A 144,179-nucleotide genomic window follows, 5' to 3' on the forward strand; every position below is an offset into this window, starting at 1 on the left:
CCATATGCCTTTGTGTGTGAAATCATTATCTCTCCCCAGTATTGTTGTGCTTTGCTGTGCTTTTCAAGCTGAAGAGCGAGGGAAGAAGTGAATCATTTAACTAGGTTACCCAGTGTTCCCTGCTGTCATTGTCAGCTGCCAGCACCTGTTTATTTTGACACCTGTGAGATTCACATAGTTCTGCCCCCTGTGATACTCATACCTGTGACTCTCCCTCTCTCCATCTGTTTCCTGTCATTATTTTATCCTTCTCTCCCACTATCTCCCTCTTTCCATCTGTTAATGCATTCTCAAATCTCTCTAATTTTAACTGCCCTTAACCCCTTTGTAACTCTGTCCAACTCTTTTATTTTAATTTCTTATTTTTTTCTACGCTTTTCTTTTTCCTCTTAAAATGAAATTTTTCTATCCATCTAATTATAGGGTGACCGTGTGTGTAACTATAGAGGAAGCAGACCCCACAGTTGCAGGGGGTCCAGGAAAAGGGGGGGCTTTATAGCTAACAAGACCCCCCCCTTCCCCAGCCGATCTCTTACCTGCGACAGTGAAGCAGAGACACGGGGCAGAGAGTGGGCGAAGTTGGGTGCACAGGGGGCGCAGCGCACTCTAGTAATGCCATTGGATGACACAGCTTTCCTACAAAGTGGGAGGCAAATTGTTAAAGAGAACTGCCTTTATGTTATTCAGTGATCCTGCAATTGAGAATACTTACATAAGAATGAATGCATTTGGTCTAGACTCTAGAGCAGGGATCCCCATCCTTTGGAACCTGTGAGCAACATTCAGAAGTAAAAGGATTTGGGGAGCAACACTAGCATTAAAAAAAATCGGGTGCCAAATAATGACACGATTAGCCATTTGGTAGCCCATATGTGGATTTCTATCTACATTGCAGCTCTGTTTGGCAGTGCATCTGGTTTTTATACAACCAAAACTTGCCTGTAAGCCCGGAATTCAGAAATAAGCACCTGCTTTGAGGCCACTAGGAGCAACATTCAAGGGGTTGCTCACAAGCTACTGGTTGGGGATCATTGCTCTAGAGTATAGATTATAATGCAGTCTCAGAATTTTCATCTTTTTGTGGGTTGGAAGAAGTTTATTTCATCGACTCCAACCTCCTAACCAATTCGATTTTTTCTTCTGCTGCCTTGGCAGTGGGACATTTATTATGTGGTTTTGTAATTAAGTTCCTATGGGGGCTTACTATCATATAGGGTAGGGATTCCCAAAAGGTAGATTGGGATCTACCAGTAGACCTTTAGCTGGTGATCAGTAAATCTCAAGACACTGTCAACAAAACAGCTTGTCTAAATAAATCTCCTATTTTGTACTTTTCATTCAGATATTTATTATGTTAAGGTTACATAAGAAATAGTTGTTTGTTAAACATAGGAATACAGTATACATCTTCTCATAAATCAATATTTAAATAATATTTTCCATGGAACAGGATGCTAACAATGCTTTCATGGATGTAGATCATAATGGGATAACATCACTAAAAGTAGACCTCATATTAGTAAAGCATGTGCACTCCTGATATAAGGTCTCTGCAAACCATTCTTGCCCATAGCCCACTGTCCAGCTTATACACTGTTCCTGCTCGATGATCAGGCCCCTCCCTGCCAGCTGCTATTTTTGCTGAATGGCAACAATTTGAGTACTGTCCATGATCTGAGAATTTTTACCATTAGTATGGTAAGGAAGGCTTCAAAGCAGTGATTTAAACTTTTCTGTGTTGCAAAGCTTTGTGTTTTTTCTTTATTTATTTAGTGTAATCCTCAACCTTTTTGTGCAAATGTTTTGTCTGAGAGCCTTCTGCTAGCTGATGTCTTCAGTGGTGTCTTCAGGGGCGATCCTGGGCCCTCTGCCACCTGATGCAGCTTACTGCTGCCACCCGCCCTCCACATGCTTACCATTTTGCAACAGAGGGGGTTGATGGGGGGTCCACAATGTCAGCAGAGGGGTCCCGGGGGGCAAGAATGCTAGCGGAGAGAGCGCTAGTGCATTCTCTATGCTAGAAAAAGCTCTTTTAGTTACAGGAGCTGTATTTCTCAACTCGCCTCATTATCATAGCACCCCTGATTGTCTTTAATGGGTTTCTGTTGGCTTGTTTACATTTCCATGGTTGAATGGTCTCGAGTGGGCAATAAATGGTGGCCTTTTACCTTTTTACCTTTTTTGGGTTTGTTTTTGATTGGGTTAATGGTTGTCATGGGTCTGCTTTTTCATTCTTATGATGGAACCATAAAGAAACTGCAAATTCACTTACCACCCATTTTAGGTAAAAAAAATCTGCTGCAAACACGTGTCACCAATGGAGGTCAGTGTTTTCTTCATTGGGCCAGGACTGGTTTAGGTTCCTGTTGAAGTTTCCTGTATTGTCATTGTCTTCAGGATTATTCCAACCAGTGTCAGACTGGCCCACAGGGATACAGGGGAAACTCCCGGTGGGCCCAGGTGTCAGTGGGCCCTCTTGCTTCAAAACATTTGGCATATTTCATGGCCATTACCTATTTCTATGAGAACAAAGAGACTGAATATTTTAAATAACAGATTATAGCATGTAAAGAAAAGAGACTAGCAGAATAGAGGTTGCGTGAGTAGAGGAATTATAATAGTGCTGAGAGTAGGCCCTGATCTAAGGTCTTTTGGTGGGCCCCTGGTCTAAGATTTTTGGGTGGGCCCCTGGTGTCCCAATCCGACACTGATTCCAACAGTCCTTGTTCTAGATGCAGGCCTGTTGCTGTCATCAGAGTCACTAAGGCTTGCATGTTGTGTGTTTTTGGTCGTGTGCTATGTGCTGCTTGTTTTAACTTTGCCCTGTCTAACAAGAAGCTTTGTGTGAGTGCTATAGGCGAGCTATATTTCTGAGCTCATTTAGGAAGCATTACTCAAGGCTTACACAACATGGGGTAAATCTCACCCATATATATGAGTGTGCACTCAACATAGGGTTTGGCTATATACTGTATATTAGGCAACCCAATTTGGCATCCGTCATGGTCATCTCATATCGTTGTATCCCATTACAAGTTGGATCTTGTCTCTTCCATTTTCCATGCAGTTCTTTTTATATTCTATTTCTAAATATAGTATATTTTTATATTCTAGTGTGTGGTCTTTATCATGCCATTAACTGTGCTCCATCCTGTGTCTCTAACACACATGAAGTGCAGGGAGGGACAACCCTTATTTTACATATGTTATGATATGTTTTACATTAATAGATCATCATCCTGTGATACCTGGTTTAATGTAATTTCTCTACTGTAAATACAAACTTGAGCACAGTTTTGAGTTAAATAATATTTACACTTTGTTAGTACGGCTGCCTCATCCACGCAAGATCTGATAAAATCTGTGTTGGGGCATTTTTCATTCTCATGCAGTAATTCTATTACAGACAGAACATCATATAAGATATAAGGGAATTAGCAAATGATATGATCACCTGGATTATTTATCACTGCTAAAAACCTTGCTTTGTGTGATCAACTTCCATATCGAACCTTGTTAAAATCAAAAACAGCAATTGATCTCATTGTAGTGTATTGGCATAACCATAGCAACCTGAATTAGAGACTTCAGAGAATCTAAGTTTAGTATGCTATTTATTTGCTAGGGGCTAGTCTTAAAACCATGTGGGGACTGGCATACAGAATTAAGAGTAGTTTATAGGACTTATAGGCATTGTATAGTTTTTAACTTGTACATACAGTATACTATCCCAGTACAACATGCTTACATGGGTGGCACAGCAGTAGCAGCAAACACTTCCTAATAGACCTTTTTCATTGTTTTGTAACCTGAGAATTGCCTGCAAGTTGTACTTGTATCTGTGTGGGATTCTTCCATATACAGTTATGGGATCCATTATCCGGAAATCCAGAAAGCTCCAAATTACAGAAAAGCCACCTCCCATGGTTTCCATGATTCCAAATAATCCACCTTGTACTTGATCCAAACTAAGATATAATTATTCCTTATTGGAAGCAAATCCAGCCTATTGGGTTTATTTAATGTTTACATGATTTTCTAGTAGACCTCATGTATGAAGATCAAAATTTCGGAACAGGTTCCATACCTATACTTTGCTTTTACCCAGACTCTTGAAGTTAACCATGCTAAGCGTCAGGAACTAGTATAAGCTCCACTGGGTCAGGATTCAGTTCTTGGTAGGAAGTTCACAACCGGTTTAGACCTTTCCTAGACCCAGAAGTAAAAATGTGGTTGTAGTCTCTTCTTCATTACCCACATGATTTTTTTGCCTGCATAGGAAAATAATCACATTCTCTATCTGATCAGTTCTGTCATGTTTCTTGGCCGAGATTCTGGCTATCTGTATCATGAGTATTCAGATTGTGGTGTAGCTATGTCTTATTTACATTTACCATGAGCACAAGTGCTAGTGCCTAAAGGGTTGCAATTTTATGCTCCTTAGGTTTATACCACTTGCCCCCAAGGGATTTTGGATGGCATAGTGAGACATAGGGGTTCAATATTTGTTTACAGTTACCTTTGAATCCATCAACTTTTTGCATGTTTATAAATCAAAAAAGAAAAGCAAACAAACAGACTTGGCACTTAAGTGAAGGCTTGATGCATGATTAGTGGCTGTTTTAAAGTAAAAGAAAGCATGTAAAACAGTTTATTGAGATGTACACAAAATTATACATAGAATTCAGTCATCTGGTAGGAATACTTTGGGGCTGCTATCTAACCATTTCCCGAGTGTCCCCCAAGCATTGTATATCAATTCAACATTTATTAATTCAACCAATTGTTGGTGTGTAGGAGTACTGGGGTTCATCCATTTCATAATCACTAACTGTTTTTTGGGTAGAACATAATGGAATGTTATAGTAGTTCTAGATTTTTGTAAGTGCACTGACTCATCTTCTGTATTATACCTATAAGCAGGTCATGGAAGGTCTGATTCCAGGGAAGGTTAAGCATTTATTAATGTAGTGAATGACTTATGTCCAGTATGTGACTACCCTATGGCATTCCCAAATCAAATGGAGGAATCTAGCCTCTCCCCTTTTACACATTTAGCTCCTACTAGTCTTGCAATAGCTTTTAGCCTCAGGGACATAGTATAGATTTGGAGGATTAAAATTGGACCAGTCTGTCCTTCAGTGATATCAGAAATGCATATAAGTTATCTGAAGCTTCCTTCCATTGGTCACTGTCTAGGGAAGGAATAATTGACAACCTCTCATGTATGGTTTCCCATACATGACAAGTTAGAGTTTCACCATAGAGGCGTCTTGCCTGATAACTTAGGTAAGGGAGTAATGTTTTTGTTTGTAGTTTTGGCCGTATGCTTAAGAGGTTGTTCACCTTTTAATTTGTTTGCAATTTGTTTTCATATTTTATTATTTATGGTTTTTGAGTTATTGAGCTTTCCATTCAGCAGCTCTCCATTTTGCAGTTTCAACAATCTGGTTGCTAGGACCCAAATTATCCTAGCAACCAAACACTGATTTGACTAAGAGGCTGGAATATGAATAGGAGAGGAGAAAAGAATAAGATGATTAATAAAAAGTACCAATAATTTGCCTTACAGGACATTTGTTCTTTGGATGGGGTCAGTGAACCCCATTTAAAAGAAGGAAAGAGTCAGAAGAAGAAGGCAAATCATTCAAAAATTATATAAAAAAAGAAAAAATGAAGTCCAATTTAAAAGTGGCTTAGAATTAGCCATACTTAAAGTTAACTTAAAGTGAACCACCCCTTTAATGGGAATACTAATCAGTTCTTTGATTTTGTTTTCTAACTTGTAGCTGACTGTTCAAATATAATTGCTTATTGGTTGCTTTGAGCAGTTGGGAGTGGCCAAGGGAACACCACTGGAAGCAAGCCAGGAGCCTGAACTCAGACTCAGTAAAAAGTAACCGGAAGGAAGACACCAGATGGGAGAAGCTAGGATGGGAACAGTTTTTGTCATGGCTCACCCTAGGGATAAGCGGCAGAGATGGAACAGCTAGCAAGGGCAGTCTGTGCCCCACCCTAAGAAAGGGTTAGTGCCTTGGCAGGATACTCTGCTAGTTTGGGCCCAAATGAGAGTTTAGGGTATAGGAAGGACCCTAGTGTGTTTAAAGAACATGTCCAAGAAGTTGTTCGGAGGGACCCAGCAGGAAGCACCTGGCAAAGATGGTACTATTGGTTTAAGCCCCGTGTCAGACTCCCCAAGTAAAATTACAGGAGGCTGAAGGTGAAAGGGGTGAAGAACAGAAGGAACTTTAGTGTTCCATGGTCAGATGAGCAACTTTATTTATGCGGGCACGTTGCATCCTAAGTGCTTAACAAGCTAATCCCCCTGCTGCCAACTTGTGTATGTACTAACAGCAATAACTGGGATACATTTGTCCCTGTAGATTTTGGTCAAAAATGCACACAAGCTTTACCCCATATGTGCAGTGACAGGCAGATGCCTTCCATGCTTGTTACTACACACATGAGCAGCATCAGCCGTTTCTCTTAACAATGCTTGCATTTTAGCCTGACAATACTTGCATACAGTTTTGACTGAACGTGCTACAAGTGATGAAGAGGAAAATGATAATATAGGGGAAAGAGGAAAATGATAAATGTAGGGGATCAATTCCAATTTCCCTTCTGCTTATAATATAATACTGTACTTCTTTGAATATTTACAAGATCACAAGATGATGGCTCAGAAAACATACAGATAGGTCCATAAATCTTTGGACAGGGACAGCTTTTTTCTAATTTTGGTTCTGTACATTACCACAATGAATTTTTGAACAAAAAGATTGTAGAAAAATGTGAGGAACTAAAGCCTTTCTTTTAACACAACCGCTTCATTTCATTAAAAATCTGAAAATAAAATCTAATACTTGGTTAAAAACCCGTTGCTGGCAATGACAGCCTGAAGTCTTGAAAACCGTGTCTATATTTACATACGTGTACATTTTAGGTGCTAGAGATAAGTGCTTTTGATAACATCCTTGTGCAAAATGAAGTTCAGGAATGTTATTTTAGTTTGTGTCTTTATTTATTGCCAGTCCTCAGTTTGCTCCCAACTGATCTGACTTGCACAGTGGTAAATATTAATTTACCTGTTTGTGCTGAATATTTAAAATGCAGTTTTATAATATGAAATATTCCCAAAGTCACTGGTGGCTGCCAAATCCTCCACCTAGACAGTTTTGATACTAGAAACTATATCCCAAGGTACAAATATTCTGTTTCAGCTGAGCAAGCCCCTAAATGTAGCTAAACTTTTCTGTATCTGACTCATCTTTCCATCCCAGTCAGATTGGAAGGAAGTATACTGTAAATGAATTAATGCTATTCTCTGGCACTTTCACCTTATTGTGCTGTACACTTTGATCTGCATTATACCCAGCTGAGATTATTGTATCTGTATTACTTGTTTCTTTATGGCAAGCCACTTTGCAGTTCTAGCAGATGTAAGGAAGCCTAACATTAAAGCAATTTTGTTACACCTTCATTATATTACTCAGCAAGCCATTCTTTTCCCTGTATAGCATACGACCAGTCTCAATCCATTCACTCTATTTAGACAGTTATTAATATTAGTAATTTCCATTTCATAACCAGTTGATTGAAACAGATACTAATTTTGTTATAAATATATCCGGCTGTGTAGGAAATGATAATTTGCACTCCATTGGTACATCAATATGAGGTACATTAAACAGTCCATTGTAACATCAATATTGGTTCAGTGTGGAATAAGGAAACGATATACAAAAAAATGTTTTATTAAAAACCCCTACTTTATACAGTCCCTTATTTTTATTAAAAACAGAATACAATTGCATTTAATATGTTTGCTTGTTTTTTTGTTTTTCTTTTACCATGAGTAGTTTCTAAGGAGTCCATGTGATCCAGTATATCCAGTTTATAAATTCCACTGGATCACTTGGCAGGTGATTTATGGGGTTTTTTATGTTTTCAACTGCAATTTTTTCAATCTGCCTTATGATTTTCAACTACTTTCTCAGAAACCCCTGCAGCAAATTATTTGAGAAGAGTCTTTAAGAAGGGTGGTATCTCTACATGCTCAGAATATGTGACAGTCAGTATGTTCAGATAAAAAAAAAGTGGTAAAATGTCTTGGATCTTCATTGTTGCATGCAGAGGTCAGGAAGAAACAGCAAGGATGGTGGAGCTTTAACAAGCACCTCGTACTCCCCAGAGATGTCTCACTTCCAACCACCTTGTCTTAGGACAATATGACAGGTACTGTACTCCTCCTCCCACACAGTACTGCGGCTTTTAACTCAAGGGAGTGAAGATGTAAATGTCTTAAACTTGAATATCCACGTATCCGCAAGGCCTATACATAATTCAACAGCAATTATTCCCTCTGTATTATATATAGTTTTTCCTATACTTTGCTTATGGAGTTCATTTAAGTGGCACATGTTACCACCATGTCTTATCACTAATACCACTCTGACAGACACACACATACAACATTGCAATTGGTTTAACACACGCCGCACTGTGACTGACACACACATCTCTCTGAATTCTTGCATTCAGACAGTCACATATAAATGTGAGTAGCAGTCTATGAGCTGCAAAACAAATTTGTTCCAGAGATTGAATTACCATGTTGTGACAGGTGGCACTTTAGCCACGCAGGTAACGCTTTCTTGAAAAACTTCTCTGACATTGGGTGCCAAAGGAAACGTCATTCTTCCTAATACATAAGCAAACAGAGCAATCTGTGACAGATTAGATTCAACACCTTTCCCTACAGACTTTCTACGTTTAATAGAATCCAGACAACACATTCCATGGCTGATACACGCTTACACTGATGGATATAATTCTAAAAATGGGGAGCATAATCTATAACTGTCTGTGCCTAAAGCATTACTCTGTCAATTAATGACATTGGTACACAGCATATTAAATATGTCTTCCTTTAGTTTCACTGCAAAGCCACATTGGCAGATTAACCCTTTCCTGTCCGAGTGGCCTGTTTCATTTGTGGATAGTTTCTATTCGTTTATATCAAGTGTGACGTAATTAATTACTTAGTGACCATTGTTTTAGCTCACAAGTATTTTTTAGAATCACCGTGTCAAGGAGGCGCCAGTTTAAGTTCAGCCATTTTAATCAGTGTATTGTTGTTGTCACAGGAATGTTAGTGACATGTCCCATATGTGTCTTAAAGGAACAGTAACACCAAAAAATTAAAGTATTTTAAGAAGTAGCTAATAGTGATGGAAGAATATGTGGCAAATTTGCGTGTTTCGCTGCCGGTGAATAAATTAGCAAAATTGCAGCAAAAATTCGCCGGTGTCAGAGGTTTTCTGACGCAGGCGATAAGTCCGATGCCGGCATCAGTTTGGACACCACCGACAATTAAACGGACGCCCATTGACTTTAATGTGCATCAAAAATGCAAAAATTCGTGTTTCGCAAATTTTTCGCCCCTTTCGAGAATTTTGCTGGAATTTCGAACATTTTGCGGGAAAGTCGCGAATTTTGTATCAAACCAAACAGGACAAATTCACCCATCACTAGTAGCTAGAAATGCTGTGCATTATGGTCTGGGCTTCTATACCAGCCCAAGGCAACTGCAGCCCTTTAGCAGTAGCTCTCCATCTTCTTTTCTGCTGATTCACTGCACAGGCTTTGTGCTGCTTTCACTTACTGAGCTTAGGGGCCTACTCAAAATATACAGTACACATCGGTCAGTTATATCAAGGGTTGAATTCCGAATTCATGTTTTTTAAAACTCCTATAAACTCGAAATTTGACCAATCGATTTATTAACAGAGTGGAGAGCAGTAGAGGGGAGGACTGGGGAGGGAGAGAAAAGCAGCAAATGGGAGGGAGGGGATAATGACAGAGGTGAGGGAGGGGAGAGTGACAGAGGAGAGGGAGTGGAGAAAGGCAGAGGGGAACAAACGTGAACTAAGGGTAGGCAGAAGTGCCATTAACAGGTGCCTGCCCAGCACCTCCCTATTGTTGAGCCCTAAGCAGGTGCCTCTTCTGCCTAACCCTAGTTCTGGCCCCAAGGTATTGTTTTATTATTACAGGGAGAAATAAAATTATATTTTATTTTTTTAATTATTTGATTAAAATGGAGTCTATGGGAGATGGTCATCCCATAATTCAGAGCTTTCTGGATAATGGGTTTCCAGATAATGGATCCCATACCTGTAATAGTAACAGTTTTAACACTAACAAAATGATATTCAAAAATCTACAAATATAAAAGAAATATAATATACAGTATATAACTTAAAGTTTCCATTTCTGGATATTCTCTGTGTTTACAGTATTTTTATTAATAAATGAATGTACAATGATTTATTGTCATCTCTTGATTCTAGCAGCTACTGTATAAGTCAACAGAACATTGAGGGGGTTATTTATTGAAGTCCGAATGCCAAAAACTTTTTTTTTACTAGAAAATCTGAATTTTTAGATTTAGTATACCCCCAGGGATGGAAAAAGTCTGAATCCGACCTGCCTAGGTTTTATATAAATCAATAGAAAAGGTCCCTATCCTGTTTGGAAGTTTCTGTGGTCTGCACTAGAATTAGCCCGAAACTCCTACTATTTCAGGCTTTTCAGACAAAAATCCGAAAGAATTCAGGCTTTTTCTCAAAAAAAAAAGGTTTTGTGTGTAAGAGAAATGCTTTAGTAATTAGTGCATTTAGGAAAATTGCCAATTGTAATCAAACAGGTGATAAAATATAACAAAACAATACTGAACTGCTCAATGTTTGCAGTAACTGCATCCAACAGCCTTTGGCTGTTTTTATTGATAAGATATTCATTTCACTTTTATGAAAAAAAAATCCTTCCTTTCTGCCAGACACAAGAGATTTTCTGTTGCAGACAGAACACATGATTTTACCTGGGGGCAAATAATGGCTATGCACCACCGATGTGCAAAGTATATACAATATATCTCACATTTTACAGCCTGAATATCTGCAACAGGAGAGGAAAAACATGTCCTAAAGCATAGCTGAGAGTTTTCTACATTTCATTATCACTTTCCTGAGAATTATGCTCACTCCCAGCTTCTTTCACAGCTAATAGTTCCCAACTTTTTTTGGGGGGGTGGGGGTTTGTGCAGATTTAAAAAATAGAAAGCAACACATTGGTTTATTTATACCTGCATATTATTTTGTTTGTGAGGTTTTTTTTAGGATCTATTATTACTGGCTGTTGCTTTATTTTATTTTTTTTACAAGTCTTGTCTCTTTGAGTCTACATTGTTGGTGTTGTTTAATGGTTTTCTTGTAAGCAGGATGTTAACTCTTATGATGCTTGGAACTCATGATGGTTACTTATGTGGCCAACTAACATATTTGTAAAGGTTACCATATAATGTCGCTGGTACGTATTTTACAGAAAGAAAAATATATATTATATAATATGCATGTTTTCCCCAGGATAACACAAAATAGTGGACGTTCATATGATTTACGCCAAAAAAAACGAAGTAGATTCAGAACCAATTTCTGAAGTAAACATGAACCTTAACGTTAAGTCCATTAACTTCATGTGTTCACTATACTGGCCTAGAAAATGTTCCATTAGAGAAATGAACCACACAGAAATCATGACATGCTGCATCAGGTCATTCGCTACTGTTCTACAGAAGCACAGAAACACTGAATGGAAATGCCAGAAAAAATTATAAGTGGACTCATCATTCGCTGGCATGAGAGTACATGTCATTCATGTATGGATAAAAGCATGACAAACCACCTACACCAATCATTATCTTGGGGCTAAACTCCACCCACTGCCCTCTGACTTTTAGAATGTTTGGTGTTCATTTTCAGATGGTTGACCACAAACCTATATTTTTATGTAATCCACAATTGACTTATGTATAATAATAAAAACCATTGTTAAAAAATAAATATTATGTCACTCATCCCATCCCCTGCACATTTGAGTTTCTGTATACTTTCTTATACAGAGCATTTATTACATATATTTGTCAAAATCGACCCCACATAAAACTATGTTGGATCAATGTTATTCAATGTTATTCTTATTTTTATTTGCTGTTTAATAAATACTTCTTTATCAGGAGGTAAGGAAACTATAGGTCAGATGAATAAGAAATAATGACCTACATCCCATAATGTCCATTATCAGAAAGAATTGGCATTTTCCAGCTCTCCTAGCATTTTGAAAAAAATTCAAATTATGCAAATATTCTCACCTTTTTGTGCTGCTTTTCCATTGCATCTCGAAAGAGCTTCCTTAGATTAACATAAAGACTGCCATCAAAGTATGGCCTAAACAATCTGACATGGATTGGCAGTCTCCTGTATTTTATAAAAAATTAAGAAATCTCATATTTTTCACACCTGATCTAACCAATTGGATTTCCCAATATCTTTTTTTTTTTTTTTTTTTTTGCTGGAATGTTAATTTCTTGCATTAGCTTTCTCAGATGTCTTGAGTAAGTATAGTAATATTTTTGTTTGAATTCAAATCTATGCTGATGTGCCCATTGGTTTTATTTGATCTCAAGACCACCGAAAACTGCTTGAAGACAAAATGGCAATGACAAGAGAAAATGTCATAAAAAAATCTTGATCTGTGAGACAAATGCTTAATTTTAGTCTTGACTCGGGTATAGTGAAATCTCTGTAATGGATACTGTATTTTGATTGCCTTCTAGATTTCCTGTAGTAGAAAAGAGTTTACAGCTTATTGAAGAGGCAATGTGAAGAGAAAATGTAATCAAAATTCAGAACAGAGTTGAGCAGTAATCCCAGAATGTATTATCTACAGGTTGCCTGGCTACCTTCCTGAACTAATAAAGGCTTTGTGTCTTTGCCTGAGACGCTTGAGGCAACTCATGGAGCAATACTAACAAAGTTAGGGACGCATACAGGCCAATGGATTACAAGAAAAGAGAAGCTGATATACAGGAAATAACCCTTTTTGCTGGAAAGATATATTCTAACATTGGCTAATCCTGCTTCAGTGATATAGTTTCAAACTAGATTTCACTAAATAGCAGAATAATAATTAAGGATGTTTTTTTTACCCTACAGTCTCAACAGATTGCACCATAAAAACAGTCCTATGGATCCCGTAGGCAGCGATTACTTGTTGCAGTATAATCAGTTCATGTAACCCTTGCTTTGTCATTGCATTAACTTGGTTTAGGGTTTTATGAACCAATAATGTGAATGTGAAGAGGAAAACAGTGAAAGTCAATTTCATGGTGCTAACCCTGGATTTCCATGGAAACCTATAATCAGGGAAGTATTAAGAAATCCAAAGTGAAAAGATAAGTGCTCTTTTGCCGGAAAACAGTAGGGTGGTTAAAGCAAATAAATTTGTTCCATAACTGTAATAAACCAAACTAAAGGGTTTAAAAGTAAATAAATTATAACAGTAGATAAAGTGGGCCCCTAGTATTTATGCCTTGAATACACTGAAACTGAAGAGGAACCACCATAATATACTGAAATTGATTGAACCACCATAATATTTTTTAAATATATTTTGCTAAAGTTTATATGGAAGCAGTGGCCAGCTCCTTTTTGTAGTTCCCATCATTCCGAGCAACAGTCAGATTTTCTTTGTGGTGTGCAAATTAAAGTGCAACCATTTGCAACAGAGGAAGGACCTAAGGGGTCTGAAACATGTAGTGCGTCAATAAAAACTACATTATTCATAATCATAGTTTCCTTCATACTTCATGTTACTGCTGTGGAGATGGCTACTCCACCAACCTGTTGGAAGAGTCTGACTATTAAGTCATTTGGAGGATCGTTTGGGAATAAAAATTTGAGTCAACCATTTGGAAGGTTTAACCTGGTAAAGCAGGGTGCAGGTACATCGTAGTGCCCATATATATTGTCTAAAAAATATTAGAATTCTTAATGAATCAGATGAAAGTGAGTATAGGAATGGTCAGACCAGGGATGACATTGATGTTGTTGGCCAGCTTTAATATCTTGCAATATATGGACAAATAATCCCGTTTTTTTTAAGCGGAGAGGGCATTTTTAGTCGCTGTATGCATAAAATGTCTTGAATGTTGAAATGGGCGAGTGCAGAGAATCTCTGTATTTTATAGTTTTTGGTCACACACTCATTGCATCCCCCTTTAATAGTTTAAAAAATGTTTACTAGTGAGCACATTCCTTTTTCGAATATTTTAGAATAGTCAAGAGCTTCCCAATAAACATAGATCCTAGTATATCACTAATATAACAATGTATCTCTATTTCTTCATAAACTACACATGTTGAATAGTTCAACTCCCTGGACTCCCTGCCAACTCTTTGTCTTTGGGAAAGGTCACCCTCTACTAGCCAGCAGATTAGAAGCTGAATTTAATAGCACAATTGCAAAAATTTAAAAAATGCAATTAGTCAATAGCAACCAGTCAGAAGTTAGCTTTTAACTATCTTCTACAAGTTGGAAAATTAATACGAGGAACTGTTTCGTTGCAATTAGGTTTGCCACCCAGCTGGTATTTTGCCAGTCTAGCCTGTAAAACACCTGCCAGGGCTAGGGCTGATATAACAAATGTACTAGCAATGAAGTTGCTGGGAAATTTGCGATAACTCCAAAGATCAGCCTCTGGACTGCCCCCTTAAGCCACCAATCTGCTCAGAACCCATTCCAAACTTACCAGTACTCTTCTTTTTCTCCTTCCACTGATCCTCCTGTGGGGCCTGTTACATCATAGCCCTGCCCACATTGTGTCACCAGACTGCACCTTTTGTTGTCACCCCCATTGCTGGCTGGTGAGTTTATGTGAAAAAGGTGGCAACACCAGTTGCAATTAGTAACTGCACTACAAGACATCTGTACTTCAGCTGGATGCAGTGGTGGATAAAACTACCGGTTACCTAAATCTATTCGCTACTTTAAGGGCAATGTCTCACGTGGCGTTTTTAAGTTGCATTTTTAAAAATGCTTGGTCAAACATAAATATGCCAATTTAACCATACATGCAAGATAATATGCGTTTTTCAGTCTGTAGTTTTCTCATTCCCCGCAATTCCACTAGTAAAGGTTTGTGAAAAAAAGGCAAGTGGAAAATAATTTACATGCGGAATGTAGCCATACTGCTTGTCAATATGCAACATAATTACGTCAACGGCATGCAACGCCATAAATACGTATATGCAAAATCCATCTCGCGAGAGTTTGGCCGAAATGTTTGCCCACACGTGGGAATTGCTATAGTGTATATTCCATTATTTTCAATAGGGCTTCATTTTGTGCATATATACATTCGGCTGTACGTTTTTAAAAACGCTATGTAAAAACGTGTGACATTACCCTAAAAGTACCTAAAATCAACCTATTGCTTCCTATGTCATGCTATCATGCCTATGTCATCATATGTCATGCGGCCCACGACATTGTACACCTGTTCACACTTTATACAAAATGCTAATGGGGCACCAGCACTGTGTCACTGTATATAGTAAATATTAGTGTGGTCCTGATAGGTTTCCCTGTCTCTTGCTCTGTTCTGCCTTCCATATGCTCCCTGTGTGTGCCCTGCTCTGCCTGTGTGTGCCCTGCTCCAACCATTTGGTGTTTTGGTGTGCTGCCACAATTAATGTGGACATGATCTTGTGGTAACATGGGTGTGGTTTAAAGTGCGTGTGGTTTAAAAACAGGGAGTGGTCAACAGTGGCTTCCATTATCGGCCCTCCACTATGCAGGCAGGGAAAAATTCGGCCCTCTGTACCACAGAATTTGGACAGCACTGTCCTATGTCTTTCTTTGGCAACCTATAATAGTAACATTCATTTTGTAGAATGAATTATAGGGGGTTATTCACTAAACTCAGGCTTTTTGGGACAAAACTTCTGTTTTGTTTTTTTTAATAAAAACTCACATTTTTCGAGATGTATTAAAACCTGATGCAGCAAAAGCCTGAATCTGCAGAGGTTGAGTATAAGTCAATGGCAGAGGTCCATATCCTATTTTGAAGTTTCTGTGGTCTGCACTGGAATCAGCTGAAAAATCAGACTGAGGGATTCGGGTAAATCGTACGATTCAGGTTTTCACTTGATTTTATTGAGTTTTTAACCGAACCGATTAAATCAATCTTTTTAAATAATAAATAAGGTCAAATCGTGGATCCTAGTTTGGTTGGATTTTTTTATTTAAAAAAATCAGATTTGGGTTTTGACAAATAACCCCCTTAAAATGTTAACATAGTTTTGAAAAAAATGATACAAGCTTCTATCTCATACCAGTGTCACTTTGCATGAAGTGTTCTGTTCTTTTTCTTTCTGCTTGATTTACTATTGTTGCACATGGCTTTTAAGTCTCTTGCCATTTCAGTTTCATAACTGGGCCTTTGTAAGTGGGTGTCACCATGGCAACAACCCCCACAATGACAGAATGATATTTAGCATTATGAAATTACTGCCAGATGGGTTGTGTTTAGTGAAGCCCCTAGCTCATGTGTGCATACAAAACTCAGTAAATAAGGATGTATATGTTTATTATAAATGAAGTACTTTATGAGTAATGGGATCTGATTTATGTGCCTCTTGGTATCATTATTGTATGGGCAAGCAGTCAACAAGTTGTTGAACTGTGTGCATCATTTAATTATGATGCATCACTACATTATAATCTCATTTGCATTTTACAAACCATAGAAAACTAGAAAGTTCAATGAAGAACAGTTATAATCTTTAATAGCAACAGTAAATTCTAGAAATGCTGGTTTTATTTGTTAATAAGTAGGATTAGGGAAAAGTATTTGCAGGTCTACCTGCTACTGCAGGAAGTTTAATCTGTAGAGAACAGGAAGCAGAGGAACATGTGGTTCAGCAGATAAACACCAAATTAGGTAGGGACCACATGCAATAAGGCTGTTGCTAGTCAAACATCCAAAATTACATATTAGTAATATTAATTACACTAGAAAAGTATTAAAAATGTGTCTACCTCAGCAGCTGGAGTATATCATTTTTCATTGTACATCAATTCTCCTATGTAGAAAAAAAACGTTGCAGAGAAACATTTATATTTCCCATGATACATGTCTAGAATAAATAAAAAAAAATTGAATTGTATATCAGAAGTCTGCATATAGTAAACTGGCTCAATATTTGAGGCATGGCAGATACACTTAATGGGTGTTCTCCAACTTGTTGGAAACTTTATGTTATACCTTAGGGTTCTATCCTTGATCCATTTATTTTTAAATTGTTTCTTAATGGATTTGAAATGGGAATAAATAATATCACAGTGTTTGCTGATGAAACAAGTTGTATACATTAACTAAATCATTAAAGGGTGTTTTTTTCTCATGGCTGATAAACATGAGAAAGAAAACCCTGAAGCAAAAGGCCTATGAGCAGTGTCGGACTGGTGGGATACCGGTGGGCCCTGGCCCTGTGGGACCCACTGGCCCAGATCCACCCTCAGTGCAGCTGAAAGAAAAATATGGTAGACGAGGGGGGCTGTATCACGGCTCGGGGAGGGGGGTCGGTTTGCATTTCCAGGGGCGGGCCAGAGGGCCCCCTCGTGTCTGGGATGGGAGGCCCCGAGGCAGCAGCCCCGGTGAGCCCTGGGCCCCCCAGTCCAACGCTGCCTATAAGTGATCTTAACAGTTTTGCTGAGGTATACAAGGTGAGTATTTGGCTGAAAGTTAATATAATATGGGACAAAGCAGCATTGACATCATTACAAGCCACCAAAATCACATAACCAAGAAAAGATCTGAGGCTAATTAAAGACGCAGAGTAAAATTAAAGATGTTGAGTAAAATTTGTGTGACATTTCTTTTATACTTCAAGTATACATTTATATTGTACCATAACTATTAGTTAGAAGGCAAAATTATACTTTTGAAATGATTTATGCTTACTAAATCACGTCAGTTGCATTCAATCACTTTTTAAAAAACTAGGCATATTTCCAGGGACAGAGGGTCACAGACAGGGACAATTGCACAAAATGTCAAAACCATTGGTGTTTCTAGGGACAAGAGTCAAAATGAGGCACTATCCCTGAAAGTTAGGACTGCTAGCAACAATGTATATGGAGTTAAAAAAACAATACCATCCAGGACTGGATGTTATTAATTTCCGGGTACTAAATGAGCTTAGTTCTGTGATTGCCAACCCTCTTTTACTTTTTCATGATTCATTAAGGCATGGTGCCAGGGTTCTCATTTTCAGCCTCAAAAGTATAGACCTTAGTATATAGCCTTATAAAGCATTTGTTCTTTATATAGGGCCAGTGACACCAATTGAAAGCTGGAAAGAGTCAGAAGAAGACAAATAATTTAAAAACTTTACAAAATAAAAAATGAAGTCTAGTTCAAAAGTTGATTAGAATTGGCCATTCTGTAACATATTACATCCTTGTGGGTACCCAAATCTTATAAAATCTAATAATTTGCCCCATGTGGAAGTCACATAACAAGAGGCACATACCTTATAAATACGTAGATCATGGGTGTTCTTGCCTGAGATCATGCGGGCACAGTGCTTGGTTGCAAAGGTAAAATTGGCCACTTAAAGCATAGTAAAATCTAGTAAAAACATAGTAATGTCTGTGCAATGCATTTTTTTAAAGCAATTGCATCACTGGCAAAAAGTTACACCTTTCAGGCTACCAGCTAATGATTTGGACCCTCCAGAAAAAAATGTTCAGGGAGTAAATACTAAGATGAATCCCCTTTGGCACTGTGGTTACTTCACTTTAAGGCCAATTAAGGGAAAGCAACCTGCAGCAATCAACCCTAACTTGGAGCACAAGACTGCTCTTGCTAGCTAAACTGTCTAACTTGCATTCCTAGAATGTAATATGACAGTTGCCTATTGCTGACTAACCTTATTGACCCACACGTACCAGGAATAAAGGGAAATATTAATTAGGGGGTTTCCAAGTCACAGACGAAGATAACCCTATGGCACCCTACACTTAATCCAAACACCACCTGGAAATGGGGAAGACTAGTTACAGGAACAGTGTCGACTGGCCCACAGGGATACCAGGAAAACTCCCGGTGGGTCCAGGGCCCTCATGCTGCTATACATTAGGCCTATTTCATGGCCATTCCCTATTTCTATGAGAATAAAGAGGCCAAATAGATGGAATAATAGATTATAGTATATAAAGAAAAGAGACTAGGAGAATAGAGGTTGAGTGAGGAGAGGTAGAATAATAGTACTGAGAGTGGGCCCCTGGTCTAAGGTTTTTTGGTGGGCCCCTAATCTAAGGCTTTTGGGTGGGCCCCTGGTGTCCCAATCCGACACTGTACAGGAAAATGTTCAGTCCTACTGGGAAATCACTGCAGAAAAAATCCTTAGGACCGAGTCCTATCAGCGTTTGACAGAAGAAAACTGTCCCAAACATCTGCGGGATTTCCTGCTGTTTTATAAGCACAGTGTTTGTAGGAAAAGCATTAGTGTGTTGCCATGGAGCTAGATCAGAGAATATTACATTCTCTGTGTATAAAAGTAGAATAACCGTAAATTAAGCTATATATTACAAAACACTTGTTCTTTGTACCATGCCCACTATTGCTGAGGTAAGCACCAAAAATAACTGCATACTGGAAAGTTACTGTTCATACTATATTTTATAGTCTTTGGCTTTTTTACTGAAAATCAGCACAAACAATGCTGTTTATTTTTCTTTTGGCGTAGGTAGCCCTGCACTTGACAGGCAACAATTACACCTTCTGATGTCATTGTTTTGTGCAAGTGCAATTATGTTGAGTGGGTGCCATTTCTCTATTTGCCTCAGGCAGTCAGTTAATTGAGCCACTCCTGGCTCAGCTTGACAAAATATACTGTACAGTATGTAGACATGGAAAGAGTTCAAAGAAAAGTATAAATATAAATAGTAGAAATGCAAAATATAGTTCCACGAATGGCAGCTCAAATGAAAACTGCTTGCACCAAACAAAAGGCACTTGGATATATATAAGAACACTATGCAAATATTCTCAAGGCTGTACAATGGCAACAAGGTCAGCTCTTGATAAGCAAAAGATTTCTCTTTCAGCAGTGACAAGGTTATTAAAGAGGAGCAAAGGACAGTAACCTGTCTCCAGCTTCTCTCTAATTGGCTGTGTCTATATCCGGTGGCATTAGGGAAAGCAGGATATGCACAATTCTCAAAACTGTTGATCATTGAGAAATTGTTATTATATTACTGTGACACAATACATTTTTGCAGTTTGATCGAAACTAGATATAAAATTGTACTGGCACTGCCAACTGTCATATGTTGACTTAACTGGATGCAAAAGGAGCACATATTGGTACTCAAAAGATACACGTACCCTCTCAACTTGCAGCATACACCAATGCACCCCCCCATCCAGCTTGCTTTTAGGATTTGCATGAAGGCTGAAGGGGCATGATGGTTTGGAAGCCCTAACAATCTGGCATGCTAGTGAAGAACAGGATCATTCCCCTCCCATTAAAGGGATCCTGTCATCAGAAAACATGTTTTTTTCAAAAGGCATCAGTTAATAGTGCTGCTCCAGCAGAATTCTGCACTGAAATCCATTTCTCAAAAGAGCAAACAGATTTTTTTATATTCAATTTTGAAATCTGACATGGGGCTAGACATTTTGTCAATTTCCCAGCTGCCCCTGGTCATGTGACTTGCCAAACATTTAGGGGTTGCCACAATCTGTTTTTCTTTTCTTTTTCAGTTATTTTTTCAGTCATGTTTTTTTCCACAATTTACTAAAACTGCATCGTGTAGGTGCTGGGTTCATGGGAAAAAAAGGCGTGGCTGAAAATGCACTTTGTGGGAGACGGCCTTCCTGTAATTTGGAGTTTTCGGAGAAGGGAATTCATACCTGTATAAATAAATTATTTTATATGCATGAAAATACAGCTGATTGCAAAGGCATTTTTTCCACCGAGCTCATCAGTACCAATAGTCAATGCATATATAGTATGTATAACTATTGTAGAGTTTCTGAAGCAAATAAACCAGTTTTACGAATGCAGCACAACAGTACATTTTATGTTCATTTCTTTAAAACACTTTAATTTTTTGGAGTTACTGTTCCTTTAATAAAATGTATATAATGTAACTAAAATACTGCACTTACTGTAATTGGATGTTACAAGATGAATCCAAATTCAATAATAAGTAAAAGACACTTGGAGGTTCAGGTTCAAGTTGGTCTCTAATGCAGAACATTTTCAACAGATATTGCAAGCACAAAAGTCTGCCTGAGATATGTAGCTTTAAGGTCCTGGCTGATCAACACTTACACCAGTGAATAAGAAGATGATCCTTCCTGACACACTGGAGAACATAGATTTAGGAAAATGCATCAGGCCTCTGAAAAAAAAACTGCACAACCTAGTGGTAATTTTATTTTATGATCACAATGCTGTCATCAGGGTGGGTACAACTTTATAAGTAGTACACATACTACATAAAGTCATCCACATTATTTTTATTTCTAAAGAATGCAGTCAGTTGGCCCAATAATATTTAAATTGTTAAGGAGTGGAGTTATATCAACCTACCAAAAATATAGATTTTTATTTACTACTTTTATTTATACAAAGATTAGTGAGGCGACTTTTCACTAGCGTTACTTCAGCTGTGTGAGCATTTCATAGTGGAGATGCGCTAGCGATTGGATGTGCCTAGCGAAAATTCGCTAGTGATCTTGCGCTCAGCTCATTTTGCATAGGGCGGGAAATTTAAAGTTGTATGGAGGTCTTTATTATAAATGTTGGTGCAAATGGTTTAAGTTACCACTTTAATTACAAATGTCCAGGGAACCTTAATAAAGACAAGAGTTAATATAATGACCTACACATGAGCCCACCATAAAATGAATGTTCCATATGTTATGAAATGTCTGGGAAAAAAAGGAAAAGTCGCCAGTGTTTTTGGAACTTTAATGCATTTTCAGCACACAGGATATGATGAAAGTGACAGAAGATTGAGGAAGATTTAGCTTCTTTTTAGCACTTCGTCTGGTCTGAGGTGGCGAAGTGAACTCTGGCGATAAAAGTAACGTTCATTAAAATCAGCACTTTACTGAATTTGCGGAGTAATGACCTTTCGACAGCACGAAAATTTGTCTGGCGATAGAGTGCGAACGAACGCTAGCGAAGGTCTTTGGCGATGTCCCTGCAGATGGCAACATTGGCGAATTGTCGCCCTTTAGTGAATCTGCCCCTATAGCTTCCAGGGCCAGCCAGGAAAATCTTTTCAACAGAGAAACCATTCCCTTGCAGCTTTCAACTCATACCGGGGAGAAATTAAAGGCAAAACACACCTTTTACCCATCTCTGTGGTCATTCTACCACTGTATGTGCATATATATGTATTTAATGTGCCTTTGCCCTTACAGTACTCAGTGGATGTTGTGCACAGGGGCCTTTTGCTGTGTCCTCCCCTGAAGGTAATACGTGATTGGTTGTAATGGGCTTTTGCACTGAGGCAGAGTTCCATCCATTTTGGTAAGCCTTCTTACAGTTAGCCTCGACATGATTAATATGCACTTTCCAGACAATATGGAGTACTATTAGCTTCAAAATGAATGGACTCTCTGACGTGGGTATATATGCAATTGCAGTAATTTGGTTGTTGTGAATTTAAATGAACTTAAGTAAGAAATAGGCATAATATAAATTTATTAAATTTAGACACTCTATAGCTGGCACAAGTATAATCTGCTGCTAAAATTCATTCTAAAGCACCACACCCAACCACCATCTTCTGACAGACTTACACATTCCAACCATACCCTACTTTGTATTATACTCACGTAATTCACTCTGTTGACATGCACAGAAGTCTGACTTTTGAACATACACCCAGACATAGTATATACTCACTCACAGTGTATACTGTGAGTGATAAGTGGACCAAATAATAGCTTTCTTGGTTTTAGAGCCCTAGGAAACAGGAACCCTGCTGCCTTCATCTGGCAGTATAGTACACAGTTAAATGAATGTCTGGGTCTGATTTTTTTTTAGAATTGCTAAGATTAAACTGTAGACTGTAATTTTCTTCCATATGTTGATTTTTTTATTTGCTCTTTTTCATCCCTTAGTAGGCCCAGAGAATCTGACTGTTACTGCTATATCTTTTCTTTTTTAACTGTTTGTTCCTTTTGAATTTCGAACCACTGGGTTGCACAAGATCTTTGCACCTTGCAAGTAAATTAGTACTCATGTCCTATAAGATGGTTGGTGATTATATTATATCACCTAGCTGTCAATGTTGGTAGCTGTGGTTCAATAATAGCTGGGAGGCAGTAGGTTAAGTATATACCTGCCACATACTAACAATTCACATGAATAGCTTGATTAGGTTTTGTTTTTACTCACATCAATGTATATTTCCACTGGTCTGCATGGCTGACACTCAATGAGGCAAAATAAAAGGCAGAATGTGCCCTGTGTTGGAAATAAGTTTTTATTGCACAGGAAAGTTCAACATTTCATTCAATATAAACAAAACACATTTTAAATACATGATATTATTGTATATATTTATTCTCTTCCTCAAAGATGAACCATTCTATATATAACAAATCAGACAACTCTACAAAAGGCTAGAAAAAGACAGGGACACGTTAAAGAAGGGGAGGGTGGTAAAATACTGGCAAGCAATAGAAACATTCATAACAGAATTCAAGTTTTTATGCTTATTCTGTGGCCCATGTGAATGACTGAGGGTATATTAGAGGCAAAGTGTAAATCTGGGATTTTGGGCTAAATGAATTACAGTAGAAAATGATGTGGTACAGGTAGTGTGTGACAGCTGGTGCATGAAAGCTGCTTGGATGTACGCTTACGCGTACGATGTGTTTAGGGAAGACTAAACAGTGGTCCTTCCACTGGGGTGAATTCCAAGTGCCGGCCCACTAATCCTATTATTTGCAGCTCAGAACACCTGAAGGGCTGTGAGTTTGACATCCCCAAAATTTTGTTTATAGGCACTATAATGCTATCAAAAGAAATCCAAAAAGACCATCGAATGGATTTTGTTATGCAACAGTTTGCACAGCCTTTGTCAGCTGTTGAAGCTGGATGTTATTTCCGAGTGTGTGACTGCAGACAATATGACTAGCACTATCTGACCAAAACATTCTCCAGTGAAAAAAATCTGTTTTACTGCAACTATGAATAAAATGGAAATGGGGATGATAAGGGACTTAGCGCCAGGACAATTAACTTCATGAGACTAGAATAAATGAATATGTAAAGTATCTTTTCGGGCCAAAAAAGCCAAAATACAGCTGCAGTATTCTGCAGTGAACATGGCATGTAAATGAGCAGAAAGAGTGGTGTAGCACACCATTGAGTGTACTTTTGCTGTGTATTAAGGCGATGTGTGACTGCTTGTAGTGTGCCTTGGACCCGCAGTGTACCCGTGCAACTCCCTGCAACTACCGGTACCTGGTGTAGAGCAATGCAGCAGGGTAATCAGCCAGACAAGTTTCTTTGCAGTAACATAAACTTGTATATTAATGGAGAACTGTTGCAATGGAGTAGTTCACAGGTACTTAGATGTTCACAGACATAATAGGATAGCTTCAAACAGCAATATTCTCTCCAAGTGGTACAAGGTGCTCCAGGTGAGCTAATATCTCTCACTAGGCACTATCCCTCCGGATGAACACTAATGCTTGGGTTTCTCAGCCTTGGGTCTTGTATCTTGGCAACAGACTTGTTCCTCACCTCACCCACTGTATTCAGCCTGGGGTCTGGGGTCTTGGGTCTTGGCACCCTATCTGGTCCTCAACTCACCCTCTGTAGTCCCTGCTCTAGTGGTTCACATACCACGGGGTCCTAACCCCACTATTTCTCCTCGTTGGAGCCATATCTGCTCACTAGCTACCCTGTGCTGACTCTCACTCCTAGAGTGACTATTACTGTAGTCACTATTGCTAACTCACACTAGCTTCACTGGCAGACCTGGACCTGTAGTACCTCTCAATGAGTTAAAGTCCCAGGACAGACCCAGACCACATGGTTCTAAACCCCTTTATATTATCACATAGTAATCAAAATATAATGCAGTGTTGCCCTGCACTGGTAAAACTGCTGTGTTTGCTTAAGAAACACTATTATTGTTTAAATAAATAAGCTGCTGTGTAGCAATGGGGGCAGCCATTCAAAGGAGAAAAGGCTCAGGTTACACAGCAGATAGCAGATAAGCTCTGTCTGTCTAATGGTGTTTTCAGTTATCCACAATGTGGGACTGGGACACCAGGGGCCCACCCAAAAACCTTGAGACCAGGGGCCCATTCAAAGTATTATTTTCTTCCTTTCCTTGCTCAACCTCTATTTTCCTAGTCTCTTTTCTTTTCATACTATAACCTATTATTTCATCTATTTAGCCTCTTTATTCTCATAGAAATAGGGAATAGCCATGAAATAGGCCAAATGTTTAGAAGCAAGAGGCCCACTGACACCTTGGCCCACCGGGAGTTTTCCTGGTATCCCGGTGGGCCAGTCCGACACTGGTTATCCATTAGTTAACCTGTGCCATATAGCCGTTTTTCAATTTCCGCCATTGCTACACAACAGCTTGTTTATATGAACTATAATAGTGTTTCTGAAGCAAACAGATCTGTTTTACCAGTGCAGGGCAGCAGTACATGATATTTTCATTACTTTAAAACACTTTCACTTTCCTTTAAACTCCACAAGCCTTTGAACTTTGAACAAATCTGTGTTCACATATGATGCAGTTTTTGAAAATGTCAGAATCGAATATGTAAATTATGGCTAATGATAATGATATGATAAGGCAAAGTAAGTGCAGTTCTGTTGGAATTGTGTTGTATGGGTTATCACATACTTTGTATTAGCCCCCACTTGCTGCTGAACCCCTGATAATGTTCTAATTTCTATGGAAAGTTTTTTTGATGATACAGTACATATGGAACAATTTAGAGGTGTCCAGCTATTATACTAATAGTGATATATACAACCCAAAGATTCTGTGTCTGACATCAACAGTCCTGTGAAGTGTCATACAATTTGTGCAACAGTAATACATGAAAGGGGGCACAACTAGAGATTGCAGTGCTTCACAGTAAAATATTTTTAGGGCCCCTCACCTGAAAAAGGGAGATACTCTGTTTTGCATAAATACAATAAAAATGAGCATTAGTCGTGCCCTTTATATTTGAGACACTCAGGAGACGCTGTGCCGCTGCCTCTATTTTAACACCCTTTGGGGAATGTCAAGGTGTCTTATCTTCTCTGCTGATCAATTAGATAGAGTTTTGCTATTGCCATCCTCTTGGTTCAGAACAATAATGCTCTATACCCGAGTTATGTGAACCTCATAAGAACCTCAGTACCACAACTTTGTTATTTTAAGGGCACCATTTAGCAACAGGCAAAAAGTCACTGTTCACCTGTTACAAAATGGTCATGAACATTTTTGTTACTGATAACAAAAGAAATACTTTTTTTACATTGACAGTTTGGTACAGGAGCTCAAGCCTTAAGAATGTGCATGTAAGAAATGCTATCTGAAGTTTAAGGTGGCTTATTTAAAGCAAGGCACGTTTGATAAATGCACATAGCAGATTTATTTTTTAATTGGTATCTTTAAAATTAATCAAAAATATTTAGATAAAACAGTGGTATTATTTAGGGTTTCCTGGCTTAGCTCAGACTCAGGGCCAGAACTAGGAGTAAGCAGAGGAGGCCAGGATTTGGCCTTTTTCAGCAGGGTTCAGATTCTGCCGTATCCAAGTTCCTGGCCAAACCAAAACCAAATCCTTAAAATCATGTGACTTTTCATCAGACAAATAAGGTAGATGTAATTTTTATAATGCACAGTTCCTTGTGACCCTTTCTGGCCCTTATTTGCATTAAAGATTATCCCAGTCCCAAAATAGAGATTTTGGAGCATCCCTAGTAATTAATCTAGCTACCATTCTATGTCTACGAAGGCTGCTTATAAGAAATTGAAAGTACAGTATTGTTCTGGTTTTCGTTAAAAAGGTTTCCTAGATTTGTGCTCTTTCTAATTGCTGTCATGTTAACCCTACTTGCAGACATTCAGACATATAAAAATTACTTTATACTCTCCTTTAGTAAAAAAACAAAAAAAGACCATAATCAGGAACCACAGAGGTAAGAAAGTGAAAATTTAGAGAGATCCATGCAGATAAGTAAAAATACCATGCATAATACTATATTTACATATAAATTGGTAAGGGAGGAGGGTATATTGCTGGGCTACAAATAAGCTATTTAAACAAAATACACATTAAAGGCAAGTGCCATCTGTTTTGTGTCAAAGAAACCGAGACTGGATAGGGCTAAATCAGAACAAGAAATGGAAAGACAAAAGCAGAAATGAAGAAACATTGAGACTGAGAAGATCAGTTAGAACAGAAATGTTATCTCACTTAATTCATATTGCCTAGCAAAGGAGATATCTCATTTAAAACATCTGAATAAGTGAACACTTACAACTACATACTGTATCTTCAAGAATCATAATGATATCCTTTCATGCAATGCAAAGTTGAGGTTGTGCCTTTGTCCATTACAAGACATTGATATCTGCCTGGCATTTACAAGCGTAGGTACTATTGCATTTCATAGATTTCCATCATATACTATAGGTATGCTATAGATATTCAGGTATACATTAGGTATACTCCACTTTACTATGGTGGCATGGGGTATTTTGCCAGGAGAAGAGACAATGCAGGTCTCTTAGGTGTTTATTATTCTCACAATTCCCAATAAATGTCACAGTGTGTGACATGATCTCCAGCCTGTGGTTATATTACAATTACATGTTACAAAAAAGCAATTACTGATTACTGCCTGGGTACTGGTAACAAGGTGCCTGTCCATATGGAACAGATCTTGATAGATTGCCCTCAAGCTGCAAAACGGAAATGTTGTAGTTTATCAGATGGTTCCTGAGTGACAGAGCCTTGAAGCTTCTTATGTTGACCACACTGTCTGGAGATAATAAAGGAAATGGAATGTATATTTATTTTCTCTTGACTAAGTATAAATCATTCTTCCCCTTGATTATTTTTCCCAGACAGCAGGAGCAGTAAAATGGTTCCAAGTTCATAAGACTAAACAGGTTTAGGTAGGATGCAGTGATGGTCTACAGCAGGTCTGTAATGCTCATCAGATCATCTTGGTTCTATTTACTGTTTGCAGTCTGTATAAACATCATTTTCTACAACACTGGATGATTCTGTAGTACAGTGCAGTACTTTGCAGTTATCCATTGCTTTCTTAAGTGAGAAAGCAATCAGCATGTCTGTAATATTTATGATATTTTTCATTTTTTTTTTGTTTTAATAAATTACTGGAAGCTCTTTGCTAAGCAGGTTTCTCTTTATGGGTGTGTAGACTTTTGCTAAAGAAATGCCATGCTCTGCAGGAGTAAAATGTGCAGCTGTCCTTTGGTAGTAAAAGGCAGTTCTCTGCAGGAAACCACACTTTGACCATACACAGTTGTAGAGTATGCTCTGCTGTTCCGTTGCCCTATTAGTGCCACAGACGCAGAGAACAGCAAGTCACCTCCCTCTGAAGCACACACACTATATCTACTGTCTACTAGTCTCAAAGGAAGGGCAGCAAAACAGTTAGAGGCACCTCCTTCTCCCCAAGCAGAGTGTCCCGCTTCAGACTACTTCCCTTATTCAGCACCTTTAGTTTAAGTGACATCTTTTTAGCACTTCCAGCAACTAACCCATCAAAGAAGAAATCTTCATTGAAGACTGGGTTTCGACTGTTTTTGATAATGGTACTTCTCTGTCGATGAACCTTTCCTGGGTTCAGATAGAGAACTACACAGCAATTCACCCCCTTGGGGTCACAAATTTTGTCAAAAATTGCTGCAATCAACCTTACTCTAAGCCTGGCATTTGTAGGGTCATACTCTGCCACCAACCTCATACTACCACCTTTGCTAAGTCCAAGAGTGTGTTCCTTCTGCAAGAGGTCCAGAGGAAGCACTCCTTGCTGGCCACTACCAATGCCAGCTCCTTTAGCACTCCGCAGTCTTCTCCTAGGCATACTTGGACTGGTGTCTGCAGAACTACATTCATCTGTGGAAAGTGAACTGTTACGGGCAACTGAGTGTTTCAGCTTCATGAGTTTGGACTGAGTGTCTGGAGTAAATATCTTGAGCAGAGAGACTGACCTGGACAACAGTGGGGAGCTGAAGGGCGAAGATTCTGCTGAAGAGCAGGTATCACTCTCCCCTCCACTGAAATAACGATATGGATTCATCAAAGACATGCCAAAATCTGAAGGATTAAGTTGGGATCCTCCACCCCCATCTGTTCCACTCCTTCTCTGAGAACTAGGAGAACTTGACTGAGATGGGCAGGGAGAGAGTGATCCCTGCTCGCTGTGAAAGAGGGACTCCTTTCGACGAGTGTGTGGGCTTTCCATTAGAGTCACAAAACCATATGAAGTCTGTGCTTTGGGAACATATGAAAGAGACATAGCTGTCTGGGATTGAGGATCAGCATTTGTGCCTAGATCCTCTTCTGATGCCCACTCATCTGCACTCTCTATTTGAATAATATGGCGGTTGGCAGCCTTTAGTAAATTGCGGCTCTCTGATGTGGCTTTTGCAGGAAGACGGGGACTGCGCTGAGGACGTCGGCTTGATAAGTTCTGCTCAGAAGCAGATGACCCCAGGTTTGGTTTAGAAGAGACACCATCTCCTGATGAAACTCCCTCAGCCCCTCCACCTTCTGCTGGGACACTGCTAAGTTTGGGAGGAATGAAGAAGTCTGGGATCTTGTCTGGAGTCAGCACATTGCTGTATGACCCACCCTTAGACTTGTCAGCTGAATCTCCTGATTGGCGCCCACTACTGTGGTCTACAGTTCCACGGATTCTCTCCAAAAGCCACATTCTTCGTGTCCTCTAAGATTTAAGAGATTGGAAGAAGAAAGATGTATAGATAGGCTCCTATCTGAAAGAGATGCAAAAATAATTTCAGGTCACATTTACAGAATTTCAGCTCTCCACAACAACCATATTAAAGGTTACAAACAATGACGGACAGTTCTAAAAAGGGGTAAACTGTGACAGAACTTCTAATATTATAACTGAAAGTGACTGGAGGGATGGAATCACAGTATGAAACATTGGTGCTGTAGAACTACATCTATCACATACTGTATACGATCACTCCCTGTTTTTAGACCACACCCACTTTAAACCACACCGACGTTACCACAAGACCATGTCCAAATTAATAATACACCGAAGAAACAAAAGGTTGGTGCTCACTGCAGGGATATCACTCATGTGAAAAAAAAGTTGTCATATCAAGACATACCCTTAAATCCATACAGTATACCTCCTCCTCCTCCTGTGGATCACAGTACCCCCCAGGGCCCCTAACAATAATGTCCAAATGCTAACAAATCCCCAGTACAAATACCAGGCTTATGTTCCACAGGCAGAGCAGGGCACAAACAGGGAGCATAGGGAAGCATAGGGAAGAGTATGGCACACATTGGCAGAGTATGGCACACCAAAGAAGAATAGGGCATGCATAGTATGGCACTGCTAGTAAGTATAGGATGAGCAGAGTATGGGACGTATATGGAGCATGGGGCAGACAGAGTATGGAACACACAGGGAGCATAAAGCAGGCAAAGTATGGCACACACAGGGAGCATACAGAGGCAGAGTATGGCACATACAGGGAGTATAGGGAAGACAGAACAGAGCAGGAGACAGGGAAACTCATCATGACCACTTTAAGATGTACTACATACAGTGACACAATGCTGGTGCCCCATTGGCATTTTGAATAAGGTGTGAACAGGTGAACAATGTCTCAGGTGTGAACAGTACAGGGCTTTATGATGTGAACAATAGAGGTGTCACCGGTGTGAACAATGCAGGGGATTACAGTCTGAATTTGAGATTTAAACAATGCAGGGGCTCAGTACTGACCTTTTTGAAGTTTACAAATGGTAAACAGACACAGCAGGCAGACTTTTATGTGGAGGGCCACACAAGGGGGGGTGCGGGCCACCAGTTGGACATCCCTGCACTAGGCTAGGACCATTAGTGGATTAAGAGTTAACAGATGTGAGTCTTGGGAAACACAAGGTTAACAAGTAGCTGAAGTTCCTTTTTTATTGGTCACCCGCTTCCGGGGTCATCCTCCAATCTGTGTTTATTTCACCCTCCCTGCCTGTGTGAGGATCTAGGTGCACTAGATGCAGACTGCTGGGAAATAGCTGGGCAGTTTGTGGCCAGGATGTTCCACTCTAGCTTGCAACTATTTGTGTCCCCCCCAAATGATTACCATTGTTTCCATTTTGGCAATTAATGCTCCTTAAGGTTTCCGAAATTCTCTTTTTATTTATTATAGTTATTCTTTAGCTATACCTGTCTTTTCTATATACATTTTATTCTAGGTCCCTCCATACCTAAAGAAGTGCCACCTAATAGACTATGTAGCTGTACCCTAAAATTCTTTCTATTACTATTTATAAACCATTATTACTTATATGCTGTGTTGTTCAAGCACCTTAGTTAGGATCAAAACAATGCACTGTTTAATTATTACAGAGAAAAAGAAAATAATATATATGAATTAGAATGATTTGCTTATACTGGGCTTTATGGGAGATGGCTGTTCCATCACTGGGAGCTTTCTAGATAACAGGTTTCTCGATAAAGGATCCCATACCAATATATGTAGATTGTTAGAACCAGCAAAAGTAATTATTTTATTGCTGATTCCTTTAAAATACCCCTTTAGCTTATAGATATAAAATAAAGTACACATTAAAGAAACACATGATTGTGGGGGAAATGCTTATGCTCTCCAAATGACCTCCTATTGTCTCAACTGTATATTTCCTATTCCTTTTTATCACCTTGTCTCCCACAATGAAATAAGTAGAGTCATTACACATTTAGGACAAGTAATGAGTTATACTGTCAGTTTTAAGTTAATGATTTCCAATTCTACAGAGAGGCATTCAGAACAGAGCATCCATGAACAAGAAGGACGGTTTTAATTAGGTGTATCTTGTTGGCCCTTCACCACCAAAGCCCATGTCAAATTGAATATCACAGTTTCTTACTGCAGGCAAAGATTTGCACCAAGGTGTGAGACGTGTCGACCGTGACAAACAGTTTCAACCTTATCCCATAGGGCTGAGAATTTAGCTATAACAGAACTACAACTCTATCACTGACAGGCTGCTAAACTGGGTGTAACAGATTTGAGATCATTCTAGTTAATGTTTTCTAAATTGAACATCATTTCTGGGTCCTGCTGAATACGAAATCCTCCATAAAACTGTAATTGAACACCATGCTGAATCCTGGATTAAGCGTATCCATAGTTAATGCAGAATGAAATACATGTCTCTCTCCTTGTTACAGATCTAGGAGGAATCAATGCAATGCCTGGCACTGTGTCACAGTTTCACATGTTGCATGACAATGAATACCAATCAGAAGAGAAATGAACTGCTTGGTAACCACAAGTAGTCTGATAAAAACCAACATACTGTATTGACAGCTGCACATCCAAAGGCACAGTCAAGACGATCTAAGGAGCGGTTAAGTAGTTAAACACATTTTTAAAATAATTTCATTATGGGATCCATTATTCAGAAACCCATTATCCAAAAAGATCAGAATTACGGAACAGCCATCTCCCATTGAATCTCCCATTTTATCCAAATAATTTAAATTTTAAAAATATATTTTCTTTTTCTCTGTAATAATAAAACAATGCCTTGTACTTGATCTAAACTATGATAAAATTAATTATTACAAAGCAAAACCAGACTATTGCGGTTATTTAATGTTTACATGATTTTCTTGAAACTGAAGGTATGAAGATCCAAATTATAGAAAGATCCGTTATCCAGAAAACCACAAATCTCAAGTAGTCTGGATAACTGTTCCAATACCTGTATTTAAAAACCCAAGTAGGCATGTTCAAAAAATATATTTTTAGTGATATCAATGACTGTATTTGTTGGGTGCTATCTGGTAAAAACAAGTATATAACACCAGCCTTTTAAAGGAGAAGGAAAGGTTAAAACTAAGTAAGCCTTATCAGAAAGGTCCATCTAAATATACCAGTAAACCCCCAGTAATACTGCTCTGAGTCCTCTGTCAAAAGAAACACAGCATTTCTTTCCTTCTATTGTTTACACATGGGCTTCTGTATCAGACTTCCTGCCTTCATCTTAAACCTCATTGCCCTGGGCAAGAGCATGCTCAGTTTGCTCCTCTTCCCCACCCCCCTCCCTTTTCTACTGTAATCTGAGCCCAGAGCAGGGAGAGACTCAGGCAGGAAGTGATGTCACACCATGTTAATACTGCAGCTCCTATCCTAAACAAACAGAGTTTCTAGAGCTTTTTACTCAGGTATGGTTAAACATTCTACAGAATAAATATAGCATTCCAGCTTGCACTATTGCAGCTAATCTATTGGCAATAAAATCCCTCCATAGCTTTCCTTCTCCTTTAAAGAAGGAAATTATCACAGGGTAGATCACTTGATCTGTGCTAGGCATTATTGGTCTTGCCAGTTGCCATTGGTAGCTGGACTCCTATATGGTGTGTGTGTGGGGGGGGAGTTCAGAAAGCTATGAGTTTATGCTTACCTCCAAATCCTGTGCAATATGTCTTGATGTCTTAATGGGACCTTGTCCAGGTTTATAAACAAAGTTAGAAGCCCACGCACTTAGAGCTTATGGAAAGCCTATCAGTCAGTGAGGAATTATGCCTGAGTTTACACCTTACAAAACAACAGCAGCAAGCTATATTGTTTGGTTTAAACATATTTGTCAATATCTTTCGGTCCTTTCCCTACTCTCAGTCAGTAACCAATATATAAATATTTGGCCAAAATGTCACTGTGACACTCCCTTCTATTTCACTGCCTTTCTAACTCTCTCCTCCTACTTTCTCAGTGTCTCTCTTTCTGCCAGCTCTACCCAACCCCTCCCTGGACTGTAGCACAGATTACACCTTTTAAATTCATGCCAATAATATACACAGCACCTGCTTATTCAGTGTTTCAGCCAAACACTGTGGTTTTGCAAAGCTTGACTGTTCCCAGAAAAATAAGTCTCTAATGCTCCCAGAGTTAAATATGAAATATAGCGTATGTGTGCATGAGACTTGGTATATTCTTTAGGTCAAATAAGCTATAGAACATTAAGAATATGCAGTATAAGACTACTATCAGCCTGCAGATGAACAGATGAGGAAAATCCTTTATCAAATTCATTTTACTGGGTAAAGCAGTGCTGCTCAAAATCTACAGGTGTGCTAGAGGATTTTTTATGTGTAATCATTGCCAAATATATGGATGCAATTCTACCACTAGTATCATTTTCCCCTTAATTTCAGCGTAGTATGGCACCTGTAATACAATGTGTACCACAACTTCAGGTAGTTTACCACCTCCTCAAAGCGCCTCTTAAATTCCAGCCCAACCTTGTGTCTGTGTGCCACAGGCTGAATTGAGGTAGAAGTTGCAACAGTAATGTAAGCGTGCAAGTACCTTTGTTAATAGTGTGTGCAAAACAGCATCCGATTTTGTGCTTTCCTTTGGTAAATTTTCACCTGCACAACCTGCAAAATAGATCTTCTCAATGACACATGCTTGCAATTTGATTATTGTTAAATAGTTGGGGAGCAACACAAGCATGAAAAAGTCCCTGGGGGTGAAAAATTTGTGCTGTGATTGGCTATTTGGTAGCCTATATGTGGAATGGCAGCCTACAGGAAGCTCTGTTTGGCAGTACACCTGTTTTTTATACAACCAAAACTTGGCACAAATTTATAAATAAGCACCTGCTTTAAGGCCATTCCATTCCAAGGAGTTGGAAAGCAACATGTTGCTCATGAGCCACTGGTTGGGGATCACTAGTCTAAGGCATGTAAAAGCATTAACCATCCACTATTTACTAGAGCAAGTGAGTGCTGTAGCTTCACATTAAGTGGCTAAAAAATAACCTTTCAATGTAAACTGTAAGTGTACAGTCAACTGTATCCTACTTTCCTATATCCTACTTTTGTCATCAAACTGCTATAATTCTTAGGGGAATGTCACTGTTTCATAGATATGCCACTAACTATAAAATAATACAGTTCTACACTTCATATCTATGCTATCCATCAATAAACAACATATATCCAAGCAGTCTTTATTAATGTTCTATCGATATGCACATATGTAAATGCTCCGTTGATGATAATAAGAGATACATTAATTGCTCTACAGACAAATGTGTGGGATCTGCTTTCCAAAAAGATGTGCAATGATCTGCAGGGCTATGTAGAAGCAAAAAAATGAAAATGGTGTTTAGATTTATGTGAGATGGTGTTATATTGATCACAAATAATACAGATAATGGTGAATGTGAGAACAGAAAAGATCTTGTTCCTAGTCTTGCTGCAATGTTTTATTGTTGGTGCACTCCTGATCAATGCCATATTACCAGCTAGATCTCAGTTTAACCCAAACAATGAGCTGCACAACACACAAGAATGACATTTTTCCCTGCACACTGATGTGCTGATGTGACGTTGCTGAATTAGTGATTTGCATCTGGCCCTTTAATATACAGTCAAATTTACATTTATTGAGAATGTTTACCTCCTGCGATGATCAGGTCTGTCAGTTCCAGGGCACTGCAGAAAGAGAGATCACTATCAGTAGACAAAATCAAATCTTTAACAAAGAAAATAGAAGTTAATTTATTCCAGGTTTTTCTTGGGTAAAGCAGTCTAGAGAGGAAAAGGGGATTTTGGGCACAAGGTACTGTGGTTGTTCAGATGTTATGGGTAAGGGTTGAGCAGTTCAGCACTGAAACTGATGTGTTACGTGGTTTTTATAGGAGGTGGGGGACAAAAACATGAATGTCAGACCTCCAGCCCTAGCTGCGAACTGCATCACTGAGAAAACAGTTTCTAGAGCTACAGCTCCCAAAACTGGAGCTACAGGTTTACCACCCCTAGAATAAAGAGTAAGTGGTTTTAACCTATGTTTTTGATAGACAAGGAAACATTTATTTAAATAGGAGTAGTTAAAGGGGAGCAGTGGAAAAATTATAACAGGTAAGGGTTTTTGAAAGGTTTTTTAATGTCCTTTGAGAAAAAGAAACTGAACAATGCAACAGGATTTAAATGGATGTTAGAGGTGCTTAGGGTTCAGACAAAAAAAGTGTAAGGTTTGTATTTGGGGTTATGAAAAATGGTAAAGGGAAGGCAGGATTTTGTAGGGTATAAGGTGTTACGTTCTCAGAAGAAAAGGTGCATACTGAGTTAATTGGAAATAGCACTGGCCATTGAGAACCTGAAAAGCTGTTTACCTATCTCTCTTTACTGTTTGATCTCCCAATATTTAGAGTACAAAACTCCCTGTATCAGAGTCCCCCATCAGTGAAAAGAGGGACGAATGAATATTGTCATTTATTTCCCTTAAGGTAAAACTTTGATGAAATCATCTTTATGACAGACTGCTGAGCCAAAAAGCACTGCAGCGTACACCATTTCCTCTCCCCCTCAGCAGTGAAAGGGTTACCAATTGAGCTAACAATAGGCAGATGCATGAACATTAGAGGTGGTGACTGGAGAGCCTACTGCAATTATATTTATAGCAGCAACACAGCTCTTAGCTGGGTTATGTCACAGTAACTAAAGTAGCTGCATTAAAAATTATCTTGGCACTTGAAGGGTTAACTCTAAAAGCAACCAATCCAAATTAAAAAGCTGTGGACATGCAAGTAAACCTTATACACTGTATGTCACAGCAACAGCTTCCTAACCTTCTATACCACAGACCCACCACAGATAAACACCACACATATAGCAGAAACATTTCAGCAATTTTATGACAATCAATGGCAATTGCACAAAGACTGCAATAAAGTAATATTGGGTTACATTAACAGGTAATGTGTAGAGCAAATATACAGATTCATCCACCTTACAATCTCAGAAGCTTAAATGCAGAAAGCATTGCCATTTGCCTTGTGATGCAAAGTAAAGACTCTTTTGGAGAAAGGACTGCAGCAAGCCTTGCAGGGACAATGATTCAGTTTTCCACGCTGAGTGCAGTAAAGGTTCCTACCTGTTGGTCTGACTTACTGTATCAGCTGTGTGAGTCTTCTTTCAGAGTAGTTGGTTCTAAATTACTATCCAGGTGGCCCTGGAGTGTTGGGTGTCTGATTCTGCTAGGATTCGTAGATGACAGAAGGAGGTCTTGACTTATGGTTAAAATATAACTGTCACGAATAGCTACTACTGATTAAATTGTTCAGGTGGTCCTTGCTGAATTTGTGGCAAGATCTTTGGGATTCCTAGTTGGCTTGAAATGATGCTCTGCTAATAGTAGTCCAGGAGATCCTGGATAGATGTTTCTGGGTGTTGTTAATGTGTACTGTATAGGTGGTTATTCCTGGTATCTTCTGATCTACTAGTCCATGGGTTAGCTCATCTCCACTCCGGATGACTGTGAAGTGGTCAAGAATTTCTTTACAGCAATATGAATATAGATATATGAATATACAGCACTCTAGCCAACCACAAGTAATGCCTCTAATATACACCCACAGCTTTGGGCTGCTCCACATGCAGGATCACATAGTTGATATTTACATCCAGGCGAGCGTTCAGTGTGAGGGATACCAAATCACTGTTCAAGTAGACAGCACTCACCAGTTTAAATATGAAGAAAAGGTGCACCTTGCTGTCAGTCTGGCCAATCCCACTTATAGGCTAGTGCACAGTGCCATCTATTGGAGAAGTATAAAAATATGATTTTTTCCATACCCTTAAAAAATAAAGAGTGTAGTTAGCATTACTCATTATCTGTACACATACTACCTATAAATATATTTTATACATTTTTATAAAATAAAAGAAGAATTTGTCTGTCCTGTCCTATTTTCTGCTATAGTGGTTTTACCTATTAAAAACAAGGTCACAGAATCTGGCTTTTTAACAGACCTGGTATCATTCATTTATGGAGATCATTGGGGCACATCCTAAATAGCAGGAAGACCCATTTCTGGGTGCCAATCATAAGTGAAAATAGGTTTACCGTCAGCGCAGATGATGAAGACAGTAAAATGTATTAACTGGTAGAATAAAGTTGGCCATAGATGTTTAAATTATCTTTTCATATTGTAGGACCAAGTTTATACTGAAATGATCCTATAACTATATGATTTGTCCATCAACTAAAATGACCATTACAGGTGATCTTGTCTAGTTGAAGCTGTGGAAACTGCGCTGCCTGCTTGGCCCTGCAAACAATTGGACAATGGATACATTTCACTATGATGAAAATCTTCTAATCTGACTAATCAGTTTTCTGACAAATTTGTACTTACTTACTAAAATTGTAATTAATCGTTTTTTGCTGCTGGGTTCAGTGACTTCCATTTGAGAGCTAGAAATAGTCTATAAAAATGTAACCAAAAGTTGAAAAATGAAGGCTAAAAGTTAACTTAAAGGTGAACTACCCCTTTAAGAATAACATCTTATGTACTGTATTCTAGAAACCCAACAATGAAAGTAAATAAACTGAATAAAACAAGTACAGGTATGGGACCTGGGGTTTTCCAGATAACAGATCTTTCCGTAATTTCCGTAATTTCAATCTTCATACCTAAAGTCCACTAGAAAATCATGTAAACATCAAATAAACCAAATAAACTGGTTTTACTTCAAATTAGGATTAATTATATCTTAGATCGTGTACAAGGTTATGTTTTATTACAGAGAAAAAGTAATTAATTTTAGGAAAATTAAATTAGGATTATTTGATTACACTAGAGTCTATGGGAGACAAACTTTCCGTAATTCTGAGCTTTATGGATAAGGGGTTTTTGGATAATGAGGATAACGGATCCTATACCTGTATAGGCTTATAGTTTTCCAATAACCCGATGACACGGGGCACAGCCTAGGGAAGCAGGGGCATGACAGAGCCAGAGGCGCAGAAGCCTCTCCTAGTTGTTAGTGTGGGATTGGGCACCTGAAGGAGTTGGTCAGGGTCACATGGGCCAGGCTTAAAAGAAAAGGGACTGAGGTTGCCGGACTGAGGTTGCCACCCCCATTCCATTTTGTAGCAGCCCCAATAAACTACCCACCATCCCCCAAAGATATATGGTAGGTGACGGCAGGTCATGGAGTCAGGAACCAATAGGTGTGTGAGCACGGGAGTAGCTAGGTTAATGGGTAGCTGGAAGGCCTGCCACCTCAGGGGTAACGAAACACCACAGGAATAGGATTCGGTTGGGTAGCAGGTGGGTTACATGCTACTATGGCAGCTGGTAGCGCTGTTGTGCAGTTATAAGGTTTTCTACAGTATGTGGGTATTCAGGAGTTGTTTGTTATACAAATATTATTGTTATGTTATGCTATGCTGATGATATGGTATCATTTATCGTACTGTGTTTTGCACTAAAATAACACTTGTTATAATAAAAACTGTTCTGCAGCCTTTTCATCCAAAAGCATAAGTGTTGTATTTCATGAAAGGTCTTGGAGCGAGGGGGGGAGCTGTTGATTATTGGGTAAGGGCTGGGACAGGTATCGACGTTGCCTCTGTCATGTATAATACTTGATTTGAATTTCTAAGATTTGCAACACAGCGTTTTACTCATGCTCCCTGGTAATCTAAATACCTGTCCGGTAAGGACCTCTAATCTTATGTCCTACTTGTTTTTGCTTGTTCTGTTGTTTGTAATTGGTTCGCTTCTATTTACATTCTTCCTCCAGTCCCTTGTACAGCTCTGTGGAATATGTTGACATTTGATACAGAAACTATTCAAATATTGAATAAATATTGTCTAATTATTGAAACCATTTGGGACACATGACTATATCACTTCAACCCTGTGGATTATTGAGATCTTAGTATTTCCCATTTGGAGAGCTCTCACTGCATATAATGATGGCGTAGATGTGATAATGCTTTAAAGAGCATCAATGATTGCACCATAAAAACAGCTGCTCAGGAGACACTGACATTACTTATCTTATCAAGACAAATGCAGCAGCACTCCACAAAGCTTGTTTTGTCGGTAATTTATTGCACTGCTCTGATAGGGAGGAGACACAATGCCGGAACAGAGGCCATTATGTGACTAACATGGCCTGATAAATGGCTGTGCACTGCCCAAGAAATTGTGTGTCCTCAATATCAACAGATATCTGGCAAAACAGCATTCTACAGTATACGTAACTACATTTATATTCCATTAAATAGACCTGAGTGGGCACCGTGGGTGGCACAGTTAGTATTATGTGAGTGTGGTTTTTCTTTGTGCTCTGTTTTTTTTAAAAAGATAATATGCACTGAGCTGAACAAATTCTTTGTTGTTGTACTGTAGTTATAAAATAGAACCTTTCTTCGGACTATCTGTGCAGCCTTTATTGCACGCTGGAATTCACCAAAAAAAATTTTTAAATAATTTTTTAGTTTAGGGATATATATATATATAATTTGTATATATAATGTAAACAATGGTAACCCTCCTGTTCTCCTTCTGAAATAAACAGCGGGTCAGGCCCGGATTTGTGGGCAGGCCACAAAAGCACTGGAATAGGGCGGCATGAAATGAAAACGGGGGGGGGAGTTGTTTGAATCTCCTGCCCCCCTAGTCCCCTCTTGCCTCCGAGCAAAACAAAATTGTGAGTCACACACATGCACCACATACAGTATAATCCCTAATCCATACATCCCAACTGTCCCATTTTGAGTGGAACAGTCACGATTTTGACAGGTCAAACCGCAGTCCCGGCTTGTTACTGAAATGTTTCTCTTTCTCTTCTCCTGCACTGAACAGCCAGAAAAAGATACAAAGTTTCTAACTAAGGGCATGGACACACATTCAGATTTTCTGCAGTGGTTTTTAAAAAAGCTGACCGCCACGTAAATACATTAGTGTCGTGTGCCATTGCCTAAGCTTGAAACCGCTAAGTGTATTTATGCGGCGGTCTTTTTTTTAAAAAAAAACACGCTGTGCGGACCGCGCAGAAAACGCAAAGTATCACCACACGTGTGTTCGGGGCCTTAATTGGCTTTTGGCTGAGAGCCCAGAACAGCCACAAGGTGCACTTGGATACTTTTGTAACAATTAAAGATAAGCAAATATGTAATTGTAACAATTTAAGATAAGCAGGTCTCTTGGGGAAACTGACTTGCAACTTAAAGGGCAATTCACCTTCATTAGCAAAATGTTAATAACACATAAAAACCACAGAAATGTGTTCAATCTTTTATAACCTGACAGATTTTGCAAAATGAACATGGTAATGTGGGGGAGTGGCAACAAAAATGAACGTGGTCAAGAAATCACTGCTCTACTAGTGCCAAATCTTTTTTTTTCCATCTTTCTATTTCAAAAATGTTGCAAGGTATATTCTAATAACACATTTCCATGTGTGAATACATCTAGCGAAACAGGCATGGGTTTGGGGATATGCTAAACCCTCTGCTGGGACTATTACCCCTATTGTTATACCACTGGATGATAGGATGGTGACCTTGCTTCAGCCTTGATTAAAGCTTATCCAATGTTCATAAGGGGACATTTACAATCACATGTGCAGTGTGTGCAGCACATATTTGTCAAATACCATGAATGCAGCATTTACCTGTGAATCAGATATAATGATGCTGAAACCATGGAGCTTACAGGTACTTTTGTGCAATTCAGAACAGGAGGCAGGATGGACACAGCGGTGCCAAGCACAACTATATGGAAATGCAAGGAGCAAATTTGTTTTTAAATTCATCATTGAAGGAGGGAGAGATTTAACCTAAAATCATTAATTGCAATGTATTAAAATATGAGTGTATTTATTTTTATTGTTATGTACTCTAGAAGAAACACATAAAACCAGTGTTCAAAGCTCATTGCATTTTGTTAGAACAGTAGCAGCAGCTTAATGTTGTAGTAAGCAAGTAGTATTTGCAAAATACGGAGTGCTCGACCCTTCACGATAACCCTATGCAGGGTGTCAGGTGCTTGCTCTGGTTGACCCTTTCCTGCCCACAGGGTCCAGCATACAATGTAGAAAGTAATCCAGCAGCACACTGATTTTTGATGCAATAAGTGATATTATTTATTCAGCCCATATACATACAAGAAAAGGGCAACGTTTCGGACCCCACTGGGTCCTTTTGTGCATATGGAATTGGTTAATGTGTCCTACACTTACATTTTTTCTTTTGTGGTAACAGATATAGTATAATTATCTGTGCTCATTTGGGTCAGATCCCAGGGCTCTGTTTTCAGTTGGAACCCCTACTGCTGCTCCCTGGGCTATAAAAATCTCCTTAAGGGTAAGGCGAGACAAGGAGATTCGGGGAGGTTTTGTCGCCTGGCGACTAATCGCCACGTCTTTTGCACAACTATCTCCCCGAACTGCCTCAGCGTTTTTTCCCCATTGGCTACAGCTAATGCACACGCGGCGATGCATTTTCAATGTGATACGATCATTTATCACCCAAGACGCTGCCAAAATTCTTATTCACTCTCTCATCATATCGCGTCTAGACTACTGTAACTCTCTTTTAATCGGCCTCCCCCTCCAGAGACTGTCACCTCTCCAGTCCATAATGAACACTGCTGCGAGGCTCATACACCTCAGCAACCGCTCATCCTCTGCCTCGCCATTCTGTCAATCCCTGCACTGGCTTCCGTTACCTTTCAGAATCAAATTCAAATTAATGACACTGACTTTCAAAGCACTTCACAACTCTGCTCCACCCTACATCTCTGAACTCATCTCTATATACTCACCCACTCGCTTACTTCGCTCCTCTACTGACCTGCTACTCAACTCTTCTCTCATTACCTCCTCACATGCTCGCATTCAAGACTTTGGAAGGGCTGCACCCCTCCTCTGGAACGCTCTCCCACGATCTGTCCGACTTTCTCCCAACCTTTCTGCTTTCAAAAAATCTCTGAAAACGCACTTCTTTCGAGAAGCCTACCCTCACTCTGCTTAACTACCAAACGCAACACCACATACAACACCACATTTCTCACCCACTTACTTCGATCTTGCCCACTCCCACACCTTGTGTATTACTCCCTTCCCTTTAGACTGTATGCCTATGCATAGGGCCTTCCTCACCTCTTTGTACCTGTATTGATTGTGATGTTTGTTACTCCATATATTCTATGTATGTAATTCATGTGATGTAGTTGTATAATCACAGTTACTTTACAGTGCTACGCAATATGTTGGCGCTATATAAATACATGTTAATAATAATAATAATAATAATAATAGTCACCTGGGGAAAAAAAAAAACCTCCCCGAATCTCCTCGTCTGGCCTTACCCTAAAGCTGGCCATAGATGTAAAGATTTTTAAAAGATCCGATCGTCATCATGAGACCACGATTATCTCGAAACGATCGTACGAATTGTCCATCAACTAAAAAGACCATTTGCCAGGAAAACAAAAGGGGAGCTGCCTGCTTGGCCCTGCAAACATAGATAGATTGCACTGGGACCGACAAAGATTTTTTGACCTGGCTGATCAATTTTCTGACAGATGTCGGCCGAAAAATCGTAAGATGTACGATCGTTCTAATCCCACTAACTTCACGATAATTTCGAAGGATTGGTCGGACTTCGCTTAAATCGGACGTAAAATCTTTGCGTCTATAGGTTGATATTATCTTATCTAGGAAAGATATTATCTTATCTAGGCAGAGTCACAAGTTGTCTGTCTTTGTACCTGCCCCTACTAAGTGCATATTCACTGAATGAAAATGAAATGTAAAATGAATGTGTGAATTGTTAAAGAAGCTAGCAGCAAACAGTACAGCAGCTTTAGTGGATAGAAGGGGATTCAGTTGATTTTTTTGGAAAGGACCATTTTGTACCTTTGAATAAAAAACAGCAGTGCAGCCCCAACTTCTCAGAACCATGCACAGGATGGCACTCGCCAAAATCCTGGCAACATTGGGGGCAGTGTTGAACTGGGATGCCAGGGGCCCACCGGAAAACCTTAGACCATGGGCCCACTTTTAAAACTCTTATTCCTCCTCTCCACACTCTACCTCTTTATTCTCCTAGTCTTTATATGTACTTACTATATTCTTCCATTATTAAGCATTTTTCCCCATAACTAAATAGGGAATGACCATGAAAAAGGCTAAATGGTTAGAAGCAAGAAGCCCACTGACTCCTGGTCCTACCGGGAGTTTTCCTGGTATCCCAGTGGGCCAGTCCGACACTGATTTGGGGATTTGCTTAGTTGTGGGTTGTTAAACTTTTTTACACAAATGTAACATTTATAGCTATCTGTGTGCTGTTGTGATAAATACCGCTGTAACATCCACAGGTGGCGTGTGTCTTTTTACGATCAAACTTGATGGATTTGTGTCTATTTTGGCACAATTGGAACACAATGATTTACTAGAGGATTCATATTAGAGGTAATGAACTGACGAGTTTGCTATTAAACCAGGAGCTAGGAACTAGGTAAAATTTTGGGTACACATCATAAAATAATTGACTTTTTTAAGAAAAAGTAAAACCGAAAGTCTATATGCCGAAGGACTGGCTAGTGAGTGAGTGAGATGTGCTTTGCATGTTTCTCTAGATATCAATTAGTGAATTATTAGAAAGTGAGTCCTGCTGTATTCGCTCCTAAACTGATGATCTATAAGTACATTTTCTTCTTATTCAATCTAAATTGCCACCAGCATATACAATTAAAATCTGCTAATAAATATACTTTCAGATGCTGTCTTAAAGCTACATGTTGATTTTCTCCACTGGTGGAACAATGGCCGTTGAGAAAATGCAGATTTGGCTGATAAAACACAACAGGGCAGATTTATCAAAGGTCAATTTTGAAGTTATTTGATTTTTTTTTTTACTCTAATAAATTTGAATGTACTCACAACTCAAATGGGAGGTTAAGAAAAACTTGAATGTCTAACATTCAATCAAATATGAAAGATCCGAAAATTTTAATCAAATTCGAATAAAGTTTTGCTTGAATATCAGGAAGGCAATTAACATCTTCAAATGGTTCAACAGACCTCTGCCATTGACTTGTACATGAACTCAGAAGGTTTTAGGTGGTGAATATTCAAATTAGAACTGTTTCCAGGGTCAAAGTGTGATCTCACGTTCAAATGCTGTGGTTTAAAATTCTTATTTATGAGTTTTGACCAAAGTTTGAAAATTCTAATTGACCATTCGGACCTTAATAAATCTGCCCCCAAATATGCCAGTAGCCTCTCTACAGTAGACAGCAGATCTATGAAGCTCCGCAAACACTGGCAGAAAGGAAACGAAGAGCATAAATATGGAGAGTTACAGGCACATGAACATTGGGCCCTCTACATAATATACATTATTTCTAGCCTTATAAAGCATTGGGAAACACTGTTCTTTAAACGAGTGCCAGGGTAGGTAAAGGCATACTGGATAGAAAATGTTAGAAAGGTTTTTCATTTGTAATACAATGTAATGCCTAAAATGCTTAGTATTTGCTTCATATAAACAAAGTGGCATGGTAATATTGCTTCAGGAATATGCCCATGGGGAGAGCTTAGCAGATTCTTTAGCACATATGATTTGTGCAGATCTTCTGTGGTCTTCCTCATGGTGGTTCAACATTCAAACACAAACAATCAATTCATCCTGGGACATATAGCAGGGCCATCTTTCTACTGTTGTGCAGCAAGTGCAGCTGTGGCCCCTCTCTGCTTCTTCATTTGACAAAGCAAAATGAACTTGCCTGATCAATAAAGCAACAAATATCCATGGAACACATATACTGGATGGCATAATCCAGACTGTATATACACATATTGTACAAATCTTTCATTTACCACCTCCTGAGAAGTGTGCAAAGAGCAAAAACAGGTGCAAAAATGGGTGCACTTCACCCACTTCCTTCTGCTATAGCAGAATTGCCATGGGCCTCTGCACTCTTTTTTAGGCCTGCTGTTACCCCTTGAATAGAGAAATATATGTATTTGGTAGCTTTACACATTTGGCTTCTCTTGGTTTCTGGAAGCAGACTTAAACTGGCCATAGACGTGCAGATATACCTGCAACATTGGATGAATGATCGGATGTCTCAATCTCCCAATCTGCCACTAACCCTTCAGATTAAATAAAGTAGTAAAAAAAACAGATCAGGCGATGTTCTACCCTGACAGCAATCAGTCTCCCACTGATATCAGCAGAAACAAAGATTCATACGATCATATCTGCACATCTATGGCCAGCTTCAGGTACTCTAAATTAATCCAATCCAAAACTCATAGCATACTAAAAAGATAGTAAATCACTGGATGCTGGTGATTGTAGTTCACCAGCTTCAGGGCACACAGGTTGGACATACTTTCCAAAAAATATTGTCTGAAAAAAAAAATCAAGTCTTTCTTTACCATTAACGTGCTTTATGATGTACACTTTAGCAAGGCCTTTATTTCTATATTCACACATCATTTACATGTTGTCTTCTTTTTAACTAAATTATAAGGAACTTCTGCCACACTCTTTACTAATCAGAAGGCATCTAATTCTCAATGAGACATGTGGCAAACTGATGCTCCCTGATCAGCTATTATTTTAAAAGCTATACAAGTTTCATTGATTTATTACTCAACTGAGATAATGGGGTGAATATGAAATTTATATATAGGTAGCTACCTAAGAAGTAATTTCATTGGAAGATACCGCTGGGAAATCATTTCTCTAACCCCTGCATTGGCTTTGAGTGAGTCAGTGTTCAGCGCACCACAAAAGTTCATTCCCACAGCCATGGGAATACGGGGCTGTATTAATAGCAGCAACATTTAACCCTTTACCTGCCAGCCAGCTCAGCTGTCAATGGGCTAGCAAGCATGATTCTCATGATTAATATGAAACACATAAATATATAGTTACATTGACTGGCACTGTGCAAAAAAAAATGGGCCATTTACCATAGTGTCCATATTATAGGCAAACAATTATTATACTTATTATGAGTTCCTTTTTACCTGTAATAATAAAACAGTACCTTATACTAACTACACTGCATAAGTCCATGTTGGGGGCAAAACATTTCTATTGGGTTTTTATTTTAAAATAATGGTTTGTTTGCCTTCAAGTTAACTTTTAGTAGAGTGATATTCTGCAATTTGAAAATGTTGTTTTCAGCAATCTGGTTACTAGGGTTCAAATTACTAAAGCAATCATGCCTTGATTTGAATAAGAGAATGGAATATACATAGGAGAGGGTCTGATTCCAGAGAAAAGTAATACAAAGTAGCAATAACAATACATTTGTAGCCTTACAGAGCACCTTTTTTTTCAATGGAAAGAGTCAGAAGAAGAAGGCAAATAATTCAAATGAAAAAATGAAGGCCATTTGATAAGTTGCTTAGAATTAGCCATTCTATAACATACTAAAGTTAACTTAAAGGTGAACCAACCCTTTTAATGTGTTTTAGTAGATTTAAATTATGGTGATCAAAATTATGGACGAATCCTATATCTGAAAAATTCCAGATCCCAAGAATTCCCCTACCTGTATTTATGCTGTTCTTTTATGCTGTATTTTATTATTTTGGGGGCTGATAAATATTAGCCTTATGCATGTGTTTTTTTTTTTTCAAATGTCTTAGTTGTTAGGCTAATGAAACATCCGGTCAGGAAACTGGCAGGACAGAGAGATATTTTTCAACCAAGGCATGTAGGATAAATCAATTAATCATATTTAAAAAGGACAGCTATGTTAATGAACCAGCATTTAATACTGTCATTAAGGAAGTTGTTAGTTACACACCATTTCACAGAGTACCGTGCAGCTCTGTTGAGTTGATAGACATTTTCCTTATTGAGGTTAGACAATATTTAAAAAAATCATATGCTCAATATAGGGAGAAGGTTTCTTCCTGCACCCTAAGCACCTAAATGTAAAGTGGTAATGTGTTTAATATAAAATAATCATCTATACTTATCAGTGCAACCAAAAAACTGTGTTTTTTTTTATTTTTCCACCTTCAATTTGTATTCAACCTCCCACCTAATCCCCATGTACTGTATAATGAACTCCTGCTTACTTATTCTTTCTGAAACACAGTAGCATTGGAGGGATTGGGGCATTTTAAAGAGCAAATGGAACAGAGTTCTTTTAAAAACAAATCTGCAATCTATTTGCATGGGCAGTAAAGTAAAATAACAGCCTAAAAACGAAATTTGGCAAATGCATACATAAGATTGGAAGGTAAGGGTTGTGATCAGTGAAGAAACATTTGCAGGCTTCTTCACCCTTAGCTCAACATTGCTAGAACTTGGAAAGGAGACCCGCAGTTCCATGAACTATCTTCTGCAGGCACCCTCTCCCCCGGGTCCTCTTGCATTTATGGAGACTGCTCCCCCAGTAGTTATACTGCTCATTTTGGTGCACAAGGAGAGTAATGGAAGTATAATGTGATGGGGGTTACCTGTTGGTTTCATGGGAATGCAGTCAGTAGCAATGGACACTTATATTATTTGTGTAGAGGAGCTCTGTAATACTCTATATGTGATGCAGTATGCCAGTCCTTACTCTGCAAATATGTAGAGAAGAAATGCTCTTCACTCACAATAAGCTCTTCTAGTTAATAAAACAAAGCCCTGTTTATAATCGTGTTTCTCATCAAATTAGCTATGTTATGGCTTCATCTAACAAATACATGCAGTGTTTGAGTCATGAACCTGGTGAGATTTATAGAGATGGGCTTTGCAGGAGGTTAAGCTGGTTTGCTAACTGGGTCATACTCTTGAACTGGTAACAGCTGGAGCTGAAATGGTCATGCTGGGAGCTTTAGTTCTGGAACTGCTGGAGCACCAAAGACAATCCCTGTTATCACTGTGTGTGATCATTGCAACTTGTGACTCTTTGTGAGGATGTTCACAACAATTTCTCATTTACAGCGCCATTGTCCATGAGACAATTTATACAACTGTCCAGGGAGTTTACAGTAGGGAATGTTATATCCATCATTGTTTTGTGTGTAAATGCAGCTTAAGGTCATATTTATTTCTGTTTTCTTAGAGATCACCCTTTATTAGTTTGCCCTTGCCAGCATTCTATAACAGCAGGAGGCCCCTGCAAATAGATCACCCAGCACCACATACAGTATGTTTATATGCCATTTCCATTTGCAAAAGATCTGCTTGTTTTAAATCATTGCTACAAATATATTGTAGATTTTTTTTAAATAATATTATTCTGGAGTCACATGGCATACAGGGCATATTTTCAGTCTCCAATTTTCATGCAGCAGAAAAGCATCTAAACATTACCAGCCATGCAGTCAGTTATTTTATTTTATTTCAACAGAATCTGCCTGTCTCTAGCAGTGATATAGAACAAGGCAGTATAGAGTGAACGCCTTTGCCCATACTTTTAAGATGATCAAATTCATTTGTCCAAAATACATGGTTTTGGAAAAAGAGGGGAGAGGATTCCAAGGGTTTTTTTGCATCCCTTTGGTTGCATCCATTTGGTTCCCATATTGTAGATGGTCATGTCAAGAGACCAATTAAAGTGAGATTTGGGAAGCATTTTTCCATTACAATATACCTCCAAGTAAAACTCTGCTTAATCCCCACCTATCTTTCTGAGAGAGCTGAAAACAGTAGCTAGTTTGAGTGTAGCATAGATGACATCCCTGCAGCAGAAAGTATTAAAAAAAGATGAGAGCAAAACAGAAACCATTGGCCCTAAACAGATCACAAAAGAGATGTGGCTTATTATTAATTCAGTGAAATATATTCTATGAGATCATTTTCTTACAACAATGCACCACTCGAGAGACTCCTCTTTAATAAGAAAAAATAGAACACGCAGAACTTAAATTTAATTTACTGACAATGCTTAAACGAGAGTGTATGCATTATACTGAGTAAATCTAAGTTATGTCTTTTATTTTACATTTAACCCTGCTTTTGCAAAGTTGGTCTGCAGTTCCCTGTCAGTCCATTGGCTAGTGAACGAGTTAAAGCAGCCTTCATAAACAAAATAAATCAATAAAGTGTTGAACACCCAGTCTTCCTTCTTGCTCTCTGTAACTTGTCCTGCAAGCTTATTGAATCCCCCTTGTGGTGAAACAGCATAAGGGAGCTGTAGAGGGAATACACTGGGAGAGTGGGATCCACTTCAGTCTCCTTTCCATCACAGTCTCTGGGGCAGCTCCACTCTGTTTATATTGTAGGTAGCACTCCCTGCATCGTTGTGATCCTGGGTTTTGGAGGGGTGAACTATTTTTGGGTCTTTTTTTGCATCCCTGATGTTTCATGGAGAATCAGCGACAAAGAATATTTCATGTCTGGATGGCATTCATGCATCTATCACCCCTGAAAGAGAAAAGAAAAAAATTTAGCCTATAACTGGACCTATTGTATTTAAAACTCTCTTCTGTCCTCTAGCACTTATATGTATTATTATATTCCTTTAACTAGCAGCAATAGTCCATTATCCCAAGAAAATATATTGCTATAGCGTTCACATTGATCCTATCACTTCCTCTTAATATCCTTCCTCATACCAATAATCTCTTAGTATTCTGCTACCTTCCATATTCTACAAGATCTATGAGTCTTTATAACATCTCTCAATCTGCAGAACTTCTATAACCACCATGTGGTCTGTCATTCCTCTGAAATCCCGTTATCCCGAAAGCTCTGAATGGCCATCTCCCATAGACTCCATTTTAGCCAAATAATCTGAATTTTTAAAAATGATTTCCTTTTTCTCTGTAATAATAAAACAGTAGCTTGTATTTTATTATAACTACGATATAATTAATCCTTATTGGAAGCAAAACCAGCCTATTTGGTTTATTTAATGTTTACATGATTTTCTAGCAGACTTAAGGTATGAAAGATCCATTATCTGGAAAGCCCCAGGTTCTGAGCATTCTGTATAACAGATCATATACCTTATAAATGAAAATATAGGTTTTAGGGATTCTGTTAGCTGTGTAAAATAATGGGGCTGCCATTTCCTGGAGATGCTTTGTTTAAAAGATTGGATAGAGATAGGTGTAGCTGCTAAACGTGGCTAAGTTTATTGATCCAGTTTCATTAAGGACAAAGGAAGTAATATGATTGCATTGGTGAAATCATAGGTTCCAAAGGGGTTATTCTGTAGGTTCTTCTTGTCTTTTTCAACCTCAGATACTGTGCTACTATGTTATTTGTAATACCAATGCTGCCTTTATTAAGTGGTATGTTCCATGATGATATGGCTCCCTAGTCTTTAGGTTCTCTGCTTCTCCATATTCAAATCTTCTTAATTTCCAGATGCATTGGGGGTAATTTATAAAAGCCGTCATACCAAAATACATTAAAGGAAAACTATACCCCCCAAACAATGTAGGTCTCTATAAAAAAAATACTGCATAAAACAGCTCATACGTAAAACCCTGCTTCATGTAAATAAACCATTTTCATAATAATGTACTTTTTTAGTAGTATGTGCCATTGGGTATTCCTAAATAGAAAATTGGGATTTTAAAAAATAAGGGGCGCCCCCTGGGATCGTAGGATTCACGGTGCACACAAACAAAGCAAACAAATCATACATGTTATGTCACATGAGCCAATTAACAGACAGAGTTCTGTCTTCCACACTTCTTCCTGTTACAGTTAGAGCTGTGTTATTTCTGGTCAGGTGATCTCTGAGGCAGCACACAGAACATCACAAAATGGTGGTTCCAGACAAGAGATGTAAAAGGGCAGTTTTTACTTAAATATTTATTCCAGTTTGGTAAGATTTTTTAATATGATACTTAATTTGATATAAACTATCTGTTGCTTAAGTATTCATTTTGGGGGTATAGTTTTCCTTTAAAGGTACTTGCAGTTCTGTATAGTTGTGCCAAGCACCTTTGCATCCAACCTGCCTCTTCTCCTGAGACATGCTAATGTGTTCGTTGATACTATGGAGCCCCTGGAGGGTTCCCATAGCATGTTATATCATAAGGCACAGCAGACTTGCACCTAAAGAATCATATGCTAACGTTATTTTATACCCAAGGGGAAAAAGTTATGTAATACCTAATGCAATAGTAGCCACAACTGCATTAGTTTTGATGCATTGGTTGCACTTGTGGTGAGAGCAACTCCCCATGCAGCTGCTACTATAATGGAATTAGAAGGGAAAGCATTGCTTCCAAAATTGAGCTTTGCACACTGACCTTGAATAAGTAGATGAGCCATACTGTCTTTCAGTCAACTGTTACAATCATGTTCCAGCATTCCTATCTCACCGTGGAGCTCTATCTAACTAGATCTCTTCATACCCCTGACCAACTTACCTTCCTATGTTGTCACTTTACGTGGCACAACCTGCCTCAAGTGCAATTCACTTTCAGCTGCTAAGATTGGTTGCTGATTGTGCAAGTGGTAGAAAATCAGGTGACTGATGCTTTCAAACAGCACATCTTTTGTCCTTACCTAAAAAGAGCAAATATAGACATATGTGAGACCTATGCCATGCTACAGCAAGGTTCTTCATTTTTTATTTGTGAGGACACAAATTCTGGGAGAAAACTAGAAATTGGTTTAGAATAAATTGCTTTTAAATGCCATTTCTAGGATATTTCAAACTGTAAGCCCCTGTATAGTTCACACCTCAAATTCAAACTGTAAGACCTAAGGGTCCCTAAGGTTTCATTATGTGCTGAGGGGTTACTGTGCTTTCCACAGGGGAGGAGGAGACAAATGCGTTTAAGGGTACAATATGTCTTTATATGAATTATATGAGAACTAAAACCTAACTAAAGAAGTAGGCTAGAAATATTGCATATTATGTTTTGGGCTTCTGTACCAGCCCAAGGCACAGCCTTTTAGCAGGGAAGATCTGAGCCTCCAAAGATGCCCCAGTAGCTCTCCATCCTCTTTTCTGCTGATTCACTGCACATGCTCTGTGCTGCTGTCACTTACTGCGCTTAGAGACCAACCCAAAATATACAGTATACATAGAATATAAATGTCCCAATATAAGGCCGATTAGTAATTAATACAGATAATTACTACATGCTAGCTCAGAACCCAATGCAATTAGCATCAGAATTTAATGCAAATTGAATTTGACAATCAGACTTGTAACATCATCTTATATTACAGGTTAACCTCATTTGCTGCTTGTAAATTTGCAGGGACCCCTAATCTTAGCTTCTTGACAGCTGTTGTTGCAGACACTTTCCAAGATGGTGACCCCCTGTGACAAGTTTGACGTCCTGGATCATTGTTGCTATTGAGAAGCTGAAACTTTAGGCTGGTGCAATAAGTTCAGTATGTAAAATATAGCATTTTTAACTATTTTAATTTTTAGGGTTTAGTTCTCCTTTAATTAACTTTTTTCACATATGAATAATGGGTAATACCCCTGTGGTTAGCTCCAACCATTTGTTTTTTTGGTGTGCTACCACCGTTAATGTCGTGGTTTTCAAAGTTCTTGTGATAACATAGATGTGGTTTAAAATGGGTGTGGTTTCCAAAACTGGGAGTGGTCAACACTGGCTTCCACTAAGTAAGGCCAGAAAAACATCCAGCCCTCTGTACTACAGATGTTGGACTATATAATTGCATTGGGGTTAATTTACTGACAACCACAACCAATCAACAATAAGCCTTGAACAGTTCACTGCAGCTATAAAAATGATGCAGATCTCTAAATGGTTACTATAGGTTACAGTGCTAGGGGCACATATTCCCAGTGTTTAGTAAACGAGCCCCACACACCCTCATTACAAATCAGCTGCACAGACTGGCTGTATCTTTAAAGCGTGTGATCTGCCTTACAATTTGTTCTGGCAAGATAAGTAATTGTTGAGGATAATATGTCTTGACAAAACATCTTAAACTCGCAAAACCTTCCTTAACTTCCAAGACTATACTCCTTTACAATTTACAGATTATATCTGTAAACATCTATTGGCTCTCTGGCTCTATGACTGCATGCCCTATTCCTGATTCCTATTAGGGTAGGAAAGAAAACTGAAACATTTACCAAATCATTTATGCCTATATAACAATGACAAGCCTCTTACCACACCCTCTGGATCTACCAAAAGCAGATGCTTGGGTTGTCCTTTGTGCATACCCGTCAGGACATATTGCCCGGGATTTGAGAAACTATCCCGTACTAGGAAATCTCCATCTCGCTGTAACAACTTTTCAGCCTCCCTTCTGCTCATCTTCCCCTGGTACCATGGTTCCCTCCTCAGCTGTTCCTCTGTGGGAGCCACTGGAGCTCTCCTGGTTGGTGGGCTTGGCCACTGATCTTCTACACTTTGAGATGCTGATAAGGAAGACTCGTGAAGCTTTAGAGCATCTTCAAATGGTCCTGAAGAAAACAGAAATAAATAGGAAAACTGGGTTATTGAGTAGAAATTGTTATCTTAACATATCTGATTCATACACAAAAAGCGTCTATAAGTTTTTACAATTCTTTGGAAGTCACTGGTTACTTTGTGTGCAGCTTTATAGTTGCATCTTCCATGATTCACATCCTGTATTTATATAAAATAACATTCCATAAGATTGCAGATTTGTGAGAGAGATTTTTGTAAATGAAAAGAAAAAGTGAGTGGCTTCACCACAGGTCTAACCCATATCCAATCAAATAAGCACTGTATGCACGGTAACCACTGGTTGGCCATAGCAAAAATACTGAAAAAAATGTTTAGAAAGACGGCAATACACTACAAACTAATTCTAAACCATCTGATAAAATGCAATAGCATTTAAACCTGTGTTTAAATTAGGGATGCACCGAATCCAGGATTCTGTTCGGGATTCGGCCAGGATTCTGCCTTTTTCAGCAGGATTCGGATTCAGCCGAATCATTGTTCCTGGCCGAACTGAATCCGAATCCTAATTTGCATATGCAAATTAGGGGCAGGGAGGGAAACCGCGTGACTTTTTGTCACAAAACCAGGAAGTAAAAAATATTTCCCCTTCCCACCCCTAATTTGCATATGCAAATTAGGATTTGGTTCGGTATTCGGTGGATTCAGGGGTTCGGCCAAATCCAAAATAGTGGATTCTGTGCATCCCTAGTTTAAATTACACTGTAGTAGAACAAAAGTTAATATACTAAGGTCGGAAGGTACATATGCGTTGCTGGCTTTCAGCTGTGACAGCACTGAGCACTATGACCCATGTATGACCCATTTATTAAAGATTCTTTTAAGCCCCACACCTTGTCCAAAGCCCCAGATACACACAACAATAGTTATCCATTATAGAGTTGACGACTGTGCCCAATGAACAGCTAAGTTTAGATTTCAGGTATTGAAAATGCTAATATCCCTCCTTCTCAATATACATACTCATGTCAAAGAGATCCTTCTTGGGACTATCCTCTGGAATCAAGTATGGTTCCTTGTCTGCACCAAGACCATCAAGGTTCTGTGTATTTACATACATGTGTTCTTCATAGTCATGGACACCAAAGACCCTACCGTTTGTCAGTGGAAGTCCTTCACTGGCCTGTGCTGAGACAGAAGAAATTCAGAAATAAACACACTGATGCTTACCGACTATCCACCATTTCTACTATACCAACCTTGGTCATCAAGGTCCCACTGAGAACCAGAGTGTGATACAGGAGGCTTTCTAGCTGGAGATACAACCTGAAAAGGGAGCAAGGATGGGTATGAAAATGGGTAGCAATAAAGTGGGGCAAGATAGGGGTTCTGCTGTACTTTATTTGAAATACCACTTCACAGACACATCATTTTATCGCAATTGATCTTATTTTTATATGGATATTAGAATTGCCTTACTCGTCGAAGTGCCATACACTTCATTTATTGCCATACTCTCGATATATTGCACATGATTTATTGATGATGAAACTCAGAAAGGAGGAGATATGCCTACCTGAGACCACTGTCCATTCATCATCATATGGTTGGAAAGCTGTCCAGTGGCTCCTGCTTCCCTTGTTCTGCTGTCTTGCAAACCCCCTAGTGGAGGTTCTTTGCCAGGGATGCTGTTGTAATAATTATGTTCCTGCTCTTCCTCTCCACCCCATACTTGCTCTTCTGCCCCTATGAGCAACCTACATGGAGATAAGTGATGAAACATTCTAGATGGCAGGCCTAATATTTAACATAGCAGTTATTGGTTTTTAGTAATTATAGTAATTACAAAATAAACTTTATTGAACCCTGTGCATTTGGAACACCCAAGATTATAAACTGGGTCATGAGATCTTCCATGTGAATGTGCTTCATGGAAATAAATGTGCTTGAAATGATGTTGCTGCACATGAAAAAAGGTAATGAATGATGAGGTTAGGGATGAGAAAAACCAGAACACAATCAAACTAGCTGTTTATTAGATCAATGTCACGCGATTACTGTAAACAGGAGCTATTATAGAAGCAGAGCCCAATTAAATGCACAATTTTCAATATGTACAGACCATTTTCTCTTTCCAGAATGACTCATAAAAAGAAACAATGAATAAGTGTCATTAACTTAAATATCCAGTATTCGCAGCCAGCCATTATTAAAAATATATATTTTCTAACTGCACATTAAAATATAATTTGACTTGTTGTGCTGTGCATATATACAGGTCTACAGAATTATTACGGAAAGCTCCTTGAGTGCTTAGGTAAGTTATATGTTCAACTGTATCAAATCGCAACAAGACATTTGCTTTGAACAGCAAACTGTAAATACTACTATTCAGAGATTCACTATGCCTTGACGTATAAAACACTGCACATAATTTATGGTTAACTAAAAAATAATCTGTACTTTCAAATACTACAAACTATACATTATTTTATTAGATCAAGCATGGCATAGTTATACTTTGCCTAAATAAACCAGCAGTTAGAAGTCTAGTTCAGCTGGAATAAGGCAACATTTGTTTGCTAAGGGATACTGGACCATGGCAAATTTTAACCCAAGTTACTACATAACTCGATATATCACTCATTAGAGTACACTGATTACATGATAATCAGTCTCTGCTCTGTATTTAAATCTCAGTAACCTATAGCCATCCATCATTGATTAGCTTTTTTTTCAGCCAACTGCAAGTTGGACACTGAAAGCAAATCATCTGGTTGTCATGGGTTACTGCCCAGGTGAAAATTTGCCCACTGTTTCTAAATGAGCCCCTCTTCAAGATTCTCATTATTGAAGTATTGGAAGCAGAAAACTATAAGATAAAAAAAGAAGATGATTTGTGAATTATGGACCAATGTAAAGCAAACAAATGTCTCGTAGTGCAGAATATTAAACAGCTAATAGTAAAAAAGCAATGGGGCAAAGAACAAACAGCTCCATCTGCTGTCACATTTTTAAGATATGTTGAAATAGATTGCAAGTTCCAATTATCTGGAAAAGATACCACAGAATCTTTGCGGAAGGTAATGGATATCTGGAGGCACAAAAATTAAAACCTAATTAAAAATTAACACTTAATTAAAATTTGCACTAGTGTCTTGTGAACTGAACCTCATAAGGTGCACAAGTGCATTACCTGATTGAAATAACAAGCTTTATTGATTATTAACAGGTTTTAATAAGAAATATAGGATAAAAAGATATGGGAGGTTTTCTGTCATACCTGTCTGGGGGTGCTGCCATTTTTGGGGGACTGTGCAGGAACTGTTTGAACCTCAACTCAAAGGCTTGTCCTACAGTGCTGATCACACTCTGAGCCAGCCCCTCACAACATTCCAGAATGTGACAGGCTGTGGATAATGGTAGGGTGGAATGTCGGAATAACAAGGGGACCAATGGGAAGGCAGGATGGTTTCAAATAGGAGAGGTAAGGGTGGTGTGAGAGACAAAAACAAACATTAACACAGTGAAACGATGTCCACAAATGTTGTGGAGTGTGAGCAAAGAAGGGTATAGTGGGTAATAAGGTTTTGGCCACACAATGTACAAGCATGATTTTCCAAATATTAGAATCCCACAGGATAGCAGAAAAAAGGTGGGTTTCAAATATATCTGTTTACACAAAAATAACAATAATACTAACATTAATGCTTGAAGTAGTGTAGTTAACTGTATAATATGGACAATTGCACAGGAATCAGTAGCCTAATGAGTTCAGACCAGGAATCTGCTATTCAAATATTATGTTTTTTCCTTTGATAACAGGGATACTGCTTTACATCATCATCCTAAATTATTCATCTAGGTTTTAGATTTACACCCCATCCCCCTCAAAGCTAACAAATTATTCACTTAGACTTCTATCAGCCTGAGGGGCTCATCTGAGTAAAGCGACGAGTTGAAAGCTTTCTGTAAGTAATAAGCTAAATAGACCAGTCAGTAGATAATTATAAACCCTTTATGCCCTTTATGCAAATGGATCTCCTTTGGGGCCATGGTAATATTAAGATACAACAATAATAAACTTTGCCATATATCTAATGCACTGGCAGTATGAACATTCTTATAGAGATCAGTAGTGGAAGAATGTTTTACATTTATAGTACTGAAGTCAGAAGTGGTCATGGATAATTATTTTGCCATCATTAACAATGACCCTCCTGTTTTTCACTGTCGAGGCCCAATTATAACTCCACATCACTTTGTGACTTAAGTGAATCTCTATGGCAACAATCAATGTCCTCCATGCAATGTCAGTCTCCATGGCAACTATTAGTAGGATAGTCCTATACCATACGCATATTTCTTGGTATAAGCACTAACAGTCTGCACTTCTCAGTTCATGCCCTTTGTCTTAAGGTGGCCATACACGGGCCGGTAAAAGACGAGTAGGCAGCTTATTGGCCCGTGTATGGGGCCCTCTGACCAGGCCTGGACTGGGAGTCAAAATAGGCCCTGTCATTCAAAGTACACAGAGGCCCAAACAGCCTCCTACCAGCCCACTATATGGTAACTTTCTATGGAACCATACAGCAGCCCCTCTGGCATTTGCCAGAACCCACAGATTGCCAGTCCGGGCCTGCCTCTGACGGGCTTCCCCTATCGATATCTGGCTGAAAGTCGGCTAGATGTCGATCGGACGGGACTAAAAATCCTGTCGGATTACTGCCGCATCTGTTCATTGATGCGGTCCCGCGATCCGACCGACCATTAGCCATCGTTAGGATCCGATCGTTGGGCCCTAGGGCCCACGATCGGATCAGCCCGATATTGCCCACCTCAAGGTGGGCATATCGGGGAGAGATCCGCTTGTTTGGTGCCATTGCCAAACGAGCGGATCTCTCCGTGTATGGCATTTTTAACACCCTTAAGATGACCAATCATGTTTTTTAAGCAGGTGTATGTTAGCCCAACAATCCTGACAAATATCTATGTACTGTGGATATTGGTCCATCAGGCATCCAAAGCACCATGTAGCCCAATGCATGGTGCATCAGCAGATGAAGAATGAAGAGTAGACATAACTCCTCTTCACTTCCTGCTACTTTGATTATTCTGGCTGAAAGTCTGAACATTTGAAAAGCTGGCATATAGTGTATAGCTGTACACTAAATTTTAGATGTGCAAGCAGTATAAGGTATCAGTATAAGGGTATCTATGCAACATATTTAGTGGGAAATCTTTTTCACAGGGTTAAACACAGAACAAAAATGGGACGTCTTTAAAATGCTGCTTAATAAATATACATGTCGGTATATTCCCTTGTAAGCAAGGAACGTTGTTGCAAAACAAAATCATTGTGGTTCAATAGAAGTGTTGGTGTTGGGGTGGGTAAGAAAAGATGTGCTTTTAAGGCTTTCAAGTTAGCTGGTACAGCCGAAACATTTATAAGGTACAAGGAGGCCAATAAATCATGCAAAAAGACAAGCTAAAATCGATATGGAAAAGGGTATTGCAGCAAACAGTAAAAAGAATCCAAAATTATTTTTTAAATTAGTAAATAGTAAAAAAATGAAGCAGGAAGTGGGGGTCAGAGGGGGTCATCTGGTTCAAAGATTCTGAACTTGTATTTTTTGTCTGTCTACACAAATGAGGAACCAGTTAATTAAGGTTTCCATCTTAATAAACCCAATCCTAGTAATTGTTCACGCATGAGGAAATTCAAAAGAGACTAGGACATGTTAAGATAAACAAAGGTCCGGGGCCTGATGGTATTCATCCCAGGGTACTTAGAGAGCTTAGCTCTGTGATTGCCAAACCGCTTTTCTTTATTTTTCAGGATTCATTAAGGACTGGCGTATTGCAAATGTGGTGCCACTATTCAAAAAGGGATCCCATTCTCAGCCTCCAAACTACAAGCCTGTTAGTCTGACATCAGAGGTAGGAAAGCTTTTCGAAGGGGTATTAAGGGATAAGATACTGGACTTCATTGCAAAACATAATACTATGAGTTTGTGCCAGCATGGTTTTATGCATAATAGATCTTGCCAGACTAATTTAATTTCCTTTTATGAGAAGGTGAGCAGGGACCTTGATTCAAGGAAGGCAGTGGATGTTATCTACTAAAACTTTGCTAAAGCATTTGATACAGTGCCACACAGAGGGTTACTGGTTAAATTAAGGAATGTTGGCCTGGAACATAGTATTTGTACCTAGATAGAGAACTGGCTAAAAAATACATTAGTGGTGGTAAATGGAACATTTTCTTATTGGACCAGTGTTGTTAGTGGAGTAATGCAGAGCTCTGTACTTGGTCCTTTGCTTTTCAACTTGTTTATTAAGTACCTGGAGGTTGGCATTGAAAGTACTGTTTTTATTTTTGCTGATGATAATAAATTGTGCAGAACTGTATGTTCTATGCAGGATGCTGCCACTTTGCAGAGTGATTTGTCTAAATTGTAAAACTGGGCAGCAAACTAGAAAATGAGGTTCAATGTTGATAAATGCAAGGTAGAAATAATATGAATGCAAGCTATACATTAAAAGGCAGTGTTTTGAGAGTTTCCTTAACTGAGAAGGGTTTTATGTTTTCTAATTTAAGTTGTCTAATTATTGTTAATGTCATTCTGTGGCCACTAAAGCAAATAAAATACTGTCTTGCATATAAAAGGGCATAAAATCAAGGGATGAAAAACATAATTTGCCCCTTTATAAGTCCCTGGTAAGGCCTCATCTGGAGTATGCAGTGCAGTTTTAGGCTCCAGTATTTAAGAGGGATATAAATGAGAGTGCAGAGATGGGCAGCTAAACTGGATAGCGGGATGGAAGACTTAAACTATGAGGGTAGACTGTCAAGGTTGGGGTTGGGGGACATGATTAGACTTTACAAGTACATTAGAGGACATTATAGACAAATAGCAGGGGACCTTTTATCCATAAAGAGGATCTCCGCACCAGAGGCCATCCCTTCAAACTAGAAGAAAATAACTTTTTTATTTGAAGCAGCGTAGGACAGTGAGGTTGTGGAATGCACTGCCGGATGTGGTTGTGATGGCTGATTCTTTTAATGCCTTTAAGAGTGGCTTGGATGATTTCTTGGACAAGCATAATATCCAATGCTACTGTTATACTATAGTTAGTGTATGAGTATATGTATAGTTTATGTGAGTGTATGGAGGGGGCAGTGTGAGTGTGTGTATGTATGGATGGTGGGTTTCATTTGGAGGGGGTTGAACTTAATGGACCTTGGTCTTTTTTTAACCCAATCTAACTATGTAACTATGTGTCTGCCGTCAGGCTGATTTGTCTGATACCATCCAGAGGATATGGTTGCCCTTAGGCTAAGGAGCTCACAAATAATTGTTAAATATATAAACTGAACAAAATATTAAAGACTATTTGTGAAACATTTGTTAAACATCCATTTTATGATAGCAATGATTCCCCCTTAAATATTAAATGACACCGAAACTTACATCTTCACATTCCTCACTGAAGAACATTGTACATATGAATGCCCTCAAACTATACTTTTTAGAACATATTCATTTAAACTGTCACCTTCCATTTCAGACGCAGTGGAGCATAAGAACTGGTGGTTTGTACCAGAGTACCAATTGAGCCACAGGATCGGCTACATACTTGTATTTATGAAGTGTCTAGCTATGAGTTGCCCTCCGCAGACACAGTAAACCAAACTTTACTTGAATCTTAAGCAGAAGCCCTACCTTTATTTGTAAAATGGTGGAAAGGCATAAAGTTTCATTCCAAACGTTTCCAGAAATCTTTGAAGCATATCTGGACTAGAGATGTCGCGAACTGTTCGCCGGCGAACTTGTTCGCGCGAACATCGGGTGTTCGCGCTCGCCGGAAGTTCGCGAACGTCGCGCGACGTTCGCCATTTTGGGTTCGCCATTGTTGGCGCTTTTTTTTGCCCTCTCACCCCAGACCAGCAGGTACATGGCAGCCAATCAGGAAGCTCTCCCCTGGACCACTCCCCTTCCCTATAAAAACCGAAGCCCTGCAGCGTTTTTTCACTCTGCCTGTGTGTGCTGAAGAGATAGTGTAGGGAGAGAGCTGCTGCCTGTTAGTGATTTCAGGGACAGTTGAAAGTTTGCTGGCTAGTAATCGTTTTGATACTGCTCTGTTATTGGAGGGACAGAAGTCTGCAGGGGTTTGAGGGACATTTAAGCTTAGGTAGCTTTGCTGGCTAGTAATCTACCTTCTACTGCAGTGCTCTGTATGTAGCTGCAGTGGGCAGCTGTCCTGCTTCTGATCTCATCTGCTGACTGCTGCAATAACAGGCAGATTTTTCAGATACATTTTTGCCCTTGATCCCCCTCTGGCATGCCACTGTCCAGGTCGTTGCACCCTTTAAACAACTTTAAAATCATTTTTCTGGCCAGAAATGTCTTTTCTAGATGTTAAAGTTCGCCTTCCCATTGAAGTCTATGGGGTTCGCGAACCGTTCGCGAACCGCTCGCATTTTTGCGCAAGTTCGCGAATATGTTCGCGAACTTTTTTTCCGACGTTCGCTACATCCCTAATCTGGACTGAGGAAGCAAAAATATGTTTCCTTTGCCAGGATTCCTTCTTGCTTACAAATGGTGATGGCCTCTCCACTACAATGTGCCTTTCATGGATATTCTTATTACTGTTGTACATGGTCTGAGATGTTTCTATTTAGTTATATCACAGACATAATAACGGGTGTGTCATTACCTCGCTGATTTATAGGGTCCTTGGCCACATATGCCACATAATCTGTTGTGTCCTATGAGAGAAGAGAGTTGTGTCACTACTTAGGATAAGCATGATAATAGCCAAGCAGAACACTGTACTTACTGCATCTCCACCAGAGGCAAAGGATATGGCTTGCATATGGTGATTGGCAATTACCTGCAAATAAATAAATAAATAAATAAATACATTTTCAGAAACAAATACTTACTACTAGCAATGAGGGAATGTCTTTGCCTAGTACATTTTCGAGGTAGAATTCACAGTTTTGCCAACAGTAAACTTCTTCTCATATTGTCAACTAATGGGATTTGATCCCACCCCCTGTCTAAGGAGCAGTCTGCGCAGCATGTTTGGAAGAAATACGCAGCATAATGGAAAGGAGCTTCTGCATTTTAATTTTGCCTTTGCATTGACTGTAATGCACTTAGGCAAAATTCCAAAGTTTTGCTAAATTTAATACAAAGTAAAATGCGCCAGTTTTACCACCATAGTATTACACAGAAAAGTGTCCTAAAAATTAGCCTAAATCCCAAAGGAACCACATCTATAACGCACAGAAAAAAACTATCACAAATCCTTTTATACGTGTGACGAAAAGGATTTTGATGATATACAAAAAATAGAATTTGGTAATATTACTCTGAGCTTGCTAGTTTGCTGGCTACTATAATGTAATACTGGAATAATGGGGCTCTGTGGAACTGGGATATTGTAATAAAACAAAACTCAGTTTTGCTCTAGATGAATAGGGTTTGACTGTAGGACATTTAAGAGCTGCATGGTGGGATAGCTAAAACGCCACACAATCCTGCACTTGCAGAACAATAACTGTACTGTGCCTATTTAATAATCTCTAAACAAAAGAAAACACTTAGTGGCTGTATTAAATTAAATAGCAGTGCCATTGTGTCCAATACTGTGGGTTAAAGCCAACTGCTAATAGTGTTGCAAGTCATTCAAGAATATGGTGTAATGGACTTACTACATCTCTATGGTATAATTACTACAGTATATGAGTTATGTAGATGAGTCACCAGCTAACACAATATGCACAACATCATTTTATACTAGTTTTTTACTAGACTGTATTAAATAAAGACCATCAGAGTGCTTAGGTTTTGTAGGTTGTGTAAAGATCGACAGTGCATCTAGCACACATATCACTCCTTTTTAGGGAAGGGCGAATTTGACCCGTTTCGTTTAGCCAAAGATTCGCCGCCGGCGAAATGTCACAGACGCCCATTAAAGTCTATGGGCGTCAAAAAGATGTTGTCGGCCATAGGTTTTTATTGGTGATAATTACATTACAAGAATTAGTGGTAAAATATGATCTTGCACATTGCTACATAAGCATAATAATAAAACATACATTGATATAAACAATCTCTGTGTCAAATGGTTCGCTTTTAAGGTAGGAATTGTAAAATGAGACAGGAAACGGTGGCAGTCAGGGTCTCTTTCAGACATCTGGCCTGCAGTTTGCATGTTTTCTAGTCCAAGTCTGTGTTATATTATAGAAGGGAGCATTCTGTGGTAATTGAAAAAGGGAATGATTGGGATTTTCCCAGTTGTCCATTTTTTGCTTTGTTCTATCAGAAAATCAAAATTGAATTAGGATGCAAGGTCATAAGAAAGTAAACATTTCAAAATTAGATCTTACTCATTCTAACAAACATAACAAACATGTAGGGGCTGATTCACTAAGCTCGAGTGAAGGATTCGAATGAAAAATACTTCGAATTTCGAAGTATTTTTTGGGTACTTCGACCATCGAATTGGTTAAATTCGTTCGAATTCGAACGAAATCGAACGAATCGAACGAAAAATCGTTCGACTATTCGACCATTCGATAGTCGAAGTACTTCCCCTTTAAAAAAAACTTCGACCCCCTACTTCGGCAGCTAAAAGCTACCGAAGTCAATGTTAGCCTATGGGGAAGGTCCCCATAGGCTTGCCTGTGATTTTTTGATCGAAGGATTTTCCTTCGATCGTTGGATTAAAATCCTTCGAATCGTTCGATTCGAAGGATTTAATCGTTCGATCGAATGGAAAATCCTTCGATCGATCGATCGCAGGATTAGCGCTAAATCCTTCGACTTCGATATTCGAAGTCGAAGGATTTCAATCCGAGGGTCGAATTTCGAAGTATTTTTAACTTCGAAATTCGACCCTTAGTGAATCGGCCCCGTAATGTGGTGCCTCCTTTAAACTATCCGGGTCGCAGGGTTTCCTTTACCTAGTGGGGGGGGGCAGGAAAGAGTGACTGTCTATACCAGTATTTCTTGTTCTTCCAATGATTTTTTGGAGCCTTTTGTAGCCTCTCATATTTGTTTATTTAAATGGGGAGTAGAGTCTGGGTTGTGCCATCCAGGGTATTATATTTTACACATGGGTTCCATATTTTATAGAACTGACTTTGTTTATCATTCAATATGCTAGTCAATTTCTCATTGACCAGAATCCAGTTCAGTTTGTTTTAAGTACAGATGAAGCCAATTTGGTTTGTGTGTTAGACATAATAACTAAACCCAGATATCCCATTTAACACAGAAAATTGAGTCACCGCATCCCATCTAATTAAAGCATTCACCATTGTGAACAATGGTGCTTTGGTATGCTAATGAAAGGTTAAATGCATTAAATGAGTTAAGAGGACTTTAGATAACACAGTTTCTTCAGTTAATCTCGAGTCATGACGCATTTAACACACAAATCCAAGTGACTTCATCTGTAGTTGTATGGGCATTAATGGGGACTTCCACAACCTGGCAATAGTTAGTTGAGCCGCTGTGAAGATATGGGTAAGCAGGGTTCTTAAGCTTTTATTTACAGTCGGTATTTTGTTCCCCAGTAGACCTTGATCTGATAATTTAATCCCAGTAATAGAATATATCATTTCATATACCCTTGTCCAAAATCTTTGTTAGCAGTTTTCAATTCTAACAGTTTCTCACCTGCCGAGTGGTTGGAATACTCAAATTCAGTCCCTCAATTGATATATTTACAGCAATACTTATTCCAGCAAAGCGAAGATTACTGCGGCCCAAGATGGATGCCAAGGATTTATTAGGAGCCTAGATTGAAAGAAAAAAATATATAATGTGCTGAGCTTCTTACAGAACAGGCCATGGAGTTTTATAGTGAGGAGTACCAGAATTCTGTATGTCTCAGAATATACTTTAAACCTATTTTACAGCTGGGTTTTTGAGAATCACAAATCAATTCACTCACCTTTTTCTTCCATGTTCCTCTAACACCAGGAACAGTCTCATACAGTCTGTTGATTGCCTCCCTGTGATGCAGAGCATAGGAATTTAGTAAATGAGATGTGTGTCTCTGCAAACAGTTTATATCTATGCGCAAGCATGCTTCTGTTTATAGGCTTGAGCTACACTCATCACTCACCTTGTCACTTGGGTCCTTGTGTTAAAATCCAGAGACCTCATGGATCGCAAAACTTCAATGCAGCCCATGTACTAGAAAGAGGCAGAGAACAAGAGAAGATTGATATAGTTGGATGGCACAGCACAGTCCAGTAGTGAGAAAATACAGACTGAATATACAACATTGAACGCAGAATGTCAAAATGAAAAGTTTTAGTCAGTACTAAATACTGTATTAAAAACAGAAAGATAAATGTCACAAAGACACATATAAAGCCTTTGACTGAATCAGAAACACTGATGCCCACAAAGTGATCAGATGCAGTGAGTGACAAGGGCTGACACATGAAGAGCTCTAGACTGACTAATGTGCAATCATCCAAAAAAATCGATGGGACTGGAAAGGGACCAATCAACTGATGCTATTTAAAGTCAATCAGTGCCCATAAACTGGTGTGTAGTCAAAACAACTGTATATACATTGTTCTAGATGGTCTGGTACTATATGGTAGAAATGTGTCAGGTCAACAAACTGCTGAAAAAATGAAACCAAAATATTCAAGTGTGTTATATGCATTTGAATATAACGTTCTACCCTACACTGGTACAAACTGCGTGCTTGCTTCACAAACATAGATAGTTTATATAAATAAGCCATGGTGGCCAACATTCCATATTAATAGGACAAAAAGCCACAGGTTTACATAGCAGATAATCTGTGTGGCATACAATTGTTCTTACATAGGAAGATAAATAGCGACCATGTGCCATTTATGACTCTTTACAGGACTGTAGAATGAAATCTTTCATATCAGATAAACCAGATATTGACGTGAATCAATACCTACAAACTTTAAACTTTGAAGAATATCATAAAATCCCACAGAATCACAGTGGACTTTTCTAGAAAAAAAAACTGGTCTGCAATTTCCTTCAACTGCAGTTTGTGAAGAACATTAGCAGGCAAGTAATAAAGACCAGCTTGCCACATTAGACCTCAGCTGGTAGACTTTATCATATTATTATAGAAGCTAGGGGGAACAATGCATAAAAAAACATTATGTTTTCTTGTTAATATTTTCCTTAACCACATAAAATGCAGGCATGTGATCCCTTATCCAGATACCCTTTATCACAATTATGGGAATGCAATCTCCTGTAGTGAATAGCAAATAATGAACATTTTTAATAAAACAGGTACCTTGTAACTAAGCTGCATGGATCCATATTAATGGCAAAACAATCCGACTGGATTAATTTCAATAAAATATTTTAGCAGACTTAAGGTATGATCCAAATTACAAAAAGATCCCTTATCTGGAAAGGGATAAGGATAAAGCATTCTGGATATTAGATCTTATACCTGTATGTATAGAGGCTATTTAATACAGAAGCTTTTTAAACCTCCAGCTGCCACTAATGTTGCTTGCTTTAGCTATATATATTACTCTGAATTTGTTTAACAAAGATATAACACAGTATACAAAGTTATCATTCTATGTGTTCACGTTTCCTATATTTAGGGAAGAGTGTTCAATGTGTGTGCAGTGCTGTGTGTAAGTTTGCAATTACTGAATTCATGCATTTCATTTAATTTAAACCTCTAGTTAATATAAACCAGTTGGCAATTACTTTAGATCAATGTTTCCCAAACTATGAGGCCAGTCTCACTTCTTAGGCTTGCTCTGACCTCTGGTGAGAAATGAACATCCCAGAGTTGGTTAGAAATTGTTGCATATTTACACATATGCATTATAGGCAACATAGAAATGTAAAAACAGTAATATCTGCATGGGCTCATAACCCCACACACTATAATATATATATATATATATATATATATATATATATATATATATATATATATATATATATATATAATCTGACCTTTTGGCATCATGCATTTTCATGGTTATGAACTTTTAATACTGTTGTTTTTAGCAATAAATGTACATTATTGATTATTTTAATGTTTGGTCTTATAATATCTAGCATACGGTGCTTGATCTCCTCTAATATATGTGAGGTAATTTTGGAAAAATGTATGGTGGGGCTTTAGGGTTCAGTTCCAACCAGGGCATTAAGTGAATGGAGTTTTTTTTCTCCCTGTGGGTTAATACATTTTCTCCCACAGCCCTTGATTAAAATTTGCCTATCTTGTGTGCACAATATGGACTCTAGACTGTAAGCTCCACAGAGGGAAGGATTGATACACATGATAATGTATTACATTCATCCTAACACTATAGGGTATATTCAAAAATAGTATACTATATTAAAGCAGTTTTTTAAGAGATCACAACCCGTACCCATTTTACATTCGCTCTTTTCTTTTTCTTTGTCTTCTTAAGCAATGGATTTAATTAAGCAGGCAGATTCTGAAGAGGACAGAAGGCCATTCCCTTGGGTTATGTACTCATTGCAGAATGAGGCTGGAAAGTGGCTCTGATTTTACTTGCTTTATTATTTATAACCATTTCAGCATATGTTCCCATAATAACCTGCACTTGTTGTTAAAAGATCTGCTGCAATGCTATATCTCATACAATGTACAGGTTATGTACGATATAAAATGTTTTAGCTTCTTTTGATGTGGATCGTAACTCAAAGCTGATCAAGCCTCTCCACTTCACATATATTATTATAGTCCCTACCTGTGCTGAAGCAGGCTCCTAAGTAGGTTTGCAGTCTAATGAAGTCTATATATAGATGTGACACACTTATGCGTTTTATGGTACTTTCTTTCAGCAAGGGCTGCAATATTGCTTAATAAATATAAGCAAATGCACCACTCTGCTCAGAACTTTGATGGTTGGAGCACGGCAATGCTCTCTCCTTTTCTCCTACTCTTACCTTTGTGTGTGTGTATCTCTCTCTCTCTCGCTCTCTCTCGCTCTCTCTCTCTCTCTACATATATATATATATATATATATATATATATATATATATATATATAGTCATAGGCAAGAGAGAAAAACCGCACCAACAGGTCTACAAAAATAGAAAACCTTTTATTCAACGTTTCGGCTCGACCGCTGGAGCCGTCTTCCTGAAACGTTGAATAAAAGGTTTTCTATTTTTGTACACATGTAACACATGTAACCAGCACACAGGCATTGCTTTTTTCGGTTATCCGTGTGCACTGTACTCAAATTTGCTATATATATATATATATATATATATAGTGAATAAAGTACCCCCTTTTGTAAAATATAGGGATATTATAAGTTACCGAGGAGTTTCATGACCATATAAAAACACGAGGCCGAAGGCCGAGTGTTTTTATACAGGTCATGGAACTCCGAGGTAACTTCTAATATCCTCATATTTTACAACTGGGGGTACTTTATTTATTAAAATACACAAATTTCAATGAGTCATGTGACAGAAATGACATCAGAACTCACCGTTTATAACTGATGACATCAGAACTCACCGTTTATAAGGATATAATTTACAGGATATTCATGGCTTTTGTGTATTATATATATATAATATATATATATATATATATATATATATATATATATATATATATATATATATAATATATATATATATAATACACAAAAGCCATGAATATCCTGTAAATTATATCCTTAAAAACGGTGAGTTCTGATGTCATCAGTTATAAACGGTGAGTTCTGATGTCATTTCTGTCACATGACTCATTGAAATTTGTGTATTATAATTAATAAAGTACCCCCAGTTGCAAAATATGAGGATATTATAAGTTACCTCGGAGTTCCATGCCCTGTATAAAAACACTCGGCCTTCGGCCTCGTGTTTTTATATGGTCATGAAACTCTTCGGTAACTTATAATATCCTTATATTTTACAAGAGGGGGTACTTTATTCACTATATAGATATATATATATATATTTTACTGATTATTTAAGGTGCAGTTGTATTTGCACTTGCATTTTCAAACAGAAGAGAACAAAGGAAAACATAAATCATAATGTTTTGGTATGGTGGCCAGAGTTTACAAAATACATCTTGGTAAGCAATCAAAATATTCCTTATTTATGCTAACATTTATTCCATATTGTTTCACAGTGAATAAGCCATAGTTCATAAAAACAGTGTCAGACTCAGTCGTGGGTCTCCATGTAACTTAACCTCAAACTGAGCCTCAGATCAAATACTCCCAAATGAACCTCTGAGCCAACAGAGCATCCAGGAACAATAAGTTTAAAAAAAAATGGCCCATTTTTGTTCTTGCATTCAGTTTCCTAGCAGAGAATAATAGTGTTCTGTACATGGTTCATGCATGATATTTATAGAGACTAAATTTATTAACAACTGAATTTTGATTTTTTTTAACAAATTTTGAAACATTTGTGGTTTTTTAAAAGCTCTAAAAATTCAAAATGTATTAAGTGCAAAAAACACAAAAACCTCTAATGCAAAACTTAGCCAAGTAAAAGTTGTCTCTATTGAATTCAATGGAAACTTTGCTGATCTTACTGGACAACTTTTAATGAATTCTGTATTTTAGAAGTTTCTGCTTTTTTTAAAGATTAGTTGTGGTTTCAAGAACATCTATGTTGATAAATAAGGCTCCACATCATCCACAATCCAAAAGCTATCAGATAGAAAGCTAGTTACTGCAGGCCAAAACTGAGGCCTATATGCACCCTCTATGCCACATATATGACAGTCTCTGGGTTGCACCCCATAGATATAATTTTTATGGGTTGATTATAAAACTGGTGCAACACAACCATTTGAACTTCATCTTTAATATAAATGAGCTAATATACCCTAAGGCCGAATATTACTTCTCCTCAGTTAATTCTGGTAGATATTTTGATAAAAAAGAATGGACTACAACAGAAGTTTACATAATATGGAAGCCAGTTTAGACAATTTGCAAGGCCAGTATATAAAGTCAGTATAATAGTGGGAGATAAAGAGTTTGCCCATAGTGGGAGTTTAAGTAAGTGTTAATATTGGACATTTCAGTGAATAAATGTGAAGGGCCTGGACCTATGCCTTCAATAGGTTCACCATCACCGCAGGGTGCCTTGGAAGGTTAGATTTTGGCCTTATTGCCAAAATTTCTACCATAATTCAAACAATCCAACTGTTAATGCCTACAAGGTGGTTTTGGGATTATATGGGTACAAGTCAAAACAGCATGTAACATAATGAAGTTGGGCAGCTAAGTAGTATAAATATAGCTTGAGGAGTCCCATTCCACAGTCTTTGAAGGACATTGTCAGTTTGTACCAGGCAATTTTAGGTGTCCATCCCACAAGTAAAGTGTGATACCAGTGATATTATTAAGCACAAATGATAACTGATGACATTGATAAGCATAGTTTATAAACAGTTCATTCTTGTCTTTTAAATGTGTGTGCGGGTGTAAATTCACATAATACAGTGAGAAACTATAGATAAATTAATAGTGTATTATTTACTGTAACGTTTCAGTCTATTACTTACATTTATATAAGGAGCAACTCTGTTTTTTACCTAGACCATGAATGTCCAGCTTGGGACATATGACATGGATGTGGCCCTTTCTACACCATCTATCTGCACTGGGCTTCCCAAGCTTATTTGCATGAAATCATTATGTTAGTTGAACATGGTCCATAAACAGTATGTATATTAGGTAATTGGCCCACTATGGTTAGCTTAACAGCACTGACTCAAACCTTCTTCAGAACCACCTAATGTTCAGCTCCAAACTGGTATCTAGGCAGATGCCTTAGTTATTGGTCTGCACTGTTCTACAATTCATGCTATTGTCTGTCAGTCTGTCTAGCTATCTAGGTAGCTTTTTTATACACAGTTTTAATTTGTTAAAAATGTGGTAAGTGATGAATTCAATAAAATGTAAGAAGTATAAATAAAAACCTATGTTTACATTGAGCCTCAGATAATATGAATCTTATATTAATTTGACTACTCCACTGAGAACATTAAATAGGGCAGTAAAGGAGACATTGAGGTAATAGCATCACAAAGCAAAAGTGCAGAAATCCGGAAACCAGTGGCTGTTCTCTGCTTTCACTATTCATTTCTAATGTATGCCATGCATTTTATTGCTGGGTATAAAGTGGTGCATAGCTGTATTTACTTGCATATTCAAGATATACCCATCAATTACTTCTTAAGTTCAAAATACAGTAATTTCTTTTTGTTTCAATGAGAAGAAACCCCTTCCTTAAAACCTTAAACAAAAGCAGAGAGGAATGTTATGTTTCTATTGGGCAGCCTAATAGACTCCAGTGCTATAGAAACATATCAGCAACTATTAACGTTGATAAGTCAGCTGGATGCATCAACTTAGGTTATGTGCTTTGTCTGTGAGGTCATGCTACAGCTGTTTTTTATGACAGCTTCCAGTATGACACCAGCCCTACCCTTGGCTCTTCAAAACAAAGGAGCCTGTAGCCAATCAGTGAACGCCAAAACAAAGAAGAAAACATTGCATCAGCATTTTTACCAATCTGATCAAGGAAGGGAAGAGTGGGTCAATCAGAAAACAGAATACAATATCTCTTGCCAGCACTGCTTCTAAAGACACTGAACCATTTAGGGTGTATCTCTCAGCAACCTGTAGACATTTGAAGGATATAAGAAGTTATATCTTGTTATCAAAAGGCTGCAATATATTTGTATACACATGGGATTTAGAGCGTGCATTATTTCTGAATACCCTTGAAGTTAGCTTATCAAGCTGCCATTTGGAACCTTTCAAATTGGAATAAACCATACAGTAAGTCAAGATCATTACTTTGCATCTAAGGCCACTTACCCTTACAATATAGGAAACCCCAGGGCCTTGCAGTCGGTCGTCAGGGTGCAGCCAACCTTGTGCTGGTTTGTTAATAAATGTTCCTTTACGGTTCGATTCCTCTCCTTGGAGTTTGTATGTTTCTGTCCGTGCAGATTTCCTTGCTCCCCCGCCACCACCCCCTCGCAACCGGTTTATCACCTGCAGAGTGCAAGGTGTGGAGCATACAGGGTCACAGGCTCCAAACACTGATCCTAGTCCTCCTCCTATCCCGGACTTGTCTACAGTTAGCTCCTTATTGGCTCCAGAGGGGGAACGACTCAGGAAGGCAGTGGGGCTAGAGAATTTCCATTGTCCCATCCTGGGTATCATCATACAGAAGGTGGTAGCCACATCCTGCTCCTCTTGGTACTGCGGCTCTGCAAAAGTCTGGCCTAAGGCAGGCGTTCCAGTAGGGGTACTAGGGGCCACCTGTCCACTCATGGCTTCCGCTGACAGTGCTGGTTGCTCTTCTGCCGAAGTTATGGAGTCGTTGCGAAATCGGTCATACCTAGATTCAGCCAGCATGCCGTGTGCTGGGATCCATCCAGAGCTTTCAGAGTGATTGCCCTCCTCTCTAAATCTTTCCTTCTCTCTCACTTTCCCTCCTCCTTCTCTCCTCTTCTCCCTTGGGAGGATCCACTCTCACACAATGATGTCATTCTTATATTACTCCTTCTCCCCCACCATACACACAATATCCTAGCTCAGGTCAGCAGAACCTGCTGTGGTACCATCCCCCAGCACTCTCCATAAGGGTGCATGGCAAGGGCTATATTAATGACGATATTATAAAATAAACCACAGTGCACTGATATCCAAAGTAAAACTATAACTGCCATAGCAATGTATCATTAATTAGCTTGTTTCTGGTTTATATCATTCAGAAATATTCTGAAGACTGTACCACAAACACTTGTGGTAAAATATGCTTATATAGCTTCCAATCCAATATGCAAATGATCCTAAATTTTGTAGAATTAGCTGTGCATTAACTCATGCCTGTGTATTTGAAAGGGGCAAGTTTGACAGACAGCTGAATATCTCGAAATGTGGTGTTGGGCAAAACTTAGAAAGAAAATTAATTATATTAATGTATAGACCTCTAGCTATAAATGAAATTTGATAAGGAGTGACATTTAAATAATTCTTAATAATTCTTTAATAAAGTCTATGGGGCAAATTTACTAAAGGGCGAAGTGACTAACTTTCAGTACTTCGCCAGTTTACTAAGGATCGTAGGTGTAACTTCGCTAGCGAAATTATATATATTCCCTAAGATGCGGATTTTACCGAACGTTACTTCTTGCGCCAGACTTGCTTTTGCCACCTCAGACCAGGCAAAGTGCAATAGAGTAGCTAGGACTTCCTAAAAATTTAGTTGAAAACGTTTTGAAAACGTTTTTTTCAGGGTGATAGGCTGGAAAAGATCGTAAATTTTTAGGGTACCCGGCTCCCCCCATACATTTCCTAACATATGGAACATAAACTATACAGTGGGCTCATGTGTAGGGCATTATAACAACTTTATTTTATTTTATTAAGGTTCCCTGGGCTTGTGTTATATAATGTATTTGCTGCAACATATACATCAATTCAACTTTAACTTCCCGCCTTATGCAAATTAGCCAACGCTATCGCAACTTCGCTTTGCTTGCCGAATTAACGCTAGCGAAACTTCGCCATCGTTCGGCGCCCCTGGACGCAACTTCACATTTTAGTGAATTAGCATTGTCCTGGCAAATCTTCGCCTGGCGAAGTGTGGCGATGTGAGCGAAGCCGTTGCTGGCGAATTTCCGGAGGTTAGTGCCCCTAGATGACTGTGGCAACCTCTAACTTCACTCTTTGATAAATATACCCCCAAGTGTGTATCTTAGCCCTGGTACAGTGGCGGAATTACTGCCGGCTTGCACATACCCAGCTTCTGTTATGTTACTGATTAATTAAATGCTCTTTTTTCCTATAGGAATGCCACCATTATGTCCAACTATATTGTAGAAGTCAATGTTGGTGATGCAGTATTAAACTCCAGTTTTATCTACCTGATAGGTCAGATAGCTATCATTTCACAATGGTCCAATCAAATCAGAAGAACAATAACTATCACCACCACACTGGTGTGTACACCAGGGTAATGGGTCTACCGTGAATGATGGCTGCAGAGAAGCAGGACACAGGTGGTTGGTCACTCCCTTCTACTGCCTGCTTAAATTTTGCTTACAGCATCTTAGCTTTCAGTGCATACTTAGAGGTTAAGGTGCCCATTTACTTAGCTCGAGTGAAGGAATAGAATAAAAAAAACTGAATTTCGAATGTTTTTTTTTTGACTACTATGACCATCGAATTGGCTACTTCGACTACGACTTCGAATCGAACGATTCGAATTAAAAATCGTTCGACTATTCGACCATTCGTTAGTCGAAGTACTGTCTCTTTAAAAAAACTTCGACCCCCTACTTCGCCACCTAAAACCTACGGAAGTGCAATTTGTCATTCGATCATTCGATCAAACTATTTGCGTTAAATCCTTCGACTTCGAATATCGAAGTCAAAGGATTTACATTCGGCAGTCGAATATCGAAGGTTAATTAACCTTCGATATTCGACAATAAGTAAATTTGCCCCTTAATGTTGAAAAAAATACATTTTACTGTAATGTGCCATTTTTAAGTTTTTTATATTGAAGGCTAATGCCCAGCCTAGTGCCCAAAGGCAGCACTTGTTTAATAATAGCAACATATTGGGAGTAAAGTAATAAAAGTTTCAAAATTTGGACCAACTAATAAACTACCAATGGTTATTAGGGTCATCACTAGTGTAAAATGCAACAAGGCACAGATTTGAATGCATTTCATGAATTCATTAGGAGAGGACCATAACAGAAAACATCATAAAAATGTACGGTTGGGGTATGAGTTAGGATTATTTTTTAAAAATGACTACCGAAAATGGGAAAAAAAGACTTAAAGGAAAACTATACCCCCCAAACAATGTAGGTCTCTATTAAAAGATGCTGAGTAAAACAGCTCATGTGTAAAACCCTGCTTCATGTAAATGAACCATTATCATAATAATATACTTTTTTAGTAGTATGTGCCATTGGGTAATCATAAATAGAAAATTGCCATTTTAAAAAATAAGGGCCGCCCCCTGAGATTGTAAGCTCCACCGTGCACACATACAAACCACATGTAAGGTCACATGAGCCAATTAACAGACAGAGTTCTGCCTTTTGCTTCCTCACTTCTTCCTGTTACAGTTAGGGGCCGATTCATCAAGGGTCGAATATCGAGGGTTAATTAACCCTCGATATTCGACTAGGAATTGAAATCCTTCGACTTCGAATATCGAAGTCGAAGGATTTAGCGCAAATTCTGCGATCGTATGATCGAAGGATTATTCCTTCGATCGAACGATTAAATCCTTCGAATCGAACGATTCGAAGGATTTAAATCCAACGATCGAAGGAATATCCTTCGATCAAAAAAACTTAGGCAAGCCTATGGGGACCTTCCCCATAGGCTAACATTGACTTCGGTAGCTTTTATCTGCCGAACTAGGGGGTCGAAGTTTTTTTTAAAGAGACAGTACTTCGACTATCGAATGGTCGAATAGTCGAACGATTTTTAGTTCGAAACGTTTGTTTCGAAGTCGAAGGTCGTAGTCGAAGGTCGAAGTAGCCCATTTGATGGTCGAAGTAGCCAAAAAAACCTTCGAAATTCGAAGTTTTTTTACTTCGAATCCTTCACTCGAATTTAGTGAATCGGCCCCTTAGTGTTGTAGTATTTCTGGTCAGGTGATCTCTGAGGCAGCACAGATAGAGTCACTAAATGGTGGTTCAAGGCAAGAGATGTAAAAGGGCAATATTTATAATATATATTCCAGTTTGGTAAGATTCTTTAAAATGTCATTCAATTTGATATAAACTATCGGTTGCTTAAGTATTCATTTTGGGTGTATAGTTTTCCTTTAATTCGTCTCTAATGGCTCTTACACAGGGGGGTTTTCTGCAATTTTTCTGCTTTAACCTGCATTTAAATGCAGGTTTGAGCGCAAATAAACTCATTTGCTAATTGATTCCATTACATAGTAACATAGTAAGTAACATAGTAAGTTAGGTTTGAAAAAAGGCACATGTCCATCAAGTTCAACCTTTTAACTTTTTTTTGAATCTGCCTAACCGCCAGTTGATCCAGAGGAAGGCAAAAAACTCTGAAGCCTCTCTAATTTGCCTCAGAGGGGGAAAAAATTCCTTCCTGACTCCAGAATGGCAATCGGACTAGTCCCTGGATCAACTTCGATAATCTTCCATAACCCTGTATTCCCCTCACTTGCTAAAGAGCCATCCAACCCCTTAAGTTATCTAATGTATCAGCCAGTACGACTGATTATATTCTGTCTGGTTGTACTCCGCAGCATTTGTGTTTTAGTGTGTTTGTTTGGATGCAGCATGTTGCATTTTCTTGCGCGTGACGCACTTTGAGCTACTGTACTATTAGAGGGTTGAATTTGGAATGGAAAAAATGCACTTAGTTGCGTAAAAAATGCAGATCGCTATATATGCATTTTATTGCGCTCAGCATGCATTTAAAAAAAAACATGTGTAAGAGCCCTAACTGAGGCAGACTGGAAACAAATCTTCATTAACCCACTAGATTCTCAAAGTGTATTAGCCATCTTGAAAATTCTAGAAGAATTCTCTACGACTGGTCACTTTTTGGAATTTACAAATAACCATTACACACAATCTTGGATCTGTTAGACTCAGATATTCCCAAACCCTTTCATTTGACTATCCACCATTTGATTTATGCTCTACTATTCAACAAATTATCAGGGAATAGGACCTCCACTACCAGTATGAAAAAGTCGGGGAGGGGATGGGTGACATCAGAGGGATGGATGATGACGTGGCAATTGCTCAATTGCTGTGTCTATCTGAAGAACTCCTGCAGTCCTTCAAAAAAATGGAGCTGTCTGGGTCAAACCCCTAGGTCTCTGTGGTATCCTCAGTAACCATAGTATGAGAGTAGGATTAGGTCTGCACCTCTAGCCATGTGCTCCCTAGACATTAATATAAATGATATTGGACAATTTATCAACTATCCAGTTAGACTTGTATGGCCAGATTTAGTGTTCAGTGCTGCTTCTGAACTGAGCACAAATACCACATATGATATGTGTTTGATTGATCAGAGCATTTGATAAAATGTATCAATTACAGTGTTGGAATGGGCGGGCCCACCTGGGCTGCCACATCTGGGGCCCACATGCACCTGCTTTGGGACCCCGAAAAACCTCAGCCAACATCAGGGCCCCCCCTGGACAGCCAAAAGCAACCATCCTCCATAAGCCTACCCCCACCCTGACCAGCACATACTTGCGATTTTCTGCTATCCCTGGGGCAGGGAGAGATCAGGGAGCACCAGGCAGGTGTGAGCAGATCTTGGCAGACGGGACACCAGGAATAAACCAACCCTGATCAATTCTTTCAAAACTTTCCTGATGGTTGGAAAAATGTTGCTATATGTGGAAAAAATATCAGACTAGTAGTAAAAATTTGTCTGGATTCCACAGTTTCATATTTCACTAATTAATCTTTGTATAGTGTGTTATCCATCAAAAGTTACAACAAATGTCCTATAAGACTTTAAGGTAAAAGGCATTTCTCCTTATGTCTCTTTGGATCTCAGTTTGCTTAGTGGGTAATGTATACATTTTATTTTTTTCTTACCTCATTGTAAATATAGGCCAAAATAAGTATGAAATCTTCCTGCATTCCCCAGTTCTTCAGGTATCTTCCACAATGCCATTTAAACAAAAACTTACTATAGTTTTTAATATGGATTCATGATGTGCTGTGTTTGAGCACACCCTGAATGTTCACCGATTGAGGGGTCTGATGAGGAATAAATGCTGGGTAATATAAGCTCAGTGCATGTATCCAAATGCAATAGGTGCAGGTACAGTGTTTTCACTGCATTTATTATGCCTCTGAACTCTGTCCCTCATAAAAAGAAAAGGCTTCCCAAGTTCCCATATCCCACCTTGATCACATGTACAAAGCACTAGTAAGCACTGATGTATGCAGGGCCAATCCTAGCCCCATTGCTGCCTGAGGCAGCTTGCTGTTGCTGGTGGAGGGTCCAGGGTGCTAGTGCAGAGAATAGCAATTGCACTGTTTGAGCTAGAAGAGCCAAATTTCCAGTTTGAAAAACAGAAATTAGGCTCTTAAAGTTACCAGGAGCAGCATTTTGCCTCCCCTAGTAACTAGTGGAGCACTGCACTCTGAGGCAAATTTCTTACCTCATTGTAGCGGCACCCCTGGGAGTATGTCTAATCTAGAAAATAGCTCCCAACATCTCAAGAAGCCAAGAGTTGGGAGAAGACACAATTTTTTATTATCACTGACTGAACAGTCAGGTGATAATAATAAAAATGCAAATTAAAGCTGCCCTTGCAGTCCAACATTCTCTTATGCCCCACTCAGCTAATAATAAGTTTAGAGATATACTGTATTGCCATAACGATCACCTTGCTATTGTATTCAAAAAGAGTACACACAAAAGCAACCTATAATTTTACCTAAATCTTAACCTACTGTACATCTAATGCAAGGCCAACAGTTTAGGACCACTAGGATGTTTTTTCCTCCATGTTTAATACATACACCAAATAATAAACGATCTTCAAAGAAATATGTTAATATAAAAATACTCCATTTGCAGAATTGTGGGCCTCTTGTTAGTACAGTCTTGCTTAGGGCAAAATTATATTTGACATTATGCTATTTGGGTACAATCATTGGAGCTAACTTAGTGGTGCTGTGTTGCAACAATGCAGGTACTCAGAACAACCAATCCGATTTATAGTCTCATTTTCTAATAAAAAACTGATCAAAACTAATTGCTAACGGGTTGCTATTGGCATCTGAACTCGTGCAATTTAGAGCATATGTTAGTTAATGAGCCAACTCTTACTTTTAGTAATATTAAATACCTTATTGTATGGACCTCTAGAAAATGCATGACGATCTTAAGTAACATTGGTCATCATCACTGTGCCTTTCAGGCATCATTCTGTCATCCTTGGCTTTTGAATGAGGATGAAGTAAATTAAGCAGGTTAGTATAATATGTAAATTAGTTACACTTTCAGCATAGAAAATGTAAAGACCGTGGCAAGTGCCACATTTATTTCAAACTTGGCAGGTATGTTGAATAATATTCTTCTTAAGACAAATAAGTTACATTCCCACTCTCTCATGATGAACTCATGATCATAATTAACCTCCAACATTCATTATGAAAGTATCTTCCAAGTTAAGCTTTCCCATACAGGACCCAGCAGTTAAATGGAGAGTGCATTTCTGCAGGCCACAAAGCTTTTGCCTATTATAGATTCTAAAAGTCATCACTTTTCTCTTTTGGCAGGGAAATGGTTAACAATGCCAATCTGGATCTCTTTTATTTTTAAAGGATAATGTTAAAGGCTCATGAGATAAATTAGGGTGAAAAAAACTGGTTCTCACTGTATCTGATGTTGCACCTTTTTGTCAAATGTGTACTAAAGGGTACAGATAATACAAGTTCATGAACAGTAAAGCTGTATACTGTAGTGCACATTTATTAAACAAGTGCTAAACTATGTTGTCCAGAAATTCTTGCATTTGCTGGTGATCTGGATATAATTGCAGCATTAACCTGATCACTTAGTTGCTGGGATGGACTGTAATTGGAGATGCTTGGAGCTTAAAGGAGGTGGGTCTGGGTGACAGTGACTGAGTGGCAAAAGGCAAAGTGCCAGCACACAGGCGGAAAATCCAATAATGATTTTTACAGAGAGGGAGAGACAGAAGGGGGAGAAGATGCTAGAAAGATAGAGAGACAATACATAAGAAATATAAAGCAGAGGAGGGAGACATAAAAAAGCAGGACAGGGAGGGGGAAACATACAGAGTGAAACAGACCCAGAAGGTGCTACCTTGACTATCTCTATTATTTTCATGCAGTGAGGATGCTATTAAATAGACTCTATTAGACTAATTGTAGGTACAAGAAATCCATCAAATGCACACAACAGAATACATCCTGATTAACTTTCATAATCATCTGCCGTCTCAGTACCAATATGTAGCTCTATTTACCATTTTATGACATACTATCTGTGCCCTTCTACTTTCAGGCACATCTAAGTGTTTAAATTCGTGTTCCTCTCTACCAACCCTTCTGCTTTTACTGTTTAGCACCCCCCGCTGCTCTAGCCTCCCATCTCACGCACAAGAGTCTGTAAAATCTCATTACTGGAGACACTTGTTTGCATAATACTCAACCAGATTCTGCATAATTTATTCTCTTTATATAACTAGATAGGGAGCTTGGAGACATCTGTGACGTACATTAGGAAGGCAAAAGGAGCAAATCAAAAATAGAAGGGGCCATGGTGAGACAGAGCTTAGCAGGCAGAACATAAGAAAATATCTGTGAGAAGGAACAGAGGGCAAAATGACAACTTTATTAAAGCAGAAAATGTCACTCAGGGTACATTATGAGAGATGGTATATTGAAACATACATTGTCGCAGCTCAAATATGCACCTGTATAATAAGTGGTGTTGTGTATTCGGTGACGGATACCCATTGAATAAGGTGCCTGCCTTTTATGCTTAGTCACTTTCTCTGGGAAGTGGGAGCCAGGTCCTGATATCTTCTCTTCTGATTTGGAATTTGGGTATCTTCCTTGCATAGAGAAAGCTGGCTGTTATGTTTTGGGTAGCTGAGGATGAGTAGAGTATAACAGTGCTTTATTAGCAGAGTCATGCAGGCATTATACAACAGTAACTTTCACTGTTAAGCTACCAGGAAGTATGCACAGTATAAGTATGAGCACAGTGACATCTACAGGCCATTTGTATAAACACCACATATTCCCCCTATAGTAGGAAAGCATTTGGGCAAATGTAATAAACAACAACAATGCATCTTAAAGCAATAATATACATTTTTCACATCACATAGTCCTGGGTTCATGCAGGTAGTTTTCTGATTCTCTCAGTACACCTTATAGGTTCACTTTCTTCAGGCTTATTGCAGTTGACATCAGTAGTAGGAAAATGTCCTTCATAAAATGTAGCTTCTCCAAAGTCATATCTAACAGGAACAAGACGACTTGCATTCCATATGCATCCATCAGACAGTTCATATGTGTATGGTCCTCGCTGGTGTCTCACTTCAACTGGTGTAGTAAATTTAGATTGTCCTTGCTTCAGTATTCCTGGTTTCTTAATTCTGACTAAAGATCCAGGCAGAAAGTGTACTTCTCTTGCACCACTTTTTCTGTCAGTATAAGCCTTGCATTTGGCTGGTACACGATCAAAGGACCTGTAACGTGTTCGGGATCCCAAGAATGCATTTTGCACTGATTCCTTCACTTCTCTGGACTGTATGTTCCAGGCCCAGGAATCTCATTCTTTTTGTCTGTCAAAATATATATGAAATAATGCAGCATTACAGAGAATAAAAAAAAAATTACCCCAGACATTTAGGAATCCTGGTGCCCTAGACTGAGAAAAAAAAAACTACAACTGTCAGCATACTCTGATGTTTATTTTGAAGGTGAGGTTAAAGTTTAAGGACAGATAGATGGCCATAGGCTAGACATGTTTAATGAACACTTACCAACCAATTTATTCTCATCATTGTATAATATCTAACTGTCCATCAGCAATCTACCATACTTTTCAATTACCATCTGAGTTAGTAGTACCAATCAAATTTGTTAATATAAAATAAACATATTGTGCAGTGGAGTAACTACTGCTGAGCTAGCCAAGGTGCAGGATGTGCATGTGGGCCTCCTCCCCTATGGAAACTCACCCAATCTTCTTCAGACACGTTGTAAGCAAGATTCTCTATAATTTTGGCCACAATCAGATGTCAATGTATCTCCTGCGGGCCCCAAGTGGGTGCGGGCAGTGCGTAATGCCACTAATATTAACCGAATATAAAGATTTGGCACAAGCTTAGAGAGGAGTAGTGATGGGCGAATAAATTCGTCAGGCATGGATTTGCAGCGAAAAATCTGCCACGTCAAAATTGTCACGTGTCAAATTATTCGGATGCACATTGAATTTAATGTATTTGGACAAAATAGTTGCGCGTATAAAAATTGTTGCTTGCATCAAAAATTGTTGTGTGTCAAAATTATTTTGATGCCCATTGTCTTCAATTCGTTTTGTGAATTTTTGACCATCCCTAGAGAGGAGGCAATGTATATGTATCACTAGACTAGTCGAGAGATTGGGTTGACAAAGTAATGGCAGTGTTGGAAGTGGTGGTAGCATATATATTTAAACCTGTGGACTAGAAGAGGGTTGATACTATATATCTAACCATTGTGACTAGAATAGGGTTGTACTGACATAAGGGAGACAAGTTAGAGAATATCTACCATGGTGAGCTAAGAGAAATATGTAATGTGAAGAGGAGGCATTGCACACAGCGACTGGCTGGCCAGGTGCCCTAGGCAACCTGCCCAGTTGTGCCACCTCTCGCGCTAATGCAAGCATACGAGAATAGGTGTGCGCGAATAGCCAGCCAGTGCAGAGAGGGGACCAGACTAGGGGTAGGATGCAGAGAAGGTACGTGCCTGGAGCCCCCCAGCTTTGCACCTTAGGCATGTGCCTATTCTGCCTACCCCTAGTTCTGGCCCTAATTGCACATATTCGTGTGGAGGCTAAAAGAGTGTTGTCCTAAACTAAGGGAGAGGAACAGTGTCTGTGCAATGCTGGGGGATGGGTTATTCAGAGCCAAGAAAAACAAGACATAAAAAATGTACCATAGGTTACTTAAGTAGTAAAGTATTGATATGAGCACAGCCTTAGCTATTTCTAGTAACAGGTGTCAACCACAGCATGTAATATTTACTGATCTGCTGTTTGAAAGCAAAAAATTATTTGGTTTCTGTGGGTTACTAGACCTGATGTAAGCTTTGCACATGTTATTGCATTGCATCAGTTAACTCTCTGTGCCAGTACTGTAACTAGATGTTTCTGGTTCCCAAGGCAAATAAATTTTAGGGCCCCCAGAGATTATCCTTTTTTACCAAAATATATTGAAATAGCACCTTAAAATTGTTTTCAATTGGTTAATAGTGCTGCTCCAGCAGAATTCTGCACTGAAATCCATCTCTCAAAAGAGCAAACTGATTTTTTTATATTCAATTTTGAAATCTGACATGGGGCTAGACATATTGTCAATTTCCCAGCTGCCCCAAGTCATGTGACTTGTGCTCTGATAAACTTCAATCACTCTTTACTGCTGTACTGCAAGTTGGAGTGATATCACCCCCTCCCTTTTCCCCCCAGCAGCCAAACAAAAGAACAATGGGAAGGTAAGCAGATACCAGCTCCCTAACACAAGATAACAGCTGCCTGGTAGATCTAAGAACAACACTCAATAGTAAAAACCCATGTCTCACTGAGACACATTCAGTTACATTGAGAAGGAAAAACAGCAGCCTGCCAGAAACATTTCTCTCCTAAAGTGCAGGCAAAAGTCACATGACCAGGGGCAGCTGGGAAATTGACAAAATGTCTAGCCCCATGTCATATTTCAAAACTGAATATAAATAAATCTGTTTGCTCTTTTGAGAAATGGATTTCAGTGCAGAATTCTGCTCGAGCAGCACTATTAACTGATGTGTTTTGAAAAAAACATGTTTTCCGATGACAGGATCCCTTTGAATAGGGACTCATGGGCCCCCCTGCAGCCGCAGAGTCTGCTTCCTCTGTAGTTACGCCCCTGCTCTGTGCCTCAGATACCAAGCTTGGAAGGTGAATAAAATAACCCCTTTTGTAAAATATAAGGATATCCCAAGTCACAAAGGAGTCCCATGACCATATAAAAGCACAAGGCCGATAGCTGAGTACTTTTATACAAGTCATGGGGGGATCATTTATAAAGTTCAAGCAGCGCATATTTATTCGCAAATGGTTTAATTGCCCATGTTTTGCTGAACGCTAAAATATTGCACTGTTGTGCCAGTCTCTGTTTTTTGCCAATTCACATTGTGACCGCATTTTTGCAAATGGTTCGCAAATGACCCAAGTGTATGTGTCAGTGCACCCACTGTCCAAGGTTTTTGTATAAATATTATTGACAGTAATGTAAATTCGCAAAATTGCGAAACTGCTTTGTGAACATTTTCTCCGCCACCAAAGTTGTGGGGCAACGAAAGCGAAAAGTATTCGCAATTTGCGTTTTTGGCATACTTAAAAAGCTCTTATGGACATTCGCAGTGCAAAAAAAAATTCACAATTCTGTTTGCACATTAAATACACCACTTTTATCCAGCTTTATAAATACAACCATGTGCAGGGCACATATTTTCACTATGCGAATCATTCTGCCCTGAGCGAAGTTTTTAATGAGCCCCATATTCTGATATGAATCATATCCTCATGTTTTTCAACAATGGGTACGGTTTAATACACAAGTTTCAGTGAGCCATGTGACAGAAATTACATCACTAAGCCACGATTATAACTGATGACATCACCAGCACCGTTTAGAAGGATATCATTTATAGGATATTCATAGCTCTTGTGTACTATATGTTCATGAATACAAATTATAGTAGCGTTATTTATTCAGGGCCGGAACTTCCTATATATTTAACTTTTTTCCATATTAATAACATTGGGATCCGCCATCATTCTTACTGGCCAGGCCGATAAAATACCAGCCAGGTGGCAACACACGCCAGAACTAGGGAAAGGCAGAAGAGGCATGTACCTAGGGTGCAAAAAATGGAGGGCGCCAGGCACCCGGCCCGGACTGGCAATCTGTGAGTTCTGGCAAATGCCAGAGAGGCTGCTATAAGGTGCCATACAAAGTCAGTAGTAGGCTGGTGGGGGCTGTTTGGGCCTCTGTGTGGGCTGATGGGCCTCTGTGTACCTGAAATGCCAGGGCCTGTTTTAATTCTCAGTCCGGCTACCAGGCACGTACTTTCTCTGTTGCCTACCCCTAGTCCAGCCAGTACCCTATTACTGATAAGTCCCACTCCCCCAAGTGAAACCATTAATTTGCGCACTTGATTGCACATGCAAGTGCTCATGGTGGGATGGGAGCGTCATGGCTGACCGGGTTGCCTAGGACACACGGCTGGACTGGCCGGCACTGATCTATTAACTGGAAGAATAACAAAAAGCATAAAACACATTACAAAATAACATTACAACATGGATTCATGATAGTTTACATAATATCAAGTACACGGTATTGTTATTACATTATATATATTTATATATTATATAAAAAAATTTGATTTCATAATTCAATTTTGAGTCATAAACCTGACTTCTTCTAAGAATACCTGACCTGTGGTTTTCATTAGGTCAATCAATAACTGGTATTACAAAATTCCTTCTTGGTCTTTTTTTAACTCTTTGTTGTGAGTTATTTTGTAGACCATAGACATAGAATTTATCCACCTTTTAAACTAAATGTTCTTAGTTATCAGGTTCTGGTATTATGCTTCCCTCTTGTGGGCAAAATGTGAGTTTCATTATATTTTCCAGACTATGTACTGTTCAAGTATCAGTATACTGAATTTTAGGACAGTATTTTATGTCACTGATTATGGCTTAGTATTCCTTCTTTGTTTGGAAATGCAAAGATATAAAGTGTTCACTGGACATAGGTAAAACCACTGCGTAATAAAATGGTTTTAGATCAAATATTTACCCATATATTGATGTGGTATGGTAGCATAGCAAATGATCTTAGACTTGTGACTAAAAGCTTTGTTTTTGAAAATGTATGACTTTGCAAAGATAGAATTAATGTACTATAAGACAAAAGCATTGAACAAATCTCACTAATGACAATTTTTTTGTATTTAGTATTTCACTCATACCTGCAGATCTCCCACGTGCTACCATGGAATCCAGCACTGTGTAATAATATCTAGGCCCAGGGCTGGAATCACTCACATGTGCTGGAAAGATAAGGAATAAATAGCAGATCATATTGGGTAACTAGGGATGTCAAAGACTGAAGAATGTAAGAAGGAAATATGGTAAAGCTTTTAACTTGGATTATTACAAACATATGGATGGCAATGCACACGTTGGGGGAAATATAATTTGTAAATATAACTTATGAGAAGTATGCCTATTGATCTACATGCTTTTAACTTTGAAAAATATATTGCTTCTCATTTGAACAATTCCCCTATTTTTTTGTGCTTATACTTAACTAGAAACCTATAGAAAATGGTTTTAGTATTTCCTTTATATATACATATTGACTGTTTAATCTTATTTTATTTTAAGTCTCTTTACTATTTTTTTTTTTTAAAAGGTTTTATTTTTGTATTTTCAAAAAAGACTATTACAGAAAGGAAAAAAAATAAAAAGAATAAAACATAAATAGTACAGTCTAAGGTTCAAGTGTGTCATTAATCACTTTTTTCCAGCGGGTTAGTGTGGGAGGGCTGGTGTCCATCCAAGTGAGAAGGATGTCTTTTTTTGCATAGTACAACAGCTGTAGATAAAAGAGACTCTTTGATTGTAGCACTAGGGGACCCGTGGAACCTAGTAGACACAATTCCGGGGATCTTATATGTGGAAGGGAGAAATTCGTTGCTATGAACCGAAGGATTTGCTCCCAATACCTTTGAATAAGAGGACAAGACCAGAACACATGCATGAGGGTCCCCACCTCTGTCCCGCATTTGTAGCAGGTGTCTGGGGTGCCTGGATAGATCTTTGCCAACTTTTGTGGAGTCAAGTATGTTCTATGTATAAATTTCAACTGAACCCATCTATCTCTGTTGGAGATAGTGAGATCAGGGACCTAGTCTAAGACCTCCTCCCAAGCTTCCTCTTCCATTTCAGGGATATCTACAGCCCATTTTAGTCGGAGCCCATTTAGGTGAGACTTATAGGAACTACCCAGAATCGTGTTTTTCCTAGTGGTCTCTTTACTATTTAGTATGGATAAATTCCTACCAGAGTTGCTTGGCCTTCCATCAAAAGAATACGCTGGAGTAGAAAACTTTGGGGTATATTTATCAAAAATGAGGTTAGAGATCACCACAGTCCTTTAGAGTGAAATTCTGCCACTCTCCATTCATTTCTATGGGATTTTTAAAAGAAAATTTATCAATGGGTGAAAGTGAAAGTTCATCCTTTGATAAACATGCCTTTCAAAATCCCATTGAAATGAATGGAGAGAGGCGGAATTTCACTCTAGAGGTTCACTCTGTGGCAATCTCTAAATTCACTTTTTCATAAATATACCCCCTATGTGTAATTGTGATTTACAAAACTGACAGTGGGAGGTAGGTTGTAACGACCAGGACCTGGACCTGGAATGAAAAAAAGAAACCATTGGTGAAGCAAGAGCAACAGGGAAAGACAGCAGCTATAAGTAGGGTCATCTATATCAACAAAAGCAGATTGAGGTTAGAAGACAATAGAGTTGTGACTGATAAAGAAGCAGGCCAATATATAGCCATGAAAAAGCACTATACATTTTTTAAAGTACAGGTATGGGACCGTTATCAGGAAATCTGTTATCCAGAAAGTTCCGATTTACGGAAAGGCTGACTCCATTTTATCCAAATAATCCAAACTATTTCTAAAAATGATTTGCTTTTTCTCTGTAATAAAACAGTACCTTGTACTAAGATATAATTAATCCTTATTGGAGGCAAAACTAGCCTATTGAGGTTTTTTAATGTTTACATGATTTTCAAGCAGACTTAAGGTATGAAGATCCAATTTACATTATCTGTTATCCGTTATCTGGAAAACCCCAGCTCCCAAGCATTCTGGATTACATATCCCATACATGTACCTAACATGGCAATAATACAGTCTTGAAGATGCCTAGTGGTCAGTTTGTCAAGCCTTTTAGATACAAAAAGGTACCAAGAGCTTTTGGGCATTCATCCACCATCTCACACAATAGATATAAACAGTAAAAGTACAGTAGATTAGCAGGAACATAAATGAGTATGACAAAAGCAGACAGATTATAAACAAACAAGATGTAATAAAAAATGTAATCAAGATGCCCTAAACAAACAAGGGGAACCCATTAATTATGATATATATAAGTATGGCTACATGTAGAGAGGTAAACAACAGAGAGATACACTAGTCTCAATTTCTTTTAACTCACCAGTCACTTTGGCTGCAATAACAGCAGTTTTCCTTTCTGGGTACTTGTCCACTTTGTGCATAAGAAAACTCTATAAACACTCAATCCTTCCTTTATCATTAACACATGAGTGACGAGGAAATGGTAGAATGTAAGCTGCATTGTTTATTGGTTATAATAAACCCTTGAAGAACCAAGAAAAATAAATGGAGTGTCCTAGGTGTTTCTTTGGCACCTTGCACGTCACAGCTCTGGTAATATGACCTGAGGATGTTCTCATACATGTAAGCTTATCTAATAGCTCTCAATTACTCCCACTCCCAACCACTCCCATAATAAACACTTAACAAAGGTTCCAAGCCAGTGGCACAAGACAGACTCCATTATCCCAATTAGATCTGGATAACCCTTTGCTTTGTTATACTGTATATTGTGCGGTGAGGCCAGTATTATAATAGTGGAGTTGAAACATTGAGCATGATAACTATTTTTTTGGGACAATGAAAGGCAGTTCAGTTTCAAATGACTCAATCAACATGCAAATTACAAGATATTTTTAAATATAATAAACATTACGTATTCTTCTTGTGGCTATGGAGACTGTAGATGTTTGCTGATAATGGAAATCTTACTCTTTTATCTATGAGTCTGCATTGCCTGTTTGCCTATTCTGATTTGGTTTCAGGAGTCAGGTGGTGTAACTTTACACTTCATTTTGCAGCAGTTCTTCCTGAGTAATTATCGTACAACATACAGTATCATGGAAAGATTTATGGAAAGGGTTCCATTATTTACATTTGTCACCGCCACATGGGAGCTTGCAATTTAACTCCCCAGCTATAGGCAAACAAACAATGTAGGTTTGTTTTAGAAGTCAGTAAATAATGTGCGTTAGGCCTGTGAGATAAAACATGTAAACATAAGAATAATATTCAAACTTCGGCTTGTAGAGGAAGGCACATGTTGTGTTGTTTTTACACAAAGTGGTTACTTGCTTATGAGGTTAACAATATCTTATTTGTAATCATCAGATAAAGAAGTAAACTATTAGATAAATTATTTATGACTCAAGTCAGAAAACTGAGAAAATATGAAGAGAAAATATATAGTATAAGAATATATACAGTACTATATATGGATAAAATACAGATTTATAAAGAGAGACTGCAATATCACACAGCGCCCTCTGTTGGTTATATCAAAGAATAACAGTGCGCCCTCTGTTGGTTATATGAAAGAATAACAGTGACTGCAATATCACACAGCAACATCTGTTGGTTATATGAAAGAATAACAGTGACTGCAATATCACACAGCGCCCTCTGTTGGTTATATCAAAGAATAACAGTGCGCCCTCTGTTGGTTATATGAAAGAATAACAGTGACGGCAATATCACACAGCGCCCTCTGTTGGTTATATGAAAGAATAACAGTGACTGCATTATCACACAGCGCCCTCTGTTGGTTATATGAAAGAATAACAGTGCGCCCTCTGTTGGTTAATGAAAGAATAACAGTGACTGCAATATCACACAGCGCCATCTGTTGGTTATATGAAAGAATAACAGTGACTGCAATATCACACAGCGCCCTCTGTTGGTTATACGAAAGATTAACAGTGATGGCAATATCACACAGCACCCTCTGCACATGGTAGTGGGACAGTGGGACGATGCACACAGTAATCCGTTTGGCAATTCTCTGTCACCATTAACTTTGCAAAGAAGTCCGTTTGATCTATGGGGGGGTCGCTTTGGCGGAATGTGCACTGCTGGGAGACAGGGCTGTAGTTGTGTCTAGGCTTATACTAAAGTCAATAAGTTTACCCAGTTTTCGTAGGTAAAATTAGGTACCTCGGCTTATACTCAGATCGGCTTATACTCGAGTATATACGGTAATATAATAAGAAGTAAAGGACAGGCCAAAAGAGCTCACACTCCTGTTGGTGCAAGCAATAGATTTTTTCCAACACAATTGCCCCTCCCATGAGCTCTATGCCATCCGCACCAGGATGGAGCTCTGAGTGCAGCCAGCTATATTGGTTAACATGCATGCATATAATGAGCAAGTCTCCTGGCCTATATATATATTTGATACTTGCATGTTTAGATAAGCTAGATAAGCTCTAGGAGCACAGCAAATTGTGTCTCTGTCTTTTAAGATTTATTCCCCATTGTTGTAGGCAGGCCAGCAACATATCTATATATTATATATATATATATATATATATATATATATATATATATATATATTTTTTTTTTTTTATTTTTTTATTTTTTTTTTTAAACCATTAGGCGGGGGTGCAATGAGGCTGTGACCACAAAATACATATAGACAAATACAAGAGTCTTCTACACTCAACCCATTATCAATATATTTAAGACAGACATTTTGTGCATACTGCTACTGAAAAATGCCTTACCCTTTAAACAAAACAGGGATTGTTTGTCCATATATTGCAATATATTTAAGCTGGCCAACTACGTCAAAGTCATCCCATATCTGGCCAGTCCTATGCTCAATTTTCATCTGATTCATTAAGAATTCTATTGCTTCATTATACATTTTATGAAGGGACTAAGTTTTACCTGCAACTTACTAGCTGCTTTCAAAGTAAAACTCCCAAACTTGGTTGCCCTTTTATTAGACACCAGTGGGATCACCTGACTATAGCTGGAAAGGGTGGGGGCTACAACATGGAGCTGGCCACTGCTCCTGTATAACTATAACAAACAACGAAAAGTTGTGCTCACCACCACCACTAATTTTTAAAACCATTAGGCGGGGTGCAATGAGGCTGTGACCACAAAATGCATATAGACAAATACAAGAGTCCTCTGCACTCAACCCATAATCAATATATTTAAGACAGAGACATTTTGTGCATACTGCTACTGTCTCAGAATATCACACTTTACACCATACCAAAAGTTAATTTAAAGGTGAACAACCCCTTAAGGTAATTATGTATTATTGTTTTCTAAATAATTGTTGTAGGCAGGCCAACAACATTTTTTAGGAATATATATATGTGTGTGTGTGTGTTACATTTATAATATATGTGTGTGTTACACTTTCTACATTTAAATGTGACTTATGGGCAAAAAAGCTTGAAGACCTTTGGCGTACTGTATCTTAACTTCATATATAATATAGTACTGGTATGGGCCCTGTTACGCAGAATGCTTGGGACCTGGGGTTTTCCGTATAACAAATCGTTCTGTATTTTAGATCTTCATACCTTAAATAAACCCAATAAACTGGTTTTGCATCCAAGGATTAATTATATCTTAGTTTGGATCAAGTACAAAGTATTGTTTTATTATTACAGAGAAAAAGGAAATAATTAAAAAAATATTTTGATTAAATTAAAATGGAGTCTATGGGAGACAGCCTATTTGTAATTTGGAGCTTTCTGGATAACCGGTTTTTAGATAACAGATCCCATACCTGTACACAGATTAAGGGGAGAAACATGTGTGCTCCTAATAAACAGTGAGAATTGTTTTAGTTTTTTAACACATTGCAAAGTTACTGTATTGATATGAATTTCTAGATCCAGTGGCACTTAGGGTGTTTTAAATGCTGGTAACTTTCAGTGAAAAACTGAAATTGCACTCTCTGTACTAGAAGAGCTGAAATTCTGATTTAAAAATCGTTTTACGTTTCCATGAGCTGCTTTTTGCTGTCCTTGGTAACCTGCAAGCTGCTGCTACCTGAGGGCGAGTTTATCACCGTGCCTCATGGCAGCAACATCCCTGCCCCCCCTTCTCTGCCACAGTTCCGCCAGCGCTCCTATCCACTCTGCCGAGGTACACTAGCGGCAGTTCCACCAACCCCTTTTCAAATAATTTTCACCTCCCTTCATCTTTCCTTTTATCTTCCTCCTTCTCTCAGAATGCACATGTATCACAAGCCATGTTACAGACTTGACTAAGCACTAAATACATATAAAATAATAAACTCCAATATAAAATGCAAGGTCACCAAACAAGCAGGTCTATTACTGATATACCTATCTTAAGGGTCATTCTATGGGATGGCTATGCAGCCTGTCAGACTGCGGACATCACCCTCCATCATACAGGAAAATCAAACCTGCCAGTAGATGTCTGGCAGATATTGTTCAGGACTGTCGGCAGGCACCATGCATGGCCAATAAGCCAATTTGGTCCAGAAGGACTAACTAATTTGCAGTTAGTCTACTTTGTTCTGCAGCTATCTGAGATTTTTAACTTGCATCTTTAAAGAGACAGTGGGGGTCAGATTTATCAAGGGTCGAATTTCGAAGTAGAAAAAGCTTCGAAATTCGACCAATGATTTGGAATATCGAAGTCGAAGTTTTTTTACATCGAATTTGGGCATTTGTGGTCAAACGATTCGAAGTATTTTATCCATTGATCGAAGGATTTTTCTTTGACTTCAAAAAACGTAGAAAACTGCTCTAGAAGGTCCCCATAGGCTAACATCGCACTTCAGCAGGTTTAATTTGCCGAAGTACTGAAGTCGAAGTTTTTTAAAGAGACAGTACTTCGATGTTCGAATAGTCTAAGAATTCAAAGTCGTAGTAGCCTTTTCAATGGTCGAAGTATCCAAAAAAATTACTTCTAATTTTGAATTTTTTTTACTTCAAAAATTCCCTCGAATTCACTTCGACCCTTGATAAATCTGCCCCTACGTGATAAATTTCGATATTCGAATTCGAATCTAATTTGGACTATTCCCTAGTCGAAGTACACAAAAAATAGCTCGACATTCGATAAATCTGCCCCTTAATAAACTTCAGCCCCGTGTTTGTGCATTTATATTGTAGCAAGCAGCAGTGTTTGTACAGACTATCATTTTGAACAGCTCATCCATGCACAGTCCCTCCTCCCTAATCACACAGGTGCCAGGCAGTGATGACAGCTACTCCGCACGCCACTCTCAAGATGGCAGCCCTAATTCTACTTCATTCTTAAATGCGTCACTGCGTATGACAAATCCACAATTACGTTCTTTTTCGCAGAGTCTTTACAACAACCAATAGTTTGCCCCCGTGAATAGACTGAAACCAGCTATTGGTCATGCTGAGCGCACCAGGAGGGGCGATTGGCGGAGGCCGGAAGCGGGTAGTGAGAGGTGGAGAAGATGAGGAGGGGGCCGCCGTTTCCATGGTAGTGTGGCCCGGTGAGCGGTGAGGGCCTCGTAGCTGAAGCGTTCCCGGCGCCGTGATGACGGGCCTGAGCTCACCATGACCGGGGAAAAGAAAAAGAAGAAGAGGCTCAATCGCAGCATCCTCCTGGCTAAGAAAATCATTATTAAAGATGGAGGAACGGTGAGCATATAATTAAACCATATGTTATTGCACAGCCTGAGTCTGTGGAAGAGAAAAGTGTTGGAAGGATGAGCCGCAAGCGGTGACAGGATAACACAATGCATTTCCCCTGTGCATTTCCACGTGAAGTGACATTATTGGTATAAGCGCAGCCTAGAACGTTACCAATGATGTCTAATGATGTCATTGTGCCTTTATTCACCTGTGCCATATACAGGCACACTGGGCTTCTGTGCATCCTGGGACAGTATGACGTCATTATTTTGGAGTGACATCATCATTTAGTTAAAAGAAATATGGCAGAAGGCATGGGTAATTTAATCAACTTAGTGCGGGTATTTTAACAGCTGTAAATGTGCCTGTCCATCTGCTTCGGATGGAGTCTGAACACACAGCTGTTTCACAGGTGAAAGGAGCAGGTGGAATAGAGAACATTTCCAGAGGGGGGGAATAAACCAAGTGCAGATGTGCGCACACGCTTTTATATAAAGGTTGTAGCTCTAGACCTGTTTTTAATAATGTGATAGTCCCAAATGTAAATGATGGTAAGAGTACTCTTATCTGCCAACTGGGTTTAATATACTGACATTTTGTAGAAATAAATGTATTTGTGTTTTACTTTCTGCCGGCTTCAAATATTTGCAGGTGATTTTCACAAGCAAGTGAACATTTTGTTTATTCTATTGTACTTCGCAGTCCGGAATTCCATTCTGTTTGCTCCTTAAGCCCACGGCATGCAGGGCAGTTTGGTTGCAGCAGTTACATACAGAGAGGAATTGAGGTAAAAGTTCTGGATCTGTGGCTCTGGCAGCTGGGCTGTCTCCAGCAGCAGGTCTTGCTAATGACCACAGATAACTAGATCTTAGCAACACTGGAGTATCAAATGAAAATCTTTCCAGGTCAATAGTGATGTGCCTACTCATTTGCCCACTACCAGCCCCTCCAGCCTTAATGTTATTTTGTTTACTTCTCCAGGCTACCCTTTGTAACATTACTGAGTGATGCCCTTAAAGCAGTGATTTTTGGAAAGTTCTTGAAAAAAAGGGCTTGAAAAGGGGGTGAGAAAGATGGGTAGAGCCAGACATAGAAGATAGATGTCGTGGGAGACCAGTATAACTATATTTCTTTACTGATTTTCTTTATAGGAGTCAGTATCTTTACATAGTAGCCACCTTGTCCATGTAGTAGAGTATTTGGTAAACTGTTCTAGGATGAAGGCAATAGGTTCATCAAACTTGTGGATTTCAGACATTTTTTTGAGCCACTCTTTAATCGTAGAGATCTGTGTGGATTTCCAATGCAATGGAATGAAGAGTTTGGCTTGAAGCTGGGTTTAAAGGTTGACTAAGGTTGTGGGCTATGGACTAACAGAACATACCCAGGATCCGCAGGTATATCAGTCCCTAGAATTTGGCTAGAGAGCGAACAAACCTGGTTCCAAAAAGGTTTTATGAGATTGCATGTCCAAAAAATGTGGAGCATGGTGCCTTTTTCTTTGTTGCAACTTCCAACATTTGCCGTTTGGGTTTTTATAAATGCTCTGTAGCTTAGAAGGTGTGTAGTACCACCTTGTTAGTATCTTATAATTTAGTTCTTGGATTCGACTGCATCTCGAAGTTTTGGTTTCCAATCTGTTTCTCTTCCCATTTAGTTCTCTAGACCAGGTATTAATATATTTCACCGATTCCCATCTGGTTGGTAATTGGAGCAATTTATATAGGGTGGAGATACCATGCTTTGTGGGACATACACAGGGTCTCGAAGGAGGTGAGGTCACGTCCCAATGTTTTTGTGCCCCCCAGGCTATGAAAGAAGAGAGCAAGTTGGGCAAATTTTAGGTGGTCTATTGGTTTAAATGGTTTTAGTTTATGTAGGTTTTCTTTAGTTATTAGTAATTTATTTTCCATAAAATAGCATAGTTGTAGATTACCTTCTATACTTGCAACTCTTTTAAATGTTTAAGTGGCAAGGACCAGGGCCTTGCATTCTGGCAAGTATTTTAAGTACCAAGAAGTATGGACCAGTTGAGGGACTTTAGAAGCATGTCAATGATAAACCAAACGGGAATCTGTTTTTTTGATCCTGATATTCAATCAGTGGGCTACCATATATCGTGCTGCCATTCTGACTAATATTGGAAGTAGCAGCCAGGTCACCAGCCCAGGAAGCGATCCACTAATATACATGAAAAGATTTTAAAAATGTATCCTTCCTCCATAACTGACACCAATCTGCTATAGGTGTATTCTGTTGGGCAGGTATGAATCCCCTTTCATATGCCTAGTAGTAAGTATGCAAAACAACACCCCCCCCCCTTGCACAATGGCTTATATTTAGCATAAGTGGAATCTAGGGTTGCTACCTGGCCAGTATTTTACCAGCCTGGCCAGTAAAAATGATGGTTGATCCCAATGTTATTAATAGGGAAAAAAATAAATATATAGGAAGGCTGGTATTTTTTTCTGGAAAAGGTGGCAACCCTAGTGGCATCAAATTGTGGCTGGCAGCAGGGGAATGGCCATACCTGCTTAAGCTACCACTCCTGACCACAGTTTGACATCACTAGGAAGAAGAGCTCAAAGGATTCCAGCTGTGATAACATATGGCCAGTTTTTGTGGCAAAAATGATTAATATTTTTTGCTTTACAACTCCTTACAGCAGCAAAGTGATATAACTCAGTCTGCTATGATCATGAATGATCATTTAATGTTACAGTTGCTTTACTGTATGTGCAAATATCCAGACGTTTTCTAAACTAGAATCTGAAAAAATAAAATGTAATGACCGTATTAGTTGCTGTTAGTTGTATGCAAATAATTAAGTTTTTGAACTTTCTAGAATATATGATACTAGGATAATTATGCTTACTCTGTGTTTTAGCAATGAAGACTGTAATACACTTTTTCATTTTAAGGTCACAGAAACTGCATATATGTGGTACCCTAAAAAGTATGTAGTATAATTTTATTCAGATTTCCAACATTTGCACATAAAATGTTTTCTCTTTCTTCCCAAGAGCTAGAGGAAGGTAACTCCTCAATAGTCTCTTCTTTTCGTGTATACATGATATTTTGGGGTTACCTTATTATTAGGGACATTTGTAAGCACATTAGGCATGCTCAGTGGGTTTAGTTAGCAGTGACTAAACCATAAAAAGCCACTAACCATAACAAGCTAATTGTAGTTCTAGTTTTGGGGTCACTAACAATCACATTGTTGGTATTTATGTGCATATGTAGAATCAGTTCACTCAGAGCAATGACATTCATATTTATGAAGTTTTGTATTTGCACCGCAGAGGGCTTATTTACAGAAAAGTGCAAATTGTGAGAATAGATGCCCACTGAAGCTAATGACTTTATGTTCTTGCACCCACACATGCTTCTAGAAGCTTGTGCCCAGGACTTGTGTGGCCCTCAATGGTAGGAAAGGTTCAAACTAAGTAAGCCATATCAGAAAGTTTTATATAAAAACACCAGCAATCAATGCTGATCTGAGTCCTCTTTCAAATAAAAAAAACATATTTTTGTTCCTTCTATTGTGTCCTTCTTTCAACTTAAACCTCCAAGGCACTGGGTTGAGCATGCTCAGTTTCCGCCTCTCTCCCTCTGCCCCTCCCTCCCTGATGTAGTCTGAGCCCAGAGCTATGAGTGAGCAGAGAAAGACTCGGGCAGGAAGTGATGTCACACCAAGCTAATGTGACAGCTGCTATTCTAAACAAGCAAATAGAGCTTCTAGAGCTGCTACTCAGATATGAGAGAGAATTCTACAGAATAAATAGTTATAACTTGCACTATTGTTGCTAATCTATTGTCAATAAACTGCCTCAATATCTTTTCTTCCCCTTTAAGCATGCTTTGATGAATTTGCATGCAATTTGTGCATGTATGCTAGGGGAACCCTTGAACTACAGCTAAACTTTCTGTTGGCAAGTCTAGCATTCTTCTAGGAGGACCCATTCCTGTGATATTTTGTGGCATTCACTGTACAATTTGGGGCTTTTCAGACATATAAAATAGAGGGATATTTGCATCTGGACCGTGTGTTTGGTGCAATCATGTTGGGGTCTGTATATACCACATAGGTGGTAGTCATACGCATTTGTGATATTTAACTACTGAAATGCTATGACAAGCATAACTAGTATGTTATCTTTTTCTGTCTCAGAGCATGTAGACGATAAATTATTGAATATGTTTTTGCTAAATTTAGCAAAGCTTTGCACTTTTATATTTTGAGTAGAAATTTCTACTTATCCTTTTCAATTTTTTCAGTATTTGTATGAAACAATTCTTGGATGGTGAGGAAGTTTACAGTGATTGAGTGGAAAGCAGACAATAATGGGTTAATGAGTTATCTAAATGTTGCCCAAAACGTAAGAGCTGCATGCTTAGCAAATATTAATTTAGGCATGATGCTGTGTATGTACACTAGACTAGTTACACAGTGTAACTCCACATTCTTAGCTTTTACTTTAGTTCTTACTTTGCAAGTTTCCCAGAATGTCCACAAGAGCTGATGTTGGCAATAAATGTGTTTAGATGAAAAAGTATGGAGTATAGAAAATAATTGAAAGAACAGTACTGACCAAGAATGAGCATGAGAATATTCACAACACAGGCCAATATAATATGTAGGTAGATATCTACATGGTATGCCAGTCCAAGAGTTAATGACCTCAAGTCAGAAATGTTAGATACACTGACACAATAAACAGGAATGGCAGGGATATGACCCGATGAAGGGGCGCACCCCTGAAATTTAACTGTTTGGCTTGACCGCATTAAACACAGGGTTATCCCCTTTTGCATGACTTTGTTTTACTGATATGGCAAGGAACATGATTAGAATGGAACCCCAGGCAAAGAGAAGGGAACCAAGCTTAGGAAGAGGATTGTGAAGAATATGGGGACAATAATTATCTGCCTCCACCTCTCCCCGCCCTATTAGAGCAGTTTATGCAGAAGTCAATAGGACTGTGTGCTATGACAAATAAAGCAAACACCCCTACTGGCTTCTGAAAGAATATGAATATGGCACAAGTGGTTCAGAGTCAACAGGGAGTCTGGACGATGCTACTAGCATAAAGGGCCTGGGGAGAACACTGCAACATATAAACATCTGTAAGCCCAGCATGTGGGCAAGTTCACATCAGATTCGGGCCACAGGCCAAGATGATGGAGAGCATAAAATGGGTCACAAAAGGTATAGTTGAGTTGATGTTATTTTAATTGTTTGTGCAAAAGTGCATGTGGTACTTGTATGGCCACTGTCTGCCTTCGATGCTCTTGGAAATAAAAATGAATAACCAACCAGAATCTTCACAAATGTTTGTAACCTTTTTGAGCTAAAGGAGCTTCTGACCATATGTTGCCTCTCAAAAGAAGGGGCAGCATGAATAATAAATGGAATACGCCCTGGAGCCAGCAGACAGCTACAAAATACAAGATTTTGGGTTGAAACCCAGCATTAAACAGACACCTTTACCATGTTTTTAAATATTGTCTGCTTTTTATGGTCTTTTCCAGAGACTTAATCTTTATTATAGTAGTAATTTTTTAATAGCTTTTCACTAACAAACTTTCTCTTTTTGTCACAGAGACAAGGGGTTGGGGAGCCTAGCGTCTACCATGCTGTGGTGGTTATATTTCTGGAGTTTTTTGCATGGGGCTTGCTGACAACACCAATGTTAACGGTGAGTAAGAGGGAAAGAAACAAAAAGAAAACTGCACAAAATCTTCAAGTAGTGAGCAGGTCTATAAATAGGGTGAATGCCGGATTGGAAGGGGGAAGTGAGGAATTAGGGTCAGGTGCCAGTCAAAAATTTCCAACCTGCACCCCACAAAAACATAGTATGCTTAGCACCTGTTAACAAAAAAATATGCATTTGCTGTTCTTTTAACAGGTGTTGCACCAGACATTCCCACAGCACACTTTTCTGATGAATGGTTTGATTCATGGAGTCAAGGTGAGTGGGCTCTTTTATGATTGGAAAGTAACTTTAAAGGCTAAAACTAAGTAAGCTTTATCCGAAAGTTCTATATGAATACACCAGTAAACCATCAAAGTAATGCTGCTCTGAGTCCTCTGTCAAAAGAAACCCCTAATTTATTTCCTTCTATTGTATATACATGGGCTTCTGTATCATACTTCCTGTTTCCAGCATAAACCTCCAGGTCTAGGGCTTGAGCATGCTCAGTTTGCTCCTCTCTCCCCCTTCCTGCTCTAATCTGAGCCCATAGCTATGAGTGAGCAGGGAGAGCCTCAAGCAGCAAGTGATGTCACACCAAGCTAATATGGCATCTGCTATCATAAACAAACAGCTTCTAGAGCTGTTAATTCGATTATGGTAAAGCATTCTGTAGAATAAATATAGTGTTATAGCTTTCACTATTGTTGCTAATCTATTGGTAATGAACTTCTTTGGAAGCTTTCCTTCTCCTTTAAAGGGATGGTTCACCTTTAGTATTTACTAGAATGGATAATTCTAAACAACTATTCAGTTGGCCTTCCTTTTTTATAGTTTTTGGATTATTTGCATTCTTCTTCTGACTCAACAAATTCTGACTCAACAAATGCTCTGTAAGGTTAAAAATGTATTTTTATTGCTATTATTTCTCATCTTTCTATTCAGACCCTTCTCTATTCATATTCCAGTGTCTTATTTAAATCAGTGCATAGTTGCCAGGTTAATTTGGACACTAGTTACCAGATTGCTGAAATTGCAAACTGGGGAGCTGCTGAATAAAATGCTAAATAATTTGAAAACCACAATTGATAAAAAAATGAAAACCAATTGCAAAATAGCTCAGAATATCACGTAGATCATGCTAAGAGTTAATTTAAAGGTTGAAACCCCTTTCAAATATATCCTTTAATTGCTCTACAGTATTAAAGCAGCTACTTGATAACTAAAATGCACAAGGTAGGTTATAGCAAATGATTATCGGCTTTTGAGAGATGCTAGTATTTTCACTTGCAAATCTTGTATTGTACAATACTTATAATGGTCCAATTTTTGAAACCCAGACCCACTTGGTATTGCTGTAGAACCTGCAACCTTCCCCAAACCCGACTTAGTACCTGCTATCTCCATTAAACTGGAATTGCTGTTACTGCATACTGGAAGTGACATCATCAGAAGTGGGCAGGGGCAAGAAAAGCAGTAAAGAAAGTTTCAACACTTGCTTATATTGAGACCTTCTTTGCAGGAAACCCATTGGTACAGGACCTGCTGCAGGACTATACTGTAATGCATGAAATTAACCTGGGTTTGTGTTTCAAAAATATTGATAGCCCACTACAAGCCAAGTCAAGGGACTTGCAGGAACATGACACTTCTATGCCTGCGTTTCTAGTAGCATTGGGAGTTAGTGTGTTTTTTCAGTGATATTTTGCTAAATTTCACTTTGCTTAGTGATGCAAGTTTTATCTTAGTGATGACTCTGTGAATCTTGTTTATTATAAAATTCCATGATTTATTTAAAACCATATGGTCATTAATAAACTTACATTTTATAACCGTATACATTATTCTTTATCTAATCAAAATGTCCTTCATCTCCTAATAATATAACTGCCTTTCAGGGTCTCCTCTCTTTTCTGAGTGCCCCCCTTATTGGAGCATTGTCAGATGTCTGGGGAAGGAAATCCTTTCTCCTTCTCACTGTGTTTTTCACCTGTGCTCCTATCCCTCTGCTCAAGATTAGTCCATGGTGAGTGTGAGCATGCAATCCTAACTTGCAAATATACTATGGTTATATGAAATGTGTTTTTTGCTGTTTGCCACTACTTTTCTCTCTGAGGACATTGCACTTGTGGTGATTGTTTTTGGGGCCTCTTCCAGGTGGTACTTTGCAGTTATTTCCATGTCTGGAGTTTTCGCCGTCACATTTTCTGTCATCTTCGCTTATGTGGCTGATATCACCCAGGAACATGAAAGAAGTACAGCATATGGACTGGTGAGAACACTGTTCATGGGATATCATTTTTTACGTTATCAGAAACGACTCTTCTCTTATACATCATTTTACAAAATAAGATTGACAGTAGATTTCTATGAAAAAATATAAAATGCAGTTTGTCTGTGGGACCAGGGAAAAAATGCATCCATTCAGAGAAACTGTAAAATTTGGAGGGAGCTTAAAGGGATGCTGTCATGGGGGGAAAAACATGTTTTTAAAACACATCAGTTAATAGTGCTGCTCCAGCTGAATTCTGCACTCAAATCTGTTTCTCAAAAGTGCAAACAGATTTTTTTATATTTAATTTTGAAATCTGACAAGGGGCTAGACATAGGGGCCCATTTACTGAGTTCGAGTGAAGGAATAGAATAAAAAAAACTTTGAATTTCAAATGGTTTTATTTTGGCTACTTCGACCATCGAATTGGCTACTTCGACCACAACTTCGAATCGAACGATTCAAACTAAAAATCAGTCGACTATTCGACCATTCGATTGTCGAAGTACTGTCTCTTTAAGAAAAACTTTGACCCCCACTTCGCCACCTAAACCTACCGAGGTGCCATGTTAGCCTATGGTGAAGGTCCCCATAGGCTTCCTAACAATTTTTACGTTGAAGAAAAATCGTTCGATCGATGGATTAAAATCCTTCGAATCGAACGATTTCGATCAAACTATTTGCGGTAAATCCTTCGATATTCGAAGTCGAATGATTTGCATTCGGCAGTCGAATATCGATATTTGACCATAAGTAAATTTGCCCCATAGTGTCAGTTTCCGTTTCCCAGTTGCCCCCAGTCATGTGACTTTTTCACTCTTTACTGATGTACTACAAGTTGGAGAGATCTCACCCCCCCCCCCCCCAGCAGCCTAATAACAATGGGATGTAACCAGAGAGCAGCTCCCTAACACAAGAAAACAGCTGGAATCCAAAGTTCAAATAGGTCAGCGCTAATAAAAGCTCAGGGAAAAATAAGATGAAAAAAGAGAAAAATAGATATAGTGTAGTGTTTACTTAGAGAGTTGTAGTTCCACAACCTCATATGGTCTCAATTGACCTCTAGTGCAGCTAACCTTTTTATACTTCACCATGTGTGATTGATTGAGGTGGGTACTTACAGACGTTCAGGTTAATTTGTGCATATCAAAATTTGTAGAGTATGAACTTTAGGTTGATCTCTCTTGCTAGAGGAAGTTAAAGAGTGCAAATAGTGTAAAAACTTCTTTATTGTATGATAAGAAAAGCAAATTGGTTACACTCACATTTAAGTGGTTAAAACAGGCATAACATCTCTCTCCGTTTGGTCCCAGTTGTTAAAATTGTTGTGAGCAGTTTGCAGTTCAGGTTCCGACCAGCGTTGCCTTTACACGCCACTTCACTCGTTACTTCCTGGGCGCTTGGGTATGATGTCAGCCAGCTATGCCTTACGCGTTTAATCAGAGGCTTTCCATAGGTGAAGATTCGTAACTTCGCTAACTTCCATTACAATCTATTCTGGGGTTTTTTCGACACTTGCGTACAAATCATCAGTATACTAAAAATCAATCAAGGCACAGGATGAAAACGTTGCTAAGCTAATATGCCCACATGGGGCATTGGACGGATTGTCAGATACTCGCCATATTAAAACTGGGCGAGAACCTACTCCTATGGCGGCGCTACATAGACAATATTATTTTAATATGGAAAGGAACAGAACAAAGTTTAAATTTATTTGTAGAAAACCTCAATAAAAATGATTTGAACCTAGAACTGACACTTACATCAAGTAAAGAATCAATAAACTTCCTAGGTTTGGAAGTTTATATAAAAAATTCACAAATCAATTTTAAAACCTTTTTTTTAAAAAAAAAAAAAAGTGGATTCCAATAATTATGTAATCCCCACAAGTAATCATCATCCACAATGGATACGTAACATCCCCTTCGGACAAATGTGCCGGATTAAAAAGAACTGCACAGAAGAAGAATTTTAAATATTGATTTTAATTTAAGAGCATTTCTGCAAAAACCTTAAATGAGGAATGTAAACCACACAAACAAAAAAAGACAAAAAGAAATTTGTTAAACTGTAAAATTCGTGAAGTTTGGTGCCAATCAAGGTGTTTGGGGGGGGGGGATAGATTTTAGATTTGAGATGTATTTGTTATTTGATGAAGAAGGAATGTAAAGGCACAATGTAAGATGAAAAATGAGCTTTGCTATAACATCCCGAGATGAAAAATACTAAATTAGACCTAATAAAGGTAGAAATAAATAAATAAATACAAAAGACTATTAAGAGTTAATGAAATAATTAATTCATAAAGAATATCTAAGAATACTTAATAATTCATTGTAAAATGAATATATAATGAAATAATTAAATTCATCAAGGTCATCAATTTTATTAACTATAATAAACTACTTATATCAATTGTAATTATATTTACTACTATTTATATATTAAGTTATTGAAATATATTATTTAATTAATGGGACTATTAGCTAAGCAACGTTTTCATCCTGTGCCTTAATTGATTTGTAATATACTGATGATGTGTACATAACTTAGTGAAAGTCGAAAAAAAACCAGAATAGATTGTAATAGAAGTTAGCGCAGGGTTGACTTGGAGACGCGTCCTTCCGCCTGAGAAAGGAATTGAGAAATAGAGAAAGCCGGGAGGACGCGTAACCATGACAACCAACCCATTAAGAGGCTTCGAGAAGAATCTTCACCGGCGTGTAAAGGCAACGCTGGTCGGAACCTGAACCGCAAACTGCTAAAGACACTTTTAACAACTGGGACCAAACAAAGAGATGTTATGCCTGTTTTAACCACTTAAATGTGAGTGTGACCAATTGGTTTTTATCATACAATAAAAAAGTGTTTACACTATTTGCGTTCTTTAACTTCCTCTAGCAAGAGTGATCAACCTAAAGCTTCATACTCTACAAATTTTGATATGCGCAAATTAACCTGAACGTCTGTAAGTACCCACCTTAATCAATCACACGTGGTGAAGTATAAAAAGTTTAGCTGCACTAGAGGTCAATTGAGACCATATGAGGTTGTGGAACTACAACTCTAAGTAATTACTACACTATACTGTTGGGTCGGAAAACAAGGGGAAATCTCAAACTTTGGTCATGCAGGAAATATTTATAAATATTTTTAATATTTTTTGGGTTTGCAACAAGAAAACAGCTGCCTGTTAGAACTAAGAACAACACTCAATAGTAAAATCCAGGTCCCACTGTGACACATTTAGTTACATTGAGTTGGAGAAACAACAGCCTGTCAGAAAGCAGTTCCCTCCTAAAGTGCTGGCTCTTTCTGAAAGCACATGACCAGGCAAAGTGACCTGAAATGGCTGCCTACACACCAATATTACAACTTAAAAAAAATACACTTGCTGGTTCAGGAATTACATTTTATATTGTAGATTAGTTGCAGTGTAAACCGTGTAATTTAGAAATAAAAACTACATCATAAAAATCATGACAGAATCCTTTTAAATGTGGTGGTCTATTGTACTAATGTTATATTAAAGCTAAAGGTTTAAGTTAAGTAAGAATATGTCTTTCACTTTAAAAAACAAAACAAAAAAAACACCCATGTTAATGCTTTAGTGATGGCTACTGACTCCTCTTTAACTATGACCGCTTCAGAAACAGGACCAGTTTTGTAAATTTAAAACGGAGACCAATTTTTATGGATAATGGTAGTACATTTCCAAATTCCAAGCCAGAAACTTTTGGAAAAGGACAGCAATGAATTTAAATATGAACACTTCTTTCCTCTGTGTTAAAAATTACCTTTCACCTGGTTTCACCAGCTGAATTTGTTTATAATTAATTTTTTTTCACTCTCAGGTTTCAGCCACATTTGCCGCCAGTTTAGTAACAAGCCCAGCCATTGGTGCCTACCTGTCCCGTGCTTATGGTGACACTCTGGTGGTAGTGCTTGCCTCTGGGGTGGCATTGCTGGACATAGTTTTTATTTTGTTTGCTGTCCCAGAGTCTTTGCCAGAAGAAATGCGTCCGGTTTCGTGGGGAGCACCTATTTCTTGGGAGCAAGCTGATCCCTTTGCTGTAAGTATCATCTGAGTAGGAGGAGCAGCATGCTTACTGTTATGTAGTGATCTTTCTATAACTGTACAAGTAACATAACTATTTGTCTAACATAATGTTTTCACTATTAATACATTTTGGATACTGTTATAGTTCTGTATGCTGAACAGGAGTGTGGAGTTGGTACATAAATCATTTTACTCTGACTCCTCTGACTCCTCTGTTTTTAATATACTAATGTATTTTCCATGTTAAGTAAGTTAAGTGCACAACATAAAAGGCGTTTTATAACTGCCAAAGCTCAAAAATATAAACAATATCCGTTGGTAATTCTAAACTACATAAACCAAAAACAATTGAAAAAACAAAAAAACATATATTAATTGAACCTGGCATATTGCTGTTCGATAGCTTTTAAATAGAATACAAAATTAAATATAGTATTGTTCTGCCATATCCTTTATATAAGCCCTTATATCTTATTTGATTATTTTCAGTTCTTGTATTTAAAGTTATTAGGAGTCGAAGTTGGTACATTTTTGGTGACTCCGACTCCAGATACCCAAAATTGCTTCTGACTCTGAATCCAGAGCGCTGTTGTTAAACCCGCATACTCTGCAAATACGAATTATAGCTCTTGTGGTAAAATTACATTTTAGGAGTTCTACGTGGCTTTCTCTGCAAGGAAAGAATTGTTGTACACGTATGAAACTGTAACAATTTAAAGGAAAACTATACCCCTCTGAACAATGTAGTTCTCTAAAACAAGATATTGCATAAAACAGCTCATGTGTAAAACCCTTCATGCAAATAAACCATTTTCATAATAACATACTTTTTTAGTACAGTACTATGTGCCATTGGGTAATCCTAAATACAAAATTGCCATTTTAGAAAATAAGGGCTGCGCCCAGGGATTGTAGGATTTACGGTGCACACAAACAAAGCAAACAAACCATACATGTTAGGTCACATGAGCCAATTAAAAGACAGAATTCTGTGTTTTGCTTCCACACTTCTTTCTGTTACAGTTAGAGTTGTAGTATTTCTGGTCAGGTGATCTCTGAGGCAGTACACAGACCATCAGGCAAGAGATGTAAAAGGGCAAAAAAAAATATATCTATCTATCTATATCTATCTATATCAGTTTGGTAAGATTCTTTAAAGTGGACCTGTCACCCAGACATAAAAAAATGTATAATAACAGTCCTTTTCAAATTGTACATGAAATCCAAGATTTATTTTTAATTAAAGCATTCATAGCTGTTGTAAACTCATTTTAAAATCTCAGCTGTCAATCAAATAGTGTCTGCCCCTCCTCTATGCCTTAGGCAGGCAATCACTTTCCATTCAGCACTTACTATATGTCACTGCTCTCCACACATTCTCCAGTTCTCTTCACTGTTTAATTGTGTAGCCAGTGCATGGGGATGTACATCCGGTCCCCCATTCTGGTGCGCAAACAAGATTCTGAGGTGATGCAAGGCTTGCCTTAATTACAGTGTCCACAAAATGGCTCCTGCCTGCTTGCTATAATTATGAGTTCCCTGACTGAAGGAAACAAGAATCAAATAATTTATACAGTGTAATTAAACTTCATTTTGCTAGACTAACAGGATAAAATAGGATTTGGAATATTTTTTTGGTGTGTCAGGTCCACTTTAATATGATATGAACTATCTGTTGCTTAAATATTCATTTTGGGGGTAAAGTTTTCCTTTAATAGTGATTGCACTCGCATAAAAGCCACAATTAGAATAATAGATTAAAAAAGAATTCAACTGTACTACAAGTGCAACTTCAAGTAGCTGTTTTAAAGTAATTTCTCCCTTTCCTTTCAGTCATTGCGGAAAGTTGGGCAAGATTCCACTGTTCTTTTGATCTGTATTACAGTCTTTTTATCTTATCTCCCTGAGGCTGGACAGTACTCAAGCTTTTTCTTGTACTTAAGACAGGTAAGAAAAGGGGTACAAAATTAAAGCACTGTTTGTTACCACTCCTTAAAGTCAATGACTTTGTCCTATTTACATGTAGTCAAGGACTTTGTCCTGTTTACATGTAGTCAAGGATCTACCAGTATGTCTGTTTGTTTAAGCATTTAGCCAGTCTAAGGTTAAAAGTTTAAGAATATGTAAACCCTACATTTGCCTACCATGGACAGGTATGGGGCTTCTTATCCAGAAAGGACCTGTGTTTTTTCTAGATAATGGATCTCTCTGTACTTTGGATCTTCGTACATTAACTCTACTAGAAAATCATGAAAACATTAAACCCAATTGACTGATTTTGATTCCTTAAGCAGTAATTATAACTTGGTTTTGATTAAGTAGAAGGTACTGTTTTGTTATTACAGAGAAAAATGTGGATTATTTGGATAAAATTAAGTCTATGGGAGGTGGCCTCTGTGTAATTTGCAGCTTTCTGGATAACGAGTTTCCAGATAATGGTTCCCCTACCTGCATATAAATTGGGTACATCTCCCTGAATTGCATTACTGAATATATCTCCTCTTATTTTCCAGCACCATCACATTTTCCTAAAACAAATATCAGCTTTTCGCTGACAGCCATTTTCCATTTGAAACATCATCGTTTACATTTGTGTGCTGTAAAGTTCATGCCACGAAGAATGTAGGCTTAACATACTTAGTATATCCATTGATAAAAAGTTCTGCTTGGATTGGCTGCACTGTTTAAGATGAACTCAGGTGAGAAGGTTAGGAGAAAAAAATAGGTGCAGATAGCTAGAGCAGAGTTTTTATGGAAACCAGCAATGCTATCTCTTCATTGGCTTGAGGTATGTTTAATAATCTGGGCTGAGAAGAACTGAACATGCCCAGTAGCCAACAGCCAATGTAAATAGACCCCCCTTTCTTTTTTACATATGCTCATTTAGTTGGGCTTATGTAGAACAGGTGCATAGATTCTCTCATAATACACGAATATGAGAGAAATATTGGATGACTCTGTTAGTCTAGAAGTAACTAGATTTTCTTTCAATCTATCGAATCAGATGTAAAAAAAATACATATATATATATATATATATAGATATATATAGATATATATATATATATATATATATATATATATATATATATATGTGTATATATATATATATATATATGTGTACACACACCAACAAATATATTTATATGTGGAAATTCAGGTACTGTTTATGCACCTTCTCTACATAAGGCTAATTGAATGAGCTCATGTCAGTTACCTGTTAAAAGGAGGTGCTGATACTGGTATTAACCTCTCATGCATTAATTACTAATATTAAAAATTATACACTAGTGCAGCTACACTAAATTTCTTAAGCATTGCTGTTTTGTGTTTTTGTGGCCCTGATTTTTTTATTTTTATAACCTCTAAAAAGTATATTGGGTGGATAACAAATAAACAAAACTAGGCTAAGAATAGCAAATATTAGTCAGTCCTGATGCATCAGATTAACAACTGGAGGTATAATGGATACTTTGGTTTGAGTTCTGGCTTGTCATACATTTCCTATCCCCATATAATTATTGGAAGACCATAACTGCATTTGCCATACATCTGAGGTCTGAAGTTTTGTTTGTTTTCCCTACTTGATTTTAAAAATTGTTACTGCCATCTTTTTTGACAGGTTATTGGGTTCACATCTGAAACAGTAGCTGCATTTATTGGTGTAGTTGGAATACTTTCCATTTTGGCTCAGGTATGTTACTTCACTTTCACTGATGGGATTCTGATACATCACTGCACTTTTTGAAGCATTTGGCCAAATCCAATTTTATCTTCCTATACAGTTTACATTTTTTCAATGTTAAATTGGAAATGGAACTTCTTGTTCAGTCTGGTTTTGTCCAAATTGGAGGGTTCAGTATCCAATCAAATCTAAAAATTACAGATTTTGTGCTTGCGGAATGAGTTGCTTCAACTTTAATTTGTCTACTTAAATTTACTTTGAACATGCATGAAATGCACAATAATGTAGCATGTTGCATAAAAAAAAGTAACATTGCTGCATAAGAAGATGTCACTGAATGCTTATACTGTACCTACAACCAGGGTCGGACTGGAGTAATGGGGGCCCACCGAGACTACCACATTAAGGCCCCTCCAGGCAATCACCGGGGGCCCTCTCCTGCCTTACCTCTGCGCGCCTCCCTCTCGGGCCTCTCAGTCTCCCTCTGGGCACCCCTGTGCAAATACTGGTGTGGCGTGCACCTGCACGAACGCCTGTGCGAATGCAGTCGCACTGCGTGCCTGCGCTGGTGCACAGAAGAGACTTTTTTTTTAAGGGGGAGCCCGATCAGGGAAACATGGCTGGGCCAATGGGGGCCCATCTGTTTTTTTCCCGGTGTCCCGCCGGCCCAGTCCGACACTGCCTACAACCAGGGGGAATAAAATGGAGTAGTAAGCTTGCGTGTTTTGGTGTAGGTTTTTTTTTTAATGTTGTTAAAGGAACAGTAACATCAAAAACGGTGTTTTAAAGCAATAAAAATATAACGCAGTATTACCCTGCACTTGTAAAACTGCTGTGTTTGCTTTAGAAACACTACTTTTGTTTATATAAATAAGCTGCTGTGTAGCAATGGGGGCAGCTATTCAAAAGAGAAAAAGCTCAAGTTACACAGCAGATAGCAGATAAGCTCTATAGACCTAATGGTGTTATCCACTATTAAACCTGTGCCATATAGCCTTTTTTTTTTTAATTTCCGCCATTGCTACACAGCAACTATAGTAGCATTTCTGAAGCAAATAGATCAGCTTTATCAATGCAGGGCAACACTACATTATATTTTCATTACTTTAAAACACTTTCATTTGTTGGGGTTACTGTTCCTTTAACCACACAAAAAACTATTCATAAAAGTCCTTTTATACCACTGCTTACAGCAGTTCCACTTGAGACCACTGGATGGTGGTGTATCAGTGGTGGACACTTTTAGCAACAGAGAATATTATGACATCCGTAAATAATTTCTACTCTTAATAGATCTGACCATTAAAGGAAAAAAAGACATCAGTATGTCTTTTTTAATGTATGTTAAAATGTAATATGAATATGAAATAATTACTAAAAAAAAAACAAGCGTTTTATTTTTATTTAGTAACCCATCAATACATTCAGAAATCCGTGGTACTTTCAATTTCCAATCCTCTTGCTTAAGGTTAATGACAAACAGAGAGATTTGTTGCCCACCTGAAATCTGTGCTTCCTGCCAGCAACAAATATACCAAATATACCTTGGTATTGGTGTCAGTGGGAATCTCTGCTGCTGAAACATATGAATTTCATAATTACCAGAAATTGCCTTTGTTTTTTTTTTTTATTGGATTTCCACTGAGCAATTCCTATTTTGACACTGGAGATTCCCATTAACGCCATTGCAAAGGTATCCTCAGGTTATTTCATACCTGTTTGTTAAAGCCAAAAATGTGTATATCTGTGCATTGTGTATAACATGATGTATTTGACAAAAATAATTACAATTCTTTTCCTTTGCAGACAGTGGTTTTGGGGATTCTTATGAGGTCTATTGGAAATAAGAATACAATTCTTCTAGGGCTAGGTTTCCAGATCCTACAGCTAGCTTGGTATGGCTTTGGTTCACAACAGTGGTAAGTAATTAATTATCGAACTGATAAACATTTAGGGGCATATTTATCGAGGGTCAAATTTCGAATTGAAAAAACGTTGAAATTCTAATTCAAAAAGACCAACCGAAATAAAGTCAAAGTTTTTTTTGGTCAAATAGTTTTCGAATCGAATAGGTCCATATTTGGCCAAATTCGAATTGTACAAATTGAAGGAATAGTGCATTTGATGGAATTTGATTCGAAATTCCCCCCAAAAAAAGTCCAGGCTCCAAATAGGTCCCCCATAAGCTAAAGCAGCAATCCGGCAGGTTTTAGATGGCGAATGGTTGAAGTCAAATTTTTGAAGAGACAGCACATGATAAATTTCGATATTTAAATTTTTTGGACTATTCCCTAGTCGAAGTACACAAAAAATAGCTTGAAATTCGAATTTTTTCCTCTGTTGCTATCGGTCCATTTCCCCTCATGCACATGTAACATTTCTCTGCAAGTATTGTACAGCTGGTGCAGAAACAGCCAGTAATAGTACTTGCCACATGAGTGGAAACTACCTATAAGTTTCGCATTTTTGGGCCATAAATCTGTTTCCTTTTATGTGAATGACAGGCGACACAGTAATTTCTTCATGGCAGGAAATTGTTTTAGTACCTTTGGCATTAGGTCCATCTTGTATATTTTAAAGTTTACTGACTTACTTATAAGCCTATGACTAAGTGCCCCTAAGGCACGAAACGCGTAAGGCTTTGCTGTGATGAATTTGCTTAAATAAATACTTTTTTAGTACATCAATTCACTGCGTGTGGTCTGGTATGTGCCAGCCCTTCATTATCGATTTGCCTCCCTGAGCTGAAGGTTTGGGGCCTGAGCACCTGGACCCCCTGTCATTTTTCACTGCGTACGAAAATGAACGCCCCTTTTATAAGCTTCTTGATATAAAAAATAAATGTATTTTTTCTGTCATACATTTTCCAGTGCTATGCTCTAATAATACACAATATTATAGAATGCTTATTGAGAAAACCCCAATATGTAATCGCCCAAGAGAAGCACCCTATAGCAAACAATAGCTATAGCTACCTGCTGCTAGGTTGTTATGGGTTACTGCTCCTGGGAAAATGTAGTGCCTTTTATTTCATCACCCCCGTTTATGTTTTAGAATACAGAGAAGGGACAGTGCAAGAACAAGGTCAAATGTAGAATGGAAGATAATAATTCGGGGAAATGTTTTTACAATTTTCAAAAACCATACATTTCATGAAAAATTCTAATCAATGGCTTATTCTATTTTCTGTGATAATGTATCACACTTTAATGAGCAGAACATAGAATCACCCAGTACCTTTGATTAGCTTTAATACACACACAATAAGTGAACATTTCTGGAATGGGCAATTTTCACTTGATGATTGAACATGTTTCGATATATTTAAGTACAAGAATGTAATGAATAGGAAATAAACATCTGACAACATTTTCTAATGTAAATAAAATACTTTTTGAACTTGATTAAACCAACTTTAAATTAAATTGTTCTTTAAACACTTTTTTCAGTTCAGTTGTTTTCAGATTGTTGACCATAAATTAATACTTTTTTCCAGAGTAATGTTCCGGTCTCAGTCTGGCAGCTCAGTACTTCAGGTGTTCTTTTACAATCTGTTACAATTTGCTACATTTAATTGATATATTTCTTTAAAATATTAGCAACTGTTCTATCAATTCTAACAGCTTTGTTTAATGAAACTCAGATTCTGCTCAGCAGAGACAAAGATAAAAAAAAAATGGACAGAAAAACTCACTCACTTTCTAATCATTTATATGTTATTTATAAAAGCATATTTATGAAATGGTGAACTCAATTGATAAATACGATTCTAAAAATCCCATAGAAATGAATAGAAAGTGAGTGGGTCTTTCTGTAATGAGTTTTAATCTCACAGTTTGATAAATCTGATCCAAAATGTATCAATTTAGAACAGTTACAGAATCGGCAAACTCAGCCCAAAGCTGATATAGAAGGTGAAAAATTTAACTTTTCCCATAGTCATCCATGGTCTGCATTCACCCATGGGTTAATTACCCCCTGCAGGCCAGTGGGCAGGACCTCCCACTAACAATTTAAACCTCTTCCCAACTCCCTCGTCTTTTTTGTCCTCTCCGGGCCAAGGAGAGGATGGCTGGTTCCGTGAAGAACAAGACTACCAGCTATCCGAGATGGTAAGGGCCGTGAAAGCTCCCCTTCTGGGGTCAGCAGGGGCTTACATACATGCCGTGTCTCTCCCACCATTCGCGGGTCAGGGGGATGCAGAAGAAGCGTGGTGGTGGTAGCAGCGCTTGAAGGTATGTCTGATCCCCCTGCTGGCTGGGTTAGGATAAGTCTGTAGCTCTTGGGGAGAAGGGTGCCAGAGATGCGGTTCTGCCGGTTGTTTGCTGGAAGTGAGCGCATCGGGAAGTGACATTACAGCAGAAGTTCACAAGCGGCCATTCTGGATGAGGGCAAAGACCGTTCCTTTCGGGGACCGTCCGTAAAGACGCTGGAGAAGGTTTTTTGGAGCCAAAAGAAAGCGGCTTAACCCGGGAGAAGCATTACATATACATGTACGGCAAAACTCTATGAGGAATAGATTATTATCCAGAGGGCTGACTGCTATTTAAAGTGGTATTCACTTCCTGTGGGTGCCATTTTGCCGGCAGTGAGACTGAGCATTTGTGCACATGTGACAGGTGTGTGTTGAAGATCAGCTGAAGTTCCTTTTTTATTGTTACTAGAAGAAGAGGCTGATTATTTTTTGTTTACCCTCTTGACTAGTTTTACCAATGGAACCTGGTATGACGAGAAAAGCCTCTCACCCTAAAGGGAAAAGGTGAGGTATAAGTCAGAGAGACTATGGCAGATGTAAAGGCTCAGTTTCTAACAGTTTGTTTATGTGCAGCCTTCCTGCCATAAATCCAAAGAAAGACAAGTCTCCGGAGAAAATGGCTTCGGGGGAAAAACAACAAGAATCTGGAACTTCGTTGTCACAGGAAAACCAATTGTTTGCAGAGTCTTTAGCTTCTGTGATTCAACAGACGGTCATACAGGGATACAGTGTCAAATTCTAGGAAGAGACCAAGACATCATTATGGCAGACAAGGAGAGTTTTTGTCGGAGGTGTCAGAGGGAGATCTGTCAGCTGATTCGGACATCCTGTCTCAGGCAGGGTTAGAAGAGGGGGAAATTGAGTCAGAAGAATAATCAACATTTGATTTAGCAGTTATTGATCCATTGATAAAAGCATTTAGGCAAACCCTAACGTTCCCTACAGAATCTACAAAGTTGTCGTCTGCAGATAAACTTTTTCCTTCATCAAAGAAAGAGATCATTATGTTTTCCAGTTCATTTGTCAATTAAGTAGATTATTGAGACAGAATGGAAGAAAACAGAATAAAGGGCACAAACAGCAGGAAAATTAAATAAAAAGTACCATTTTGATGAACAAGAGGAATTCTCCACCTAAATTGGATGCAGCTGTGGTAAGGCTGGCTAAAAAGACTACACTTCCCGTGGATGACGTGGCAGTCTTTAGAGAGCCAATGTAGAAAAAGATGGAGTTTAATCTAAGAAAAGCCTTTGGTGCTGCGGGAGCAGCCTGTAAGCCGGCAGTGGCACTGACATCAGTGTCTAGAGCTTTAAATGTGTGGTTGTCTGATCTTGGTGAAGCGATATCTAATGTGAAAAAACCAAAGTTATTCGAAATGGTGACCGATTCAAGATGACAACAGAATTCATATCGGAGGCATCATTAGATCTGGTGCATTTTTCAGCAAGATCGATGGCACTATCATTGGCAGCCAGAAGAGCTCTGTAGCTAAAGTCTTGGGCAGCTGATACAGCTTTAAAAGCTAATCTATGTCGGTTACCTTTTGAGGGAGAGATGCTGTTTTGCGAAATGATGCAATTATAATGAAAAGGTCAGGAGGCAAAAGTGTGTTTCTGCCACAGGAAAATCAAGCCAAAAAAGCACACTATGGGTCAAACTATGGCAAAGCTAAGGAGAAATCATTCAAGACATCTATACAGTATAAACCTGGTAGAGAGTATTCCAAGCAGTCTTCTTGGCGATCAGGATGTCCAGATTACAGAGGGTCAGCGAAGAGACCTGGGTTTTTCTCCTCCACCCCATTTACTTCCGGCCAACAATGAAGGTGGCAACAACTATTCAAGACACATGGGTACAAAGGGTAGTAGAATCAGTGTTTCTCCTGGAATTCAAATTAGTACCCAAAAGAGACTTTTTCGTACAGTCTATGGTCAGAGTCAAACAGAAGATTAACTCAAGAATATTTGAATCAGTTGATAGCAGGAGCAATAGAAACAGTTACTCCTCAAGAAAGGCGCACAGGCTTTTATTCAAAACTTTTTCTGGTAAAAAAAAAAAGGCATCAGGCGCATTGAGGCCGGTGCTAGATATGAGGAATCTAAACAAGTTCTTGCATGCAAGGAAGTTCAAAATGGAATTCTTAACTTCCATTATGCAAGTAATCTCAAGCGGAGACTGTCTGACAAGCATAGATCTAAAAGATGCTTACTTGTGCCGATTGCACAAGTACACAGAAAGTATCTGAGATTTTCGATAGCCGACATACATGTGCAGTTTAGATGCCTGCCATTTGTCTAGCCCAGTCCCCAAGAGTGTTCACAAAGGTATTGGTTACACTCATCGCGGAATTAAGGAAGGAAGGCGTGGCAGTATACTATTATCTCGATGACATTCTGGTGGTAGCAAACTTGAGGTCAGAAGCCGAGGTGCTCACTTCCAGAGTAAAGGAGTTTTTTCTAATCCATGGTTGGGTACTAAACCAGGAAAAAGGCAACTTTATTCCCACTCAGACCCTACAGTATTTAGGGGCATTCTTTCAAACAGATCGAAATTTAGTTTGTCTGCCTCCAGACAGACAAAGAAAAGTGGTTGAGTTAGTAAACGATTTCAAGAAAAGGAAGACCGTCACTGTTCAATATTGCCTGAAGGTGCTGGGATCCATGTTGGCAACAATACAAATAGTAAGGTGGGCAAGATGGCATTTAAGGCCCTTGCAGTTCTTTCTTCTAAGGAAGATTAATCAGCCTCATCTACATTTACAAAGAAGATTGGTGGTACCACAGGAGGTCAAGAAGACTCTATCCTGGTCGTGCAGACAAGGAAATCTGGCGAGAGGAGTTCCTCTGGAAGAACCAGATTGGGTAGTAGTTACCACCGATGCATCAAGTGTGGGATGGGGAGCCCACGTATAAGAGAGAGTTGTGCAATGCACATGGGAAGGAGAAAATGTGTCGTCAAATATTTTGGAAAAATTTTATTTTGAGAAGAATTATGCCCCAAAGCAGCAAAAAATCAGAACCCGAAAATACTCTAGCTAAAATCTGTCGAATTCATGTAAACATCAATGGGAGAGTTCCCTTTAACTATCTGAAGATGTTTGTTGCCTTCACGATTTTGGGGTGTTTGACACTGGTTTTCGCTCAAAAACTCAAATAATTAGAGTTCTTCAGCGATAAACTTGATAAATTAATGTTTGTCGCATGACATTTCGAAAAAGTAGCATGATTCGAATTGTCACATGATTTTATTGTGACTTCCTCGCTCTGATTTTGTTCGAGAAAAATTATTGGTGAATTCAGGGGGTTCGGGTTTGGGAGTTTGTTTTTTTTATAATAAAGTGAGACAGTCGATTTTATTAAATATCCCCCTGAATAAACCCAATAGGATTGTTTTCCCTCCAGTAAGAATTAATTATGTCTTAGTAGTAGGAATGCACCGAATCCAGATTCGGTTGGTATTCGGCCAGGATTCGGCCATTTTCAGCAGGCTTTGGATGTGGCGAATCCTTTGGCCTGGTTGAACCGAATCCAAATCCTTAAAATCATGTGACTTTTCGTCACAAAACAAGTAAGTAAAAAATTCTTTCGCAGCGCACTTCATGCACAGCTCTCTGTCCCCCTCCTCCCTTACTAATTTGCATATGCAAATTAGGGTTTGGTTCAGTATCCGGCCAAATCTTTCACAAAGGATTCGGGGGTTCGGCCAAATCCAAAATAGTGGTGCATCCCTGCTTAGTAAGGATCAAGTTAAATGCACTGTTTTACAGTACAGAAAAAAAAATTAATTATTTGATTAAAACAAAGTCTATGGGATGTGGCTTTCCTGTAATTCAGAGCTTTCTGGATAATATTTTAACAGATAACTGATCTCATACTGTCTTAAAACAAATGTTATTCCATTAACCTTATGCTTAAAGGAGAACTAAAACCCCCCATACCAAAAAAAACCTCTTAACTGCTTGCCATTGCCCTTCCTCCCTGCACTGTGCATTAGTCAAAAAACATCCCCTTAGAAAAATCTGACCCTAAAATGCAGAGCAACGGAGCTCCCAGGCACCATCTTCGGTCTCTTCATATTCTTTTGGGGCTCAACGCCAACACAAAGCTTGGGGGAACATGCACAGTTGGGCATTTTAGGTTCGTTTTTTGACTAATTTGCAGAGGAGAGGGCCATGGCAGACAGGGGGGCTTTTGGTACAGGGGGGGGGGTTAGTTCTACTATTCTTATACTGAATATTATTTATGTGAGCCTTTGGTGTGAAAACAGGTTGTAGAAATTAACCAATTAGTTAGAGAACTGAGACAAAGCAAATGAAGAGGCAGAACTTGCTGCTAGGTGCTCTTTATTGCACACAGCATGTTTCAGGCCAAGAGCCCTTTATCAAGTGTACAAGTCATTACGTGAACAGGCATTTTAAAGTGTAAAACAGGTAGTGAGGTCATAAAACATCGTATGTCAATCAACCGTGGTACGGTGCTGATGTCATCTTAGTAAGTGCTCATAGAATCAATAATAAAAATGTGTAAAAAGTACAAAAAATCTTTTTGCTTCATTCCGAGGTTCAACCGTAGTACGGTGCTGATATCTTAGTAAGTGCTCATAAAATCAGTAATAAAAAATATATAAACAGTACAAAAATTTTTTTTGCTTCATTCTGAAATTCAAATAGGATTAGCAACTGTCCCGAAATTTACAAGGCTATTGCAAAGAGGTAATACATACAAAACGTTTTGCTAAGTTGCAAATATACTTCTGAACAAAAGAGGAACTGCCTATTTCTAGGCCTACCACTAAAACAACATGCTCACATATCAATTTTACATAGGATTGCCCAGTATTCTTACCACTAGTTGTACATATAATGTAACTGTCTTGGGCTCAGAAATTCTGTTATCTGAAAAGAAACAAATAAGGCATCAATTTCAAGGGAGAATTGGTTACAGACGTATCAAAAGTGTATCAAAGAACTGTATCAAAAAATATTATCAGAACATCGTTTACACATAGTAAAGATAAGGGATGCAACAATGTTACTAGTTATAGGAAACATTTAACACTCCAGCTATCATTCATGCCTTTTGGATAAAGTGTATCTAGTTTTTTAATCCAGTATGCCTCCCTCTGTGATATTTTCTTTTTAAGATTACCACCTCTCTGCATTGGGCTAATCACTTCAAGTATGGCCCATCTTAACTGGGACTGGTTATGGTTGGCAGTATTACGGTAAAATGTCTAGATACCGTAGTATCGGTGGCTGTTCCTTATATAAAATTCCTTATATTCCGTTTATGCACCTTTAAAATGCCTGTTCACGTAATGACTTGTACACTTGATAAAGGGCTCTTGGCCCGAAACATGTTGTGTGCAATAAAGAGCACCTAGCAGCAAGTTCTGCCTCTTCATTTGCTTTCTCTCAGTTCTCGAACTAATTGGTTCATTTCCTACACCTGGAGCGGGGGTGCCCTACTGAGATCGAGAGCACAGCTGCCAAACCCCCAGTCATCCCAATACATTGTCCAGGTTGTAGAAATTATCCGAGTGATTAAACCAGAGATGTGGCCTTTATGAAAATACCAGTTGTTTACACTGACATACCATTCAAAACCAGTAATTCATTGGGGGGGCAAATGCAGTAACATTTGAGCAAGTAATTTCCTAGAAAAGAGCTCTTGTTGCACTCAGATGGGGGAACTCCAAGAGATATCTATTTTGGGGAAGGAAATTCTGTATTTACATAAGAGACACCAGTTCCCAAGAAAGTGTAGGCATTTGAATTGTGAATATTATACAGGAAAAACACTTTACTTTTTGCGAGTGATTTATAATCCCATTGAATTGACCTTAAGTAATAAAAAAAAAAAAATACATACAGTTTACTAGCAATTAGGGATACACCGAATCCAGGATTCGGCCTTTTTCAGCAGGATTTGGATTCAGCCGAATCCTTCTGCTGAACTGAATCCTAATTTGCATATGCAAATTAGGGGCGGGGAGGTAAATCGCATGTCTTTGTCAGAAAAAAGGAAGTAAAACGTAAGTGGCAACGTGTGTTTTTATGTGCTATTAACACAAGTGTATCCCAATGTTTTATGGTTGGAAATAGAATTCTGATAAATAGTTCTGTACTCGTCTCTCAAGCTCAGTTAATAATATCTCAGCAGTTGTCAGAATGGGTTTTCAGCATGAGTCTAAAGGAAGAAAGCCTTACTATAAAATTATAGGGCATTTCTATGTCCATCAGCAATACATTTCTAATAAATTAGACTTCCTGGCAGATTATATTGTGTGCATATTTTAAATTACTCTGACCTTTGCTTTTCTTAAAACCAATTTTATAATACTGATATAGTTTTGCTACATCCACATATAGATCACTATGGGGGGGGGGGTTTTAAGAAGAAGAAGAAGAAGAGAGACCACTTGCTTAACATGCTATCCTTTTGTATTTTAGGATGATGTGGGCTGCAGGAGCTGTAGCTGCAATGTCAAGCATCACTTTCCCAGCTATCAGTGCAGTTGTTTCTCGAAATGCAGACCCTGACCAACAGGGTAAGTTATTCCAGTGTATGGGGTTCCTTGATCAATACAAGGATTTGTAAGTAGCTTGACAGAGTGAAGCAGAAGCCAAAGGAAGCTATAAAGTGATTTGAAGCAAGTGAGCAATTTTTGTAGCTGGCATTGAAGGAAGTCTCTGGGAGCAAAGTGGTAACAATCGGGAAACAGAGGAGCAGCATAATACTTGGGTCCTGTGAGGTCCTGATTGATGTGCAGTTTAAAAATATGATTGTCATCTTCTGAAAGGTTTGGGGTGCCCTTAAAGTATTTCCTTTCGAGCCCAGTGACTACTTGACCCTTGACCGAGTATAATGTTACGTGTAGATAATGTATTCAAAATTAAAACTGAACTACCCAGGTAAGCCTTTAGACCTAAGAGACAGCAAAACTGTTGAATATAATTAATGTACTGACTTCATTTTTATCCCTCTCACACAGGGGTGGTGCAGGGAATGGTAACTGGTATCCGTGGCCTGTGTAATGGATTAGGTCCTGCACTCTATGGCTTTGTCTTCTACCTGTTCCATGTGGAGTTGAATGAGATTGCAGATGAAGAACCTGGGAGCAAATCACTCAAACCCAACATGGCTAACCCATCCGATGAGGTAAATGTGCCATCATTTTGAAACATGGACTTTTTTTTGTTCAGTTGGTTTCAGATTATTCACTAGAAATAAAGACTTTTTCCAACAGCTTTCTATTTGTGACGTTTTTCTAATATTGAAGTGTAAAGTTTCACCTTCTAAAGCAGCTCTGGGAGAGGGGGTCGCCAACTCTTTAACTGTTCCAAATTGAGACATTGAGTTGATACATTTGTTATCTTTGTTCCTGCTGAACAGAATCCCTGAGTTTCATTAAAGGCAGCATTTAGAATTGATATAATAGTTGCTAATATTCCACAGATACTGCTGAGAAATGTATCAACTAATTGTATAAACTAAATTGTAGCAGATTATAACAATTTCGATGCTCCTGGATTACTGAGCTGCCAGACTAAAACACTAGAGACCGGAACATTAAACTTAATTTTTGGGAAAATAAAAAAATAAAAGATGGATAGCAATTGAGAAAAAGTCTTTGTTTATGGAGAACAATCTGAAAACAACTGAACTGAAAAAATGTTTATGGAAGGTGAACAAACCCTTTAAGGGCTGTGCATGTAGAACCTTAAACAAGAACATAATCACTGCAGTAGTGGCTGGATGTAGTCACTACTGCAAGCTGTGTAGCGTTCTAATAAATGTTGGTAGACCAGAATCAAATGAAATGCCAATACCTTTGATCAAACGTTTTGGCACCACATGTCCCTTCCTCATCGATCACCGAGGAAGGCATATGTGCTTCTGAAATATTTGATCATGTGTAAATTGTCTGAAGCACCATGGAATAAATTTGGGATCACCCCCGTTTTGCTGCATCAAAGGTATTGGTGTTTCATTTGATTCTGGATTACTGGTGTGTGGCTAGGCCAGTACTAATACCCACTTTCCTCATTAGTAAAAAATATTTCTGAACTGACTAAATGTTGGTAGAATCTGGGGATATTAAAGGAGAAGTAAAGTCATATTCACAGTGGAGGTGCTAATTTGTTAAAGCAGCAACTGCCCCCCCCCCCCCAGTGAATTTTAATCTAGAAAATTCGAACCCCAAGTAAATTTGACTTTCCCTAATCTTAATTAAATGCATGCTTATTGAAAATGATTACTTAATATGGATTACTTAATTTTTCTTGTATGCTATATTCTACCTTTGACAGAGAAGCATCATCCCTGGCCCTCCATTCCTGTTTGGCGCTTGTTCTGTACTACTGTCTCTGCTGGTGGCTCTCTTCATTCCAGAGCATACCAGCCTCGCTCTGCGTTCTGGTGTTCACAAGAAACACAGCAATGGAGCTCAAAGCCACGCATTGCTGCCCCCCACCCACCTCCCGGAAGGCAAGGAGCCACTGCTGGACGACAGCAGCGTATGACACAAGGATAATGTTCACCCCAGGCCAAGTGACCAATGAAAAGGCAAGATCAATGATTACCTTTTCAGAGGTTGCTACAGAAAGACAACATGCCACAGATGAAATAAAGGGCAGCAGGAAACAAATGCAGTGGTTGAAATTGAGTAGAAGAATTACTTTGGAGTGTGCCATGTGTTGCCTTTATAGTGAACAGCATGGATAACCAAATCAAATTGTATGGCTAGGTGGACATGTTACATTTGGATTGGTTAGTTCTGTGTACCTGGGGTTAAGCTCCCAGCTACAAGTTTGAGGAGAATATTGACTCAAACGCTGCGGCCAAACTAAAACGTGAGCAGCATACGAATTACAACTGGCAGATACTGTAGAGATCATAAAAGGGCATCACTTGCCAAATCAACTATTCAGGAGATCCAAAAGGGTTTTGCCACTTTCTGTACCACTAACCACAATGTTTGGTGCAGAATTACAATGCATTATGGGATTTTTTTACCCTTCTAACAAAAGCCACAAAACTCTTCTGTTCCTTACACTTGCTCTTATGTAGCTCTATGAGAGGGCTGAGTCAGATGAAGAACATTCCAACCCGGTCTGATGGACCAGTCTTTCTCTGTACAGAATCCATTAAAACACTTTTTCCCACATGTTTCAATGAGTTTTTATTATATGCTTTAAGCCAGTTTAAAAGACAGCAATTCAAATTGAAAAAAGAATATGTCACTAATACATTTTGGCTAGAGTTTTAGCAATGTGAAGTATTTGGTTACAGGCATAAATATATGTGCTAAATAGAATATCTTAATTTAACTCTCTAATATATATCTGCAAAATGAGCTCAAATTGATTGTAATAAAGCAAATGAGCCTATTCTGTTCCATATTGGTTATAGGCGAAGAGCTTTGTACTGGCCTCTTTTTTTTTTATGCCTTCCTACCAACTAACCCTTCAACCATTTACATCTGACCCTTCCCGTAATGCAGTGTATTGTGTGGAGCCTGAAATATAAACATGCATGTCCTTAAGGAAATTGCATGTTTTGCCGCCAAGAACATCCCAGAATATTCAGATAAACATACTTTTTGCTTACCTAAGCTAATCGACTTTCCCACAGTTTTCTGTATAGGTAAAACCTACACTAGTATATAATATACATTTTTTAAATTTTATTTTCTAGTCAAAGCCACACCTAATTAACGAATGCCATTAACATGTATTTAATTCCTTAACTCCACTCACAGGAGAACAGAGTACTGTACTTTTAAGAGTACTTTTAAATGACAATACATGAAGAGACTCCCATTCAGTTTGGGAACTGAAATAATGAGAAAAGAAAAGAACGGGAAAAGAGCAATGTTTGCTTGCTTTTTCTTATTAAGGATAATTGGCATTTGTAGAAACAACTAATAAGCCTGAGGGAGAATTAGGCTACGATTTTACTTTATCTTGTCTTTTTTTATTGCTCATCTTTCTATTCAGGCCTTCTTCTAAATTCTTCTTTGTCCTTCATACATATACAACACATTCCTGGTCACTAGGCTAAATTGGACCCTAGCAATCAGAGAGTTGCCTTCCTTCCACACTGGAGAGTTGCTGAACAAAAATGAATCATTCAAAAACTACAACAAATGAAAAAAAAAAAAAAAAGACCAATTTTAAATTGACTGATAATAGAATTGTCTCAATCAGAATAAATCTTAAAGGTGAACTACCCCTTTAAAGGAAAACTATATCCTCATAATGAATACTTAAGACAGATTATAGTTTATATCATATTCAGTGGCATATTAAAGAATCTTACCAAACTGCCATATATATTTAAGGAAATATTGCCCTTTTACATCTTTTCCCTTGAGCCCCCATTTCATAATAATTTCCGTGCTGTCTCAGAGATCACCTGACCAGAAATACTACAACTCTAACTGTAACAGGAAGAAGTGAGGAAGCAAAGACAGAACTCTGTCTGTTAATTGGCTCATGTTAGTTTGGTTTGTTTGTGTGCACTGTGAGTCCTAGAATCCTAGGGGGAAGCCCTTATTTTTTAAAATGACCAGTTTCTATTTATGATTACCCAGTGTCACATACTATAAAAAAAAGGACATTATTATGAAAATGGTTTATTTACATGTAGCAAGGTTTTACACATGAGCAGTTTTATGGAATATATATTTTTTTATAGAGACCTACATTGTAAGGGGGAGTATAGTTTTCCATTAACTACCCTACCAACCTGGATGCAGTATTGGAGAACAAATCAAATATTTATAGGACAGGAATGAATAAAAAGACACAGTAATAATAGAATAGCAACACTTGGGGGCACATTTACTGTTGGTCGAATATCGAGGGTTAATTAACCCTCGATATTCGGCCGTTGCAGTAAAATCCTTTGAATATCAAAGTCGAAGGATTTACCGCAATTCGTTCGATTCGAATGATTTTAATCCATCGATCGAACAATTTTCCTTCGATCAGAAATTGCCTAGAAGGCCTATGGGGACCCTCCCCGTAGGCTAACATTGTACCTCGGTAGGTTTTAGGTGGCGAGGTAGGGGGTTGAATTTTTTTTAAAGAGACAGTGCTTCGACTATCGAATAGTCGAAACGATTTTGAGTTCGATTCGCGGTCGAAGTAGCCAAAAAAAAATGTCGAAATTCAAAGTTTTTTTTTTTATTCTAATCATTCACTCGAGCTTAGTAAATGTGCCCCTAATAGTTTTAAAAAATATGCAAAATAAAGAAGATGAAATAATGAATAATAAAGGGCGGTTGGAAACTTGTTTAAAGGAGAAGGAAATGTCTTTTTACTTGGGGGTGCTAAAAGTTAGGCACCCCCAAGTGATCAGATTTACTTACCTTAAACCCTGGGCCAGTGCACCTATTAGGAGAAACCTGAACCGGCCTGGGATTCTCCCAACAAGCACCATGGAGCATCTGTCTTCTGGCTTCTTTTTTTCTCACGCATGCTTAGGCCTCTCCTATTCATCTCCCAGTCTCTCTTTCAAACCAATGCCTGTTGGTAGGCTAAGTTGGACTCTAGCAGATACCTGCTGAAATTGCAATCTGGAGAACTGCTGAACAAAAAGTGTATTCCAAAACCACAAGATATAAAAAATGAATACCTGTTGCAAATTGTCTCAGAATATTGTTGCCTACATCAAACTAAACATTAAATAAGTCAAGAATTTCTTCTAATAATTGACATCCTGCTATAACCTTTTCTAAGCTTAGGTGGTAATATGATAACCAGTAGGCTTCACCAATCATAGGGAACATCACTCTAGATACTGTTGTTTTCATAGAATTTTACATTTCACACATTACATTTTTTTTTTTTTTTAACTGCTGGGCATATTTGCACTTCACTAGCCTTAACAGAGAAATGAGTTTTGCACATGGTGCTTTCAGTTTCTGGCCATGACCTAGGACAAACCTACTGAAGAAAACATTTTTTTTTTTTTTTATAGGATAAGGTAAACTTTCCATATGTGCCATTTTGGTGTAATTTCACTTCTGTAACAATATTTGAATACATGGAGGCTTATTTGTTAAAAGTTGGATTTTAGAGGTTTTGGAAACATCGACTGTTAATGGATTTATTAAAAATATGATTATAAAAAGTGCAAACAAAAACTAGTGCCGAATAGTACGAATACCTCTAAATATTGTTTTTCAAACAATTTCTAGATTAGAAAACCTCAAAGTCCAAATTGATTTAAAGCAACCCAATAGGATCAGCACAGCTCCCATTGACATGTATAGCAACTCGACAACTTTTACTTGGTGATGGTTTGCCTTACAAGTTTTTGTGGTTTTTACACTTAGGGGCATATTTATTTATCTACGGTCGAATTTTGAATTGACAAAACTTAAAAATTTGAATTCAAAAAGACCAACCGAAATTAAGTCGTTTTTTTTTTTGGTCAAATAGGTCTGTTTTCAATCAAATAGGTACGTATTCGGCCAAATTCGAATTGAAGTGCATTTGATCGAATTCGATTCAAAGTTTTTCCCAAAAATCACTTAGATTTTTCAAAGTCCACCAAGAAAATTCACCTCAAACTTTAAATCTGCCCCTTGATTTTTTTTTAGAAATATAGGAAAACCATTTGTTTTTTTGGAAAAAAACGAAGTTTGATTATTAGTAAATGGGCCCCTTAATGTATAAAAAACTTAAAATGCCATGTTTCAAGATAAAGACAAATATATTTTATTATATGCAGAAAATTAGGTCTGATTTAAAAAGCTCACCAAATATATGTCGTTTTATGGAAATTCTTGACTATGAATCATAAACCCACAGCAGTACAGCTTAAAGGTGTGGTGTTATGTTTTGGGTAGCCGAGGATGAGTAGAGTATAACAGTGCTTTATTAGCAGAGACTCATGCAGCCCTTACACAACAGTAACTTTCACTTTTAAGCCGTCAGGAAGTATGCACAGTATAAGTCTGAGCACAGTGACCTCTACAGGCCATTTGTATAAACACCACATATTCCCCCTATAGTAGGAAAGCATTTGGGCAAATGTAATAAACCACACAATTAAACAGTATGCATTTTAAAACAATATTATACATTCTTCACATAACAAAGTCCTTCGTCCATGCAGGTAGTTTTGTGATTCTCTCAGTACGCCTTATAGGTTCACTTTCTTCAGGCCTTTTGCAGTTGACATCAGGAGTAGGAAAATGTCCATCAAATGGAGCTTCTCCAAAGTCATATCTAACAGGAGCAAGACGACTTGCATTCCATATGCGTCCATCAGACAGTTCATATGTGTATGGTCCTCGCTGGCGTCTCACTTCAAGTGGTGTAGTAAATTTAGATTGTCCTTGTTTCAGTATTCCTTGTTTCTTAATTCTGACTAAAGATCCAGGCTGAAAGTGTACTTCTCTTGCACCATGTTTTCTGTCAGTATAAGCCTTACATTTGGCTTGTTGACATTTCACAATTTCAGCAGTAGATGATTTTGTAGGCGCAGTATTTTGTGGAAGTTTGAGGTCTGCAACATGTAACTTAGTGCGCATCTGTCTGCCATGTAATAATTCAGCTGGAGATGATTGGGTTGTTGCATGGCGCGTTGCTCTGTAGTTATGTAAGAACTCTGTTGTAAATACTTTCCAAGATTTCCCAGTAAGATTTGCTGTCTGCAGTGCTTCTTTCAGACTTCTGGTGAATCGGTCGATTTCTCCATTTGCTTGTGGGTTATACACTGAAGATTTCCTATGCACAATATTCCTCTCTCTCAGAAAGGATTCAAAATCATATGAGACAAACTGTGGACCGTTGTCTGATATTAACTCCTTTGGATTACCTTCTCTGCTGAAGACTGTAGACAGAAATGTTATTACTGTAGCTAATGTTATATGAGAAACAAATGCAATTTCAGGCCATTTACTGTAATAGTCCATCAAGGTTATAGCAAATCTGCAGTCTATAGGAGCATCTGTAAAAGGACCGACAATATCAATACCAAGTTTTTCCCATGCTGAATCAGGAAATTGTACTGGTTTTACATCTGGTCTCGACTTCACTTTGTGTACAAAGTTCTTTGCACAGCCGAGTGAAGTGTTGCTTTGTGGTGAAATTTTAGACACTGGCTGTGTGGCAGGCACTGGCGCTATAGTAATGAGACCATCAACTAATTGTATGTGTAATGCAGCAACGAGATCCCTTCCAAGTATAGCAGTACCCTTATTCACAATGCAGAGCCGGGCAACCCGGCCAGGCGCCCTAGGCAACCTGGCCGGCCACAGCGCCGGCTTATTGTGTGCTTAATCGCGCATGCGCGAAAGTACACGCCAGCGTATAAGTGCGCGTCAGCGCGCACGCGCGCAACGCAAATTACCAGCTGCAGCCAGGGAGACACAGGACCAGACATGGGGTAGGCGAAAGAGCAGGTACGTGCCTGGCACCCCCTCAGCTTTGCGCCCTAGGCACGTGCCTACTCTGCCTACCCCTAGTTCCAGCCCTGTCACAATGTAAAAGTCACATTTTGCAGTATTTGATTCAAATTGTACAGTCACTGGCAAGCAACCAAGCACAGGGATTGGATCCTTTAAGTAACTGACCAGTTTCAGGGCAGGTGCAACAATCGGATCTTTTGCAAAGTATTTCAAGAAAATATCCTTTGGTAGTATAGAAACAGCTGAACCTGTATCAAGCATCAGGTTAATGGAGAGTCCCTTGTCAGCAGAAGCAGTATTGACACTGACAGTGCGTATAAACTTGTCTGGAATAAATGTACCAGCTTTAGCCACACTTAATACATTTGTAGTAGTGACTTCATGAACATCTTTAGCAGAGCTACGGCAGATCTTAGCAAAATGTCCTACTTTTGTGCATTTGCGGCACCGTTTAGCTTTTGCAGGACATGTAACATGACCACAGCGAAAGCAGTATTTTCTATTTGTATTTGCTGCCTGGTGTTGCAGTGTAGGTGAGTCCTTTTCCTTAGCACTGTATTTTTCCTGTGACTGTGCATTATTAGGCCACAGTGCTGAATTCACAGTCTGTACATTCCCAGCAGTTCCCTGATTGAGAGTTTTAGCCTCTGCTACTGCTGTTTCAATTCGCTAGCAACTGTAATAGCCTTTGCAAGGGTTAAATTCTGCTCTAGGAGCAGTCTCTCTCTCTAATGCGAGGTGAGTTTGTTTTTTCCACTATTTGGATCTCTTAGCATTTCATCTGCTAGATTCCCAAACTCACAGGTAACAACCAGCTCTCTTCTCATTTTTGGCAGGTGTATCCGCTCCTTGTTGCTTTCTTTCTGCCGTGTACACACCATTGGGTGGTATGTATATTACTGTTATATACAGTATGCTTTACTGTTTTTGTAAACATTATTGTATCTGCCAAATTGATTCGTTTAAACACTAAAAAGATTTTCTGTGATACCACCTGAGTCTTGTACAAAAGTTTTTTTGAGTGTGCAAACCTGATATATGATATTGTGAGCGTTTGGTTACTCTATGTAGGGGTAACTTTAGGTTTCTTTGCACCTATAAACATATATTGCCCTCCATTTATCTATATTCCTGTCACCTTTATGTCAACTTTTAGTGTGTTATAGAATAGCTAATTCTAGGCAACTTTTCATTGGTCTTTATTATTTATTCTTTATAGTTAATTATTTGCCTTCTTTTTTTGATTCATTCCAGATTTCAAATGGGGGTCACTGACCTCATTTAAAAACAAATGCTCTGTAAGGCTACAAATGTATTGTTATTGCTATTTTTTATTACTCCTCTTTCTATTCTTATCCCAGTCTCTTATTCAAATCAATGCATGGCTGCTAGGGGAATTAGGACTCGTCAACCAGATGGCAGAAACTGCAAACTGGAGAGCTGTTGAATAAAAAGCTAAATAGAGTGCAACCTCAATTTTACATCCCCTGATTTTAAGTTTTCCCTCATTTTACATTGTTATTTTGTGGTCCCACCTATATATTATGCAGAAAAAATTTCCCTGATTTTACATTTTCCTGGATTTTACATTTTCCTGGATTTTACACCATTTTTTTCTGGTCCCCTGAAAAATGTAAACTTCTGTGACTTCAAACAACAAATAATAAAAATGAAAACCAAATTGCAAATAATCTCAGAATATCACTCTCTACATTATACTAACAGTTAATTTAAAGGTGAACATTTTTATTGGCTCAAAGAAACCAAAGTCTTTGTAAGTTGTGTAACTGAGAGCAGGCAGAAGATACTAAAAGGCTGCTTGAAAGGAGAAAGGTCATGCAGCTTGAAATGGCAGGGGGAAGTGTTGGGGGGGCTCAGGATTAAAGGATAACAACAGATAGATGTTTTATTTGTAAGAGTATTGAGGGCATCAATCAATATGCAAGGTAAACATATATTAATTATTTTTAACCCTAATTTCTTATTATTTACAGTAGCTTACATGAGATGAGATTTTAAAAATGCTCTGTGTCCCCTTTTAAGAGTAAAACATATACAATAAAAAGTTGACCTGACTACATGTACCACTGAAGAAATATTGTTGCAATAGGCTGCTCCCTTTAGCCAACACTTCATTTCCCACAATGCCTTTCATTCTTCTTTGATCCTCATTCTTTAGGTGTGTTAATTAGGGATGAGCGAATTTGACCCGTTTCGTTTTGACAAATTTGCCGCCGCCAAAATATTGCTGACGCCCATTAAAGTATATGAAATTTTTTGGACACGCTTTTTTTTTTTTTTTTGACACACAACGTCATACAAGTCTATGGGCGTCATTTTTGCGGCGAAACAAGGTGAAAAAAAATTGCCCATCCCTAGTGTTAATCATAGAACCGGCATGGCATTGATTGAATGGTGCTTGTAGTCACAGCCAGCAGTGTAAAGTGGGCCAGTCAGATACTATACAGCATTGGTCTGTGTACTTGTACAGTTTGAGATTGTTACCAGGGATTGTTTAGATCTTATCATTTACAAATTACTTGTAAAATGAATACACTATGGTGGCATTGTTTTGTACTCCATTTACTTGAAGATTATATCAAGTCATGGCTAACAGAAAAAGCTTATAAATTGCTCAAATCTAGTGCCAGTCACAAGAGGTAGAGAAATACAACCAAGAAGGGTAATGTAATAATGAAGCTAACATTTTCATCTGCCCAGTAGCCCATAGGACAAGCTATAGGTAATACAAATTGCATTAGACTACCAAAAGCATTGCTATGGGCCAAAGGTCATTTAAAACATATAAATCTATGGCATAGGCAATAAATATTTACTTTACCCCATCATGTTTTTGGCAGTGTTTTTAGTTTAATGTCAAATACTACGATAAAATAGCATAATGGTTTTATCATAAAAATTTGCATGTATTCTTCTGCTACTATTCAGAAATATGTCGCTTTCCTTACCCTGGGTTAATTCCCATCCGAGAAGGGAATTCCTTCTTCATTGTTCATCATACCTTCCTTTATCCCTGCCCAGCTTCCATCCTCTAGATTTCCCTGCAGACCAAAGAGTCCCCATTTCTAGCTAATTTTCCAGAGGTATATAACTGAGGGACAGGGTAAATGTCAGCAGAAAGCTAGGAAGAAGGTCAGAGAAGCAAACCCTTAAAAACATGGCTCTGTCATATTATTCATGCATTTTGTTATACGTTCTGCATCTCTTCATTGCTTGTCAAGGTGAGTTTCCTTTCTTAACAATGACATTATGGCAAACAATAGGTTTGTGTGGTTTTAGTGTTTCATAAGTAGAATCACAGATATAATAAATGTGCTCATTTTCTAATTCTTACTATGCAGGAGATCTGTGCAAACAGTTTCTTAAACTAAGCTTTGAGTCATGATCTGCACAAAGGCATGCTTTTTCCCCTTTATTCACCTTTCATGCATCCACTGTTTTCCTCAATGTACTGTAAAAGTGCTGAGCTATTCCTCATCAACATTTCCACTTCTGAATTGTTATCCTGAATTGTTATCCTGACCTGTCCTGACCACCTTCCTCCCATTGATTCATTATTTTCTCTATCTCCCTTTCCTCACTGTATCCTGTAATAGAGTTCCTTGAAATTTTCCTGCCTTTATTCAGGCACTTTCTTATCTCTCAGCTTCTTTCTTTTAACATTTCTTCTTATTTTTGTTTTCCATTTGTCCTACCCTCTTTCTCTCTCCACAGCACAGTATGAGTTATCCATAGCCCCTCAAAATCCAGTGGTTTTGTTGGGGGCATCAGTTCAACTTAACTGCTCAATCAGTTGCCCTGGAGGCTCTACTACATGGAAGGGACTTGATACCAACCTCGGAGGACTGTATATTGGTACAGGTTTCAGCATTCTGAACATTCAAAATGCCAGCATCTCTATGGATGGAACCATGATATGTGTGGGAATATGCCCTAAGGGTGACAAAAAGAATTATCAGAACTCGGTGTCCCTGCATGTATATGGTAAAGAAACAGTTTCATTTACTGCACTGCTTGTTTGGGGAAGCCGGAGATATACTGTAGATGGTAGTTCTGACTGATGCTGAGTTTGTGAGATACAGGTCTGTTTGTCACAGTACATGCAAGGTTTTCTGGTAACTGGATTTATGGCTGGGGAGAAGCTGTGTACTGCTATAGGTATGGAACCTGTTATCCAGAATGCTTGGGACCTGGGGTATTCCAGATAAGGGATCTTTTTGTAAGTCTACTACAAAGTCATTTAAGCCAGTGGTGTAACTAGATATTACTGGGCCCCACTGCAAATTATTTTTCAGGCCCCCAAAATGTTTAGAGATTGACTTTTTTTACTAATCTTTATTGAAATAAAAATGTATTAAAATTGTATGAATTAGGGCCTTATAGGGCCATTATACCTCCTTGCAGCCGCAGGGTCTGTTTCCTCTATAGTTAGGCACCTAATTTAAACATTAATAAAACCTAATAGTATTGTAATGTCCTCCCATAAGGATTATTTATATCTTAGTTTGGATTTGGTACAAGGAAATCATTTTTAAGAATTTGAATTGTTTGATTAAATTGGGAGACAGCCAGCCTGTGCAAGTAATAGCACTCTTACTTTTGTTTGTAAGTACAGGTATGGGATCCATTATTCGGAAACCCGCTATGCAGAAAGTTCCGAATTATGGAAAGGCTGTCTCCCATAGACTCCATAAATTAATCGAAATTTTTAAAAATGATTTCCTTTTTCTCTGTAGTAATAAAACAGTACATTGTACTTGATCCAAACTAAGATATAATTGATCCTTATTGGAAGCAAAACCAGCCTATTGGGTTTCTTTAATGTTTTCATGATTTTCTAGTAGATTTAAAGTATGAAGATCCAAATTACGGAAAGATCCGTAATCTGGAAAACCCCAGGTCCCAAGCATTCTGGATAACAGGTCCCATGCCTGTACAGGTATAGGATCCATTATCCAGGAACTTGTTATCCAGACAGCTCTGAATTACTGCAAGGCCATCTCCCATAGACTTCATTTTAATGAAATAATTCAAATGTTTAAAAATTATTTCCTTTTTTCTTTGTTATAATAAAAAAAAAAAAAAACAGATCCTTATTGGAGGCAAAACAATTCTGCTGGGTTTATTTCAACTTTAAATTATTTATTAATCTTTTTTGTAGACTTATGGTATGGAGATCCAAATTACTGAAAGACCCCTTATCCGGAAAACTTCCAGGCCCCGAGCTTTCTGGATAACAGGTCCCATTCCTGTACTATTAAAACAGCAATATTTTCTTTCATTGTGTAAAATGTTGTATTTGGATTTACATCCCCTTTAGCTACTAGATTTTTGTCTCTTTCAGCCCTGCCAGAGTCATTGATCCTAAGTGCTCACCCTGAAGCAGAGCCCCCTTCTCTGCATTGCTTCATGAGGGCAGTGTATGTGAAATCAGACATTACAGTCAAGTGGTTCAAAGGTTTAGAGAGTTTGGAGGCCTCCAAGCAGAAAGAAGAGTGGGATGAGGATGAGGATGGCTTAAGCTATTACACATGGATACTGCCATTTGCAGGAGACACTGAGTGGGAACCAAGAACCTCATATGGCTGTGAAGCAGAAATAGCTGTTGGTGGACATTTATTCACAAGAAAAGGAATCCTGCACCTTCCACTGAAAGGTATTTAAGTTCATAATCTTTGTATAATTGTGTTTACAAATAATAGTGATTAACTGTACTTTTGATAATTAATATATTAAATGATGTTACATGGTATAGTTAACTATACTTATTTTATATTTGTTACATAGTACGTTAGGTTGAAAAAAGACACACGTCCATCAAGTTCAACCTTTTTAGTCTATATATAACCTGCCTAACTACTAGTTGATCCAGAGGAAGGCAGAAAACTCTATTTGAAGCCTCTCCAATTTGCCTCAAATTGGGGAAACAATTCTTCCTGATATGGTAATTGGACTAGTACCTGGATCAACTTATACTATGCTCAATCTTCCATAACCCTGTATTCCCTCTAGCGCTAAAAAGCCATCTTACCCCCTTCTTAAAGGGATCCTGTCATCAGAAAACATGTTTTTTTCAAAACGCATCAGTTAATAGTGCTACTCCAGCAGAATTCTGCACTGAAATCCATTTCTCAAAAGAGCAAACAGATTTTTGTATATTCAATTTTGAAATCTGACATGGGGCTAGACATTTTGTCAATTTGCCAGCTGCCCCTGGTCATGTGACTTGTGCCTGCACTTTAGGAGAGAAATGCTTTCTGGCAGGCTGCTGTTTTTCCTTCTCAATGTAACTGAATGTGTCTCAGTGAGACATAGGTTTTTACTATTGAGTATTGTTGTTAGATCTACCAGGCAGCTGTAATCTTGTGTTAGGGAGCTGCTATCTGGTTACCTTCCCATTGTTCTTTTGTTTGGCTGCTGGGGGGGGGGAAGGGAGGGGGTGATATCACTCCAACTTGCAGTACAGCAGTAAAGAGTGATTGAAGTTTATCAGAGCACAAGTCACATGACTTGGGGCAGCTGGGAAATTGACATTATGTCTAGCCCCATGTCAGATTTCAAAATTGAATATAAAAAAATCTGTTTGCTCTTTTGAGAAATGGATTTCAGTGCAGAATTCTGCTGGAGCAGCACTATTAACTGGTTCATTTTGAAAAAAATGTTTTTCCCATGACAGTATCCCTTTAAAGCTATCTAATGTATCAGCCTGTACAACTGCTTCAGGGACAGAATTTCACATCTTCAGAGCTCTCACATAATACATAATATATTTAATACAGGCATGGGATCTATTATCCGGAATGTTTGTGACCTGGGTTTTTTCGAATAAGGGATCTTTCTGTAATCTGGATCTCCATACTTTAAATCTGCTAAAAATCCTTTAAAAATTAAATAAGTCCAGTGCCACCAAAAACACTGTACTATTTTCTCATTACAAAGAAAAGACAAATAATTTTCAAAAATTGAAATTATTTTCTTAAAGGAACAATACAGTATAAAAATAAAAACTGCATAAATAGATGGGCTGTGCAAAATAAAAAATATTTCTAATATAGTTAGTTAGGCAAAAATGTAATGTATAAAGGCTGGAGTGACTGGATGTGTAACATAATAGCCAGAACACTACTTCCTGCTTTGCAGTTCTCTTGGTTTCCACTTATTGGTTACCAGTCAGTAACCAATCAGTGACTTTAAGGGGGGCACATGGGCCATAACTGCTGCTTTTGAATCTGAGCTGAATGCTGAGGATCAATTGCAAACTCACTGAACAGTTATGTCCCATATAGCCCCCCTTCAAGACGCCGACTAACTCAGAGTTAGAGAGCTGAAAAGCAGCAAAAGTTGGGTTCTGTTCAACATCCAATGACTCCAGCCTTTATACATTACATTTTTGGAGAACTAACTATATTAGAAACATTTTTTATTTTGCATAGTCTATTAACCCAGTTTTTATTATTACACTGAACTTTTCCTTTAAAATGGAGCCCATACTTGCCTGTATACCTACCGTTATTGTTTCTCATACATTTAGATTTTCACATGATTTCTTGTTATAACTATCTTCATAAGGCACCTTTAATACAAGTGCCTATACTGCATTTTAATAGAATAGGTATGATTCAGTTTCCAATTTCTTCACTTTATTGCTGTAAGATTCAGTAGGTGTCTGTGTTACAGCCCATGCGCATAATTCAAGGAAAATATTGAATCAATACAGCTCCAGACAGTAATTTTCAACTGCAATGTGTTTTATTCAGCAGTGTAGGCCTACACTGCTGAATAAAACACATTGCAGTTGAAAATTACTGTCTGGAGCTGTATTGATTCAATATTTTCCTTGAATTATACTGCATTTTACACCGTATCCCTTTTGTTTTGTTCCCTATTTACCTTGTGCCTGCAGACATCCCTGATAAGAGGATTTGTGTCCGTTTGAGTGCCATGTAGTCTCAGGAGCATATATGGGGGGCAATGTACATAGTGGGCAAAAAAATCTCTCCATATGTACAAAGGGGATTGAAGGTACAAGGAAGGGGGCTTGATCAGTGCACTTCCCAGGCCCTATGTTTTATTAGTTGATTATTCTGTGCATACAGTTTCAGAAACAGGCATTTTTATTTATTTCATGTTTATAAATTTGCCAAGCTGTCCCATGGTGCTCCTAACTATTTACCTATGATTATATGTTTTTATAGGCTGCTACCTCCCGACATAGTTGCATTGTTTGGGAAAGTCCTAATCAAAGCTCTGGTGTCACAGGCTGAATCTTCCTCTGCTGTTGATTGGGGATAGAGTTCCAAAACCAACACGTATTTTAAAGGCATAAAATAAACTCAAAATTGAAGGGATGTGTCAAATAATATGCTAAGGCTATGGACACACGTACGTTTGGTCCGGGCTGCGGTTTTTAGAAAAGCCGACTGCTACGTTGCTGTTTCAAGCTAATGCTATGGCACTTCTGCTAGCGTATTTACGCAGTTAAGTGTATGTGTGTCCATAACCTTAGCCTACCATTTAGTTAGTACAATACAACTGCAAAAAATCCAAGTACTCCAAGGCTAATTATAGCATAAGTAAAGTATAATGGATGTGCAAGTGACCAGACTATCTTTAAGCATTCATTCTGTACAAGTGCATAGAGTTCTAAAAATGGGTTGTTGGTTACAAGTTTATGATCACACAATAGCCAGGCTACAGAAACCATTCCAGTTGCAACTTGTTATTGATTGAAACAGCCGGTTGCCTGGGCTGCAGAAGTACTGAACTACTGCAGAAGTCCATCTGGAACTTAATTTAGCTTTTACTCCCATTAACACAAGGGATTTGGCAAATGCATATAGTCTTAAAATGCATTAGATGATGTTCTGATGATGTTACTGTTTGAAATGTCTTTACTGCTAACCTGTTGAGTCAAATAGCACACATATTGTTGCAAAATTCATTCATACAAAGGGTTTTGTTTTTTCCAAAGATACAGTTGGCTTACATCTAGCCACGTCCCTAAATGTAGGCATCCAAGCCACCAGTGCAGCAAGTTCGACCATAACATATACTATCCCAGAAGAGTACCCTGAAATCTTGCATGAAGTTTCAAGTCCCGCACAAGAGTACAAATCCAGGTTACCCATGGATACTGGCACACAGACTTTTCCCAAAAGTCCTTTAGAGAGTCCTAAGCAGCTTATAACTGCAACTATACCAAGCAGCTCCTTGCCAGGCAGTAGCAATTCTTTCAGAAGGTTTCCAACAGCCATGCCCACTGCATTTCAGAAGGTCTTTCAAACATCATCTTCCAGGAAAAAACACACAAATCTTCTTACAGAATATCCAACTGTTAGAACAAATGTTAATGTCAGAAGTTATTCCAAGCCCTTCATTTCTGCCTTTCAAGGTACTCAATCTGCCTCTGTTGCCTATTATACTTCTGAACAAGGTAAAAACATGAAAGATGGCCAAACATCTCCCAAGACAGAAAGCCTTACATCTGTTTCTACAGAAGAGAGCACTACCCAAATGAAGTCTGTTGAACATCTTTTCACAACATTACCACTTGTTCATCAAAGTAAATTGTCTAATACTCAAGTACGACCAAGCCCTACACCTTGGCCTACTACAATACTTCAATTTATGTCTTCCCAAGGGATCCAGGCTGCAAATGAATCTCCCACCCCAGTAATTCCAAGAGGTAAGTTTGCTTTATGTGTTCAATGACAGATATCCTTTTAAGTTGTAATACAAGGTAATATACTTACTCCCTCTAATTCCTGACTGCCCAATAGATGTGGTATTATTATAGCATAGTTTTGTTTTCATTTCCTTTTAAGGGACTCGATATTACTATAGCTTGCAGTCATCATATTAATGCAATTGCAGCTCTGGCTTATTATTATTAAACTTGTCCAATAGTTTTGTACTTTTTTCCACATATACGGTATATGGTTTTACAAAATATGCTCATATTTATTGGTGGATTTTACAGTACTCTTGTAATTGGAGAAAGAAAATCAAAATTACTGCAAGTACCAAATGTTAGGCACTCCCCAATAATTAGAATCACTTATCTGATAACCCAGACCAGTGCACCTGTTAGCAGAAAACCGCACCATCCCAGAATAGTTCTTTGCAAGCGCCATGTAGCCATCTTCTTCTGCTGCTTATTTCTTTTGCACCAGTTGAGCACATGCACTTTAGAGAAAAATCCAGCTTTTTGCTTAAAGTTCTGTATTCCAGTGTGTGTAACCCTACATAATCCGCTGTCATGTGTATCTGAAATGGTGCTCCTCTGCCTCTATATTATACTGTGTTCCATGCAAATAATGACTTCTACTGTCTAAAACAAATTCATTACACATTGTAATTAGTGTAGGATGATAAGACCTACCTTAGGCTAGGGCCATATGGGGCTGAAATCAGCCTGCTGAAATCTGAGGGTCGATTTCAGCAGACTCCTTTTCTGTGTTTGCATCCGGAAGCATTGTGTTGGCTCCAGAACGAATTGAGAGACTTTGCATTTTGGGCAGAAATTCTGCAAATTTGTTAACAACAGAGCCGACACAATGCTTCCAGATGCAAACACAGAAGAGGAGTCAGCGTTCGGGGGCTGAAACTGGCCTGCAAACTTCAGCAGGCTGATGCAGGCTGATTTTGTCTCTGTCTGGCTTGTGTCTGGGGGTAAGACTTCTTGCCTACACAATGCAGTTCTGTTGACAGTAAAAACTACCTCTCATTGGGCATAATATATTTTGCATGGGGTGATACTGTTCTTGGGTGTCACAGAACCATTATTTACAAGTGTGTGTATAGCTTTTACTGTACAAGATGATTCAGAGAGTCTGAAGCTAATAGTATATGGGGTAGTTTTTCTAAAGCAAATTTTAGCTATTATTGCTATTATGCAGATGTGTACACCATACTGCAAAATATTATTCAGCTGTAACTGTAGCCTTGAATGTAACAGTGCAGGCAATACTCTTTATTGTTTGCAGTATACTAGTAGAAGAATGTCTTCCCTCCATTCAAAGATGGTGCAACACATATTTGAGCAGAAGCCTTTTTGAAGAACCCTGTCTGTCCTCTCTACTTTCATTTAGTTCCTCCGATGTTCCCCTGACATAGTGTTTTTTGAAGAGTGGAAATATACTGAACCTAGGTGTGAGACAAACCGGTAGTTTTTCCCCCACAGGCAATGACTATTGAAGACTTTAGCATCATTTCAGCCATGCTGAGTAAGGGTGACATTTATTTTATGTTCCACATAGCACCCATGAGCTTAGAATGAACAAACTGTGAAGTTTGCCATTATAGATGTAAAAATTGTTATTGTTTTTTATATATTCACTGTTCTGTGTGGTGACCTTGTATCAGGGTTGCCACCTGGCCGGTGATTTACCGGCCTGGCCGGTAAAAATGATGGTTGATCCCAATGTTATTAATAGGGAAAAAAGATAAATATATAGGAAGGCCGGTATTTTCTTTCCGGAAAAGGTGGCAACCCTACCTTGTATTCCTGGGTGTATTGTCCTGACAAAAACAATAGATTGAGTGATGCTGTTTAAGTATGCTGTGCTTGTAACGCAATCACCCTGTCTCAAGTATTTTGGAAGTGTTATGGCAGTGAGGAATAGTAAAGCCACTTATTCTGTTTTCATTTTCCAGGTGGGTTGGCATTAACCTGGGTCATTGTCCCAACACTTGGCCTAATGGGAAGCCTGATGCTCTCTTTTCGACTTTGGAGAGCCCTGAGACGGAAAGGATCCTTCATACCTAAACAGCTGTAACCTGTGCAGAGATGGTCAGTCAAGTAAAATGGGATTTCTTATAAGCAGTATCTGCTTCTCAGATCTAAAATGACAATGGTACCATAGCATTCAAGACTAGAATTGGGCTACATATAAAGGTGGCCATATATGTAGCAATTACAACTTTTCCTGTGACATTGGTCATAGGAAAGATAATTTTTTTCAATACAAACAGTGGCCAATGTTCGGTTGCCTTCAAAGGCTTCCGATCAAATTTGCCAGCTCGTTTGACGTTCTGCCAAAATGGTCTGGCTTGCCTCCCACCATACACACACTGAACATAGTACAAGACTTCTATTATGGGGGTGTCTATGGCCACTTGCAGAACCTACAAAACGAGAGATTAAATATTCCATTTGTTTTCAAATCTGTGAAAACTGACATTATATTGCCAAATTGCAGCATTTAACTATATTGTAAAATAGAATCTGTAAAGACTTGATGTTTAGAACTCATGCCCATTTGGTAGAGATCTGCCTTTGTGAAAGAAACTTAGAATAATTAAGTTACGTTTCTATTTTTGCACTCAAATTTATCTGTTAATTATTTAGGAATTCACCTTTCTTGGAATACTATTTTATTGCGCCCTTGGCTTTTATAGTAAGTTGCTTAAAAGGAAAGCATTGGGTTTCATGAAATTATTATTTTATGTTGAATTCATGGCACTTTTTCAATGTGCTAAAATTTCTAGGGCTTCTCTATCATTTTCTCTCATATTGCTACCAGGCTTTATCAGAGCAAGCATTACATCATATTTGGTGTCACATTCTTTATCTAATTTGTGTCAAAGGGTGAAACCGCTTCCTACAGCTCCAAAATCACACAAGCAAGGATTTTGGTAATCTGCTATTGCTTTAAAACTATTATTCTTAGTCTTATCAAATTAATATGTTTGCCCCCTGCACAGTGTGTCATGGAGTGGTGTGCTAGTACCCATCTTTTGAGAGACCCAGCCTCTTTGGGATGCTCTTTAGTAGGGATGCACCAAATCCACTATTTTGGATTTGGCCAAACCCCCGAATCCTTCAGGAAGGGGAAAACATTTTTTACTTCCTTGATTTTTTACAGAAATTCTGCGATTTCCCTCCCCGTCCCTAATTTGCATATGCTGAATCCTGCTGAAAAAGGCAGAATCCTGGCCGAATCCGGTGCATTTTTAAAGGAGAACTTAAGGCGAACGTAAAAGCCCCTATGCATTGATATTCATTGTTCCCCCTTCCCGCTTCGGCCTTGCATTGCTTTACTTTAAAAAGTGTTCCTGGATGTAACGCTGACCTATTGATGCAGAGTAGCTCAATGGGAGCTCATGGGTGCCATCTTCGGATCCTCTTCTTTCCCTTTGGTGATTTATGGAGTTTTCCAGTGCATGTATTGCAGACTGGCTCCAACTGCACATGGACCAAAAAGCTCAGTGCCGGTAGTCTGTTAGTGAAAAAATCCAAAGATACAGACAGTGGCGTAACTACTCAATGACAGGCCCTGGTACAGGATGGGTGCCAAACAATCGGAGGCGCAGGTCTGGCCTGGCAGAGGACCCATGAGGGCCGGGGCCCACCAAGTTTTTTTTCCAGGTGTCCCACCATCCCAGTCCGACCCTGGCTGCTGGCATGCTCGCTTTAGAATCTCCCTCTATTCAGCCGCACGCGATAACCGTTTTCGTAGCTCTGGCAGGCCCTAAGGGTAGGGTTGCCACCTTTTCTGGAAAAAAAACGGCCTTCCGATATATTTATCTTTTTTCCCTATTAATAATATTGGGACCAACAATCATTTTATCTGGCCAGGCTGGTAAAATACCAGCCAGGTGGCAACCCGTCCCAAGGGGGTGCGAACCCAGGTGCAATCGCACCCTTTGCACCACTGGTAGTTACGCTACTGGATACAGAGGTTGGTGCCTGAGAAATCCACTGTACTACTCTGCGTTGATAGGTCAGCATTACATCCAGAGGCACTTTTTCAAGTGATAGACTATAGTGGGGACAATGGAGCTTAGTTCATGGGGGCAAGAGCGTTTCCGTTCGAGGCAAGTTGAGAGCTGCTCCTGGTAACATAAAGAGACAAAATTCTGATTTTTAAATCAAAATTTCTGCTCTTCAAGTGCAGAGGAAGCAATTGCAACTCTCTGCACTAGCGATTGAATAACTGCCTTAGACCCTGAATTTTGCTGTCAGCATGGGTTCCTCACCCTTCTCCTAGGAACGCTAGGCCCTGGGCACTGCCCCACTAGTCCCTATGTTGTGTGTCCCCTCTGACACAGTGAAAAGAACCTTCCATGTGCCACTTACACAAAAACAAAATGGGTACTGAAAAATACACTGTTATAATGATAATTCTGAAAAATAAAAACGTGCAGCCTTGTAATTGCAGTTTACCTTTACTAAGAACCTTTGCTTATAATAAACCTTACCAAATCATTTTCACATTGCATTTTGGATCATCATTTATTTCTATCTGCGTATGACTTGAAATTACCAGTGTGAACATAACAGAATTTGTAAGAAGCGTCAAAGAATCGGCACATATTATCCTTTACTATCATTTAGCTTGTGTTAGCCGCTTTAGTTGCCATGGCGACTGCGCTCTCCACAGTGGAAACAACCTTAGTAAAGATGGCGCCGGCGGTGAGCATGTCTATCTTGCCCGAGAATATTGGATTTGCCCTTACTAGATATGGCGCCTGCACGGCTTCACACTAGCATAATGATGGCGGAGAAGCAGCGTGTAATGGCTGGGTCGCCAGTTTCACGAGCAACATCGGGTCCTATAAATGAAACTGAGTTTCTAGTGCAGACTGGGGCGAGGACTATGCTACGAGAGGCCGTACTGAAGCTGCTGGAGGCTAGGCCCGAGGAACCTACAGCTTTCCTGGCTGATTACTTTGAAAAGCTTTGTGTGGGGTCAGGGACAGCGACGGGGGATAAAGGTGCCCATCTATTGGGTCAGCAGCGTATTAATCGGGCTCTTTGGTACTTGAGACTGGCCCACCACTCCCAAAGGTGCGATTATCATAGAGAAGCGGAAGGTGGGCTGGGCTGCCTACTAACTAGTGTTGTATATTAGTATATTATGCAGATGAACGAATGATTCACTAGCAAATGCTCAGACATATTTTATCAATGTCTATTTAAGGATGTGTAAAATAATTGCTTGATTCTGTTCTGCATAAAGCTTTTAGATTGGAAGCTCAAAAGCATCAGCATTTTATGTGTGCACCCTTCTATCATACAGCCCTGCCGCTATGGTAGTGGCCATTAT

The 144,179-nt window shown here is 38.5% G+C and overlaps 4 protein-coding genes across 6 annotated transcripts in view; 2 read left to right on the top strand and 2 right to left on the bottom strand.

Annotated features, from left to right (window-relative positions):
* Window positions 1–25,572: 25,572 nt before the first annotated feature.
* c2cd4c.S (C2 calcium-dependent domain containing 4C S homeolog) lies at window positions 25,573–37,665 on the bottom strand. 2 transcript variants are annotated; one of them, XM_041579939.1, is made up of 3 exons: window positions 37,116–37,665; window positions 35,623–35,657; window positions 25,573–29,937 (listed from the first exon to the last, which is right to left on the bottom strand). In XM_041579939.1, exon 3 carries the CDS (start codon window positions 29,874–29,876, stop codon window positions 28,569–28,571), a length of 1,308 nt encoding a protein of 435 aa, XP_041435873.1. In that variant the 5' UTR covers window positions 29,877–29,937; window positions 35,623–35,657; window positions 37,116–37,665; the 3' UTR covers window positions 25,573–28,568. The 2 variants fall into 2 exon arrangements, with proteins under 2 accessions (XP_041435873.1, XP_041435874.1); XM_041579940.1 differs by having other exon boundaries at window positions 37,099–37,665.
* Window positions 37,666–49,808: 12,143 nt separating this feature from the next.
* Window positions 49,809–73,894, bottom strand: shc2.S (SHC (Src homology 2 domain containing) transforming protein 2 S homeolog). Its single transcript, XM_018243691.2, has 13 exons — window positions 73,216–73,894; window positions 66,465–66,535; window positions 66,291–66,351; window positions 66,014–66,133; window positions 63,162–63,215; window positions 63,039–63,090; window positions 57,601–57,727; window positions 55,894–56,074; window positions 55,577–55,643; window positions 55,341–55,505; window positions 54,057–54,352; window positions 52,320–52,458; window positions 49,809–50,355 (listed from the first exon to the last, which is right to left on the bottom strand). The coding sequence occupies exons 1-12, from the start codon at window positions 73,759–73,761 to the stop codon at window positions 52,324–52,326; spliced, it is 1,875 nt and encodes a 624-aa protein (XP_018099180.1). The 5' UTR covers window positions 73,762–73,894; the 3' UTR covers window positions 49,809–50,355; window positions 52,320–52,323.
* Window positions 73,895–94,493: 20,599 nt separating this feature from the next.
* Window positions 94,494–123,844, top strand: mfsd14b.S (major facilitator superfamily domain containing 14B S homeolog). Its single transcript, NM_001094365.1, is given in 12 exon segments — window positions 94,494–94,717; window positions 100,318–100,413; window positions 100,624–100,686; window positions 102,306–102,433; window positions 102,565–102,679; window positions 106,537–106,755; window positions 108,576–108,689; window positions 110,364–110,435; window positions 112,233–112,345; window positions 121,133–121,230; window positions 121,675–121,841; window positions 122,993–123,844. Coding segments are annotated over 12 exon segments (1,482 nt in total). The 5' UTR covers window positions 94,494–94,633; the 3' UTR covers window positions 123,206–123,844.
* Window positions 123,845–131,436: 7,592 nt separating this feature from the next.
* tpgs1.S (tubulin polyglutamylase complex subunit 1 S homeolog) overlaps window positions 131,437–144,179 on the top strand; it is a 15,453-nt gene continuing 2,710 nt past the window's right edge. The window contains exons 1-5 of one of the 2 annotated variants that reach the window (XM_041579941.1): window positions 131,437–132,350; window positions 132,844–133,113; window positions 134,474–134,785; window positions 138,101–138,814; window positions 140,785–140,920. In XM_041579941.1, the coding sequence (XP_041435875.1) occupies window positions 132,287–132,350; window positions 132,844–133,113; window positions 134,474–134,785; window positions 138,101–138,814; window positions 140,785–140,906 (1,482 nt within the window). In that variant the 5' untranslated portion in view covers window positions 131,437–132,286 and the 3' untranslated portion in view covers window positions 140,907–140,920. Of the gene's footprint in view, window positions 132,351–132,843; window positions 133,114–134,473; window positions 134,786–138,100; window positions 138,815–140,784; window positions 140,921–143,530; window positions 143,921–144,179 lie in introns of those variants that run through there. The other variant, XM_018243692.2, reaches the window with a different exon arrangement.

The sequence above is a fragment of the Xenopus laevis genome, chromosome 1S (genome assembly GCF_017654675.1).
Source record: "Xenopus laevis strain J_2021 chromosome 1S, Xenopus_laevis_v10.1, whole genome shotgun sequence".
NCBI classification, from domain to species: domain Eukaryota; kingdom Metazoa; phylum Chordata; class Amphibia; order Anura; family Pipidae; genus Xenopus; species Xenopus laevis.

Bases quoted from the DNA above. Each gene is read 5' to 3' on its own strand.
- shc2.S (XM_018243691.2), bottom strand. From the start codon at position 73,761: ATGCTGGCTGAATCTAGGTATGACCGATTTCGCAACGACTCCATAACT. The intron at 66,134-66,290 runs GTGAGTGAATTG...CTTTCAATCTAG, and splicing joins GAGGAACATGGAAGAAAAAG to GCTCCTAATAAATCCTTGGC. The intron at 55,644-55,893 runs GTAGGCATATCT...CTCCCTTTTCAG, and splicing joins TGAATGGACAGTGGTCTCAG to GTTGTATCTCCAGCTAGAAA.
- c2cd4c.S (XM_041579939.1), bottom strand. From the start codon at position 29,876: ATGTGGCTTTTGGAGAGAATCCGTGGAACTGTAGACCACAGTAGTGGG.